General features: G+C 37.4%; 5 protein-coding genes across 6 annotated transcripts in view; 4 read left to right on the forward strand and 1 right to left on the reverse strand.

The window, feature by feature from the left end:
• The first annotated feature begins 20,824 nt into the window (after window positions 1-20,824).
• On the forward strand, window positions 20,825-40,769 carry itgb3a (integrin beta 3a). Its single transcript, XM_046866098.1, has 16 exons — window positions 20,825-20,899; window positions 21,480-21,966; window positions 22,527-22,612; window positions 26,397-26,595; window positions 27,270-27,522; window positions 27,700-27,862; window positions 28,826-28,984; window positions 29,138-29,233; window positions 29,422-29,511; window positions 29,976-30,110; window positions 30,764-31,193; window positions 36,263-36,485; window positions 36,616-36,719; window positions 37,296-37,415; window positions 37,980-38,146; window positions 40,428-40,769. Exons 2-16 carry the CDS (start codon window positions 21,900-21,902, stop codon window positions 40,491-40,493), a joined length of 2,358 nt encoding a protein of 785 aa, XP_046722054.1. The 5' UTR covers window positions 20,825-20,899; window positions 21,480-21,899; the 3' UTR covers window positions 40,494-40,769.
• Window positions 40,770-46,180: 5,411 nt separating this feature from the next.
• mettl2a (methyltransferase 2A, methylcytidine) lies at window positions 46,181-56,057 on the forward strand. Its single transcript, XM_046866891.1, has 9 exons — window positions 46,181-46,336; window positions 49,605-49,693; window positions 51,451-51,719; window positions 51,831-51,880; window positions 52,257-52,317; window positions 53,655-53,794; window positions 54,785-54,891; window positions 54,992-55,057; window positions 55,729-56,057. The coding sequence occupies exons 1-9, from the start codon at window positions 46,224-46,226 to the stop codon at window positions 55,893-55,895; spliced, it is 1,062 nt and encodes a 353-aa protein (XP_046722847.1). The 5' UTR covers window positions 46,181-46,223; the 3' UTR covers window positions 55,896-56,057.
• A 4,083-nt stretch (window positions 56,058-60,140) lies between these two features.
• On the forward strand, window positions 60,141-77,617 carry tlk2 (tousled-like kinase 2). 2 transcript variants are annotated; one of them, XM_046866312.1, is made up of 21 exons: window positions 60,141-60,977; window positions 61,936-62,018; window positions 63,428-63,499; window positions 65,008-65,074; window positions 65,322-65,365; window positions 67,239-67,337; window positions 67,591-67,695; window positions 67,821-67,913; window positions 68,266-68,376; window positions 68,464-68,600; window positions 69,499-69,651; window positions 69,787-69,853; window positions 70,000-70,097; window positions 70,524-70,605; window positions 71,185-71,276; window positions 72,319-72,408; window positions 72,532-72,701; window positions 74,275-74,410; window positions 75,126-75,237; window positions 75,651-75,758; window positions 75,880-77,617. In XM_046866312.1, exons 2-21 carry the CDS (start codon window positions 61,938-61,940, stop codon window positions 76,051-76,053), a joined length of 2,091 nt encoding a protein of 696 aa, XP_046722268.1. In that variant the 5' UTR covers window positions 60,141-60,977; window positions 61,936-61,937; the 3' UTR covers window positions 76,054-77,617. The 2 variants fall into 2 exon arrangements, with proteins under 2 accessions (XP_046722268.1, XP_046722270.1); XM_046866314.1 differs by lacking the exon at window positions 67,239-67,337.
• A 5,395-nt stretch (window positions 77,618-83,012) lies between these two features.
• On the forward strand, window positions 83,013-121,771 carry mrc2 (mannose receptor, C type 2). The gene is made up of 29 exons (XM_046866210.1): window positions 83,013-83,255; window positions 95,362-95,790; window positions 102,245-102,418; window positions 102,907-103,071; window positions 104,163-104,276; window positions 104,506-104,649; window positions 104,945-105,136; window positions 105,222-105,376; window positions 106,858-106,962; window positions 108,376-108,491; window positions 108,901-109,049; window positions 109,960-110,177; window positions 110,356-110,498; window positions 110,595-110,682; window positions 110,893-111,022; window positions 111,100-111,132; window positions 111,858-112,021; window positions 112,198-112,366; window positions 112,524-112,666; window positions 113,839-113,953; window positions 114,404-114,564; window positions 114,667-114,775; window positions 114,945-115,183; window positions 115,290-115,455; window positions 115,638-115,787; window positions 117,170-117,289; window positions 117,506-117,685; window positions 118,068-118,091; window positions 118,235-121,771. Exons 1-29 carry the CDS (start codon window positions 83,132-83,134, stop codon window positions 118,453-118,455), a joined length of 4,440 nt encoding a protein of 1,479 aa, XP_046722166.1. The 5' UTR covers window positions 83,013-83,131; the 3' UTR covers window positions 118,456-121,771.
• A 12,010-nt stretch (window positions 121,772-133,781) lies between these two features.
• Window positions 133,782-144,179, reverse strand: part of rnd2 (Rho family GTPase 2) — a 20,530-nt gene continuing 10,132 nt past the window's right edge. Inside the window, exons 3-5 of the mRNA XM_046865607.1 lie at window positions 140,374-140,483; window positions 138,137-138,271; window positions 133,782-134,292 (exon numbers count right to left, since the gene is read on the reverse strand). Coding sequence (XP_046721563.1) covers window positions 134,026-134,292; window positions 138,137-138,271; window positions 140,374-140,483 — 512 coding nt within the window. The 3' untranslated portion in view covers window positions 133,782-134,025. The remainder of the gene's footprint in view (window positions 134,293-138,136; window positions 138,272-140,373; window positions 140,484-144,179) is intronic.

Below are 144,179 nucleotides of genomic sequence, written 5' to 3' on the forward strand. Positions count from 1 at the left end.
CAGATAGTATTGGTTCACTGGGAAGGGTTCCCAGTTCAATCCTGAGCTCAGGCAACATGACAATGGATCATGGCTATTTTTAAATAAGTAAACCTTAACCAGATGCTATGCTTTACTGCTGTTTATTTGGTTTGTGCATGTTCTTGAGACATTTGGCTTTTAGTGTTGTCTTCAGCAATTGAATTGCATGCTCAATTGTATTTAGATCAGGTAAATGTCTTGGCCATTACAGAGCATTCTACTTCTTTTCCTTAAAAATCCTGGGTTGTTTTCAATGTATGTTTCAGATAATTGAGTCATTTAGTATTTGGCAAAATTTCAGCAGATAATATATATAACATACACAGTACATTTATATCCATCATCATTGTCATCATCAAACACCAGCATCCTTACATTCCTACACCAAAAGATGAAGTGGTATGCTTTGGATCATGAGAAGTTCCTTACCTCTCCATCAATTCTTTATGATTATTCTCAAATCTCAAATGAATGTTGCTACAGAACTGTAATCTGTCTTTTTGTTTTTGTGTTTTACCAATATTTTACATCTTGTAGTAAAGCTTCTGTATTTACACAGACTTCATATTGCTTAGTAAGACCCAGATGTGCCTACCTCCTGGAGAGTGTTCTTTAACTGACTAATTGTTATACATGGGTTTTTATTCACCAGGGAATTTGTTTTTAGTAGTTTTCTTGAGCTTTAGATATTTCTGAGCTCACTAGTGCATTCTTTCTTTTTTTAAAAAGAAAGAAACTTTGGTATTGCTCTGATGTGTTAAAGCAGGATCTAGTGACTGTAATGTGAGAAGCTTAATATCCTAAACCACATCAATATTCTTTGTATAGCCAAACATAATATAATGCCTAGCTAGTAAGTATTTTTTGGTTTTGTCAAAGTTTCAGCTGTCTTTTTTTACATAAAATCATCTTAGCAACTGGCACATGGAGAAAAAGAGACTCCAGAAATCTAATCACTCATATTGGAGACAATGGGTTCGATTACACATTACTTTTTAGATATGCCTCATTTTGTGTAGACATTTAAAAGACTTTCATATAACAGCTTGTGGTGCAAACTAAGTCAAACAATTTATAAATTTAATTAAGTCTTTATTACAGATTGGCTTCTGTAATCAGATATTTCCTCTATGACAACTTCCTTCTATACAGGCTGATATAGATTAAAATAGTCCAATCTACTTTCAAGCAGGATACTTTTCATGTGAATCCAGATGTTTCATCATCATTCATTATTTTTTCATCGATATATTTAAATAGCTATAATAATATTACAGAATATGCAAATCAAAAATCCAAACAGACTGTAGCCATAATTAAAATGCCCAGTTTAATGACCTGTGAGATTGCACTGTTTGGTTTGTGTCTTTTCTTTTTTCCAAGCTTCCAGTGACTGTAGTATGTAGGAATTTAAACCATATTAACTGAGTCTTGAAATGCTTCCAAAACCTACATTATGCAGTATCTACTGTAAGTTCATAAAAGGCTGCTGTAGATCTTCTTCATGAGATATACTTATTACAGATAACAAAAACACTTTCTTACTGTTCAAGTATTTTTGATCCATCTGTTTGTATGTTTGTTTGTTATTTATTATTTATTAGTTAATCAAGAAGTTAGAACAAGAAGGGTTCAAGCACTGACTCCTGGGGAACACAAAACTAATTTCTCTATGTAAATATTATGCTGACCAGAGCAAAACATTGATTCAATTATTACTTATAAAAGTAAAGTATATTTTCTTGACACTTTCACGTTATCAAACATTATGGCCTGTAGGACACCTTTCTGTTATAGCACTTGCTTCAAAGCAAGACAAAAGCACCACAGTCTTGTTCTGAGAAATTAATCTTATTTGGTGATAAATATGTTATCATTTATATAGCTTGCATGGTTACCAGATGATAGCTTTATATCAAATGGTGCAGATGAAAGTATTCTTCAAATACTTCTTCATGCTTGATTTCAACCACAATGAGATTAAAATTTCACTGTGCAGTCCAGATAGTATTGTTATTAGTATACATGCATTTCTAAATACCAGTGTTTATATAAATAAAAAAATTAGTCTGACCTATTAACCAGCAAATTTTTTCTTGCCAATCAACTTGAATGTCATGGTTACAAATTACAGCATATTAAAGTTCTACAGGTTGGGTATATTGTTAGGTCAGGTTTTTATTAAAAACAAAAAACTCTGGGACCTTTAAGTGAAGTTTTAGAAGGCGAGATGCTGAGATGTAAACATTAATCAGCAGTAGGTGGCTGACCAGTGTTTGCATCTGTATAAATAATGGGATTTAAGAATCTATTAATGATGTCATATTTATTTAATTATTTGTTTTATTCATTTTGACAAGATGTAACACAAGTACAATGTTTTCTCATACGAACAAGAATCTTTTCTCAAAATAATAAGATTCAGATAGTGATTTTCTCTTAAAAATAAAAACTTTACAATCCATGTACTTTAAGGCTCCCTACAATAATTCTAATCCCAAATCCAAAACCTAGTCTGAGTAATACTGAGCTAATGGCTTAGCTAAAGTGTGGTAAGAGTTAAACACAGCTATGTGCACTGGTTGAACACAGTGAGGTAGGCGATGTGATCGATTGCTTTACACACCATAGGTTTAAGGTAGCATCAATTCTTCTTCTTCTTTTGGCTTCTCCCATTAGGGGTCGCCACAGCGGATCATCCGTCTCCATGCCCCTCTGTCCTCTACATCTGCCTCTATTAAACCAACTACCCGCATGTCTTTCCTCACCACATCCATACACCGCCTACTTGGTCTTCCTCTTTTCCTCCTTCCTGGTGGCTCCATCCTCAGCATTCTCCTACCGATATGCCCCTCTTCTGCACATGTCCAAACCATCTCAATCTCACCTCCCTCACCTTGTCTCCAAAACATCCTACATGCGCTGTCCCTCTAATAAACTCGAAAACCTCAACATCTTCAGCTCTGCTACCTCCAGCTCCACCTCCTGTCTTTTAAGGTATCATCAAAAATGCACCCAAATAGTTTTTCCTTAGTATTTTTTTAATCTATATTTGCCATTTTCTTCCACAAGATGTAAATTAATCTATTCAGTTGAAAGGAATGCGTTAAAATACAGTATATAGCATTTCTGTTCTGGTGTTGACCATGTTATCTTGCCTTACACAAATCGCTTAATACAATAATGCTAGTTTAGAGATAATTTTCTTTTAATTTACTTTTCTGAAATGGGACACCACCATCATTCATATATTGCGTTGAATTAAGGCCTGAAAGTCCTCAACAGGTTTTAAACGTGCTTAATATTCTTCTATCTGAGCCAGCAAATCTAACAGGCTTTGGCTCACAGCTTACAGTTGGCTACAGCCTGAGCTGTATATTCCTTATATATTTATAAATCTGTCCAATTATCTAACGTTAGTCATTTTGAAACTGCTCCCACTCTTATCATTATTAAGATAGAACCACCCAGCTCTATACTGACTGCCAGGCTTGCTGAGATACAATACAATTTAATCTGATGACACACTGCTGTTCCTTTTGCCACATATTGTTGCTTATAAATACTGGAACAAAATACTAGGTAAATGTTACATGACTTTTTTTATTTACTACAATTTGACCACAAAGCAGCCATTTGAAATGCTTAATGTAAAAAAATAAAACTGTGAAAATTACTTAGATACTAATTGAGTAACAAGAAGCTCAAAGCAAATTTAAGCACAAGGAACTTCCTACTTAAAAACAAAACAATAATGCAGGTGTGGTGCTAGTCACATACCTGTGAAAACCTTTTGATAAAACTAGCTAGGTGTAGCTATCTAAAGCTAATTAGCTTTAAAGCAAGAAAGAGCAGTTAGATGGAGAAAGTTTGCTATTTGTTTAATCTGTTTATCTGTGCTCTGCTATTGAAATATCATGGAAATTCTTAATATGGAATAATTCATAATGTTGGTAATTATATTATAATAAAAAAGATATAAAAATAATAAAAATAAAAAAAATAATAATAATGAAAAGTCAAGATTTAACATTTTAAATGTATCTTATCTTTGACAGTAAAAAAAAAATATTATGTCTGTATTTATTTGAATTAAGGAACAGATTAGGACAGATACATCAAGAAAATATAAAAGTTGTATACTAAGAATTACAATATTTATTAGTATAAGTATTAGTATACAGAGAAGAAAACATGCTAACTTAATGATTGGTTTAAAGTTTTTTCTGCATGAACTATTCATCATCATTAGCTGCTTCATCCTGTTTAGGGTCACAATGAGTAAGTTCATCTACAGTGCAATCTATTGGATGTAGCATTACTATTATTATGGTCCAAATGTGTAAAGAAAAATGACAGATTTGTCACATATACATTCATACAGAGTGTGACATGTAGCGAAATGCTTTTTACCACTGTCCAAAATGTATCGTATTTTTCGGACTATAAGCCGCTTTTTCCCACGTTTTGAACTCCGCGGCTTAAACAACGAATCGGCTAATTTGTGGATTTTTCCTGGGTTTTTCCCGGTTTCACAAACTTCAAGCCAAAAAACGTAGCGACATAACATTAGACCAATGAAATTTCCGAACGGAAACGAAAAAACGCACCTCACCTGTGTTCTGAGCTGCACGGCTTCGGGAGAAAAAACTTCCACCGGTGGTGTTTTTTAAACGCTCAACAATGACTTCCTTGGTCGGCTACTGTTTAGATACAAGCCGTTGTAACACGTTGAGTCTGGGTAAAGGGAGAGCTCGCTAACTCCAGTTGCAACAGAAATCATATAAGCACAGACAGGTTTCCAAAACTCGTGCTTTTTTATTTTTCTTGGCAACAGCGTTACTGGTTAGTCAAAGAAACTTAGAAATGAGCATCCTCGGTCTTGCAAACATGCAGTAATACCGGAAAAATGCGGCGGCAGGCTATTGCCAAAATGCCGCTCTGCTCTTAAAGGAGCCACAACATATTTCACCCTTACACCGTGTAACAGACACTGTCTTTTGTTAAAGCCTGTGTAAAGTTCATTAGTTTTAGTGTAGACACTGCGGCTTATAGACAGGTGCGGCTTATTTATGTTCAAAATAAAAATCTTTGTTAAATTCAGTCGGTACGGCTTATATATGGGTGCGCTCAATAGTCCGGAAATTACGGTAAATATAAAAAATAGATAAAAAATATCTAAATAGAATATAAAAAAATCAATTAATGAAAAATATTATATGGTAAAACATTTGCACAGTGTCTTGGTGTCAAATTAAATGGTTTCAGTATTTCAGGAACTGATTTCTACACATTTTGGGAAAAGAGAGTTTCTGTCCAGTTTCTGTGAACCCTTGCCCACTTTAGCCTTAGATTCCGGTTATCTGCCAAAGAGTGTTTACTTAAGATATTGCAGCTTCCCTTTTAGCTCAAGCCAATCTGACCATCTTGACATCAACAAGGTCATTTACAATTTGCTTCTCAGTTGAGTTTTTTCTCACCATTCTGTGCAAATTCTAAAAACTGCTATACATAAAAAGTGAAAAAAAAAAAATCTGGCCATCTGGCACATACAGCCATGCTAAGATCAAATTTACCCCCATTCTCACATTTGAAGTGAAAACCTGATCTGTATCTGCATGACTTTGCATCACAGCTGCCTAATAAAGTCGATATAGAAAGAGTCGATACTGGAATTAAACCAAAATCGAAGAATCTGAATCGACTGCACTGTGTATGTTTCAACTCGACTCAGCGGCTAATTATAAGGTATTCATGTGTATTTAATCAGGTGCACTAAAGCAGCACAAAATATGTGGGTTTACACATTATAATGGTGTTAACTGTGATTCTAACTATAATTTAGCAATTTAAATAATTAAATTGTTCTTCTTGGAGACAACTTGAAAAACAATTAAGAAAAAAAACCCTGAATAAATAACTTTGTGCAAACACAACAATTCACTTATAGATGTAGTCCCATTACATTGTTATGCCTGGTATATATTTCAGACATTGCAGTATACTTATCACTTCCTACACACCAGCCCCATCAAACACACACACGCGCACATACACACACAGGCAGTAGTAAAAAAACCTTGTCATTACTGTCTGTGTATGTAAATAATTGATGCTGAAAATTCAAAAGCTCCAAACAATTGTTCATCGCGTCTACTGAGTCACAACGCTGTTCGATATTAATCCTTAATCCCTGTACAAACTGTACAAGCAGCTTTATTATGCATGCTATCTTTATTAATTATGTATGTTTATGACAAGTGGGACGCGTACATCACCATTATGTATATACCCTGTCATTTATTTTTTTAACTGAAGATAGTTAAAAGGGCTAATACGAATTAACACAGATGTAAACAGGATAAGCCCTTTATCCATTTAGAGTACTGTAAATGACCGTGGAGACTGGAGCACAAGAGGAAGCAGAGCTGAATATATCAGTTGCTTGCCTTTGATTTTTGTATCAAAACTCAAAAAAGTAGCACGATCAGATCATTGTTAGACATCTTTCATTGGCGAGACTAATGCTGACATGCACACCGTATATACATTTAGATGTCTATCCTATAAATATAGTGTACAAGATAGCCTACATATAGCCATGCAGCAACAGGCCTCCAAGTTGTTCCTTAGCAACAGGCAACCTGTTTGCATGGCGACAGATGGTTAGTTAAGTTATTTTCGTTGGAAAAATAGGAGGGAGGGGATGCGAAACGGCTGGGTAGATAGATAGAAAGAGTGATGGGGAGCGAGAGAGAGAGAGAGAGAGAGAGAGAGAGAGAGAGAGAGAGAGAGAGAGAGAGAGAAAGAGAGCAATACAGGAGAAGGATCACAGTGATCTTTCCACTTAGCTGGAGGAACTGGCAGCCTAGCAACACAATGTAAGTGAAGATGTCCCTTAGCAACCAGATGGGCATTGCCCTTACTCACACACTTTCTGTCATGAAGTTACATTTAATAATACATTCACAAACTGTAACTTTGATTAGCAGCTGCCCAAATACTTTCCACACGAGAGCTGGTTATTGCAAAAACAAGATATCGATATGAACATAGTTGTCCAAGACGCTAGGAAAAATAAAAAGACAAAATATGTTTTAATGAAGTTAGTAGTGGCTTAGAGATTTTTGTCTGAGGCCTCTTATTATCTTATATGATACCTACTTCACATCCAGCTCCACAAACCATGTCATCAAATACATGCGACTTTTATTTTTCTGTATACACTCTTTTTTGTGACACTTTCGTTCATAATTCTGAGCAATACTCTGTAGTTTATCTTGTGATAGAAGGGTTTCTGTGAGAGTGAAAGGGAAAGTTTCTAAGACTGTGGTGAGACCTGCGATGTTGTGTGGTTTAGGTACAGTGGCAATGAGTAAAAAACAGGAGGCAGAGCTGGAGGTTGCAGAGCTGAAGATGCTGACAGTTTCAATGGTAGTGACGAGGATGGACAGGTTTAGAAATGAGTTCATTAGTGGGACCATGCAGGTAGGACATTTTGGAGACAAGGTGAGGGAGAAGCCATTGAGATGGTGTGGTCATGTTATAGGAGTTAATGGTCAAAAGTTTCTTCAAGCCTCACCAGTGGGTTGTTCCATGAAAACCAAAGTTATTTATTTTGATTCATTTTAGTACTTGAAATGATGAGCCAAGCTATTTTTATTTCATATAAAAAACAAAGTTAAAGAAATGAATCAAACAATTCTAAATAGAATTTATTTTGGATGAGAAGGTTTTTTTTTAACAGTATACTTCCCACATAGTCCTTGAGCACCCTTTTAGATGTAAAACATGTTGGTTTTAATTGTACATTTGTCTGTTACTCACCTGAACTGTTCATAAAGATCCACATATGTGCCTCTAATTGACATTTACAAAAATATTAATTGTCAGTAAACCTCAACAAACTTATTTTTATTTGAGTTTCCTGTGTGTGCAGTTACGAATATTAACATTATATGTTTTTGTTTATCATTAATAGTATAATAGTTCTAGTTATTATACATTCTTATGTTACAGGTGTTATTTACAATGTTAATACTGATTCAAAATGAACTCAAAATCTTTTTCTTTTTGTAGTTAACGTGTTACCTTTACATAAACTCTCAGCAGATTTGAAGATGAATTGTGATGAAGATGAAATTCTCTGGAGAGACTTTAAAGTCCACCCAATTTATGATCAGGTCTGCCACCAAAATTAATGTTGAATGAAGCTATCAAGATGTGTCATAGAAGTATAGACTTTCCTTTAATTCAAGGCACTTAACAAAAATATTTCATTAATTTTGAAACAGAATACAATTTTTGCATAGTCTCCAGTTTTAGAGACTTAAAAGTACAAAGACAAACTTACCTAATTATAAATATAAATAATTATATGCAATGCTTGCTTGCAAATCTTTTGCAGTCTGTGACTGCATGATTTCTAAGACAGACATCACCAAATGCTGAATTTTCTGTCCTGACATTTTAAATGCTTGCCACACTAAAGGTGATAATAACTGAAGGGGCAGCACGATTAAACGCTTTTCATTTGATGCCACTGAAGGTATTTCAAAAACAACTTTACATGTTAGACGCTTATTTTTTACTGTCATTTAACTCATTGTAAGAGTTTACATTTTTAAAGAATTTTCACTGTTACAAAAAATATTGACTTTGCTGCTTATATCTCCTCTCCTCTATTTAAATCAGTTGTCAAACACTAGCAAATGCAATAAAGGTAGGATTAAGATCTTAAGAAGAATTTAAAGACATGAGCTGTCCAACATTTTCTTACAAGGATTTTGGTTATATTTTGGTTCTTTCCTAAAACAAATACTTTGGTTTGTTTCTGTGGTACAACCTTTAATTTTAAATTCAGCAACAACAACAAAAAATTACCTAGTTAAAAGAATATTTTGAAGAAATAGAGAAACAGGATGTAAGTCAATTCCACTAGACATACAATTGTTCTGAAAATGCATTTTTATTTTCACTGTCAGTGAATAAACTTGTTTTGGGCACTTGAACCAGTTCTCCTAGGGCCAAGCCAATCAATTCTAGAAAAAAAAATGTCTAAAAGCTCTACTATAAAAAGGCCATGCAGTGTTCTTGAGTGCTTCAGTAGAAGACAGTAATAAAATCATGTCTAAAAACACCAGGAAGTCAGTGGAGAGAGATAAAAGTGAAGTAATATAATATTTCTCACAATTTCTTCCCCAGTCTGCTTAGTAATAAACTGACTGGAAACTGGAATTATTAAGAGATAATAATTTAAAGTCGTGACTAGTTTTCCTTCAATTAATTTAATTTTTTCTATTTTTTTATTTCACTTCCAGATTATGGCTTTAAACTCAGCATGAAGCAGACACTGTTTGTGCACCTTTTTATGCATAATTAACATTGGGGGAAAAGTGCTATTACTTTGACTCTAATAAACTGTTTTTCTATTTATTTATTTTTTGCAAATTTCCCATTGGGATCAATTATTTTATCTTTACAAGCACGTATATATGTGCAATAGTTACATGTCTTTCTAAATCATAATATACCCTCTTTCTCTCTCTTTCTCTCTATGTATCTCTCTCTCTCCCTCATCCAATTGCGCATAGATGCAGAGTCTCTCAACGTAGCACTGTAGTGATATCACACCATGAGCTCTAGCAAAATGATTTAGCAATAAAGCCCAAGCCAAAAGAACAGAGGGAAGTCACAGTGTGATTTTGTGTGTCTGTTGTGTGTTGTTTGTGTGTCTGTGAGAATGAGTGACAGAGGATGTGACTTCAATAAGAGCTGGCACAGAGAAATGGACTTTTATTTCTGTGGGCGCCTGTAAGTAATTCTTAGAAGTCCTCTCAAAAGCGACAATAAAGTAAAACTCATGTGTGCTCTCCATCCAATTTAGGCAGCGTGGATCACCCCACTGATTGGCAGAAGGCTGGCAGAAGGTTGGCATTCAAGCAATAGCAAGAAAGAGAAGGATTATAAGGGTGAGAGAGAGTGAAAGAGTAAGCAGACACACAGCTAGACTTATGATACTTTAATTAAAACAGTCTCTCTCTCTCTCTCTCTCACTCTCATTTTTTTTCTTTCTCTATTGATGCTGAGGGATACTGAGTAGAACCTGCCGTGTGCACTCTCATTACACTTACACACAAACCATGAGCACACATACCCTTATGCATAACAATTAGCACACAGACAGATAGCACATTAGACTGTAGGTTACAGTAAGAGTCTATAGGTGAAGGTAAAGGACTTAAGTGTGTGTGTGTGTGTGTGTGTGTGTGTGTGTGTGTGTGTGTGTGTGTGTGTGTGTGTGTGTGTGCTCTTTACTTTATCCCTTTTCATTGCAGTTCCCAGAGGGCTAAGCAAACTGAAAATCTTTCTGGTCAAAGATCAGCTTCTTCCATAACCCACATTACAAATGCGCTGGAAGAGTTGATAGCTTGCTGTGACCTAAAAACCTCCTGAGACATCCCAAAGACATTCCAAAGCTCTGTGTGTGTGTGTGTGTGTGTGTGTGTGTGTGTGTGTGTGTGTGTGTGTGTGTGGTTCAGGTGTTGACATTACTGTATCTTGTAGGGACAGAATGTGTCTATTCAGAAGTTTCACCCAATGGGGACATCATTTGGCTGGTCCCATGAGGAAAAACGTTTTGTTAAATCTTTAAATACCTGGAGCTAAAAAAACACATAAACAAAAAATTACTATTGGTTGTTGGGTTTAAGGTAAGTGTTTGGGTGGAGGCATACCCAGGGTCTGAAATGACATTTTTACAAATTAACAATTTGGCTAGTAAATTCCTCACTCATACCCACATTATTATGTTTTTTACGAGTCTTCACTATTGCTTCAATGCAAAAGAACTACCACACCGGTATTTGACAGGTATGTTCAAGTAAGCCAGTTATTTTGTTTGAATGGGCACATTTCTATTGTAAAATTGAAAAGAGCTCAGTAATGCGTCTTTAGTTAATAAAAATTATGTCAGCCCTGGCAGATAACTGCTAATGCCAAGACAAGTCTAGACGTCTGTATTTATTTTGTGACTTATCCAACTAAATTAGATTAGATTTTCAACAGTATGAAAACATTACCAGTGAATATAATTTAGTTTACTTCTGTACAGTAGCTTGAATAATGAGTAAATGACTACACATACATATATTGAATATGGTTTCACTAATAATAAGGATACATTTGCATAAAGCATCCATATTTATCCCCGCCCATGTTCATTAGAGGATTAAAAACTTAAGTCTTAATGTAAGGTACATTTAGAACAGATAAAAATGTGCAATTAAGTTGCGATTTATTCAACTGCCCTCTCAATATTAGCAATTTTTCACAATATTTCAGCTTGTGTTTCTACCTCTTTAATTGTTATTTTCATTAAAAATGCAAAGAGTTAAAAACTTGCAGTTTATTGTGGAATTGCATTTGCGACATTAATTAGTTTTTTTCTGGTCTCTTGTGGCTAGCACGTAAAACTTATAGGGAATTGTTTTTATGGAGTTTTATGTTGAAATAATGAAATTTATTAATAAAAATATAATTATTAATGATAAAATTATGAAGTAAAATGTTAATACAGTACAGTACTGTATACATAAAATAGCATTTTTTGGGTGGCGTCCGTTTATCAAGGTTTTTCGTTTATTGCGGGTGGTTTTGGAACGTAACCACCATGATAATCAGGGGATTACTGTAGTACAAAAAGGTGCTAGGTAATTAAGGACATACTGCCCATAATATGATATTGCATATGATGTAAAATTGCAAATGGTATTATGGTATAATATTGCATATGGTATTATATTCATGTACATTGGATTTATTGTAAGTTTTTGATAATGCATGTAATGCCACAGTGATACTGTCAATGTTCATTGTGTCAACTCTGCTCCCTAATGAAATTGGGGGACAAGCAAACAACAGTCAAAGATTTAGTAATAAGCTGAAATAAACTATTATATACATTACATTATCTAGCTGTTGCACTATTTGTAAACTGTTTATTAATAGTAGACAATGTAGAGAATTTCCACATTTTGGGCATCTGTGGTGTAAGTCTCGACAGTAAGTTAAATTATTAAATACTGTAATTAGAGATTCTACTCATTCATATGTATTTACACACACACACACACACACACACACACACACACACACACACACACACACACACACACACAAACAAGCATGTACGCACGCACAAAGGTTTAAAGACGTGAAATGTCACACAAAGCTGTAAAGGTAATCAATACCGATAGCTGTGTGTAGAAAAGCAAGAGCACGCACACAAGCTTCAACACACTGTCATCAGTTATACACCTGTTATAGAGCTAATCTACACTTATACAACCAGTTTACTGAGAAAGAAAACATATACTGTGTACCCATAAACAGATATCAAGCTTGTGCTGCTCCAAATTTAGTCCCTGCAATTTACTAATGTTTTAAGGTAATTATAGGCACCTTTTTGGTCATTTAGCAACCTCTCAACAAAGGCCAAATGATGAAAGGTGATTCGGTCAGGTCAAATGTTCACTGTCGAGATGTGTGGTATAATAAATGGCAGCAGTAGACAGTGGTACGATGGATTCATTATGTCTGAAATAGAACACATAGATCCTTTAATGCCCCTTCACCTCACTCCCCAATATCTCCAGTATAATTCCAGCACATGCTGATGGTAGTAACTAAGCAACAGGCTACAGAATCGTGTGTGTGTGTGTGTGTGTGTGTGTGTGTGTGTGTGTGTGTGATAGAGAGAGAGAGAGAAAGAGAGAGCTGAGAGAGGAAGTAGTGATTGTCTAGTGTTTCACTTTTTTGGCAGTAACGCAATCATCTCCTCATCCCCTGTCATACAAAACCCTCCCTGCAGGCCTGTCTCACTAAGGACAAGCAATGCATCCGTTTATTATGGTATGCAGCACATTTTTTCTTTTTATTGGCCTTTTCAGTACATAACAGAATGTAAGGTTCAACATGAAAAAACATTTAGTTCATTCTACACACAGATTTGGCCTCAACAGGTCGAGCCTTATACATTTATTCATATTTCTTTTTATATCTGACAAAAGAATATCGTTGATTCATTCATTCATTCATTCATTCATTCATTCATTCATTCATTTATTCTTTCATTCTACTTTTCCTGTGTGTTAGAAGACCTCAGGGTTTCTGTCCATTTGGACATGTTATGATCGGGTGTAGGAATAGGTTGCACATTATGGATAAAGGCTAGAAGTTGTAAGACATAGTGATTAAGTATATGGTATCCTAATAGTTTCAGAAATGCAATATATATTGTGCCAGCGGTGAGTGAGTGGAGGACGGAGCCGGACGGAACAAGCGGTAAGCAACAGAGCGCACTGATTAGTTTCATCAGCTGCAGGTGTTGCTTAGCGTTTGTTCCATCTGGCTCCGCCCTCCACTCACTGACTGCTGTCATACATACATATATATATACATACATATATATATATATATATATATATATATATATATATATATATATATATATATATATATATATATATACAGTGGAACCCGGTTATGTCGATGTCCTTGGGGTCGCCAAAAGCATCGAGGTAACCGATGATCGAGATAAACGAAAACAAAATGGCGGCAGTATATTAACGTGCTTGAAATTTCTTTATGTACATGATGTGCGTTAATAAATGAGAATGTGCATGCACGTGTTTTGGAGGGTTTTACACAACAGCGTTGCGATTTGTTTGATGAAGGCATGCTATAAAAATGTACATACGTTTGTTAACAACAAAAGGCATAAGTGCACCTACTAACAGCAGAGATTTACCAGTATACAATACAAACCACCATCCATTCTCCATACAAACCTTTATTATATTCTCCAACATTATAAACACACAGATCGCTCAAAAAAAAAAAAAACAGCGGCTGCACAGTGCCGTCTCACATTTAGTCCACATGTGGAAAGAAAAAAAAGAAAAATACATAACTAAGTGTCTGAAAACTTATGACAATCAGGCTGAAGTAATCCGGACAAACACACAAAGCAAAGTGTCAGAAAAAGCCGACCGACGGCACGGCGCGAAGCCGGAAAAAACCCCGGAAGATCCAAAACCGAACCCGAAACCAAAAACGAGGGACAGAAAAGTCTCAAACGTGAACGGCCGAAGGGGCGTGGCAGGTGCTTTCGGCCGCTTTCTCTGAAGCTCCCGACTTCAACTCCTTACCGAGAGAGCCGTGCTCCTTACCCTGCTTGCGCGTGCACTCGGTAAGGAGCACGGCTCTCTCGGTAAGGAGCGACGCGCGCGCGCTCGGTAAGGAGTTGAAGCCAGGAGCGCCGCGCTCCCGTTCATCGCATAACATTTAACAAAAAAATGCATATGTGCACTTACTAACAGCAGAGATTCACCAGTATACAATACAAACACCTGTAGTATCTGTAAGGTTTGATTTTTCCGCCACTTTCGCGAGTTCTTCTGCGGCTGCACAGTGCCGATCGACATAACTGACGTTAAAATTTCAAATTTTTCCCCCCTTGTGCTCGAGATATCAGGGTTCGGCGACATAAAAAAAGTCGACATAACCGATAAAAAATGCGTAGAAAAAGCGAGAATTTGGCGGTTCCACTTCAAAAACGTCGACTTAATAGGGTTGTTGAGTTAACCGAGGGCGAGATAACCGGGTTCCACTGTATATACTTAGAAATCAGAAATCATGGAGGGGTCTGAAATTGTCATTGTCATGTCCACTGTGAGAGACATAATCTAAAAAAAAAATCCAGAAATCACAATATATGATTTTTAAACTATTTATTTGTATGATACAGCTGCAAATAAGTATTTGAACACCTGACTATCAGCTAGAATTCTGACCCTCAAAGACCTGTAAAATGTCCACCTCCACTACATTTATTATCCTAAATTAAATGCACCTGTTTGAGGTCTTTAGCTGCATAAAGACACCTGTCCACCCCATACAATCAGTAAGAATCCAACTACTAACATGGTCAAAACAAGTTTAAAAACCATATATTGTGATTTCTGGATTTTTTTTTTTAGATTATGTCTCTCACAGTGGACATGCACCTACGAGGACAATTTCAGACTCCTCCATGATTTCTAAGTGGAAGAACTTGCAAAATAGCAGGGTGTTCAAATATTTATTTTCCTCACTGTATATATACCATTGTGTATGTATATGGTATTAAACCAACATTAACAGATGACAGCACAATCACAGGGAGCACTGACATTTTCCTGTGTACTTCGAGAGCTGTGCAACTGGTGCTATTCTGACCATGTGTTACCAAATCCAGACTACTCACGAGCTCTCCTCACACGTGAGTTTCTCCCCGGAAATAACATGATCTTACTTCTGCACCCACCCTAGATTTGGCTCCTGCGGACTTAGTCTTCCAGGACATATTTCAGAAGTGGAAGAAATATATATATATATATATATATATATATATATATATATATATATATATATATATATATATATATATATATATACATAAACCTTTTTAGTTTATCTTCTCAAGAAACAATACTATAGATATGATATTTGGATATATTTTAGAGCAGTCAGTGTGCAGCTTGTATAGCAGTATAGATTTACTTTCCTCTGAAAATAACTTAACATGCAGCCATTATTGTCAATATAGCTGGCACCAAAAGTGAGTACACCCTAAGTAAACATGTCAAACTATGTTTAAAGTGTCAAAATTTTGTGTAAGCACCATTGTTATCTAGCACAGTTTTTATCCTCCTGGGTTGCCTCACCAGAGTGGCACAGGTTGTTGCTGACATCCTCTTCTGCTACTTCATTATGAGATCACAGAGATGCTGGACATAGCGCTTCTCCACCTTCTGCTTGAGGATGCCACACAGGTGCTCAATAGTATTCAGGTCTGGAGACATACTTGATCACTTTCTCACCTTCAGCAAGGCAGTTGTCATCTTTGCAGTGTGTTTGGGGTTATTATTATTATGTTGGAAAATTGCTGTTCATGCAAGTTTCTAAAGAGAGGGCATTATGTTCTGCTTCAGAATTTCACATTAAAATTCACGTTTCCCTTAATGTACTGCAGCTCCCCAGTATAAGCAGTGCTCATGCAGCCACAGACCCTCACGCTACCACCACTTACCATGGTGTTGCCAGACATGTTGGACACCATCTGAGCCAAAAATGTAACAGACTTACATATAGTTAATGAGTATATGGGCAGACGTAATGCATAATCAAGGGCTTATGATATTGTATATATATATATATATATATATATATATATATATATATATATATATATATATATATATATATATATACACAATATCATATATATATATATATGATATATATGATATCATATATATGATATCATATATATATATATATTATGAATATTGAGTCTTTTAAATGCTTGTGCATAGGTCAGTGTGGGCCACAGAACTCCTTGATTTGGCATAGTTTGTATATGTGAATAGTGAAAATAGTGGGAATAGTGGAAACAAGGTATGCAAATCCAGAGAGAAGAGAACAAGTCTAAGTTATGTATGTAACCATGGATCCCCAAGGGAATGAAGCGCTGCATCAACTTTACTATGTGAACGCTTCTGCATTGTCCCCACTCTAAATCACATGTTCAATGAAAAGCACGGCATCACAGGCAGGGTGACGTTACGACCAGGAAGCTATAAAACGTACATGGAGTGAAGCCGGCACCAGCTTCTGTTTGTTCATGATGTGCTCTGTGTGAAATTCTTGTCATTGTTTGTCAATCATTTGTCTAAGGAAATTAAGCACACTTTCCATCTGTGTGTTCCTCTCTGCCCCCACTATATCCTGGGGGGTGGGGGGGGCGGGGCGGGGTACACACAGCCATTGTGTGGCTTGCTTGGGAGCGGAGCATGCTAAGTCGGTTCTTGAGGGAGCCGACTGCGAGCACTGCACTCGTATGTCTATGCGAACAATCCGCTCCCGATAGGCACTCTTCGAAGGAGGTGCCCTCACTTTTCGCGTTTCTGGTCCCGCTCTCGCTGAGGCAAAGCGTCGCTCCAGTTCCAGGGGTTCGCAGATGGACCAAGTGTCCAGGACTTGGGCAAAGCCTTTTTTGGCTCGTTTCTTACGTTCTAATTACAGAGAACCACTTATCTAGGTGGAGTATGGGATTTGACTGCTATGCGCATGAAGCTTTCTCCTGCCCACATTGCATCCATTCTTACGGCCGTCAGGAAGGTCAAAGGGGCAATCACTTACTGTCAAGCCGTTCAAGAGACTGTTTGGGCTTGTGATTCCACTTGGCCTCCTGCACAGTGGTGGTTCAGAAACCAAGGGGCAATCCTCTCCATAATAATAAGGTCATGTGGCAATGCCTATGCTCTAGGCAATGCTCTAGGTGTCAGGGTCTGGACATTTTTGGGTTGTTTTTGTTTTGGCCACCAGATGCCGCCACTGGGCCCTTATCCCCTACACCCTTATCCCCTACTCCCTAGCCACTAACTGTTTAATGTCTCCCACCTGCTCCTTGTTAGTGTTGTGTATTTAAGTTACCCCTTTTGCCTTGGTCCTTGTTGGTTCATTATATTTTTCATTATTTTTGTTGTGGTATATTAGTCTTGGGATAGATGTCTTATATTGATTTTGGTATTTGTCTGTCTTGATATTTGTTTTTGAATCTGAATGTGTATGGGTTTGTTTGTTGTTCTGTTTGGTGAGTGCCTTCTATTTTGTTTGATTTCTCTGTTCTCCTGTCTTCCCAAGTCTCCAGGCCTCTTCTGTCTTCCCAAGTCTCCAGGCCTCTTCTGTCTTCCCAAGTCTCCAGGCCTCTTCTGTCTTCCCAAGTCTCCAGGCCTCTTCTGTCTTCCCAAGTCTCCTGGCCTCTTCTGTCTTCCCAAGTCTCCAGGCCTCTTCTGTCTTCCCAAGTCTCCAGGCCTCTTCTGTCTTCCCTAGTCTCCTGGCCTCTTCTGTCTTCCCTAGTCTCCTGGCCTCTTCTGTCTTCCCTAGTCTCCTGGCCTCTTCTGTCTTTACTAGTCTCTGGTCTTCCTGCATCACCTAGCTTCTTATGTCTTCTCTAGTCTCCTGGCTTTTCCTGTCTCCTGAGTCTTCCCAAGTCTCAGCTCATCTCAAATCTCCTGGTACCTTCTGTCTTCCTGAGTTTCTTTGTTCTTGATCAATACTTACATTTGAATTTTTTATTGATAAACCCACTTTGCCTGTGTTCTATTTTTGCTTCACTTTTTTCAAGCTTGTTTTTTGGACTTTTCATTAAAGAATCATGCCATTGCACATCTCGAGAGTGTGTCTCTGCAGTTGGGTTCCAACGTCTCCCTGTGGTAGACTGCTAGAGTGTCTGCCACGCGCTCTTACGACCTGGGTTTGAGACCCGCTCACAAACCGCACAGCATGGGTTCAAGACATGCTCTCGAACCTCACAAAGTGTCTCCTTAGAGGTGGCAAACCCTCCAAGTCTGCTACGGTACCAGGTGGAAACCGAAGAGGGCATTTGCTGGAGCTGGCCATGCCCTGAAGCACTGAAAGTGGCAGGGTTAACAAACCAGCTACCTTCCCAGCAGGGCCCACAGATGTATCAGGACTTTTCTCTTCGGCATTAATCCCTAGCAGGGGGTGTGCGAGTCACGATGCTCTGCCCTTGCACCTCACAATGCCTGGAGTTGCTGGATTGTGGACACGAGCAACATAAGAGATACTGCTGCAATGACTCTGAAAACTGCATCGCCAAATAGGCCAGTTGGCACTAGTGGGGCATTTAGGAGCACAACCCTGTCCAATTGCCCTAGCGATTCCTTTAGTTGCTCTGAGAGCTAGATGTGTCGCACAGCAGAGCTCTCAGATTGCCTGACTGCCCAACGTGTCTCCCACATCTAGCACCTATAACAGGTCAGCCTGATAGGCCTGCAGCACAGCCATAGTGTCCAGACAGCCTGTGGCTTGACCTGCTGAGGTATAAGCCTTGCCAACCAGCGTCAAGGTAGTTTAACGGACTTGGTGGGCAGCGCTGCGGGTTTTAGGGATGACGCTGCTCCCAGGGAGAGATAGCTAGCCAGCGTCTCTTCAACCCAGGACATCGCCCCATAACCATAGCCCAAGACCTGGACACCTTGGTAAATTGGGAAAAAGGTAAAAAGGGCAGACATGGAGGCAGTGACGAGGGTTGCAGAAAGCGATCGTTGAGCTTAATGGATGGGCGAGCTTTCTGCTGATTGCCTGGCCAATCTATATTAAGCTTGGCTACGGCTCAGGTCACCATCTCTAACTGCTCCTCAAAGAGGATTGGCTGAGGGGGGTATGTCTGAGGGCTTGCCGACCTTCATCCACCTCCTCCTCAGAGAAAGAGAGGCGGAGCTGTGCGCTCTCCTCGCAAAAGAAAGAAACCGCCACCGGTGACGCCGCGCTTTCCATTGGACTGATTACACATGTGATTCGAAGTGTGGAAAACATGTAAGCGTTCCCAAAAATGCGTTGATGCTGCTCGAGTTCCTGAAGGGAAACCATTTTCTTTTGGGCAAATCAGATACTGTGATAATTTCACTAAATACAATACTATATTTGTTGAAAAAATGCTGAATGTTTGGAATGATCATACTGGTAATAGGAGTAAACGTTTAGGACTAGTTTAATCTTTGTTTCTGCAGTGTCCATGTTTTGGATGAAAAGTTAAGAAAAGCAAAAGCAGAGGAACAAAGCTAGAGCAGAATATCAGGATGAATTAAAATAGATCAAAGAGATAATGAGACCCAAAGTGAAAGATCTGTACTGGGATCAGGTATCACAGCTCAACCAAGAGAGGGAGAGCGAACTAATTATAAGTTATGCTCCTAGCATATAATGGCTTAAATAAATGTATGTAAATATATATAGTGCATGCTAGAAGGAGAACCAGTAGAAAATACAATTTACTTGTCTTCCTAGGGTCACTGGAAACCAATATAAAGTTATTTTCAATGATCACCTTGTATTTTATTTTCTCCTCTGTAGGGAGTGGGGTTTTTTTTTAGGATGACAACACCCTCTTTTAAGGGCGTGAGGTGTCTCCGAAGGATTGATAAAGACGAAAATGCTGGAAATGGCACTCCCAGTCCCCAGATCATATCCTAATTGAATACCTATAGGAGGTTTTTGGAGCAATGTATCAGATGATGCTATCAATCAAAACATCAAAACTTCAGAGAGGAGTAGGGTAAAAGAAAAGTTTTAAAAAAGTGATTCATATATGATTCACTTGAAAGAGACATTGAAAATAAATCAATCTATTCACACGATGTATAATTTCCTAGGGAGTAGACTGTGCAGGTCTAATAAGATCATGTTTATGAAAATAATGCATAAGTTATGACAGTTTGATGTCAGTTTAGTGTTTTGAGCCTAAGAAAATGGTACAATCGTAAGCAGATAACTGAGGATTTTTAAGTACGTTTTGCATTTGGACAGAAATAGCACAAAGGCAAGCAAGCAAATCTAATAGTTGTCGTGCATTTAAAGGTAAACTAGACACAGGCCATCTGGACCAAATCATACCACTAGTCTAATCAAGGGTGAGTTGTGGTTGTGTTTTGGCAGCCAGATTCACATGAGTTCATTACAACAATGAAAGTAATAAATGTGAACCAGCTTCAGGCCAGTACTCAATTTCCATCTTAACAACCTCTCAGAAAACCTTATATTACAAGGTACAAAGATGTTCTGATATGATCACATGTTTCTGTCATGATGATTCATGCAGGCTTTTATTGTACTGATCTGTATTTTTTTTATGCATCTTTACTTCCTGTGTACTTTTCTGCTGCTGGTCCTGAAGTATACAGCCATGACTGGAAAATTCCCTCTGATTACAGCTTGAGTCATCACTAACATCCTCTGGTGATGCAAACAGGTAAAGTAGACTAGGCAATAAAACTAATTGAGCATGATACCAGAATAATTTTTTTGTAAAGAAAATATTCAGGAAGTGGCATAGCACTAACTAAATAGGCTGTTAAAAATAGTGTGAAAAAATGTGAATGATCAGATGATGTCAAGCTTAACATCAACTTTTTCAAGAGTGTGAGAGGAGGTTAGTGATGCATGCATGTATGCCATTCATGAATAATTTTTGACATAGAATTTTTGTTAGTGTTTATTTGTTTAGTTTAGTGTGTCTGTGTGTGTGTGTGTGTGTGTGTGTGTGTGTGTGTGTGTGTGTGTGTGTGTGTGTATATATATATATATATATATATATATATATATATATATATATATATATGTGTGTGTGTGTGTGTGTGTGTGTATATATATATATATATATATATATATATATATATATATATATATATATATATATATATATATATATATAATAAAAATGTGTGTGTCTATGAATTAGCCTGAAGATTAGCCACAAGATTAGCCTGAAAAAAAATCTGCCCCTTGTTTCTTGATTTAGATCTCTTGTTTTAATTTTTTTTTCTGTCTAGCCCCACTTCCTGCTGGAATGGAGTTGCTCAGCTTTGCTACTTATCCCTATAAGGAATCTTATGAAACATCTGCAGTTTCAACACAGGGGTGGAGAAAACGAGGAAAGGGAGGGCTTATCAGTGTTTTTATTCCATTCTTTAATTTACATAATTGCAAACTGCCCCTTTAACTACAAAAAAAGAAAGAAAAAAGAAACTTTTATGAGGTAAAGTTGGTTCTTTCAACCACCTATTCTATCTCACATGAGCTTGAGTCCTGAAGAATGAGGAACAAGTGTGCCTTCTGCTCATTACTCTACAGACAGGCGTGCACACGCGAACACACACACGCACTCAAACATACGCACTCAAACATACACACACACACACAGAAAGGAAGTGAACAAGGCAACATCGCCCTTATCTTCTCTGAACTCTCAAATGGGGAGGTTTTTGCCTCATATTTGGACAGTACTGACTGTTCTTACAGTGGTTTCTACAGTTTCAGGTGAGTTTTCTTTATTTTCTTTGCATAAATATGGTTTAAAAATTGTTGAGTGATAGTCAATAAAGTGTAAGTCAGCAAAGTTACTGTTTGTGTCATAGTGTCAGTGTCCATGTAATAGACTTTATAATTCTTTTTTTCATACATAGTCATATACTGTAGTATTTGTCATCTGTGTGTGTTAGTTGCAGATATTTTCATGTAATGTTTGTTCATCACTATAAATAAATGTATTTTACAGAGATAATGTTCTGTTCAAATTGTAGTCCCTCAATCAGCATTTGTAGACAACAAAAAGAAATACATAATGTGTTTTCCATGTAAAACACAGAGACAAAATACAAACATGCTTGCTCGCAATGATCTCAGGCCTGATGAGTGTATGTCTGTGCTTCTCTGTGGCTTCTGATGCATGACTTAACATGTAAGAGTGAAGTAATGTCATGCCCCCAAGCTTCAGAGACAAGAACAATAAATTCAAGACTAGTAGAAAACACAGAAGGAGTCAGGCAAAGACTTTTTTTTTTTACTTTTCTCTGTGTGTGTGCTTTGTATATCCCTAGGTTCAAACATATGTACCTCAAGAGGTGTCGGAACCTGCAAAGAATGTTTGACCATTCATCCGTCTTGCGCTTGGTGTTCTCAGAAAGTTAGTATAATCAAATAAAATAGCTATTTTTGTTAAATTGATTAACAAAATGATTTTCTGAGCATGGGAGTATTTTATCACTCGTGTGTGTCTTATGTTCAATATGTGTTAAAAAATATAACTATTACAGCTACACAAGTGTCTAGGGGAGCACATGTTAAATCATTGTCCAGATACATTTAAATTCTTGCTAATTTTCTGAACCACTGATTTCTAGTTAAGACTCTTCAAGGTTTAATTTTAGACATATTTGCCCTATTATTTTGCCCTGGAGTGTAGGCAATGAAGGACAATGTTTGACATGCCCAACCCCAACAATGTGTAAAGATGTTTTCTAGCCATCCATTACCTAATTTTGAAAATGCTTGCACAAAATGCTTCATGCTTCAATACTTAGTTTTTGACATGAGTGCTTATCTGTGTAACAGCTTTTTCCCCACAAGCCATCAGGCTCCTCAATACACAGAACTTAACTGGAACTCACACACACACACACAAACACACACACACACTCACACAACTGTGTGTTACCGAACTGTACAACCTGAACTTAACGCACACTCATTACTCATCTCAATCCATTTCACCACCATTTATTTAATATTTATACTTAATCATATTACACTGTTTACATGCTGTTTATTGCACCTCTTGACTGCTGCCACTGCTGTTTTTGCACTGCATTCTGTTTGTTTACATATACTCTCGGTTATAGTCTTTATAGTCCTCTTTGCACAGTACTGTATATTCAGAGTATAAAGTAGGTTTACTGGTCGGCGCTATCTTGTGTTATGTGTATTGTCCCACACTGTCTTGTTTTGCCTTACTGTTTGTCTGTACTGCACTGTAAAAAATAAAAAGTTGAGTTAACTTAAAACATTTAGTACATTTGCTGCAAAGCAATTTTGAGTTTACTCAACTTCCGTGGTTAAAGTTATGCCAAATCATAACTCACTCCGTCAGTAAACTTCAGTCATCAAAATAAAATAAATAATTAAAAATAATATATATTTGAAATAAAATAAGAGTTTCAATAAAATGCAGAGTTTTAACACATTCGTTAGAGCAATTAAGTATTAACTGTAACAAAACTTGAAAGTCATAAAACTTAAATTAAAACTCAAAACTGACTTAGGCATATGTTGTACTGTTCTACAGCTACTAAACAAACAGGAACAAATCAGTACTTGCACTTTTCATTAGCCATATGAACTGCAGCTGTACTTCAACATTACCAATTTGTTTTGAATCACTGGACTCTTGCAGAGCACTGGGGGTCAAGGCCAATAAACCCTTTTCTAAATAGTTTCAAAAGTGTATTTTAGTTCTTTAGGGTAGCTGATGATTTTGATAGCATAAATCAAGTCAAATAGGAGAGCAACAGCTGTAGGGAAGTCTTGCACATTATCCAGCACAACTTGCTCCTCTAAAACTACAGACAGGCACCTTACATTTGGGTTTGAATGGATGGTGGCAACGTCATCTTCAACGACAGTTTAGACCCCCTTCTTCATCCCTTTTGTGTGATTGTCTTCTGGGTCTGTGTCCTGCAGTAAAAATCAGCATAAACACAGAATCAAAACCCATTTTTAATTGATAGAGTTCTGCTGTACCACAAAGAGATTTTTATATTGTTTGAGATAGGTCACCCAAAATCACACATGCCACAATTTACCAATGTGTTTGCTTGGATATACACCATGTTGCCAAAAGTATTGGGACACCTCTTCTAATGAACCGGTTTGACTACTTTAATTTCCATAAGTACAAATCTTAATGTTTAAGCATATGATAAGATTCGATGGAATTGTGTGTATCTAATTTTATAGCAACAGTTTGGACAGGACTCTTTTCTTTTCTAAAATAGCAATGCCACTGTGTATGGAAAGGTTCAAAAAATAAATTACTGATTCAGTCAGTGTGGAAGAATTTGACTGGTCTGCAGAAAGCAAAAGCTTAATCCCAGATGAACATCTCTGGTGGGACTTTTAATGCAGACATTGAGCCAAAAACTAATCACCAAACACTAATGACTTCTACTTACACTATATGGACAAAAGTATTTGGACACACCCTTCTTTAGAACAGAAAAAGGCACTTCCAAAACTGTGGCATCAAAGATGTAAACATAATTCATATATTTACAAATTGTATTTCCATCTCTGTTGCAACAGTTTTGGAAGTGTATAAAATGACTACCCATATGTACAAGTCATTGGTGTTTGGTTTGAGTTTTTGGCTCAAGCTCTACATTTAAAGTGACATCAAAGGTGTTCAGATGAGATTAGGACTTGGCTTTATGCAGAGCAGTCAAGTTCTTACACACTGACTGAATCAATCATTTCCTTTTGAACCTTGCCTTATACACAGAGGCATTTTCATGTTAGAATAGAAAAGGAGGTGTCCCAATACATTTAGCAATATAGTGTAACACTTAATTTGTGCTAACTCATTACTGATAAGTATTCAACTAGGATTATTCAATAAATACATATTTGCCAACACTTTGCCTACGCCATTCTACTCTTTCCCCTGCCGTTTGGTTTACAGAACAGTTAGCAGATTAATTTCGGACACCAGACAAAACCTTTCTCTTTACAGGATATGTACTTCAGGTATAACATAATATGCCTATAACAGACTGATAGCACACTTACCAGGCAAGACTTCAGAAAGTTTCCAGACTTTTCCCCTCATAAACAAAGGTAGACTTTTGAGAGCTGTAGGTTTATTTTGAGCAACACATCAGAAGCTTGAAAGACACAGAAAAATTTAAAACCTTCAGATTTATGCTTCTGAGATATGTGGCTACTAAAAGTTGAAAGGACATTAGTTGTCAACTCACAATCTTTAAAAGGACAACCGACTGCGTCATGCCTCCTCAAAGGATTAAACCTGGGATGGCTGACAAACATCTTTAAAATCACATAACTCACATTAAAAAATTACATCTTGTCAAATGTGTTTTTAACGCACCTAAAGTTTTAAAAGTGCAGATGCAGTCAGTATACAAACGGATCGCCCTCGATAGTGCCAAAGCCTGTAGTATTTTAAGAGGACAACTCTGCTACTGTGGGCAAATCTGCATTGCAAACCTATGAAAAGAAAAACAAACACAGTTTGACATGTGCAGTAATACATTTCATCTAAATTTACATAAATTGTTTAAATCACAACGTAAATTTTACATACATACATACATGAGAATATACAATGAATCACATTCAAAGCAAAACAATAATGCCAAATTACATTGAACTAGTTAAATGCTGCTAAGAAGAGCTATGCTAAAAAAACACTAAGCTCCTGAAATACTAGACTTTTGCTGATAATTCAACATGATATATTTTCTGTATTTTAGTATACAAAATATATAAAATAGTAGTGACCATGCAGTTTAATCTTTTTTATGAGTAAACTCAACACTGTGCTCGAAAATATGTCCACCTAACTTATAATTTTTAACTGAGTTAACAATTTGCAAGTTGGATTTTTTACAGTTTGTTTGTCTGTCTGTACTGTTTGTCTGTCTGTACTGTTTTTCGTCTGCACTGTTTGCACTAGGTTGCACTCGTTGCACTTTATGTAGCTTTATGTTGTGTGTTGTAGCTCCAGGGTTCTGGAGGAACGTTGTCTCGTTTTTACTGTGTACCACTGTGTATAGTAGAAATGACAATAAAAGCCTCTTGATTTGATTTGACTTGACTTGACTTGACTTGACTCTTTATCACTTAAAAATGACTGTCTATGCATTCATGTGTGTATGTGCATGGATTTGTATCAGGACATGGGTGACGGTGGCTCCACTGCTTCCCGATGTAACCTAAAGTCCATCCTGCTCCAGTCTGGATGTAAAGCAGAGTTTATTGAGTTTCCTGTCAGTAGCAAAGTAGTGGAAGAGGACCGCCCCCTCAGTGTTCAAGGTTCGACTGGTGACATCACCCAGATTCAACCACAGCGTATCCGGCTAACCTTGCGGCCAGGTATGACTCAGTTTGCACACAGGCAATTATTTGCATATTAACAATTATATATTAAACCTCATGCTAAGTTTGTTGTGGGTTTTTTTTTGTATATCTCGGGTTTTGAATGGACTACTGAGGTGACATAGCTTGAGAGTTCAAGATTTTATTATTATTATTTTGTGATCATTTAATAATGGTAGACATTAAAATTAACTGTGTGGATTATAGTTAACATTCAGTTACTATTGTTATAAACCTATTTAACTGCTCACTGTGTGTCTTACAAGAAGATACTGTATTAATTTACAAATCTAAACCTCAGTAACTTAAGAAAATAGCATAGGTAATATCAATTTAATCTAATAATTTTTTTAACTTTTATTTTCATTAAATCAAGAACTACTATTTTTAGTACTATTATATGTTTAAAATCTTTGAAAACAATATAACATATCAAAAGTTTCTAAAAAAAATGATTTAATAGCTTCAGTAAGTACATGTAATGGTACATGTTTGCTTAATGTGTTCAGTATTTGAGCGCTGAATCATAAGGATTGTGATTAAATATTTTTACACTAAAAGGGCCTCTATCATTAAAGAATGAGAAATAAAAATCCCGTATGCAACCATTTTACTGTATATTCTCTGTCTTTCTTCCTCTCTCCTTCTCATTTTCAATCTCTTGCCATCAGATGACTCGAAGTTTTTTACGGTGACCGTTCGTCAGGTGGCTGATTATCCTGTAGACCTTTACTACCTGATGGATTTGTCCTATTCTATGAAAGACGACTTAAACAGCCTCCGCTCCCTTGGCAGTGACCTAGCTAAAGCTATGGGGAGTATGACCAGTAACCTGCGCATGGGGTTTGGGGCATTTGTCGACAAAACACTCGCCCCTTACATGTACATGTTTCCAGACGAGGCCATAAGAAACCCCTGCCTTGGGTGAGATTGTATCAGAAATGCTCATATTTACTGTGTGTAGTATATGCAAATTGATTTCCTTTAGCATAAATCAAGGAAATATTTAAAACCATAGTGGTAAGAAGCTATAGCTTCGATCAGATTGTTTTGTTTGTATCTTTTCTGTGTTTGACCCCTTTTGCATTGTGGTCGTTGCAGAATTTCCACCACCTGCTCGCCTCAATTTGGTTATAAGAACGTCCTGTCATTGACAGACCAGGTGAATCGTTTCACAGAGGAAGTGATCAAGCAGCAAGTATCACGGAATAGAGACTCACCAGAAGGAGGATTTGATGCCATACTGCAAGCTGTTGTCTGCAAGGTGACCGACACGTTCATGCTGATTATTTCTTTATAACTGCAACTCTGACAGTTGCTCTGCTGTCTGTCATTCAAATAACAGGTTCATATCAAGGCCCTTATATAAAAAAAAAGGTTGTGGGTGTTGTGCAGCAAGTCCAAGATGTTCTTGGTGTTCTCATGGTTGAGGGTACAAACTGCCTCCAGGAAGATGCTCCTCATCATTCTCGCTGTGTTGCCTTCAGACAAGGAACCATTTTCCTAAGGTTATTCGATATCTTCCTAGACTTAGTCCAGCATCATTTACTGTACATAGACTGCAGGTCAGAAATCCACTGATTTCACTGCTTGGTGCTGTTCACAAACCAGGCTGTAATCTTTTTTGCATCAGGATGTTCAATGCAATAACTTCAATGAAAACTAAAGTCTTTTTAAAGCATCTAAGGTAGGCCTCTAAGGTCTGTAAGGGTATAAGTAGCTCCTGCAATTAGCCCTTTCTTGAATCAAATTTTCTTTTAAAGAATTTATTCATGAGTCATTTAGTCAAGATATATTTTTTTTAATTAAACCTTGATTGATATTATTTTTTGGTTTAATGTGGATACCAACACAAAAAGTTTAAGACAATCAAAAGAACAAGCATTACAACAGCCCTGGTTTGGACTTTGTTATATCGGTCTCATTATCTCACATAAAAAGTCTAATGGTGTGGTTTTGTCGTGCCATTGTATCCTATTTCAAACCTTTTTTGCATTATATGTGTTATTATATATATTATATTTAAAATCCAATAGAGGTTTAAGTTTTCAAAAAGAATTATTCTGAAAAAATATTTGTAAAAATCACAGGTAAACTACAGATGTCGCAGATATTAGGTTGATAAATGCTGTAGTAGTCTTTTAAGATCTGTAGTAAGTGTGTGTGTCTCTCTCTCTCTCGCTCTGTCTTTCTCTCTCTCTTTCTCTTTCTGTCTTTCTCTCATTAGGATAAAATTGGGTGGCGGCCTGGTGCATCCCACCTGCTGGTATTTACTACAGACGCTACAAGTCACATCGCACTAGATGGCAAATTTGCTGGTCTTGTCCATCCCAATGATGGAAATTGTTACATTAATAACAACATCTATGATAAGACTTCTATACTGGTCAGTCTGACTAGCTGTGTTTTGTGTCTATTGTTATTATATTTGTTATTGTTTGATTTAAAATAAAGTGTATTGAAACCAGTTTGAAATGCAGGCCTGGATAAAACAGGCATTCTGAAAACTGTATGAGATAGATGTGTATATGTATTGTAGGACTATCCCTCTATTGGAATGCTCACTGACAAACTGAGTGAGAATAATATCAACCTCATCTTTGCAGTAACAGAGAATGTGATACCTCTGTATCTTGTGAGTACATGAAGAAAGAAACATGCCTTCACCCACACAATCACACACACACACACACACACACACACACACACACACACACACAGTCCCATGCTTGCATTAAAGCTATCATTGCTGCCTACTGTCTTGTAACATTGCACATTGTTGCACCTGTGTACCCACTCACTGAATTTTTTTCCATCTCTCAGAATTACAGTAAGCTGATTCCTGGTACCACTGTAGGGAAACTGTCTTACGACTCTAAAAATGTTATCCAGCTCATCCTGGATGCGTATGCGGTAAGCTACATGCTACACAATTTCCAAAAGGAAATCGTCACTGTTACATGACATCCTTGGCTTTGTTCCAACGGGGAGAAGTGTGAAAGTTACAATATTATAGGTATACAGTATTATAGGACTATCATCAATAGTGAGGTGGTGTGATGCTGCCCAAAGTGAATGATTGGATGGTCAAGGTGTTTTATTTGTAGTTACAGAAAGCATCATTTTATAAACTGTGTATTTTATTTTATTTTTTATTTTTAATAAAACATTGAAATCAGTTTATTATTAGCCATTAAAATAATGTGATTTGAATCATAGCTGAAATCACAATTAGTGGTGTGCTGTTCTAGAAAATTATTCTCAAATAATCAGAATTCACAACGCAATACTGTGTTTCAGTTTAAGTCTGTGTAAAAATGCTTTACAAAAATTGTTGACAAAACTAATGGTCACTGTATGCCCTTTTATCCCTGCAGAATATCAGGTCAAAGGCAGAGCTGGAGGTGTTGGGTGTTCCCAATGAGCTAAGTTTGTCGTTTAATGCCACATGTCTCAATGGAGAATTGGTACCTGGCGTTAGATCCTGCTCAGGACTTAAAATTGGTGATACGGTGAGTAAATCCAGTTGCTAATCCAGTTTTTGGTTACATCGGATTTCCATCGACATTGCACCAGGAATACAGCCACCATTATGGGCATTAACACTTCAGGTTGAGATTAAGTTAGATTTGTTCTCAAGTTTGTTTTTATTTATTTTATGTTAGTCATAGTCATGCATAGTCAGTTGAGTCTTCATAGGGTGCTTTTATACTTTGAATATTTGAGTCTCCACCCAAAACTGATTTTGTGGAAGCATTATCATTCCAGCTTTGTTTTCACATTCAGGGATTATGTAGAAACTGTGGATTAATTTTACTGTGATGTACCTTCTACCTTCATATAGTCCTTACACAATAAAATACCCCAGAGTCCAGGAGTCTGCAGGATTCTCCCATTCAAGGGCAACACCTAAATCACATTCCTTCTTAGTTGTACAATACAAGCATTTCAAATGTGGATCACAAAAGTGAGCACACCCTCATGCTTGACTCATGGTTAACTCATACAAACATGCTGATACAAGCTGAACACCTCTGTTAGGCTACTCCTTGTCTACATGTACATATGCAAAAGACAAGGTTCTTATTTCCAAATTTCTATCACCTATACCCTTTAAAATGGCAACAAAATCCTTAAAACTTGTATCTCTGTGTATCACATTTAGGTGTCCTTCAGTGTAGAAGCAAAGCTCCATAGCTGTCCTAACGTGAAGAGTCAAACCTTCATTATCAAGCCTCTGGGATTTAAAGATTCACTGCAGGTGACTGTCGATTTTGCATGCAACTGCTCCTGCCAAGACACTTCCCAGCCTGCTAGCCCTGCCTGTCATAATGGAAATGGCACACTGGAGTGTGGTGTTTGTCTGTGTGACCCAGGACGCCTGGGACCACAGTGTGAGTGCACTGAGGCTGATTATAAGCCCACTGACACGGACAGCTGTAAACCTGCCCCTGGTGCACCTATCTGCAATGGACGAGGCGATTGTTTGTGCAGCCAGTGTAGCTGTCACTCAAGAGACTTTGGGAAGGTATGGGGCAAATACTGCGAGTGTGATGACTTCAGCTGCATCCGCTCCAATGGTCAACTTTGCTCTGGTAAGAAACAAGTGCATTCATATTGACATATCAGTGCAATGATGGACAGATAAATGCAGTTACATAGCACTTCCCTAAAGAAATAGTACATCACCATACATGGTCATGATAGAAGATAATAAGTTGAGCTCTGCAGTAGGCACCACTGTACTAATATTTGGGATTTATCATAAAATCTACCTTGTCATCACTTGGCATGTTTGAGCACAGCCTCCACTGTGGGCCAGATACTGTGCAATGCTGTAAAATTCAGGGTGGATTTATTGTATTGTTGAGTCAGCAGTGTGGTTGTTTGGGCAGAGTTTAGGTTTTTATGCGTGCATCTGCCTGCGTGTGTGTTTCAGTTCATTTGTGATTATGTTTACATGCGAATGCTTTGTAGTGGATCAAGAGCTGGTCTTTGTGTCATAATCTAGACGTGTCATGTCTCACACAGTGGCCTTATTAATGGCTTTGTTGAAACACAAATATGTTTTGTGATTTATTTTTTTATTTTTTTGTGTAGGGTGTTTTTATGGTTGCATTAATTTTCAGTCAAAGGAATAAGTAATACAATCAGGCAACATTTACGTGTATAAAAAGATGACAGATTATGTGGTTGTTTGGTGTGTGTGGGTGTTGATGAGCATATTGTAAGTAATCTGGCCATTTCATTTTTTACCAATATTTTTTACTGTACGATATGTTTGGTTTTGGTTTTTTTAATAATATGGCTGTCTGCGTAATAATTGTGAAAACTACCCTAGGCTTCTGTGGTTCTTGGTTTTGTAAGAAATGTTAGAATAATGATATTTCACCATATGGGTTGTTCACACAGCAAAAAAGACTGCTAATGGTTTAACAAATTGCCTGTGACTGTACCTAGAGACATTTGATGGTCTTCCAATCACATTTAAAAGTCTCCCAGAGGAATCTGGCAGCCTCTGATGGTGATCTTCTAATGTGCAATGGTTGGATGGTGAGTCAGCAGACCTAATGAACTGCAGCAATAAAGATGGAGCAATGTATTCAGTAATAAGCAGTATACACCCTGGATTTGTAGCTTTCTCAAGAACAAGAGAAACAATTAAGCACTGGTGTGTAATGTGTTTACCAGAAAACATTTGGGGGTTTTTTTTCCCCAGGGCCTGCTTTATTGGCATTTTGGTTGGAAAACTGAACATTACAATGCATATTATGTGCTATTGAAAATCTTATTCATCTTCAGTAATCATTAGCCGAGTGAGGGTTGTGGTTGATTCTAAGCCATTGGGCATGAGGCAGAAATACGTTTACATTTACGGCATTTAGCAGACGCCCTTGTCCAGAGCGACATACAAAAGTGCTTTGAGTCTCTAGCAATGAATACATCTACACTGGTACGCAAGATTACAAACTTAATATAAATATAACTCTTGAATTCTACAAAGCAAACTTCAAAAGTGCTAATTCAAGTGTTATTAATTCACTAATATGAATTCACTAATATTAATAATAACTAATAACTAATATCTTATATATATTAATAACTAATATGAATTCACTAATAGACTCTGTAGGACACTAGTTTATTATAGGGCACCATGCACACATTGCCAGCACATTTAACATCTAGGGGCAATATAGCATAACCAATCCACCTGCATGTTTTGGGGAAATGGAAGCAAACCAAAAAAAAAACATGAAGATCGAAAAAAATTCAAACAAAGTGCATAGATAGTATCACAAGCTCAGGTTCAAACCAGAGTCTCTTTAGCTGTGCTACGATATTTGCACTATATTACTCAACTCTTATCATTGTATTTTATAAATAATACTTGTAGAGATTTGTTCATCAAAGCCATTTATTTTTCAGATAGGTGGCATACTTTTGATTAAATCACTAGGGCAGGAAGACATTTTCGAAATGTGTCTTTTACAGTATATTGTCTGTGTATCTTTATCACAATTCGGGCATTACCGCACAAATATTTCCCAAGGCCACAATATTTTTAATAAGCATAGTGATTTTACTGTACTTTGTTGAATCACTGCAATCCCGGCGGCTCAGTACGTGTAAATAGAAGTTAAAAAATAATGCACACCGTTCAATACTTTACATGAACTATTGTTATTGTGCTACAGATTATAATACACATAATGTGATCCATTTCATAATAGGTCAGACTTCTGTTAGATGCTGTTTGGGAAGGAAGTTTAAAGGAAACACCCTATAAAGGAAACACCCTAGATTTAACTAGAACAGGGCTATTACCTGGATGCAGGCTAAAAAAAAATCAGAAACGTTTATGATATGTCCTTAGGGTACAGTATTTGGCAACTTTGTGGAAATGCTGTCATTACCTATAGAGCATCCAGCCCAAACAGGATGAGACAAGCACAGATAAGGTAAAAAAAAAAAAAAAAAAAAGAAAGCAGGATGGTAAAAGGCATGCAGAGGTCTGACAAATAGTTGGTTGTAACACAGGAAAAGAGATAGAATGATTACATAAGTTTAGACTTTTACAAACACTAACATCTCAGGAAACAATCCACAGGGGATTTTAAAATGTGACTTAATTGAGAGAATGTATAATTAAGCATGTGCTCCTGAGAGTATTATTGCAGATTTACGTTGGTTGTGATTAAATGGGGTTTTTTTCACTTTGCCCTTTGCCCATTTCTGGACGAGTCATTTTTGAAATGACTAACAGCAAAAGCGCTAGTATAGGAGTGACATGTATTGTTAAAAGGGCGGTTCAGACAAAGGAAGTGGCAAAGGCGTGACTTTATAGTTTAGAGTTTGGGTTAGTCTGTTTCATAAGGTCTTAATTCAGGAGTTGTTAGTTCTATATTGCTTGAATTGGTGGGTTAAGGTAAAAAGGGGTTTGGTTTTTAGGGGTAAGCAAAGTGTGTAGAGAGGGAGAGCCAGACATGAGTGAGCAGCGGATAGTTCCGGGTTCTGTATGGCGTATATATCTGGTTTATGTTTGTCAGAACGCTACAATATATACAGTAATGTATACAGGAGTGAAAATATGCTGTAAAGTGAGAATGTAATATGAGAAATTGTGTGAAATATTTGGTGTGATGACCCTTTATCTGCAAAACAGCATCAATTCTTTTAGTCACATGTTTTGAACACAGCAGTTGTTCCATCTTGGAGAACTAACCACATCTTCTGTGGATGAAGGCTGCCTCAAAACCTTCTCTCTCTTCATGCTGAGATCTGGGCTCTATGAGGGCCAAACCATGAATTCCAGGACTCCTTGTTCTTCTCGAAGCTAAAGATAGTTCTTAATGTCACTGGTTGTATGTTTGGGGTTGTTAAATAAATGTGGGGTCAATCAGACACCTCTCTGATGGTATTGCATGATGGATTAGTATCTGCCTGTATTTCTCAGCATTGAGGACATCATTAATCCTGACCAAATCTCCAACTACATTTGCAGAAATGCAGCCCCAAATCTGTTAGGAATCTCCACCATGCTTCACTGTTGCCTGCAGACACTCATTATTTAACACCTCTCCAAGCCCAATTTGTCTTCTGCTACAGCCAAATATTTCATAATTTTGACTCATCAGTTCAGAGCACCTGCTGCCATTTTTATGAACCCCAATTCATATGTTTTTGTTCATAGTCAAGTCACTCCATGTCAAAGGTATTGCTTTTTTGGCCAAATTTCTTCTATGAAGACTATTTCTGGCCTAACTTCTCCAGACAGTACATGGGTATACCTGTGTCCAACTGGTTTCTGCCAGTTCTTTGCTGATGACACTGCTCAACATCTTTTAAAGTTGAAGGAATATAAGTGCGATGTGTGTAGGATCCTCAGCATTACCTGTTTTTTTGTGCTTCTTCAAAATTTTTGCTGTCTTGTTGTTGTGCTCAGTCTTGTCATGGTTTATGACCCGTAACGTGAAACTGTCTTTCATAAACTCACCTTAGTAGCAGAGTTTGGCTGTTCATTACCCAGTTGTATGCCTCATTCACAGCTGTTTCTGTTTTACTTAATTACATATAGAATTAATGATTATTAGCATGTGCTTGGAATAATTGGTTAATCAGACCGCTGACTTTTTTTGCAAGTGTAAGAATTGAAAGCCAAAGGGTAATCACACCAAATATTGATTTGATTTAGATTTTCTTTCTGTTTGCTTACTTTGAATTTAAAAAAAATCATTAAAATAAACAATTACAATTTATATTTACAGCATTTCTTCACACTTCCCTAAAACCTTTGCATGGTACTTTACATTGACCAGGCATAACCTTATTGCCACTTATCAGGCATAAAATTATGACCACCTGCCTAATGTTGTATTGGTCCACCTTTTGCTGCCAAAACAGTCTTGACCCGTTTAGCCTTAACAGCATTAACTTCAACAATTTGAGCTTTGCTCCCCATGTGCATCACTGAGCCTTGGCTGTCCATTACCATGTCACTGGTTCACCTCTTTTCCTTTCTTGGACCACTTTTGATAGATACTGACCACTGCAGACCGGGAACATCCCACAAGAGCTGCAGTTTTGGAGATGCTCTGACCCAGTCGTCTAGCCGTCACAATTTGGCCCTTGTCAAACTCAATCAAATCTTTACACTTGCCCATTTTTCCTGCTTCTAACACGTCAGCTTTGAGGACAAAATGTTTACTTAATGCCTAATATATCCTTCCCACTACTAGGTGCCATGATGAAGAGATAATCAGTGTTATTTACTTCACCAGTCATAATGTTATAATTATATAATTGTATTCCTGGTTGGTGTATTTCTTTTTATTTCTAGGTGATGAAAATATTCCTTTTTATTTAACATAGTAACACTTATTTCATTTTAAAAAATATTTTCAGCTTTGGTTTATTTCATTGGCCATAAACAAGCTTTGCTTTTGAAAAGAAAAGAAATGCATGCATTTCTAGCGATTTCTAGCTTAACTACAATATTACAATGTTTTTAATGACTTAAGTGATACCATGTCAAATAAAAATAAATATTTCCATCACCTAAAAAAAGAAATACACCAACCAGGCATAAAATTATGACATGACAACACGATGACGATGATGATACCACATGTCTTATGCATTGCATTGGTATGTATGAATGCAGGCCATGGGGATTGTGTATGCGGGTTCTGTCAGTGCAATCTTGGCTGGACAGGCGAGAGCTGTAACTGCTCCTCAAGGATTGACAACTGCATGGCCGGCATTGGACTGCTGTGTAGCGGTCGTGGTGAGTGTTTGTGCGGTACATGTGCATGCACTGTGCCTGGAGCCTACGGTTCCACCTGTGAGAAATGTCCCACCTGCCCTGATTCCTGCACTTTAAAAAAGTGAGTCCTCATTTGTTTTTTTGTATATAAGTGTGTGTTTGTTTGTGTGTGTGTGTGTGTGTGTTTGTTTGGTTGTGTAATAATTATTCCTGTGTGTGGTTGTGTGATATTTATTCCTATGTGTGTGAAGGGATTGTGTGGAGTGCAAGCACTATAAGAGAGGACCGCTCTTTGAGAAGAAAACGTGCAACACTGCAATGTGCAGAGAAGAAATTCAACTGGTGGATGAGCTAGGTATATACATACACATAACAAACGCATCATAATTCATTTCCTTACCATGTGTTAAGACATTGTAAGACATGTAATATTTATGATACCTACTATGGATTGCTTTAGGGAAGACACTAAAAATGATAAGCACTGTCAAGTTCATAGCCAGGAATCTAGGAGGTATTTAAGTTAGGCATCTGGGATTTATATGAATTACTATTCATAATTAATGCACAGCATAACGAATATTTTTACGGAAAGTGCAGTGAAATCAGGAAAAACTAAGTTGTGCAAGTGTTTGAATTTAGTTTCTGAGCTTTTCCATATATCTGTCCTGTTCATTGTTAATTTCTACTTTGCCAGATGTTTTTATGAAGGTCTAACATTTTACTATCATTATTACATGAGATTTTTAAGTTTAACTTAATTGAAATAAATATAGAAGTGTTACTGAAAGTATTAACCCAGGGTCATTTTCCACTTCTTGCATATTCACCACCTATAATTAAATATTTTTTTTAATTTTTTTTTAAATAGCAGCAGATTCTTTAAATACTGAGCATTGCATAATCAGCTCCTATCTTTCTCTCTCATCAGCCTTCCATGAGAAGAGCTCAGTGAACTGCAGCTACAAAGATGAGGATGATTGCATTCACCACTTCCAATACTATGAAGACATCAACGGAAAATCCATCCTCTATCTCGTTAAAGAACCCGGTGAGTCGTGCAGATACGTGCAGATACAAGCAGAGCTGGTACAAGTTGTTCTTTAAAGCAAACCTGTGGTGACTTTGGCAATAAAAAACTCACTGAGATGGCATGAGGTGGAAATCTTGAGGGGAACCAGACTCAAAAGAGACCCCATCTTCATATGGGTTCATTCATTTTATATATATATATATATATATATATATATATATATATATATATATATATATATATATATATATATATATATATATATATATATGAATAACTTACTATGGCAAACTTGCAACATAACCTCAGGCTGACAATTATTCCATTAATAGATATTGATTAAATATTCAGTCTAAAAAACTGTACAGAGACCAAGAACATAGCCAATGAAGTGAGGGCACCTATGAGAAAGGGGGTGAGGACAGTATGAGACCACACATGGCTACGTCCATGTCAACATCGAAACCAGCCGCTCAGATGTGTTCATTTGCTGGTTTTAATTTTTTCTGAACCTGACATGTAATTAATACTTTGCTATTAGCACTGCATCTCACTGTGACTCATGTGTTTTCATGTGTGTAGAGTGTCCAAAAGGTCCTGATATCCTGGTAGTGGTGGCTTCTGTTGTCGGCTCTATTTTTTTGCTGGGCTTGGCTGCTCTGCTGGTGTGGAAGCTGCTGATCACTGTTCATGACCGCCGAGAGTTTGCTAAGTTTGAGGAAGAGAGAGCCAAGGCCAAGTGGGAAGCGGTAAGATGGAATGACAAACAAACACACACATACATGCACATAAAATAATAACATAATAATAAGAGACACACCTACAAACCCACATTTTATGGCTGTCTAATGGATCTGGATAAGGGGGTAATTGGTAGTTTCTCAACAACTACCATTATATTAGTGAGTAATCGTGGCTTCGTGTCATGTCTCGTCTCCTGCTGTGAGACCTAAAGCTCCTCTCGTTGTCTCCTTTAGCACGGGGATATGACAGTGGCTATTATGTAATGTGCAGTGTAATTCATTTTGGCAGGTTATTCTGTGTCATTCCTGTACAGGGCTTCACAACAATGGTCAAAGTGATCAAAGCAATTATTTTTGGGCGAATCTCACTACTTCTGTCTGATTAGGATGAAAATTAGTTGTTCTTTGTTATTTTATAAAAGAGAACATAGCCCTTTTTTTTTAAAGTAAGCAGCTGGATCAAGAACTTAGATTTGCAAAACAAATAAAATAAATTATGGACATACACACTCACAGCACAAAGAGATAATCCGGTGGTTAACCAAAGAACTAAGCAGTGAAACCAGCAATTATATTAAACACTAAGATTTTAAGATGACATACTGGTATAACGCAACACGTTACTGACAGAGAACACTTAATCTTACAAAATAAATACACTAAACATCTTCCAGCCTGCAAATTAGCATTTTCTTCAATAAATAACAGCAAGAATACAATTTTGAATGCACCATGTGAACAAAATTATTGGAATGCCTGACTTTTCTAGCCATATGTGGTTCTTCTCTAAACTGTTTGTCTTTGTATGTTATAGCATTACATTTTCCATTCACTTGAACTAGGAGACCCAAACTTGACCCATGACAATGCGCCCTGTGCACTAGCAACCTCCATGAAGATATGGTTTGGCGTGGAAGATCATGAGATCTTTAGTGTTCTGACCTCAACCCTATTGAACACCTGTGGGTTCAACTGGACTGCTGATTGTATCCCTGCATTTTTCACTCTATCAGTACCAGACTTTACTAAAGCCCTTGAGGCTGAATGAGCACAAATCTCCAATATCTAGTGAAACATCTTCCTAGAAGAGGTGATGTTCAAAGATCAGATGTGAATCTTATGGTCAGGTGTCCACAAACGTTTGTGCATAAAGTGTATTTTCAGGCTATAGGTGACATTATAAAAGGTGCATAAAGCATAATTTTGGGATTGATCCAGGAGAATTCCAAGTAAAACTTGGATGTTTTTTACTGTAGGAACTGTTCAGTATTGAAAACTGTTATTTTTTTGCTTTGCAATTAGTATTTTTGTCGATGTGTCCTAACAACATGGCCTTTATCTACAGCCTCAGTCTCTCTCATGTCATTGTTAGTGCTTCCTGTCCATGATTCAAGACATGAGCATTAATGAAAACAATACTTAAACAGCTTACCCTTTCTAACAATATTACTATATCAGTGTATTCATTCATAATCAAACCAAGCCAGTATAGTTAAAGAACTGTGTGTGCCTTTGAATGAAGCAAGGAATAAAACTCAATAGGTGCGTTATTACGCAAACACTGTATGATCTGACCCAACAAAAAGTCCAAAGAATGCAGTTTTTCATTTTTAAATGAACAACATCATGCTTTTTAACCATTTATAATTGTGTTTAATATTGTCAGACTATTGTAAGAGAGTTCTATTATGATTTACAGGTTATGTTTATATAACATCTAAATATGTTCATATTCGCTTCTCATGTAAACCCCCCTGAAGAAAAATGGCAGCTCCCAAGGCAAAAAGATGCATTTACTTTTACAGAGTGATAACACTTGAGACTCCTTCCTCAAATAAGTGCTATATAAGCATAAACATTATAAAACATCATCATATTAATAATTATATGTATTTCAAAAATACATTCGCCATTAGGCTTAGATTACATGAAGCATCCATTATGTAAGTTCTTGTAAATGAGCTGGTACTATAGAAACATATTATTATGAGTGCATTCATATAAACTGTCTTGAAAGTGCTGTCTACTGTTTTCAGAAAATTACTCAACATTTCCTATCAGTTCTGTGGTGTGAAAATGATTCAAATCGTAAGACTTTTGCAAAGGTTAGATTTATTCCGCCATGGTTGAATACATTTGAATGGACAAACTCTGCCCTTTGCACGTATATCTAGTGACATCTCATGGACAAACAATTATTTCTGGTTACTTTTAATTTTTATGAAGCATTTTATCACCATGTATTACAAATAATTATTATTAAGAAAGTTGTCTCTTTCTCTTTTAGGCTAATAACCCATTGTATAAAGGAGCTACAACTACATTTACAAATGTGACCTACCAGGGCAACTAAAGACCTGACTTCTTCATCAACATCAGCCTCAGTGATGGTCATGTGACCTCTCAGTGAATGGCTCAGCACTTTACACCAATCAGTGATGCCCACTTCCTTGTTAGCTCTGGAATGCTGACATGTCGATCCTGATACTGTGCTGCCATCAGAGCTGTGTCCGGGATATGCTTCCTTGATATTGAGCTGAATTTTTTTCATTGACTAAAACTGAAATGATGATGATGATGATGATGATGATGATGATGATGATGATAATAATAATAATAACAATAATGAATAAATACATACAGTACAGACCAAAAGTTTGGACACACCTTCTCATTCAAAGAGTTTTCTTTATTTTCATGACTATGAAAATTGTAGAGTCACACTGAAGGCATCAAGGGCTATTTGACCAAGAAGGAGAGTGATGGGGTGCTGCGCCAGATGACCTGGCCTCCACAGTCACCGGACCTGAACCCAATCGAGATGGTTTAGGGGTGAGCTGGACCGCAGAGTGAAGGCAAAAGGGCCAACAAGTGCCAAGCATCTCTCGGGGAACTCCTTCAAGACTGTTAAAAGACCATTTCAGGTGACTACCTCTTGAAGCTCATCAAGAGAATGCCAAGAGTGTGCAAAGCAGTAATCAAAGCAAAAGGTGGCTACTTTGAAGAACCTAGAATATGACATTTTTCAGTTGTTTCACACTTTTTATGTATATAATTCCATATATAATTCCACGTGTTAATTCATAGTTTTGATGCCTTCAGTGTGAATCTACAATTTTCATAGTCATGAAAATAAAGAAAACTCTTTGAATGAGAAGGTGCGTCCAAACTTTTGGTCTGTACTGTATATAAATAAATTGTATAGTATTTCAAATGAAAACAGGGAAATTAGATTGATTAAAAAACCCAGAGAGTCCATTGTATTATTTTTTATATATAGAAAATGTAATATTTTATAATGTAAGCATTGTTCAAGCATATAATTTGGAGAACATGCATGGTCTTTTATTTATATGCAACAAATTAAGTATTTTAACGGTACGAAGATTTATTTTGACCAAACGTTTATTTTCATGAAAAATCCTCCCTTAGAATGAGTTACAGCTTTACACACTCTTGGGATCGGGAAAATTTGTTTCTTCAAACATTCAGCTTAAATACTTTTCAATGCATCATGTTATACTTGCTGAAGTTGTTTTTGCTAGTTGGATATTTCAATAGGATTTAGGTGCAGTGACTGGGCAGATCATTTCATGATAGATAACACTCCAGGTGACTGTTTGACTTTAATAAACACTTACAGAGCTTGGACATTTGCTTTTGGTCGTTGTCTTGTTGTATGGTTTTAATAAGCCTCAATGCAGATGGAATTGTGTGTAAGTAGGGAATGGTAGCTGTGTTAGTTCATTATTACACCTACATGTATATAATGAGTCAGCATTAAACTTACAAATTGATACCTGACATAGCTACAGTACATGTATTTTATTCAAATCCTACTGTTATTGCTTAAGGTGCCAGTTTGACAAAGAAAATGAATAGCGTTAACTATTGCATTTTATGCATGTTGCATAGAAACAATAGGGAACATGTATGTGTTTTTCAATAATTAATAGATAGGAGTTTCCATACTGTATGAGCATTATATATTAGCTTTTAATGGTCTTACCAAAAAAATCATTGTTCAGGGTATAAAGCAAACAGAATCCATTTGCTCATTTACTTTTGCTGTTTCGAATTGTTTTTGGGAAAAGCATCAACAATGAATGAAGCAACAGTGACTCTTCATTCTGTAAAAAACTTCTCATGAGCCTACAATAAGTTACTTTATTTATTGGTTGAATTTTTGGCTTATTTTCAGATATTTTCAGATTTTTTTTTTGTTAAGACTGAAAGCTTCATTTTTTGCCGTTTTGATTTTGGACCATTTTCCCCCCTTACAATTTATAAATCTGTAACAGAGATTATTGTAATAGAGCTATTGAAGCAGAACATCTGGAAGAGAACAGTTAATCATGGTGCAGTTTTTTGGCTGTCTGGAAGAAAATGTATTGTCGAAGGGTTTAGACATCATTAAGTGTGTCTGACTTTTTTTTCCACATAAAGCCAAATATCTTACCAGTTTGTTAAATTAAAATTAGATGGTGGAATGATTTGATTTTCGGCAAAAAAAAAAAATTTAATAAGCCTAATATGTGTGGGAAGTTTAACATCAAAATATTGCTTGAAATTTATAAGACTTTGGTCATCACCCTATGGAAAAGATAAATGATCAGTGTGGGAGAACTTCCTTTTCGAATTTCCTAACGTGGGTTGTGCTGCGCTCCTCCTCCTCTGAGCACAGATGTCTCACGACTATGTGTGCACACGTTCAGCTAGAACTTAAAGCTGCACAACACACACTAGGTAGTATAGTGTGCTTAACATGGAAAGTGAAGGTGCTATGCAAGTATGTGTGACTTGTGATTGCTCTGTAGTACGGAAGGTAAAATGAGTAAAATGCCTTAGTATTGGTTATAGTAAATTAGGACTAAATGTTGTGGGATAATGCTGACTTTGTGTGTAGTGAAGACACAAAAGAATGCTTTTATTTTCTTTGTTTTTTAAATAAAATACATAAATATAAATCAAATTAATAAATAGTGAACACAGATTAGATGCAGCTGACATTTACACAGCCTTTAGAGACAGGTTTAGGGACAGGTTGCCTTCCTGTTATAACCACAGGCCAGATCTGGTGACCCTTCAGCGCATCACTAGAGCCTCCATAAAGCACTAGGCCTCGAATTTTCATGACATTAAAGCTGTATTAAAGTTAATTAGCCTGGCTTTTAGATTTGGAAATAATGACTGCTGGGGAAAAAAAAGGTGGATGAGTTGCCACAACAACCCATTAGAACATCAAAGGGAGTTTAGAGTCTGTGATTGTGGGAGCAGGGCGTAAACCTCGGAGGACGGCGCTGGTGTGGACATGTCATCACCCACTGGAACTTCAGTTGCCATAGCTACTACATTATGTTCTAGGGTTTCAAATGCATTACTTCGGAACTTTCGTTGCCATGGAAGCAGCGGCTCGGATGCTGATGGAGTTCGAAGTTTGGCGGATTCAGTCATTCATGAAAATGTCAGGCAGAGAGCCAAATCCAATCAATTCCTCATGTTCTTTTTATTGACTTATTTTTCATGCCAGGGAAAGCAGCAAAATATCTCAGGAGGTAATAAAGCTTTTTTTTATGCCATCAGTGTCACGATTTAGTGCCATCATCATCTATATATATATATATATATATATATATATATATATATATATATATATATATATATATATATATATACATACGTTATAAGGGTATACAGAGAAGTGCTGCTTGAATGAAAAAGTAAGAAAAACCATATATACACATATTTCCACATATTTTGTCTTGTATTTAATTTAGAGTTTTCAGTCTTTATATTTTAAAAATAAAATAAAGTATTTTATACTTAGAAAAAAAATCCTTTCTGGACTGTACATAAATTGTTTTATTTTATAACAAACAATATTAATTATCATTACGAAAATATTATTTTCTATTTTCATTCTGGCCGGTAGATGGCAATGTTGTTCCTGTAAATTTACAGAAACGGGAAAAAAAACCTACATCCGGTTTGTGTAAACCTAGCATGGCGGCGCTCTGGTGTAAGCATGCGATTGCGTCGTTTTTTGTCCTACCTGCTTTACGATTAGTCCCGCCTCCTTTACTATGATTGGTTTGGTATTCACTCCCCACGGGAAAGGACACGCCCAGTCTGTTTGCCTGGATGCTGAGTTTTACATATTTTGGGGGAATAAATAGGATTTCACAGAGTATTTTATTATATGGTTCATAAATTACAGCATAAGGGTTATAAAATATATACTTTATTAAAATATAATTCTTCTTCTTCTTTTTTCGGCTTCTACCATTAGGGGTCGCCACAGGGGATCATCGGTCTCCATACCCCCCTGTCCTCTACATCTGCCTCTTTCAAACCAACTATTGTGCCTGCATGTCTTCCCTCACCACATCCATAAACCTCCTCCTTGGCCTTCCTCTTTTTCTCCTTCCTGGTGACTCCATCCTCAGCATTCTCCTACTGATATACCCCATGTCCCTCCTCTGCACATGTCCAAACCATCTCAATCTCGCCTCCTTCACCTTGTCTTCAAAACATCCTACATGCGCTGTCTCTCTAATAAACTTATTTCTAATCCTGTCCATCACTCCCAACGAAAACCTCAACATCTTCAGCTCTGCTACCTCCAGCTCCACTTCCTGTCTTTTACTCAATGCCACTGTCTCTAAACCATACAACATAGCATGTCTCACCACAGTCCTATAAACTTTCCCTTTTACTCTTGCAGACACTCTTCTATCTACAAATCACTCCTGCTATCACTCTTCTTCACCCACTCCACCCTGCACTCTTTTTTTCACTTCTCTAACACACTTTCCATTTTAAATAAATGTAAGTAAAATATAAGAATAAAGTATTTCATTGCACTGAATGCTGAATATATTCATATTATTAAAAATCTTACTTAACACTTGGATTGCTCTTTCTGTGAACTCCAGACTGAAAATCTTTATCACTTTTTTCCTATTTTCTTCTGCAGAAAGAGACTCAGAACAGATATTTTTCATAAATGTGGATATAATTCTAGGTTTTACTACTTACATTAAATAAAAACTTTCTTCTATAATATGATTTCACTATTCAATTGTAATATTAGAATATGATTAGCATGTGACTAGTTTCCATTTCATTATTAATATTTAATTAAATAAAGATGTTCAAATGTTCAAAAGTTTATCCCAATTTGTATGTACATTTATCTTAGATTTTGAAATATCACAAATTTAAAAAAGAAAAGAGAAATAGGGGCACTAAGGGTCTGTCTATTATTATTATTATTATTATTATTATTATTATTATTATTATTATTATTGTTATTATTATTATTATCATTATTATTATTATTATTATTGTCACTGTTGCTTTTTTATAAAATTATACTTTTATAAAATAATGATCAATTTCAACTACTATTATACAACTGTGTAGTAAATATTTATTAACTTTTTATTGTTCAGGTCAAAGCTATATTAAAGAGCCAAATCCATTGATTGTAAGTTAATCATTTTCTGAAATGTTTATGAGCTCTACAGAATAGAATAAATGCATGAATTGCAAATACATAAAAAATAAATTAATTGTAATATATAACTCGTGTTAAATAAAACTGTGGAAATGCTGTTTATATCATTCATCAGTCAAATAAAATGTGGTTAGTGGGCAAATGTAATTCAATAAATAGATAGAGAGAAATTCAAGATTTTAACAAGTGTGCAATACACACACACACACACACACACACACACACACACACACAGAGAGACAGACAGACAGACAGATAGATAGATAGATAGATAGATAGATAGATAGATAGATAGATAGATAGATAGATAGATGATAGATAGATAGATAGATAGATAGATAGATAGATAGATAGATAGATAGATAGATAGATAGATAGATAGATAGATAGATAGATCAATTTTTAGAAATTTCCCCACTGTGGGACGAATAAAGGTTTATCTTATCTAGATAGATGTTGACGGAGGGGGCGGGGCCACAAGGCCCCTCCCCTCAGCTCCAGTACAGGAGGTGGAGTTAGACGGAATAAGGGTGGGGAAACCGTGCCGGTGTGTTAGCAGGGAACATGACAGACTCGGCGAATGGAGCGACACCAGAGCCGGTGGACGGAATCAAGCGGCCTCAGTTCGGTACTCGGTTCCTCACAGACCCGCGGGAAGTGTTTCAGCACAACGCCTGGTATGTGAAAGCCCGTGTGGGAGCAATGTGTCTGAATAACTCTAGTGAACGCTCTTACAGCGCTATGGGTCTGTTTACTACACACGTTTCCTTATTATTAATCATTATCAATATGGCTGTTGTTGCCTGGGTGTGTGTTACACCGAACCATTTCCGACTTTGGGGATTTTAATAGCCGGGTCTTGCATCCAAAAACGCGCAGTACAGTAACAACACTGAAGTGTGAGCGAGCGAGCGAGCGAGAGAGACACACACACACACACACACACACACACACACACACACACACACACACACACACACACACACACACAGAGCCTACTGCTACACATACTGGTGTAGTACTGTAGCGACTTAAACACGTGATTGCTACGTCATCGTCTTGCTCATGGATGGATGGATTGATTTATAAATGTATAGATAAATAGATGTGTGTATATATAAATACACTATATTTTCAAAACTTTGAGGGCATAAATATAGTATTCAGCATCGCGTTTGGGTTTCCAAGTTGATGTGAACGCAAAATGTTATTATACCGCATTCAAAGACGTCCTATACAGTTGTGTGCCTCCTGCTTTTTGTAACAAATTGGAGAAGAACCATACATGTCAGGAAACATCTAATGTCCCTATTCTTTTGTCCATGTAGAGTAGATGAATGTTTCCATGGATGGATAAATGGGTTGGTTGGTTGCTTGATGGATTAATGGATTGATTGAATCCCGAAGGGAAATTGTAATGTTCCAGCAGCCGGTACACAGATATACAACACTGTACAAGCAACAAGATGAGCACACTGCTTCTCCATTCCTCAGGCATCCTCTCACCTTCTTAAATCTTGTTAAACAATCTGGGTAAAAACTCCACTGCCATCTCTCCTGAACATCTCCATGCTGGTATGTCATCTGGTCCTACTGACTTTCCACTGTTCATCCTTCTAATCGCTGCTCTCACTTCCTCCTTACTAATCCTATCCACTTCCTGCTTCACCACTGCCACATCATCCAACCTTCTCTCCCTCTCTCTCATTTTCCTCATTCCTCAGCTGCTCAAAGTATTCTGTCCATCTTCTCAACACACTCACCTCCATCTTTTATTGCTCTAACTTGCAGCACATCCTTCCCAGCTCGGTCCCTCTGCCTGGCCAATCATTACAAATCCTTTTCTCCTTCCTTAGTGTCCAACATCTCATACAGCTCCTCATATGCCTTTTCTTTGCTTTCGCCACATCCCTTTTTACCTGCTTCTTATCTTTCTGCTGATCCCAATTCTGTTTTGCCAACCTCTTTCTCCTAATGCTCTTCTGCGCCTTCCTGAATCCACCACATTGTCTCTGTCTTCCTTTCTATTTCCAGATGTCACACCAAGTACCTTTCTAGCTGTCTCCTTATCACTCCTGCAGTAGTTACCCAATCACCTCTTCACCACCACCGAGCCCCTGTCTGACCTCTTCCCTGAATCTCCCACTACAGTCTTCCTAATTCAGTTTCCACCATCTTATTCTTCAAGTCTTCACTCTCCTCCTCTTCTTCTTCACCTCCAAAACCATCCTACAGACCACCATCCGATGCTGTCTAGCTACACTGTCCCCCGCCAACACCTTACAGTCTCCAATCTTTTTCAGGTTGCATCTCCTACGTAGAATATAATCCATCTGTGTGCACCTTCCTCAACTCTTATACGTCACCCTATGATAAAATGTGTTCACCACTGCCATTTCCATCCTTTTAGCAAAATCCACCATCATCTGCCCTTCCACATTCCTCTCCTTAAAGCCATACGTACCCATCACCTCCTAGTCCCCTCTGTTCCCTTCAGCTACATGCCCATTTAAATCTGCCGCAATCACCAATCTTTCATTTCTAGGTACACCTTCTACCACTTTATCTAACTCACTCCTCCTCCATCTCACAACCCACTTGTGGAGCATAGGCACTGATGAGATTTATCATCGCCCCTTCATCACCCTGTCAGAAACTCTCTTTACCTCCACTACACTCTTACTGTACTCCCCCTTCAGAATCACCCCTACACCAATACTCTTTCCATCCACACCATAATAGAACAGTTTAAACCCTCCTCCAATGTTCCTGGCCTTATTCCCTTTCCACTTGGTCTCCTGAACACACAACATATCAAGTTTTCTCCTCTCCATCATATCAGCTATCTCTCTTCCTTTACCAGTCATAGTACCAACATTTAATTTACCAACCCGAACCTCCACTCTCCTCCACTTCTCCTTTCCCTGATGGTAAACTGGGCTTTGACCGATCCGGTATGAAATTCTGATTCTTGATCTGCATATTTGATTTGGCACATGTTTTATGCTGGATGCCCTTCCTTTATCTGGGCTTATCTCAGCACTAAGAGTGCACTGGCTTTTGCAACCCTAATTACTGGGGTCAATAAAACGAGAAAGAGAAAGAGGGTAAATGATAAATTGCATATAAAAAGCAGATTCAGGTGGGAATCTGAGAACTGCTTATTAAGGTGCATTAATGAGATATAATGTTGCCTATTAGTAATATAACATCACTGTGTGCTTGATAATTGAATATACGGGTGCGGCTATTAATTAAAAGGAAGAATAAAAGTACATGACCATATCAGTGCTATTAGGTGGACAACCGAAGTGTCTGTATATTAAGATGCATTGATGGGATTAACGTTACGGTTAATAAATGAGGAAGTGCACAGAATGTATATGTCCCTATTTACAGCATATGGATGCCAGTAAAGGATATCCCTCTCCTGACACAGAGAAGAGTTATTGTAAAGTCTGACTACAGGTTTTCTGTGAAGGAGGTGTGCGTGTGTGATATAAAATATAGCATATCTTTTATATAAAAAAAATTACATATAAATAAAATGCTGAAGTGTATAAGAAAAAATAAACACTTTGGGACATCCTGATATTGGAAATTAAACCTTGTTGTAACACAACACCCTGTTGTAGATCATTTTTGCACTATGTGGACCAACAGACCAGCAAAAAAGTGCTGTGAGTGTACTCTAAAAGCAATTTTAGGCTTGATGCACTTGTACGAGTGTTTCCCTGTGGGTTATAGGGTATGTGCACCTAGTGATCTGCTCTTATCTGGCTACTCAGTGTATATTCTATGACATTATTGTATTTCTTAAACACTTCCACCCATTATATTGAATAAATAATAATTTCTATGAATTTCTGTTCTACATTAGGCTCAATGAGTTAAAACAAGAGTTGGTTCATGAAGGTTTAGTTTTTTTCTGTGTTGTATTAATAGGGATAACGTTCAGTGGTCTGAAGAGCAGGAAAATGCTGCCCGGAGAAAAGTGCAGGAGAACAGTGAACCTCTTCCAGCAGAGAAACAAGGTGGGTACAGCATGTGCATGAGTGCAGCTTCCCTTTTAATCACTAATCACACAGACACATTACATTCTTTCTGTTGTAAACAATATGATACGTGTTAAGTAAATCTTAAGAGTATGAGTAACTATTGGATTCCTCGAAATTTTGTGTAACTCAAGAGTAAGTAGTGAACAAACCTTTGAGTTTATAAAGGAGGATTTTGCTGTGTACTCCTAATGTAATGTCACATGGCCAAGAGTACTATAGAAAATTCTAAAGGGCCCAAACTGCCTTTTAAATTTGTGCAACTGGAGAACCGATTTCCTGAGCAGTGATTAAAAAAGGGAAGTGATTTACTTCATTTTTAAATGAAGAAATCTAGATTCGATGAAGGGGGAAAAAAATGCAGCCACTATTATGTCTTTTCTTGGCTTCTTTACCAACATTATGTACAGTGGAACCTCGATACTCGCGACCTTGACACTTGCTACTTGGATAGTTTGTGACTTTCCATTTGGAACCGGACGTAGAATCCGATCATTCGCGAGTGGCTTGAAAGTTCAGAGTAACATTTTAAAACAGTTTTTACTAATAAATTACATAAAAATGTTTGAAAAAAATTTTGTTTATTGGAATATTTATTTAAAGTAGTAAATAAAACATTTGACAAGTAATTCACAATGTTTGTTGACAGTTTTCAGTACATGTACAATTCCCCTTGAAAAAGAAACCATCAAAAGAAGAGGGTCAAACCCTCACTATTTTTTTGGAACTCGCGATAGAACGTAACCCCCACGAGTATCGAGGTTACACTGTATTTTATAATGTAATATAAGAAAATCTATTTTCAAAACATATATAAAAGGGTGATATAAGTGGGGTATTCGAGTGATATTTCAAGTCAAATTCATATTTTACTTGTCACACACATACATACAGAGTACGACATGTACGACAATGCTTTATACGACTGTCTAACATTTAACACGAGAAACGAAATGGATTATAAGAATAAAAACAAAAATGAAGTAAATAAAAGTATAAAGTAGAGAAAAATATATGTATATACATCGATGCGTATCGACAGAGTACAAATTATTTAGTGTGATTGTCCTTAAAGTGTTCATGTGCAGTATAGTGTGGTGTAAAGTGATATTTGGATATTAGTCTCATGATATGAATAAACTATTAATTAACACAAATTCGAACTATTAGGTTAATTAACATACAAGTATAATTTTATAATTGTCAACATGACCTTTTTTTTAATTATAGTTATTTATTTATTTTTTCCATGTAATATTTATTTTCTGTTTTTCAAATTTGACACGTACATCATTTTGAATGAATGACATTTAACTTGAATCTATACTTCAGCTAAAACCTTTATTGGTTGACCTCTAGGAGGATAGCTTGTGATCTCACTGCCATGTACACGCTTCTGGTCAGAATCTGCTGTTTAATTTTCTTAAGTTTTATATTAATTAAATGTTCTGATACAGTATTATTACTTCAGTACCAGCTTAGATTTCACAAAGCGTACTTGATATTGTAAGGATTTTTTTTTTTTAAGGAGTCACCAATGTCTCAGTTTTCAGGATGGAGGGCCTTGTGCTTTCTCTGTAACATGATAAAGTGTTATATTTTCCTATAAGGGCCAGGTTTATTGTTTTAATATTCTAGCATAATTTCTTCCATTGTTCTTTTGAGCCTGCATAATATATTTCTACCAGTAAGTTTATTTTTCATTTTATCTCCTTTATTATTTTTTTTTACAACAGATGATTTTGAGAATAGAGCCAATGAGTACTGGAACGACTTCTACGGCATCCACGAGAACCGCTTCTTTAAAGATCGCCACTGGCTCTTCACTGAGTTCCCCGAGCTCGGCCCTCAGCGTTCCCAGAGTACAGGAGGAGAAGCGGCGTCTGATGAGGATCTCGTCCAGACCACGGTGAAGCTGGAACTGAATGGTGAAGAGACACAATCTGCTGTCAACAAAGAAGCAGCAGCGTTTCCCGGAGCTTCAGCCTCCTACCGCATTCTGGAGGTTAGTCAGCTGATATACGTGTGTTTGTGTGCAGGCACGTGCGTATATATTGGGGGTGTGCGAGGTGATCTATTAGTCTTTATATGAAAATAAACACATGTTTTGCCTTAGGTAGGCTGTGGAGTTGGCAATACAGTCTTTCCCATTCTCAAGACAAACAAGTAAGACATGAGCACTTTAACACAATACACTACTACAGGAATACCCAGGTGGTGGTAATCGATTCTTTAGCTGCCATATCTGTTTACAGGCAAAAAAAGAAGAATATCTGTTCAAGTAAAATTCACTTTTAACGCATGTCTAAGGGCAGTTGTTGGTGACAAACAATCGCCCCAGTAATTTTTCTGTTTACTGCTCAGTACAGGGAAATAAGTCCAAATGAACCCACAAGATACAGATGCTGTGGGTAAAAATTCTGTTGAAAAGTAGCAGCAGTAGTAGTATTAGTCATTTATCAGATTTTTTTTCTTTGTCCTTTATACATCTTTATATTCATAAACACCTTTAAGCATGGCATTCTTTTCTTTCGAAATTCAGTGATCCAGGTCTTTTTGTGTACTGCTGCGATTTCTCCAGCACAGCTATTGACCTCGTCAAGGTAAGAGAAAGCGTCATTAAAATCCAAAACCCTCATTAAGTACTGGAACAACTTCTACGCCATCCATAAACACCTTTTTTAAAGATCGCCACTGGTTCGTTACTGGTTTCCACCAAGTTTGTAAGAGGAACACAAGAAAAAAAAAAAGAATCATGCATTCATTTTAATGATCAGAAAGAGGAAATGGATGTATGTGTGTATGTGTGTATATATATATATTTTTTTTTAACTTCGAATGGACAAAAAAAAAGGGGGCAACAAAAGGCAAGCACATTGTTCATGTACCAATCAGCTTGAGTTTGCTTTAATGTAGCTAACAATCTAAAGTGAGGTTTCTATCTTCCAGTTAAGCATGCAATATATGAAAGCATTGTTTTTGTTTTAAATACATAATTCTTCAGACATTGACACCATATGACATCATGTTAGCTATATACTAAGGATCACTTCCTTTCTAGGCAAAATGTTTGGAATCATGCCAAATGAATGATGCATTCAGCATTGGTTTGTATGCAAAATGATTTGGTTCAAATGAAAAATTATCTGGCTTTTTTCTAATATTCTTTTGATGCAGTTCTAGAGCAAAACTAAAGACTATACAGAAACTTTAGACATGTTTCTGCTGATCAGCTACATCATAAGGGACATTTCAGTTTTTGCCACTGTTCCTTTAACTCAGGAGTCCCAATTTTCTGGTCAAATGACCCCAAATAGACATTGATATTTTTCCTTTAATTCCAGGTTTATAATTGGGCTACTTTGACATTTCAACAGTTTATTGTACAGTATATTTTGTAAATAACATAAATATGTTTACCAAAAAAAACAGTCACAGGCTCTTTCTTTCCGAGTTAGCAGTCTAGTGGGTAATGTTGTGATGTTTTAGGAAAACATTTCACACCGGGGTGTTGTGACGAGGCACGTCACTGCATAAAGAAGCCTTTCTGTTCGACAGGATGTATGATTTTGCATGCATGTGCACAAGTAGCAGCAATGCTCCTGCTTATTTTACACATCAGGAAATTTGAAAAGCAGCACCCACCGGACAGAACACCCAAAGCCAAAACATCCGTGTTCAACACTTAGCTATGAAATGTTTCTTTAATTTAATGCACGGCAAATCTTGTTCTTATGGTTGTCCTAAGCTGCATTCTAATGTAAAAACTCAAACTAGCATTCAAAAGTAATTACATGAGAGGTTTTACATTCAACTCCTAATTGCACTAGGTAACTAGCTTAGTGTTAGTGCTCAATGATGGTCCAGAATAGGGCGTAAGTTTTCCATTTGAGACACAAAGCTGTTTTTTTTTTTACAGTCTGATTAATTAACTTTGCAGTCGAACCCGGAGTACAACCCATTCCGATGTCACGCCTTTGTCCACGACCTGAGCGACGTCACAGCTGCCTATCCAGTGCCAGAGCAGAGCCTCGATGTCATTGTTCTCATATTTGTCCTCTCTGCTCTCCACCCTGAAAAGTGAGTGTGTTGATGCATAGGACAGATTTTAGTGCATGTCGCCTCGTTCTAGTCTCAGGTGTACGTCCAGATGACTCCAGAATGACTCCAGAATGACTGGCTGACCCAGACAGCTTAAGAAGATACATTATGGGGACTAAAAATGGGGATACCTGACCATAAAATAATTTTACTTTTATAACATTTAATCCCAATTAAGACCCCAAGTTCCCTGGTGGTCTAGTGGTTCGATTCCCGGTCAGGGAACCGACCCCAGCCATTAGGGTTGCACAAGCCAGTGCACTCTAAGTGCCGGTCCCAAGCCCGGATAAATGGGGTGGGTTGCGTTAGAAAGGGCATCCAGTGTAAAAACATGCCAAATCGAACATGCGGATCATGAATACGGATGATCCGTTGTGGCGACCCCTAATGGGAGAAGCCGAAAGAAAGTTTAATCCCATTTAAGACCCCATCTGCTGTTATAACAACCTACACTCTTCTGGGAAGATACTCCATTAGATTTCAGAAAGTGTGCTTGTAGAAATTAGTTCTCATTCAGCCACTAGAGTGTTAGTGAAGCCAGGTAATGCTGTAGGGCGAGGAGGCCTGGGGTGCAGTCAGCAGTCCAGTTCATACCAACGATGTTCAGTAGGTTTCAATAGACTCCATAGCAGGCCACTCAAAATCTTCCACGTCAAACCATTTAAAGCATATGTTCTTTAAAGCCAGAAGAGGTTTGGGTGAAGGGAAAATCTACTGCATGCATGTAGTTTGGGGAGGAAACGCATATAGCTGGAAAAGTCAGTTGTCCTAATAACTTTGCCCGTATAGTGTATTTCTTCGAGAAGATGTTACGTTACCAAATTTACATAACTGTTAAACTGTTATTCTTGTAGATTAGTAGATTAGAAAAAAATTCTATTTCATTGAATCATATCATTATCTTATTATTAATGCTTATTAACAATATAAAAATGTAATGCAAAAATTTTTTTCTTTTTTTTTCTGGAGGATGCAAAGCTCCATTAGTAAGCTGGCTAGTTTGCTCAAACCCGGTGGAGTTTTGTTACTGCGGGACTATGGACGCTACGACTTGGCCCAGCTTCGCTTCAAAAAGGGTTGGAACTTTAAAATGCCTCAGATGCACGTGTCATTCTGTTCTGTTCTTTTGTCAGGGTGTTGTTTGGAGATTAATTTTGTACGTTTTTCACGTTTCAGGGAGGTGTTTATCTGAAAATTTCTATGTCAGAGGAGACGGAACACGGGTCTATTTTTTCACCCAAGGTAAAGAGCACACACACACACACACACACACACACACACACACACACACACACACACACACAACATAATGTATCACCATTCAGCCATCCAGAACATTGCAGAAAGGTTTCCAGGACTATACCATGTGTGTGAATGTAGTTCTGTAGTCCAGCTTAACCCGTAAACACTAACAGGTACACAATTGAGTCCAAACGTCTGACACCATATTAAAACTAAGAAAGTAAATGTTCAATATCTTTACTATGTAGTTTTAAGATTCTGCACTATATCTAGGTTTCTCTATTTAAATGTAAACAAATGTGCGATATTGAGCATGTTTAGCCATGAGCAGAAATTGTCATGCTCCATTCAGTTTTATCCGAAATTAATAATTGGGTGTAATTGCTGTATAACCCCTCGCTTTGTGCACAACCGAAGTCTGAATATGGCTTGTACAGAAATGCAGCACTTTATTTGTCGCAGCAGGTTTATTAATAGGGTACGCGTCCAGTACAACTTTTTTCTTAAAAAAAAAAAAAAAGAATTGCTGTGGAAATTACATTACTACTACATTTCAAATGATATCTGTAAGTTGATCTTACTTGATACCAGTTTGTTGTGTTGTATTTCACTTGTTACTCATATTTTATCCCTTGCTCTGTCTGTTGTTTTCTCTGCCCTTGTTCTTACAGAAGAGCTACATGATATGTTCTGTGAAGCTGGTCTTGAGAAGGTGCAGAATTTGGTGGACAGGAGACTGCAGGTGAACCGGGGGAAACAGCTGACCATGTACAGAGTCTGGGTGCAGTGTAAATACCGCAAAAACACAAAGCCTCTGCAACCTGCACCGCGGGACTGAGACAGGAAAAGCAGGGAAATCCACAGAAAACGAATAGACACTGGGTGGAGAGATGGAGCTTTTGATTTATAAGTGATGAGAAATTTGAACATGTTGGAAATGCTTTTAAATGTTTTTAAACATTTATATTGTAAAAAATTAAAGATGACCTGTTTTAGTAAATACTAGTTTGTCTTTGAGTCTAATTTGAGAAAGTTCTGTGGAGATAAAGATAGAAATTGATTAAAACTAACTATTGCATGTTCCTGTAATGTTCATATTTAAAAGCCCAGGTACTCTGCTAGAGCATTTCTGAACCACAAGTGTTCCAACTACTCGTGTGGAGGCCTGGAGACTGCAGAAATAATGATCAGGTTTCAGTTTAAAGTCTGTTTTGACATTCACTATACACGTGCGTGACTGCATGAAATCCTTTTCTGGATTGTTATTTTGGCACTGCATAATTCCATCTTCTCATCCCTATTTCAAACTATCTTAGTACTGACAAACCTTGACAACACAGACATAACATTTACACTACAGTGGTGTGAAAACGTGTTTGATTTATTATTTTTTTTTTGTGTGTGTGTGCATGTTTTGTCACACTTTAATGTTTCAGATCACCAAACTAATTTAAATATTAGTAAAAGATTACACAACATGCAGTTTTTTAAATGAAGGTTTTTATTATTGAGGGAAAACCATATCCAAAACTAGATGGCCACACTTTTTCACACAACTGTATATTGCCAAATGTTGTGGAAACCTGGTCATAAGTATGGTATTTGCATTCGCATGAGCATCGCATTTAGTCCCAAATTGCTCTTATGATTTCCTCCATTCTTCTAAGATGTTCCTTTAGATTATGGAGGGTGCTTGTGGAGATTTGTGCTTATTCAGACACGAGGGTGTTAGTAAAGACAGGTACTGATTTAGGTGAGGCCTGGGGGAGCAGTCAATGTTCCAATTCATCCCAAACGTGTTTAGGTCAGAGCTCTATAGCAGGAGATCTTTCACTCCAACCCATATCTTCATGAAGTTTGCTTTGTGCGCAAAGGCATTGTCATGCTAGAGCAGATTTTAGTCTATTAGTTCAATTGAAGGGAAAGGTAATGCTAATTCATCCAAAGATATTCTATACATTTGTGTGCCTTCAGCATTGTGATAACAGTTTGGGAAATAACCACATATGGCTGGGAAAGCCATGTGTCCATATAGTGTATGTAGTTGTGGCAGTGTAGACCCAAAGCTTGCCAGAAGAGTGCTCCTGACATCATCGACAAAGATCTCGGTTTTTACTTTAATTTGTCCTTAATTTTTACAAGTGCAATAGGATGCTGAGATCAAAAAGCATTATTATGTCTGCCAGAAGGTGATTGAAAAATTTTATTTTTGAACAATCAGGTCACACAGGTTAAACCTCTGTACTGCCATAAAACATAGTCTTTGTGTTTTGACCTATACTAAGTTAAAATGATTACATTGGGATATACTCTACTCCGACATAACATTATATATATTATGTTCTTTATGATGTATAAGGTTTCCCTGGTGGTCTAGTGGTTAGGATGCGGTGCTCTCACCGCTGCGGCACGGGTTCGATCCCCGGTCAGGGAACCAACTCAATCCATTAGGGTTGCACAAGCCTTAGCGCCGGTCCCAAGCCCGGATAAATAAGGAGGGTTGCGTTAGGAAGGGCATCCAGCGTAAAAACGTGCCAAATCAAACATGCGGATGGTCCACTGTGGCGACCCCTAATGGGAGAAGATGAAAGAAAGAAAGAGAAATGTTTCTTATGATGTATTATACATTGTCGTTCCACCTTTTTGCTTCCGAAACAGTTCTGATCTGTCGATCATCAACAGCATTAACTCCTTCAGCAATTTGGAGCTCAAACTTACTCAAATCTTTCGCTTGCCCATTTTTCCTGCTTCTAACACATCAACTTTGAGAACAAAATGTTTACTTGCTGCCTGATATGATCCACCCACTTACAGGTGCCATGATATAGAGATAATCATTGTTATTCAATTCTTCTTTTCGTCTGCTCCCATTAGGGATCTTCACAGCAGATCATCTGTCTCCATACTACTCTGTCCTCTACATCTGCCTCTTTCAAACCAACTAGCTGCATGTCTTCCCTCACAATATCCATGAACCAATCAGTATTATTTAATTCACTGGTCATAATGTTATAACGTCATAATGTTATGCCTGTATGTTGGAATTAAAAATCCAGGGTACCTTTCTTTATGAAAATTTTAACACATCCCAATCATTTTGTCTTCTTTCATTAAAATGCATACACATTTCTAATGAAAGGTCAGATATGCTGTTTTTCTTTTTTGGTTGTTTTTTTTTTTTTATGAAAAGTTGAAAATAATAAATTAAAAGAAATGTAATAATATCCAGGTCTAAAACATTTACAGGTCATTCATTCATTCCGGTTCAGTAAATGTACACATCATGTTGTTTTTTAACAGAGAACTATGTGGTCATCTACTGTAGCCAATCCACCTGCAAGCTCAAAAAACTGTACATTCTGAAATGATTTTTCTGCTCAACTTCTTACCTGTTTCATGTTCTACCTGCAAATTGTAACTCTTTTGATTTGTTTATTTATTTATTGCAGCTGTTGTTTGTTTCACACTATTCTGTGAAAACTCTGGAGACTGTTGTGCATGAAAAAGATTCCTAGAAGATAAGAAGAAATTTCTTCAATTTCTGAAATACTCGAAAACTCATCATTGTCTCTTATTGCAGCATTATACAATCAACATTTATTGACATGGTATATAAGATGCATATGTGCACAACATCTGCAGAAATACTTAATAGAAATGTGTGCTGCATTTTATTTTATTTTTTATTTTATTAATGAGCATTTGAGCATAAACAGAACCGACACACTCCATGACTAATTGCTCTGATCAAAAGTCTGATCTGATTTTAATTTCTAGATAAAGATATAGGATCTGTTGTTTGTGTTTCTTTAAATAAAAAAAATGGAAAAGTTGGAAATGTTTTTGTTTATACATTTAACAAAATGTAAGCAACAGTTAAAACTGATGTTTGTTTCAGTAGGGTTCAAGTCAGGGCTCTGGCTGGACCACTCAAGGACATTCACAGAGTTGTGTGAATGTCCTTGAGTGGTCCACTTGAGTGGTCCACTTGGCTGTGTGTTTGGGGTATGAATGTCAACCTACAGCCCAATTTGAGGTCCTGAGTGCTGTGGAACAGGCTTTTATTGAAAATATCTCTGTACTTTGCTCCATTCAGCTTTTCTTCAACCCTGACCAGTTGCCCAGTCCCTGCTGCAGAAAACAGCCCCACAGCACGATGCTGCTACCATCACTGTAAAGATAATTTTGGACAGCTGATAAACGGGTCCTGGTTTCCTCCAGACGTACTGTTTAGAATCGAGGCCGTACACTTCAATCTTGGTTTCATCAGACCAGAAAATCTCACTAGCCACTAAATCATCTAGCCACTCTGCCTTGAAGCCCGGATCAGTGAAGTGCTGCAGAGATGATGAACTTTTTTCCATCTCCACACAGGATCTCTAAGTTCAACATCATTTTTTTTGTAGCCTTCCCAAGATCTGTGTTACATAATGTGAATCTTTACAGTATGTACCATTTCTCCGGTTTATTTGAGTAGTCTCAAATACCATCAAGATCTTTGTTAGAGTTGATAAGATCACACCTCCTTCAGCTCTTTGTGAAGTGCAGGCGAGAACCAACTTATGCTTCACAACTTTGTGCACTCTGTTGATTAGGGGTTTTCGTGAATCATGGTTTTACAGATTTTTATAGATTTTAACACATATCAACAAAAGTAAACTGAATACTTAAAGATGAATGCAGATTAAATTTCCACCTCAAGTTAAAAATTGGTGTGTGTGTGTGTGTGTGTGTGTTCAGCGTCTGTGGCGGCAATCAGGGCTTAATAACATCATGAAGTACCACTTCTAACAAAACCTGACCATGTATTCAAACCTATGAATTAATTACTAGTAACTTAATCACCAATTGTTAAACGGTAAAAAGGTGTTCTGACCATGTTGTAACGTTAATGAGACCTTTGTGTGCAAGACATTAAATGGAAAGCTGGAAAACTGATGGTTTAGAGTAGCTTTAAAGCAGCATGCTTTGGTTCTGAATGTCCTATTAAGTAGCCTCATCAAGGTATTCACATTTCCAGGTGAAAGTTTTTAATACAGAATCAATAATAATGCCAATGAAACACAAGGAAAAGTACAGTTTCTGAGAGTGTATGGTTTATTCAGGACCTTTTATTCAAATGTTGAACATTTATTAAGACGTCTTATAGAAAAAATTAATATTTTTACGAAATGTATGTAATGTAGAAACGGGGCGTGGTCGATAGCCCGAAAAAAATCTTGCCCAATCTCACGAGAAAATATGAGATTTTACCGATTATTGTTTACATTGCGAAAGATGAGGACCGAACCGAATCGCCCCGGATTTTAACTGATCATCCTGGGGAAGAGCTTCACTTCTTACTCACGTCGTGTTTGCTCTGGGGAGAGAGAGAGAGAGAGAGAGAGACGTGCACACGGGACTCGGAGTTGAGACGCAGCTGTGATTACTTGAGGCGTTGAGCCCCGGCTCGGTGCTGCTGGCCCGCAGTAGAGACATCGGCAACGGATCCATTCGAGAAGAGACTCGAGATTGAAGTCGCTCGGAGCGGTGCAGCCTTGACCGGCGCTCTTTGGAAAATCGCAGTGTAGGCAGCATGCCATCGCTTTGTACGATAATAAAAGGGGAGTATACAGCCTGATCAATTGACACAACGTCTTTAAACCCGAAACGTGAGGCGAGAAAAGGTTGACCAATTCGAGGCCTCGTGTCGGGAGATCCCGCATCCTACGCTTGCCGCTCGGAGTCGGAGCCGAAAACCACGCGCCTTGCGCCGCATCGTCGCGCTGGCGAGACTCGGGGATTCGAGGCCTTGCTCGGGAATGTCTGGCTAACCCAGGACGAGGGCTGTAGTGACAAAGAGGGGGAGAGCGGTCACAAACTAAACCCCCAAAAAGAAAATAAATATATACATCACAAGTCAAAACCGTCGACAGTTCAGGTAAAACTAGTACTCTGTTCTGTTTTATTGTTAATTATTTGCTGACTGTCAAAACTTGCGAAAAAAAAAAATAAAAAATCGAACCAGCTGCTGGGTTTAATAGCACAAGAGTGCAAACAATGTCTTGATCATGGTGCCAAACCCCATGGGTCAGACCAGGTTAGCTTCAGCTAACACCTTTTTGTTAAGTGGCTAATAAAAATGTGAAGTAGATACATAAAATGGCACTTTTTTATTTAAAGCTCCTTGTGCTTTTAAGACTATTATAGGTTACATGGAGGTTTCTCTCAAATCAGTTTGTCTGTTAGCTCTAGCTATATAGCTTGCATGGTATTTTGCTCGAGTAAAGTATTTCCTAGGTCAAAGTATTTCCTTGGTTGGCTGATTTTCCTAAATGTGAGTTTAGCTTTTACATTTTAAATAAATTGGCTAGGAATAACTTTTGTTGCATCCTTAATGATTACATATTTCGGTTCTAGCCTTATGGTTTGATTGATTAGCGTGTATATGTTAGCTAGCTCGTTGGACAGCTGGGTAGACTTTAGCTGGCATTGTATTGATTTCATGTTTATTTTTTAATTTTTTCTTCCAGCCACCTTTTCAGACTTGCTTACTGACTTATTAAGTTATTCAGGTCCAGTTCTGCCAGTCTGGCTAAGTAGAGCAGTGTTAGTCAGGGGGATATGTGATATGATGGGGTGTAATTGTTTTCAGTAGTTTGTACACCACAGATTGTGTCTTGGAGTCGTGTGATTCCTGATTTTACGATGCTGTAAGTCTCAGGCTTAGTGAAACCGCAATCCGAGGTCTTGAAAATGCATGCATCAGTGGCCCATGACTCAACATGTCACACAGACATTACTGTGGTATCAAAACCTCACAGCATCACTATGGCTACATAATGAGATGCAAACCATCCCCTCTTTCTGTCTCCCTCTCTCTCTGTCTTTTATCACAGTCATGATGGAGGAACTGCATAGCTTGGATCCTCGGAGGCAGGAGCTACTCGAGGCTCGATTCACTGGGGTCGGAGTCGCCAAGGTCCGCCATGCCGACACACTTCTCTGGTCTTTCAGAACCCCATTCATCATTATCACGTTATACGTTAATACACATTACTTCCGTCCACTACAGCGTCAAGACAATCTTGTCCTAATCTTTTCGTATGCAATCAGTTTTAATCGCCACTTCCTTGATTTGATGCCTTATACATTGCTGAAATGTAAATTTAATCACCGTTGTATTGAGGCTGGTATTGAGTTTGCCCTTGCTGGTAGTTTTAAAGACCTTCAGGTTAGTCCCATTTTCATAGAATTTATTTGGTATATATCCAGTTACAAATACTGATTATTGTGCAGCGAGTACTAAAGTGAACACATCAGTACCGGTTCTTAAACATCCTCAGGACACAAACGATCACTGAAGACATGCAGAACTGATACTGACGAAGTGTGGGATTACACTAGAAACCAACACGTGTAGAAATAAAAGGCGAGCTGCACCACAGCATGATATTTAACATAAGACACCTTTCCTGAGAATTGTCTGATGTCTATTGTTGTCAGGGTGTGTTTAGGTGAAATGTAAATGTTTTTTGTAATCTGATAGATCTTTGCACACTCTGACAGCTTGCCTTTTTAGATATGTATTGCTGGATTGTACTGCTCTAAAGCTGAACTAACAACTGCTATTTAAATTATCTTGTGTGTTCCTTAATACACATGCATGTGAATAAGGCCATATGCAGATCTCCTCCTGAATTTGGCCGGATTGCAGAGTGCGTCATGTCCAAACTTTAACTCCGGTGATTTTAAATGTATTTATTTTTTGGCAGATGACAAAGCAGTAAAGATTAGATTGCTCTCTGCTACTGCCTGAAGCACAATCGGTGTGCTTCGCATGGGGTTGCTTAATTTTGAGGTGCCAGGTGTATCGTTAACTAGGTAGTCACAGGGACGTGTATATATGTATTTTCCTAATATTTAGAATGTGGCAGAACCACATATCGCAATGATGATTAAACTGTGAAACAGTGCAGAGGCAGCGGAAACCTTTCACCAGAAACACGAGTCTCTTTCGGGATGCGCGTCAGGGCAGATTGTCCTGTCTTATTGTGATTGTGAATAATGCATGCTTTTTTTCTACTGAGGCTAAAGTGGCCTGAAAGATAGATGATTTGTTATTTAAAAAAAAAGACTTCCTCTTCACCCCACCCTATCCCGCTGTGTGCAACCTTGAAGGCTGTTGGCATTGCAGGACTGTGGCCTGATGGGATGGAAAAATGTCCGGGGGTAATGAATAGCAGCATTTGGTTGATTCAAAGGCCGTCTTGGTGTCGCAGCCGAGCCACGCACTCGTAAACAGGATGTTCATTTCATAGCAGCTCTCGTGCCTTAGAATTTGAAGTGCCGTACGCGTTCATTTATTTGCCGTTTCTTTTCTTTCCATAGGGTTCCGGGCACAACGAGTCATCCAATCATAGTCTGTGTAGCGTGGGCTCTCTGAGTGACAAAGAGCTTGAGGTTAGTTACAAACACACACACACACATAACAATCTGTGCAAGTATTCTAGCTGAACACAGCCTGATGCATCACTATCTAAGATTAGTTTTATGTAGTTTGGCCAGGATCCTGTGCATACTTTTCCTGTCAAAGTCGCTTAATATAGCTTCTCCCACAGCGCTGATTAGTCAGTAGGTGCTGATCTTTCTATAACAGCAGCTCTGACAGCAGTGGTGGTGACAAGACAAATCACAGGGATATATTAGGTTGTTCTAATTGTTCTATTGTCAAACACCTAATTCACAGGGACTCATCTGGCATAAAAGACACAGTAATCTAAGCCCAATAATGAATGATTTAAAAAATACACCGATCAGCCATAACATTTAAAACCACTTACATGAACAACCACCCATTACAGTGGTACTTTTAGATGTGAGAGATATATAAGGCCTCAAGTAAACAGTCAGTCTTTGAAGCTGATGTATTGGAAGCAAAATAAATGATCATGTGTAAGCATTTGAGCAGCATTCGATTCAAGACATGATGATCGGGTCACAGCATCTTCAAAAAAGCATATTGTTGTTAATATGCAGTGATCAGTATTTATCCAAAATGGTCCAAATCATGACATGGGAACCCAAAGCTTACCGATGCACATAGGAAACAAAGACTCGCAATCAAACATCTGTGGGATGTGCTAAACAAACAGATCTGATCCTTAGAGTCTACGTTGCTACTTAAAGGACTTAAAGGATCTGCTTCTAATGTGGTACTAGATACCAAAGCACACAATCCGAGGTGTTGCGGATTCCATGCCTTGATTGATCTGAGCTGTTTTGGTGGCATAAGGGGGACGGACCTACACGAGTGTACAATCGTCGAATACAGTGAAGCTTGCAAACATTCATATAAAATTATCCGCAGGAGTTTCCAGCGTTTTTACTTTGTTCGGTTTATGAATCGTGAATACAGAAAAGTGTTGCTCTTTATTGTGATCTGCAGAAACCTACGTCTGTTGCATTGCATTTTCACTGTAATCAGTGTGTCGGTCCGTGCCCTTGACCCCAAGTACAGTACAGTAGCAGCCTGAACGTAGTTGGGGTGTGGTTTTGGAAGAATGTCAGTTCACTGGTTTCTTCATTCCTACTTCATTGCTCCTAAAATAGTCAAGCTTTTCAGAAGTCCTTCTAGAACATGTCACAAATGCCTTTAAGGCGTAAATATTTGCAGCTCACACCAGGAATTTCTTAGACATGCTTATTTTTTCATCTATGTGAATTTTATTTATTTTATATTTTGCTGTTGGAAAGGATCTATAGCGTGTGTGTGTGTGTGTGTGTGTGTGTGTGTCTTAGTAGAACTGTACTGTCTGTTTAGTCATAAAGAGCCTGTTGCCTAGTCTGCAGGTTGTGTAAAAACACTTCTCATCATCTTCAAGGAATGTCTAGAACAAGAGGAATTGTGTAATGGAGTCATACATTTCTGTTTCATCTGCTTTTTCTCTCTGTCTTTTTCTCTCTCACAGACACCTGAAAAGAAGCCAAATGACCAGCGAACACGAAAGAGAAAAGGAGACCCATTTGACAGCCAAGGTAGTTTCTTTCTTTCTCTTCTCCCTTCCACCCCCCTCACTCCAAATTTTTGACTCTTCAATTTTTTTTTGGTGTTTGATCTTTCAAGCCTTATTGGCAGGATTTCTGTAGGTTAAAGCAGGGTATTACTTGCGTGCATTTTAAATATTGAGAAATCAGCAACAGAGATCATGTGATGGGTGTGTTGGTGATTTATAAATTCTGAAAACAAAATATAATAATGAAAAACAAAATTCTCTTTTGTCAGCCAAAGCAGGAAGTCGAGGACACAAAATCAGTGATTATTTTGAGGTGAGTTCTGTCAGTTCGGTGAGTGAGTGCGTGCGTGAGTGCGTGCGTGCGTGAGTGCGTGCGTGCGTGCGTGCGAAACACTTCAGTACCAGACATCATAATCAGCTTTCCTATTAAAAACTTAAAAGGTTTACTTTTGTTGTGAAGCATCTTTAAGTTTCTGATTAGTTGTTAGAGCAAACCTTAGTACAAGGTACAAAAATGCTTTTGGTTAATTTAATGAAATTATTTTTTTGGGGGGGTTTTTTTATACAACAAATCCTAAACAATTTCCAAATTGCAAATGTTATAATTTCATAGCGCTGCACGGAATTTTCGCATTGCTGTTAAAAGAGATTTCCGCCGGAATTATCGTTTTTGCCAAAAGAAGAAAAAATTAGGCAGAAAATCTGCCGCCTCACCTCCTGTGTTTAACGCTCAGATTATGACTCTTGCTCCGGCCGTTATCACAGGGCTACCTAGAAAAAGGGCACTCATGTCAGCAGTAGGGATGTGTTTTATAGTAGTATTTTAAAGCAGTAGTGTCACTACTACATCACAAATGTACACGTATCGTTTCATACAAAGAGCGATTTCCTGCACAGATTGCACGCAGGTATTTAACAGCCGTTGTCCTTGAATCGAAACCTGCCACTTTTATTAAAATAGAAAGAAGTCTTTAAAAACTTTATTCTCAACTTGTGGCTACATCAGTTGGTTTTAGTTTGTATTAAGGCTGTTTTGCACAATGATCTTTAAAATGTATTGCATTTAAAAGAAGTCAGTGGAGAATTACATATCCAAGTTTGTTCTAAAATATTTTGTTTAATAAAGCTTTTCAAATTTGAGGTGATACTTAAAAGAAAGATTCTACATTATTTTATTGGTTTGCAGTTTTTCAGTTTAGATTATTATAATTGCACAAAATTAAAAAGTCTTGATATATGATACAATCAATATAATCAAATCAAATGCCAAAAGTATTTTAAAATATGCCATTTTCGGTTTCTGTTTTCATTTCGGTGCATCCCTGTACTTTAACGTCCATTTTGTTGTTATTCACGTTTTATTGATGCGTGATATTCGGTTCGTAATTATGTTTACTAATAAAATGGCAGCAGAAGAGTACTCGCTGATGAGCAAACCTTTGGAACACTGAGTGCTTCGGCCTTTTTTTTTGTGCGGAAAGGTGTCTTTTATAAAAAAAAAAATAAATACATTTTTTACTACCATCCCTTAGATTTGAAAAGCTGGATTTTTATTTATTTATTTTACACAGACCAAGTAAACATAATGTCCCCGTTTTTTCTTTCAGAACTTGTTGTTAAGCTTTATTAATCAAACCTCAAAGCATATAGGACTTCATTTAGTATCGTAATAAGCAAATAGCATAGTGACGCACTGTAGTCTACTTATTATGGACCCCTGGCTGATGTTTGTGTTTTGTGTAAGAACTAGCTGGAAAAAGGTGTTCATGAACTCCTGAAATAATCGCTGTGTAGAGGAGGACCTAAACAGTTTGTTACAAATGCCCATGAGAATGCAATATGTTTGGACAGTTTGAAAAGCAAGCTAGACGCAGTGACTGTGTGCATTAGCCTGAGAACTGTTACGCAAGGTTGGAGAGTACCTCAGGATGAGACGGGTGAGGCTGCTGCAACTAGGTTGCATTTGCGAGCGATCCAGCAGTCTTGTGTTACACGAAAAGATGGCTGCCACTGAGAACAGCTTCCTGTAAACAGCAACATATGGCATTGCCCCTTAAATGAATGCAGTTTGAGTTGTTTGAATTAAACTTTGATGATATGCTCAGTTCACAATAAGATGAGGTGTTTTCTGTTTTTATACTAACCTCTCACCCTTTAAGATAACAAGTCTCTCCCTGTTTGTCTAGTTTGCGGGGGGTAGTGGTACTGGCACTAGTCCGGCTCGTGGTATTCCTCCTGTGGTTCGCTCTTCCCCGCAGCACTCTCTCTCCAACCCTCCTGCTGCAGTGAGTCTCCTGCTCTCACTCTCTCCTTCATCCATTTCTCTTTTCTTCTGCACTCCTGTTGCCAATCTGTCATTTTTCTCTACTACTCTGGCTGCATTTCCTGTCTATTCACCCAGCTGTCAGATTAAAAGTTCATTAGAATTAAGATTTTAATGGTGCAGCATGTTTATGTACTTAGAAGCGGCGTTCATAATGTTACGCAATGCAGCGAATGAATGTCTATATAGGTTTTTAAATTGTTTTCGTTTGGCAGGTGCAGCAAGGAAGCCCGTCCTCTATCAATTCCAATACAGACCACTCCCATTCATCGTGCGTCCTTAAACCAGCTTTCACACACACGCAGCACCGGGCAACACAGGTACCATAGAGTCTCTCACACACTTGTGCCTCATGACATGTTACATTATAAGTAAAGATGATAAAGTAGAATGTGTTTGGCGGCACTTTTGAAGGGTTTTTTTTGTTCGTTTGTTTCTCACACAGTCGGACATGACTCTAGACAAGCTGGCCGCATTGGAGAACAGTAAGAGTTCCGACCTTGAGAAGAAAGAGGGACGGATCGATGATTTGCTCAGGGTAAGCACTGGGGAAACCGCACACTTTAGGGTGGCAGAAGAAGCCAGTGATATCAACCGTAAAATGTTGTCCGAAAAACGGACAGAAAAACATACTGCTTTTTTGAATCATTTAAATCCAGGTAAATGCTTCCATAACAAGTGTTCATAAGGAGGAAAACATTTATTCAGAGTAAAGGACACATTCTTGTGGGCTGATATAATCTGCTTTTGCAAAAAAAAAAAAATAAAAAAAATGTACAGTTGATGTAAAATCCAGAAAATCTTGTAAATGCTGTGCAATTGTCCCATGAACTTGCCTGTCCTGACATGCATGGACCTGAGTTCACAGCATGTATATGTTTGTGTTGTAGGTGAACTGTGACCTACGCAGACAGATCGATGAGCAGCAGAGAATGTTGGAGCGCTGTAAGGAACGCCTTAACAAGTGTGTGACCATGAGCAAGAAGCTGCTCATTGAGAAGGTATGGACACCTCGCTGCTGTGTGGGGTTGGGGATGAAGGTAATATAATGTGAAGCCCGCGCTAAGTGAGCCCACGTGTGTGTTCAGTCGAAGCAGGAGAAGATGGCATGCAGGGACAAGAGCATGCAGGACCGTCTCCGGCTGGGCCATTTCACTACTGTGCGACACGGCGCGTCCTTTACAGAGCAGTGGACCGATGGATATGCATTTCAAAATTTAATCAAGTAAGACCTCGACCATTATCAATTGGTCCATATTTTCATTTCCAGTACTGATTCATGATCATAAATTTTGTGTTATTAGATTAGTATGTAGCATATCGTCTCAGATCTAAGCTGTAATGGACAACTGTAACCTCAGAATGACAAGTCATCAGTCAGCTAATAATCAAAAAATATTAATTTAGAAAATGCAAAGAAAATTGTATTCAGAAATGTTATATAAATATATGGTTAAATATAAACCAGTTTAACTGTTCGTATAATAGATTTTTCTGTTTTCCCTTTGGAATGCCTTTTTTTATTTTATTTTTTGGCTTTGTGCAGGAATTTTTTAGTAAGATGCCATTTGCAATTTGTCTTTTTCTTGAGGGACTGAAAACAAGAAATTTAAATATATGTGATATTTAAATAAATGTATTTTTGTCTTGTACCAGTAGAGCAATAGAGTACAAGCTAATGATTGCATCACCAGTGATAATGATTTTAATAAATAAATGAATTTCTTTTCTGTTGAAAAAAGCGATTTCTGTCCATAACGTGAGTGAGTGAGTGAGTGAGTGAGTGAGTGAGTGAGTGAGTGAGTGAGTGAGTGAGTGAGTGAGTGAGTGAGTGAGTGAGTGAGTGAGTGAGTGAGTGAGTGAGTGAGTGAGTGAGTGAGTGAGTGAGTGTGTGTGTGTGTGTGTGTGTGGGCATTAATTTAGTATTTTTGGATCATCAAACAGTGCATTACCAACATAATTTTGCTATGTGTAGCTAAGTAAGAAAAACACTCACTTTCTAAAAAAAAAAATCTTACCATGAGCATTAGGTCCTCTAGTCATTTTAGCATAGTTATTTTCCCCTTTTGGGGGAAAAAAATCCATCAATTGAGATTCTATTTATTTATTTATTTTTTGTTCAGGCAGCAGGAGCGGGTAAACTCTCAAAGAGAGGACATTGAGAGACAAAGGAAGCTTCTGGCTAAGAAGAAGCCACCCAGCGCAGCCCAGACTCCGCCACCCAACCTGGAACCCAATAAACGCAAGAACAAGAGCAATGGAGCAGAGAATGAAATGTGAGTTAAAAAAAAAAAAAAAAAAAAAAAAAGGTGGAAGCTCTAAATGTCGGCTGCATTATGTATTATATTCTCATTTAATTTTTATTTTTAAACTTTATTATGCCTTGTTATGTGCTATCTCTGTGTTGGCAGGTTATCACTAGCGGAATATCACGAGCAAGAAGAGATTTTCAAATTGAGACTTGGTCACTTAAAGAAGGTAAAGAGCATGGCCAAGTGAACCAGATGTCTGCTTTCTCTATTTTATCACGCTTAATCTGTTGGAACAGACACGGCATTCCGTGTTCGGAGTGTTTATTATGGCGATCTGTGTTGAGCCTAAAAAAAAAAATGTCTTCTGCGTAGGAGGAAGCAGAGATCCAAGTTGAATTGGAGAGGCTGGAACGAGTGCGGAATCTTCACATCCGAGAGCTTAAGAGAATACACAATGAAGATAACTCCCAGTAGGTCTCCTCCTCTCGCTGCTGTTTCACTTTTCAGTTGGATAATGCTCCACTGTTTACTTGAAAGCGTGCTTATAAAAGATGTCCGAGAGCTGTCATTTCCAATATGTGACAAGTTGCCATGATTTTTAAAACGACAGCAGCTACTTTTAAACAGGCTTACCAAAGTTGCTAGGTAATTTAATCAAGCTTTTATAACACCTGAACAATGACGTCATTCCAGCTTCGAGATGTTCTTTTGACTTAAGAATTCACAAAATTCTTTGGACTGCCCTAACAACAATTTGATACAAGTGTGTTTTTATGTTCCCAGTACAGTAAAAGCTAATTGCGATTACAGATGTTCTAGATGGAGTGCAGTTTTATTTATCAGGGGGATATTCTGAAACATTCCTTTAACATTGTGTTTTTATTTGCTTTTGTCAGGTTTAAAGATCACCCCACACTGAACGACCGCTACCTGCTCCTGCATTTGCTCGGCCGAGGTGGATTTAGTGAAGTCTACAAGGTAGGAGAATTACCATGTGTTACCATGTCTTTCCACATTTTAGCTTCGTCACTTAGTGTTCTGCAGCAACACTGGAGCTTTGACTTGCCTACTAGGCTACATCAATGGCTATATCCATCTTTTATTCAACACTCAAGAAAACTGTGTTTAAAAATAAATGATAATAAATAAAATATTTACAAATGCATGAAGTGCATTGCTATGTTAAAGGATCATATAATGATTGATATATAATGTATATAATCTATACAGTTACAGTTACTAGGCTTTTTCGATTCGGTTCACGTGTAGTACACTAATAATTCGATATAAATAAATAGTTTTATCAATGTAAATATGTTAATAATGATGAATCATGAAACACATGCCAATTTGTATTTCTATCCGATGCACAATATTTTTTATATCGATGCGATCATTAACTTTTATGCAAATGCACCGATCAGTGAACCTTACCAGCTCTTTTTTTATAAATAATGAAAGTGATTTTCCCCTTTAATTACAATTGGTTCATGTTCGAGTAAATAATGAAGTGTAGTTTTCCGGTCTTTAATTTCGTGCCTTTTTCCTTCTTCCCAGGCTTTTGACTTAACAGAACAGCGGTACGTTGCTGTGAAAATTCATCAACTCAATAAAAATTGGAGAGACGAGAAAAAAGAAAACTACCACAAGTAGGACTTTTATGATCATTTTATCCTCTGTAAAGCTTTTTGCTTTGTATAAATTGTATTTAAAGCCCCGTGGTCCTTAAAAAAAGTAATCATCCAAGACTAGTGTCAATTGTTTACTGTTTTGAGCAGTGTTTTAGTTTTGGACTAAATGTACCTCAGCAAACTGAATATGAAAGTAATTCAAGTTGACAGTTTGTAGCTATTAGATGTGCCTTTGTCCTACTTCTATCCATCATATCATATATAATCAATTGTGAGCACAGGCAGTATGCTATCCTTACTTGTCAGGTAAATTAGGAAGAAGATCTCGCTACTGACACTGAACATGTTTTTACTGATTGAGTTTGTGTACCGGTGAAATTATAGGTTGTCCCTCGGTTTACAATATAGATGTGTTTCGATCACCTTGTATTAACTTGACAATGTCTTAAGTTGAGACATTGCTAGTCTACCCAGATGTCTTTTAAAGAATGGTGATCAGGATGGGGTAATATACTTTCATTTAACAATTATGAAATTAGAGTACATAATTTAGAAAATTACGCCGGTGTGATGAGACTAATTCATCTTTTTGTTTTGTTTGAGTGTCCGGCGATGGCAATTTAAAAGGTTAAGACAAGCGCTAAAATTGGGCTAAGAAACAACTCTGTCGACTGCTGTAACTCTCGGCAGCATCCAAACTTCTATACTTATGTCGAGATGTCAAAAAACTTTTTTAAATTTTTATTTATATATAAATATAACTATGTATGTGTATATATGTATATGCTGTAGCAGCATATACACTGTGTGAAGCTTTAAATACAATTTTTTTTTTTTTTTTTTTTTTTTTTGTCGTATCGCAATTCGTAAGCCGATCATCGTAAATCAGAGACTACCAGTTTAGACTTTTTTTTTATCGGGTTTAAATCTATATGAGGCTAAATATCAATGTGTCTATGATGGGTTTGTCAAATCTTCAACATTTTAGGTTCATTCATAGTTGAGGGTTTTTTTAGCCCGTATGACAGAAGGTTAAATGCTTTTCTATGCTTTGTTTCAGACATGCCTGCCGAGAGTATCGCATCCATAAGGAACTGGATCATCCCAGAATAGTCAAACTCTACGACTACTTCTCTCTGGACACCGACTCGTAAGAGACACGTTATCATAGGCTATACTGATCGCTACTGCAAGAGCAGGCTGTTGAAATGTCTCAACTTTAATGTATTATATACGAGATATATATTCATGTCTTACTTGTGTGTGTGTTTAGGTTCTGCACAGTGCTTGAGTATTGTGAAGGCAATGATCTGGATTTCTACCTGAAGCAACACAAGCTAATGTCTGAGAAAGAGGGCCGGTCAATCATCATGCAGGTGGTCAACGCGCTAAAGTATCTGAACGAGATTCGCCCACCAATTATCCATTATGATCTTAAACCAGGTAAGAAAAAAAGCGACATTGCAGATATTATTAGCTTAAACTAAGTGAGAACACGGGCTCCTGCTGGTGAAGCTGTTATAATTATCAGTGAAATCAATTTCACAATGGAACAGTTACTGGTAACGTTAGAGAAAAAAAAAAAAATGCTCTGGTTCAGATGTTTTGTTTAAGCGTCTAGTTATAGGCCATCCCAGGTTGTGTTTTTTTTATTTTTTTATTTTTTTTGTAGTTCTGATGAATGCTATCTATGCACATCTGGCAGAGTGAGTGGGTGATGACAGGGTGGTGTAATGCAGTCTGACACAAAATAGAGTTCCTGTTAATGTTGTTTTTTCTATAATTGCACTTCCTGAGGCATCTTGCTTGACATATCTTTTGTCCATATTCAGATTGTCATTTTTTTGTTTGTTTATAATTACAGTTAAGTGTCATGTTAAAAAAAAAAAAAAAAAGGCAAGTTAATTTTATCTTATGATAGCTTTTTCCTATGCAAATTAAATAGAATTTCCTTAGCATTCCCTTACATGAAGCTTCACCACTTCAATATTTTAATTTTATATTATATTATATTATATATTTATACAGTGGAACCTCGGAGCTCGCGGCCTCAGCGCTCGCGACCTCGCATGCTCGCGACTTTCATTCCGACCGGCGACTCTCATTCAGATTGGCTCGTGAGCAACCGCGAGCTCCTCAAAACGCTAGTTTTAACATTCTAATCAAGGTTTATCTCATTAAAATTGTCTAAAAAATGCTTTAAAACTATTTTTATTATGTATGGAGTGAAATAGTGTTATTTACTCATTTAAATCGATTTCGTATAATGTTCTTTGGGTTTTTACTGGGTTGGAAGGGGCGTATCAAAAGGTCGCGAAAATTCGGAACTTGCGACCGGTCTTGGTCCCTAACCCTCGCAAGCTCCGAGGTTCCACTGTATTTTGGATAAGGAGGTTGACTGTAGATTTTGGTTGATGTGAATCGTTCTTCAACAACATTCCAACGCTTTTCCATGTATCCAATTTGAGGTACATTATATGGACCTGACCATTAGAGCCTTTCAAATATCCCATGTAATCCCTGTTTGCTCTAATAATAACTTCCACTCTCCTGGGAAGATGTTTCAATAGATTTTTAAGTGTGCTTGTGGAGATTTGTGCTCGTCCAAAACCCTCCTACTTTGCAGTAACAGTTTGGGGAAGAACCACATATGACTGGAAAAGTCACGTGTGTGATACTTTTTATCTACTTAGTGAATATGTGCTTGAAAGATCCTGAAAAACCAATCAAGTTTATTAACTTATTATTATAACAGAGTAAATGTATTGGTAAAATTGAACTTATAGAGCCAGGTTTGCAAAAACTGAACTACAAGATGTGGTTTTAAATCGCGTCTACTATAAGTAATGTATGTTTATTTATGAATATCACTCCTTTGACTTCTTAATGTTCTCCTACAGACCCAAAATAGAGCCCACTGTCACCATAAATAAATTTTGCTAACTTGTCAGAAATAATCACCGTGCTTTTTTTTACCTGTTGGGTGGTTTGGCTTGATTCTTGTGGTTGCATTTAGGTAACATCCTGCTGGTGAATGGCACAGCGTGTGGGGAGATAAAAATCACAGACTTTGGTTTGTCTAAGATCATGGACGACGACAACTACGGCGTGGACGGCATGGAGCTTACATCACAAGGAGCTGGGACTTACTGGTATGCCTGCTTGTTTACTCGACAAATGAAACGGTTGTTCAGGCATAATTAATTAGAATTAATGTACCGTAATTTCGGAACTATTAGCACCCAAATATAAGCCGCAACCAAACCAAAAAATTCATTGTTCACTGTCTTCCTCCTTCCTTTCACAACTATTTCTCTTGGTAGAATTTTCTTTTGGCATCGTCGTGCGTTTAAAAATCACCATCGGTGAAGCTTTTCTCCCGATGCCGTGCAGCTCAGAACACAGGTGAAGTTTTTTTTTCATGCCTGGTTGTTTTCAGCGTGACGAATGAGTCACATTTCCTGTAGACAGTCCGAGTGAGCGGCAGGTCAAACGTCAGAGGAACCTCATCCATATTTATGATGTGGTGCGGCCCGATTCAGCGGAAGCGCCTCTGATTTAATATAAAGAGTTTCATTGGGTCACCTGAACCCGTTCGGCAATTTCATTGGTCTAATGTTATGGGATCAGTTTTTTGTCTTGAAGCTTGTGAAACCGGGAAAAACCCAGAAAAAATCCATCAATTAGCCGCTTCGTTGTTTAAGCCGCGGGGTTCAAAGTGTGGGGAAAAAGTAGCGGCTTATAGTCCGGAAAATACGGTAGATCAGTATCAGTGATTTCTGGTTTTAGCACAAGCTATTCTATAGTTAGAATTTATTTATTTTTATGAAATAAAAAAAAAATCCTTTTCCTTTCTTCCTCTTGTAGGTACCTGCCCCCGGAATGCTTTGTGGTAGGGAAAGAGCCACCCAAAATCTCCAACAAAGTGGATGTGTGGTCGGTTGGAGTGATCTTCTACCAGTGCCTATATGGGAAAAAGGTAACACACATGCACATCAGTTGGGATCTTTTGACTAGATTTATTTCCTTTTTAATAAATATGCCTTTTTTTGTGTGTGTGAAGCTTTTCCCCCTATATTTTTTCCCCTAATATGTCATGTCTTTTTTTTTTTTTTAATTAAGGTTTTGCACTTGATATTTCAATAAAAACAAATTGCAGAAAAACACAAAAGCTTCACTGCATTTTACTCTTTTTGTGGTGTTTTTTTTGTTTTTTTATTTTAATTTTTTCCCCATTTCATCCCTCTGTAGTTTACATGTGGTGGTAATATGCCCATTAACATAATCCAGGTGGCACTATGATTGAATATATATTTATTTATGAAATATTAACGGTTTCAATTTGGTAACATATTTTTTTCCCCTCATTGTTTGTTCCCTTCTTTATTTTAGCCGTTTGGTCATAATCAGTCGCAGCAGGATATCCTACAGGAGAACACTATACTTAAAGCAACAGATGTGCAGTTCCCTCCCAAACCCGGAGTTTCACCTGAGGCTAAGGTACATCTCTTGTTCTCTCCTTTCCATTTTTTCCTTTAAACTCGTTGATGAATGACTTTATTTCTGAATAAAGACAGTGATGTAATAAAGCAAGTTCGTCTGTGACCGTCCACTGTTTCAGGCCTTCATTCGTCGGTGTTTGGTGTACCGCAAGGAGGACCGTATTGATGTCCATCAGCTGGCCAGTGACTCCTTCCTGCTTCCTCACATCCGCAAATCCGTGGCCACCACAGGCAACTCCGGCACGGCCGTCGCCTCCACCTCCAGCTCATCCAATAGCAGCGCCTCAAACTGAGAGCCCCGCCCATTCATACACCGTCGGATTGGAGCAGAACGAGCCGGGCTTTGTATTTGCCTTATTTGGCTCTGCAGCGCCCTAAGGTGGAAGATCTGCCTCTAAGTATACAGAGAGAGAACGAGAGAGCAGTCGGAAAGGGGAAAGAGGGACTGATGGAACGCTGGAGCAGTGTTCATCCCTCGGTTACCCCTCTTTCTCTCCCCAGCATTGCAAATCAGGTGTGGGGAGAGGAGGGGTTTTTTTATTTTATTTTTATTATTTTTTTAGAGGCATCCTTAATGTAAGAGAGAGAAATTCTCAAGGCTGTGTCATGCTGAAAATAAAAATGGACTGAGTGGGGACAGATTCACAAGTGGTTGGACAGAAAATGGACTATGTGCCCTATACCCCACATATACACAGACACACACACACACAGACATATTCATTGACAGTTATCTTCAGTTATATTTGAAGGCAAATAGCTAAAGATGTTGGAAAACGTCCTCAGTCCTACAACAGTGTCTTCTGTGTAAGATATTGCAAATGAGTTACTTCTCTTTCCCAGTGTCCACTTTCTGCTCTACACCCTCCAACGAGGGAAGTTTTGTTAGTGAGCTTACATCAATGTCAGTTGCCCCAAATTCAAAACCGCCATCGTTCAAACCACCAACGAATGCTAAGTGTCTTACAGTTTGTTTGTTTTTCCCTTCTTGGAGAGGGGAGAGAGAGAGAGAGAGAGAGAGAGAGAGAGAGAGAGAGAGAGAGAGAGAGAGAACCTTGTGTTAGTCAGTCTATTTCCACTCCTTACATTTCTGTGACCAAAGCGGAGCTCTGCCAGCAGGTGGTGCTGTTTAACTTGAGATTTCTTTTCCCTAAGTATTATTTTAAAATGGTTTTAATGCATTTTTTTTTTTTTTTTATAGAAAAAAGCTATTGTTTTAGTTTTAGCCTTACTAACTGATGGCCCCAAGTATGTTCTATTTTCTGTTACAATTGGAAAAAATTAACACTTTTTTGGTTTTTAATCTGAGATGTTTTATTTTTATTGTATTTTTTTACTTGATTATAATGCACATACATACACATGCGCATACACTCAGACCCCCACACACATGCACACACACACACACACACACACACACACACACACACACATATATTTATTTAGGTCTGTTTAAATAGCTAATTCCTTGTCCTGATTGTCTACTGTGTGGGAAAGAGGACTTTTTGGGGGGGTAATTAAAGACAGGTACAGGGCGGAAATGGCAATGATCATTAAATACTGTTGGTAAAAAAAAAACTCTGCTCTTGTGAACTTGATTTATTTTTTTGCCTTTTTATTTTTATTTTTTTATTTTTTATTTTTTTTTAAATCATACTGGAACCTTTTATTTATTCTTTTGTTTTGGAGTAGAAATCTGGAATCATCCTGCACAGAAAAAAAAGAAATGTTTAACATTGTGTGGTTGAGTAACTGCTACCATCCCCTAGATATCAGAAGATAACTTTAATGTCAAATGTAAATTAGTTCTGGTATTCATTCACTGTATATCAGTTATAAACTGTTGTTTGCTTACAAGCCAGTGCTGCTGTTTTCCCTCAACACCTAGGGACAAAATAGTGTCTTTGCCTGTCCACTAAATAGCATGCTTTTGGAAGGTGGGAGGGAACTCCTATGGACTTTGGGAGGGAAAAAAAAAAAACAGTGAACAACAGTGTTGTAGATCAGATGGGCTTGCGAATACACTTGCACTCATTTTGAGCAAAAAGCTTGTCATTGGCTAACCGAAACAAAAAGCTTAATATTAGACTTTAGATATTAGCTTTGTACACAAGTGCATTTAAAGATTAAGTTATACATACAACTTTGTAAGCATGCCTCTAACATCTCAAGGATTATGGTAATTCATGCTTGATTAATCTACTCCATGGCAAACAGAACATGTTTCATACTCTACTGCAGCATTAACCAATTGTTTTCATGACCTGTGGTTCAGGGTGGCCATGGAGCTAAAATCTATATGTATAACTTTTTTTTAAACATGAAATTGCAGTCTGCACACAGAGTACGAATGCAGGGTACAGCAATGTACCTCTGAATATTGGTACATTTTTGTATCTTGTTTGTACTTCTAAAAGAACATTTACGCACCACTAGCAATGGAAATGTACCTTTGTGTTCTGGTATGGTTTAATATTAGATACTGGTATTTTTCCATAGCATTTCACTGATGTTCTGCTGAACTGATTTGTCTTAATATTTCTAAATGAAAAAAGTACACGTGCACGGGGCAATTTTAATTGCTTCACAAGCATTAGGCTTTGTGAGCATTTTGTTTTAATGCGCAAAACAGCAGCAGTCTACGTTTCACAGTTTTTAATCATAAATGTAACATTCTAAATATACAAGTACAGAACATGCTTAACTCATATACTGGATATTCTGTACCCAACATCAACCAAATTCAATTAACATGTACAGTGTTTAAATTCTTTCTGAGCTTAGAGACAAAACTGAAAACATCAGGTTGAATATACAGTTCATCAGTTTTGTGCTCAAAACATGCAGTGCATGTTTAACAATAAAAAAAAGAAACTAAAAATAATTCTAGTAGTATAAAATACAAAACATTAGCAACTCAAGTTTAACTTGTACTGGACAAACCTGTATAAAACCTCAAAATAACATTTTCGAATTCACACATACGTGTTTCAATTTCTTCAGAGCTCAAATACAAAACTGAAGGCATCAGGCCAAATGAACTATTTATTAATTAGTTTTAAATACCAAACTCTCAAGCATTTTAACACCTCCTATCCTCTTGCTTTTGCAGACTTTTTTGTACTTTAGTCCCTCTTTAGACCTACAAATTATTTGACAGATTATTAGTGTGTGTAACAGTCTGTTCAACCAAAAATGTAAAATTGTCATCATTTCAACATCATGTTCCAAACCTGTGAGTTTTTCATCTGTTTAACACAAAAGATATTTTGAGGAACTGTTTGGTTACCAACATTCTTCAAAATGTCTTCTGTGTTCAATGAAAGAAAGAATTCATACAGGTTTGGAACAGCATTAGGTTGAGTAGATGACACTTCATTTTTTGGATGAACTATGATTTTAATGACAGAAGTAAAGTGGCAACAATTCTTTCTATCAATAATTTTACACTTAGCATTCCAGTCATCGGACCTCGCCAAAATCCTGCAAGCATCTCAATCTAACATTCAGATTATCATCAACTGTATATGTGTCAAGTGAGGTGTGGTCTAACTCATATCTAGACACTACCTACTTTTGAAAGCGATGTGTTCTCATGGGTAAACTACACTATGGCGTAGAATAAGCCACTAAGAAATCTTTCTTTATTTTACTATCATTTTAAAAAAAATTTGGCACTAAATCCACAGGGTTTCCAAAGTTTTCCAGACATAGAGCTTTCCAGGAAGCTTTTAAGAATGGTTTTGGAAAAAAAAAGAAGAATGATTCTCACAGCAAACATGACCCTCAATTCATACATGACACTTTGCAAAACTGGCAGCCAAAGTTGGAAGAGACGACTCCCTGTGTGTTTAAAATAGAATGTCCATCATGTAGGGGATGTTTGGAAATAAAATTATATATTTTTTGTACTATAAAGTGTTCATTCTTCCTGTGTGGGGACTTTCTGGAACACAGAGTAATTAATTATGACGCTTTCTCAGCATTTTTAATGATTACTTAGGAAACTACTGAGCCGAAAGCATCATATACATCATATGATTTACAACAACCAAATGACAACAGCAAGAATAAATTAGTTTAGTGGCTGTAGGATAATCAGCGATGCATAGAAGATATAGGTATATATTTGCATATGGATGGGAACATCAGTAACATCATTTAAAGTTTACTTGTGCCAAATATGTACTGCAACTGTATTACAAATAAATTAGCAATGTATTAATATTAGTATGTTTTTCCCATTCATATTGTGTGTACAGTTAGATTTGGTTCTTTCAGCAGGAAGTAAAATTCTCCTCAGGAATTATAATATTTTCTAAGTGTCTGTTTGTACATTAATTAATATAAAATCAGTTTAATGTGAGTTCAGATGGATAATGCATGCATGCATCTTTATATGTATTTTAGATAAATGTGTTAAAAAGAATAAACAGGTTAGCTTTATTAGTCTGGTTATATCCATTCATTTACCACAAGATGAGAATGTGAGTAGGCATGCTCCAGTTCTTCAGAAAATCCAAATGCTCATGCATTTTTTTTTTTTTTTTTTTGTTTAACATGTGATGGTGTGCTGATATGGATCTTTGGTATGGATTTTTTTTTTTTTTACCCCCTCAGCTCTTTGGCTCGTATATGCCCCGGCTGTGTTCACTCTGTGTTGGTGACGTGGGCAGTGTTGGCTAGAATAAAGCCTGCAGCTGCTCATGGTCTGGGAATGGAGGAGCACAACTCATAAGACTTCATCTTAAGTCAAGCATGTTCCTAGGGTTGTTTTTTTTTTTTTTTGGCTCGAGAAAATAGAGTACAATTCGTATCAGACACCGATCACTTATCAAAAAAGTTGTTGGCTGCCCCTTCGAACTTCTAGAGTCGATTCAATACAAACGAGTCGTAATGCCCATCATTATGCTGCACACGGGCGACTGTGTGGAACATCAATACAAGTCAAACCTGAACTTCGTGCCATGTTTGAGCCACCAATCAATAACACAATGAGCAGATTTGTTTCATTTCTTACTTCTTTTTTTTTTTTTTTTTTTGCAATAAAAACACCTCTAGGTTGTTGTTTTTCCCGATTTAGTGCTTCATTCGGATCGGCTGTGCTAGAGTTGCCAGGTTGATTATAATTCCTCTTTCTTGCAAATTTTACAAGTCACACAACAAATTCAATGGATACAATTTTCCTCCATTTTTAAAACCTTAAAGCAAAACTGCGTACATTAAAGCGGTAAACATGCACGATTTTTGCACACGGCACTTTCCTCATTCAATATCCCCATTAAAAATGTATTTTCTTCTTGATGATGAAAAATGTATTGGATGTGGTAACTCAGAGGGTAAGGCATTGGACTTTGAAGGTCATGAGTTCAAATCCCAGCCATGCCAAACTGCCACTGGGCCCCTGAGCAAGGACATTAACTCCATAGCTGCTCAGTTGTATGAATGAGATAAATGTAAGTCACTCTGAGAAAGAGTGTCTCCCAAATGCCATAAATGTAAATGTATGACCTTTGTTCACATGGATCCAGATGTGCATTTATTTTCCTGAAATGCATAGCGAAATGTCAAGTGTGACGATTATTTCACTCTTTTTTTTTGTACTATATTGAAATTTAATTTCACATAAAATTAAGTACTTTTCTTCTTCTTCTTTCGGCTGCTCCCATTAGGGGTCGCCACAGCGGATCATCCGTCTCCATACCCCCCTGTCCTCTACATCTGCCTCTTTCAAACCAACTACCTGCATGTCTTCCCTCACCACATCCATAAACCTACTCCTTGGTCTTCCTCTTTTCCTCCTTCCTGGTGGCTCCATCCTCAGCATTCTTCAACCGATATAACTCATGTCCTTCCTCTGCACATGTCCAAACCATCTCAATCACGCCTCCCTCACCTTGTCTCCAAAACGTCCTACATGCGCTGTCCCTCTAATAAACCCATTTCTAATCATGTCCATCCTCGTTATGTATGTTGTTGTAGGTCTTACTTGATGATGGTAATAGTGTTTTCTTAGTTTGCATGCACTTTTGTGGTCTGTGTGGGAGATTTAAAAAAATGATTGTGGTTGGAATGAATGATTATTAGCCAAGGGAAAAACAGTGACTATAACAGGGCTTGAATGGCTGAATGTCCACATCGAAACAACCATCCATTTTCTATGCTGTTTGTCCTACGAAAATATTACTGGAAGCCTTGGGCCTATACCAAGAAAGGCAGGGGACAGCCTTGACAGGATTACAGTTTAATACATTTATAATCTGTTTTCTTAAGATAGGCTCCGTTATGTGGTAAACCAACATGAAATGCTGGAAAAAAAAGACAAGCTTTTTGTTAACTTTTAGTTTCATGGTCCAGCTCTATAGTCCCAATCCTGTGCTTGGGGTACTGTCTTGTGGTGTTTTGTGAGCTCTCCATATGCTCTGGGTTCTCTGGTTTTCTCCGCTGTCCAAAAAATATGCAAGTAGTCTGATTGGCTTCTTGAGGGGTGACTGTGTGAATGCATGTGTGTCTGCCAAAAAGCAGTTACTGAAAATGATTGAACAAGTAAATGAATGAATGAATGAATGAATGAATTCATTAATGAATTAATGGTATTGCCATATATTATGACAGTGATAAGATGATACCTTGCTGTAGAGCAGAATTACCCAAACTTTTTTCTGATATACTTGTAATCACAGTAACCTCTAATGAGAGACATGAATCTGCTCCTGGGATGCATCAAATTTATTTATATTCCCTACATTTAATTTACATTTAGTTTTTTGCAAAAAAAGTTATATTTACTGTTTTTTCTTTTTCTTTCTTTTTTTCCTCTTCTCCTAGAAGTCATTGCAGGCCAAATCAAAGCTCTCCAGTTGTCAGCTTTACCCTATGACCCCTAGTTTGTCACAATAACACAAAAACACAATAATGAGCATATTATATTACTTTTCTATATACTCTATGATTTAATTATACCTTTATTTTTGTACATAAATAATGAAAATGCAACTCATCATTATACAGAATCAGTTAGGCCTTTTTTTATTGATCAATGCATAGAAACAAGTGCAGAACCTTACCCAAAACATGCGAAAGTCAATAAAATGAAAACAATAATTTAACTGTTTATTCTTTCTGCCCGGTGGTCCTGGTCCCCCTGCTGTAGAATGTGAACGGGACGCTGCCTCATTGGGGTTTGTGTCGCAATCTGGCAACCGTGATAGCGGCACAGCGGTGGAGTCTCATTCAGTCCGAGCACAAACTGCACTATAAACCCAACACACACTCACACATACACACGCACACACACACGAACACCATCTCGGATCGCTTCTCCGGCTCTAAGGAGGAAACTTTGAAGGGAGGACTTTGCCCCATTTCTCCATGATAACAGCGGGCATGCGTGACCAGGAGAAGCCGGAAAGCGCACGCAGGGACGTGCTTCATATTTGCAGATGCACTTTATATTTATTGCTTTTATGCCTGGAACCGGAGATTGCGCTCACAGGTGAGAAACTATTGTTGTCTAGGAAATCGGGGAACACGTTTTACATCCCCCCCTTGAATAACGACAGAGTGTGGCACAGATGCAATGCAAATTTGTTCATTTAAATCGCATTTTGCTTTCAAAGACAGTGGAGTTAACTTGTATCTGGCTTTACCGATGCAAAGGAATGCCACTAAAAGTCCAAAAGTTTGAGTGGAAACAGATGTGGCAGGAAGGGGGATATAGGGGGAGGGGATTTCTCTCTTTATAGGGTTCAAACTGCATCCGACACCTCATACTGAGACTCAGAATAGTGACTTGTGCCAAAATCTATGAATATAAACTATGGGGTTACTGATGGAAGTTTGGTGGGGTTCAACCCCCAGCAACCCCAAGCTGCAACTGTTGGGCCCTTGAGCAAGGCCCCTTAACCCTCTCTGCTCTGGGGGGCCCTGTGTCATCGCCGACTTTACCTTTAGACCCAAGCAAGAATTTCACCGTGCTGTACATTTACATGTGACATATAAAGGCATGTAATTTAATCTATTCAAATCGGATCAAATCTAATATGTGCAGTAGGCAGAGTTTGGTAGGACAGTAGCACAGGATTAGTTTAGGCTAGACTGACACACACACACACACACACACACACACACACACACACACAGTTCTCATTGTCAAAAAATTTTTTTTTCATCTCGCAAAACTTAAACTTCTGGTTGTCTGTGATGGTTTCCAGTCATTGAAACACAACTTGCTATTCCTAACCTTCTGGTTATAATTGCTCTTAATAACCAGCTTTAGACTGGTCTTTCTGTCCTGACTTTAGTCCTGAGTTTAGTTATCTTTGTGAGGTAGACATGGTCAAACACCAAATGCTGACAATTGGCCCCTCTATGGGAGCTTATAAAACTGTTGTGTAGAATCCTTTAAAGAAAAAAAAAGGTTTTTAAAAGAGCCAAGAAAATGTTAGCACTCTAACTCATTAAAAACCTTTAGTGAAACAATTTCTTCCATTTTCTTAAAATAACAGTTGGATAAAATGCATTAAGCATTTAGAATGAAATCTCAATTTAGAACCCTAACCGTTATCCTGTTTCATACCTCATAGAGAGTCCCTAAAGGTTCTATGGAGAACCATACAACAGAGTTGCTCCCTATACACTGCACTAAATAACCGTCTAAATTTAAGAAATAAATGCATGATTTAAGAAGATACAGACTTGTAACAAGGGGAATTATCTGTCAGTGCAGTAAGATAATTACACTTGGTAAGATTTCTTAAAATAAGAAAACATATCCAGGCTTTAGAAAAGAGCAAAATGCCTTAAAATAACATTAAAACACTCATTCCAAGCAGTCAATTTAGTCGAATTCATTTAAAATTAGCTTGTTAATTTTGTTTATTACAGTTTACTTTTCTTAATGTGTAAATCGTCTGTATTTGTTTATATAGAGCCATACAGTTTCCTTCTAAAACAAAATCTGAAAATTGTAGACCGATTAAACACATATTGTCTAAATAATGCAAAATACACAAAACCATGGTAGACTGAACTGTACGATACTTGTTGTTATTTGATTGAATGTTACAGCTTAGCTTGTTTGGTATCCACAGAAAACACAGCATGAACCACTAAAACATTACAAATCATGAACCCAGCTGCATTTTAGTGTGAGAGAAACTTTACAGCACATCACTATGCTGTTTAATATTATAGCCAGATGTTACTGTAAATAAGAATAGAAGGTAAGTAGGGGGTCGATGTATATAAATGCTTTTATTTAATTTCAGCTTCTCCCATTAGGGGTCGCCACAGCAGATAATGCGTATTCGTGAGCCGCATATTTGATTTGGCACATGTTTTTACGCAAGATGCACTTCCTAACGGGCTTGGGACCAGCACTAAGAGCGCCGAATCCTAACCACTAGACCACCAGCGACTTGGGTCTAATATTAATAGTAACGTATAATATATATTATATAGTAGCATGGTCAACTTTAGGAGGAATGGGATGACATCATCAGTTTAACACACTGCTTCCTACCAAAAATTGATTTGCAAATGACTTCAGTATAAAACAAGAAATCAGCAGAGGCGTCAGGTCTATTTTATAAGCCTTATGAGCAAGTGGAGTCTGAGGACAGCAAAGGCTGTTGTTGTATTTGTGTGTTATGAACTTTTGGTCAGTGGAAACGGTGACCTGAGGCCATGTTCTCATCCAGACGCTGCCTGCCTCAGTGCTTGCATTAGCCCTATTCACTCACACATGCATTACGGGCCGAACTGATTCCCGATCATCATTTGTTCACTGGACAAACAAACGGCAGGCGGAATTTCCTGTTTCTTTCGGTGTTTACAGAACAAAATGTCCAGCCATATAAAATCCTGACTTTGTCCCTCTACCATCTCTCCCTCACTGCTTCTACTTTTTCTTTCTTTCAGTTCCACAATTCTCAGATATTGAGCCATATAAAACCCAGACTTTTTCCTCTACCATCTCGCCCTCACTGCTTCTACTTCTTTCTTTTCTTTCTTTCAGTTCCACAACTCTCAGATCTCTTCACCCCCAACTCCACACATCTGTCATAATAAAACCTTCAGCTGGTAGGTCTGAAGCACAACATGGGAAGCCCACAATGTAATGGAAGACAGAGTTTACACTCCTACACCAAACTGCTGGTCCTCACACATATGCAACAAATGTTTGTTCGGCTTATTTTTCGAAGTGGATTTGTCTTTTATCTTATTTAGTAAAATATTCCGCTTACATGCAGGCTTTGCATCTTGGCCGTGTAAAGCCCACATTACACAGAAATTTCACAGCAATTAAAATTGACAGTCGGAAATTCGACACTTCTCAGCCTACGGTGTTTGTTTTTTAGCAGGGATATTTAGTATTGTGGTCATTTTCGAACATTTTCTGAAATATTGCTCAAGAATTGAGGTATGTTGGCAAATCTTTACATTTAGATAAAATAGATGTGTATGCATGATGATACATATGGCTTGAAGCTTTTCTCCAGCTTGGAGTGGGTTTTGCAGGTTTTTGGATTGGTACATGGATTATATGGCACTTAATTATACAGAATTATACAGCCTGTTCCTGCATGACAGTGTGCGTGCGCACAAAGCGAGCTCATAACTGACCTCAAAACCACTGAACACAGTTGGGATGAACACCAAGACCCAAGATTCCCCCACCCAACATCAATGCCTGACCTCACTAATGCTCTTGTGGCAGAATGGGCAAATCGTATATCCAACTAGTTCAAAGCCTGGCCAGAAGAGCAAAAATCTCATGTATTAAAAGTCTTCTGCATCTAATCTTTCTTGTTCGAAACCGCTTGTCTTGACAACGTAGCAGTCAGGTGAAGGCAGCGTATTGCATTACTTCTTCACAATCTTTTTCTTGTTGTTATCTGACTACAACGGAACAAAGAAACACAGTGTGCAGGCTAAAATAAATTAGTTAGGAAACGGTATGTGATTGACCACATTCTTTAGCAGTTTCTTTTGCTTCTGAAGGCAATTGTGTGTTAAGAATTCAGTTCATACACAAAGTATAAATATGTAATTGCTTCAACAATATTTTCAGCCACAGTCACCATTGTTTTATGCCTGTGAACCATGATAAAGGTTGTGTTATGTATAGAGGACAAAGCAACAACCTGCGAACAGCCTTACTGGTTGTGGTTGTTGTGCTGCCTCAACACAGATAATAACCGAAACCCCTCCTGAAGGCTAGTGTTTGCTCTCTATTCAAATTTGGCACTCTGTTTAAATGTTAGTACTTTCTGGCTGCTGTTCACAATAAAATTAGAATGAATCGACAGCGTTGCTCTTAACCAGCCCTGTAGCTTCGCCCACACATAGGCGCTACTGAAGCCAAAAGCAGCATTGTGTAACCAATCTCTCTCTGAGGACAGGCATATCGCCATCCAACCAGGCTGCACCGGGTCTTGGGTCGCAAACTTTCAGTCAGCATGCTGACCTGTGTGGGGCCTACGTGGCAGCATGAGTGTAAATCTTTTAACTGTTATAAGGAGTGTCTTTAAAATACCTTATGTAAGTCTTTAAACTAGAGAAAAGGGAAAGTTGTTTTCAATACCAATGCCAGTATTTTTGAAAACCATTATAATGAATATTAAATAGACTACAATGGACTAGACTTATTTTTCATACAATTAAAAAAAAACAATTACTTATGCATTTATAAACATTAATCATACAATTGTTAAACAAAAACTATTACCTGTCACACACACATTCAAACCGTCATATAAGGTGTCTGCATTTCTTTCTCTATTAAGGGTTTGTGTTAAGGAACAAGAGAATGTTGATGTTTTTTCCCCTTGAATTGGTTTCTTCTTTGACTGATCAACTCTACTGCGTTTGACATATTAATTGGTTTATTTTGAATAATAATTTCAAACTCACTTAAAAAAAAAAAAAATCCCAGCTTTGATTGATATTTTAATGTGAGAATCGATCCTCTTGTTACAACACTAGTAAAGAAAGAATTGACTTTTAATAAATGATTTTTTCTTTCATTTCTCTGTAGTTACTGAATTGTATGCTTTCAGTCTAATAGCTTCAATTAAAAAGTGATTGTAATTGTTCAGGGTTAAGCTGTAGTGCATTATCCTTTTTTTAATGTGTAACTGCAGGTGATTAATTGCCAAAAACCGGGCACGGCTCTTACATATAGCAGTAATGAGGTAAAAAAAGGAGTTGAGATGAATAAAAGATGGATGGAATAGTAGTTCATATCTTTTAGTACAAAGGAGTGAGTTAGCTAATAATGCTTGTGATTGTGCATTTCAAAATGTTTCTTTATTTTATTTTTAGCAATTTATATTTTTGTTAATAGGAGATGTTTGGAACAGGAAGGGTTAGTGAGTTCAAATCATGCTATTATTTGTTCCTTAAGCAAAGGTACAGCTTCCTTAACTCTCAACTGCTCAGTTGTTTAAATGAGATAAGGATGTGTGCCAAATTTCATTTATATATTTTTCACTGGCCTTTCTTTTTATAGTTAGTACGACTAAAAACATGTTAAAATGCTGAACAATGCAAACTTGTCCATCCTGAAGATTTTTCCAATGTCACAAATGTTAATGAACAGCTTAGATTTTTATTGTTTCAAAGCCCTGACATTGGAAACCATGGTCATCATGTGAACAATTTTTTTGTAAGTTTATGTGATGCAGTAATAATAATAATAATAATAATAATAATAACAGCAATTATTATTATTATTATTATAAAAAGGATTTGTTATGCGCCTCTAGCTATTGTCAGGGCTGCTGGCCAAGATTACAACACTGTTGTGGTATAATTTATCTACCATAGGATAATAATGGTTTATGCTTGTCCATGTTTTGAATGTATTTGTTACTTCACAATAATAATAATAATGATCTTAGTGCACAAGCATCTGTAAATTTTTGTGCAGTGATTTCATTCTATGACAATTTCCATTTTTCTGGAATAGCAGTTTTATCCAAACCATGTTGGAACAACCCTAATTCAGCATGAAAGAATTAGGATGTTTTAAAGCGGATCTCAACAAACGGCCTTCATCCATCTGTGTGTAATTGCAGAGTGTCTGCAATATAAGAGGGAAAAAACCCTTTGAACTTTACGAGACTGCTAAGTATCTTCAAAGCTTTTCCTTTATAAATATAAAGAATTGCATTTCGCTGAGGCACAACTGTCACGTTGGTCTTCTTTTTCATGCAACTTTAATGTCAAGTAGAAAAAAAGCAAGTTCAGTAGCACAAAAGCGAAATGAAAACACAAAAGAAAAGGGAAAATTATGTCCCAATTATGCCATCACTTCATAACAGAGTTTGGAAAAGTTCATCAGAGTTTACTTTAGTCCCTCTAACTGTAAGTTTGTACAGGAGTGCAGGATTTTCCTAAAGCTTGCTACTGCCAGCACTTTGTCCTAGTTAGACCACATTTACAGTAGCATAATGATTAAATACTGGCTTTCGCTCAAAGTCAACAACTGGAAAATGTGGAGAGCAAAAAGAGGAGGGCGCTAAATAAAACTGATTAGTATACATCTACATACAGAGACAAACAGTGTGACCCAACTTTTTGGTAAAAACACACATCAGTCATGCAGTCAGAGCAGCTGGCAGCTCACTCAGGATAACTGTGTACTATACGGTGGGCAGACCACAATGTGACTTGACAATTTATACACAGTTTGCTGAGCAAGGCTGGAGATATTAGTAGCGTGCTGTGGGTTGTTTTTTTTGCTGTCCTTGTTACTCAGCCTCTGTTTCCACTTTGTGGGTGTTTAGAGTTTACAGTTCTACAATCATCATCAGCAGCTGTGGGTGTAGCTCGTTACAGTGAAGTGACTTAAAGGTATGAGTGGGTGATGAGGTAAAAAATATCACACACACACACACGTATGTTGTTTTATATTTATATATATATATATATATATATATATATATATATATATATATATATATATATATACTAAAGAAATGAAGTTTGGATATAATTTAGAGTAGTCAATGTGCAGCTTGTATAGCAGTATAGATTTACTGTGCTCTGAAATTAACTTGGGATACAGCCATTATTGTCAAAATAGTTGCCAACAAAAGTAAGTACACCCTAACTGAACATGTCAAAACTGTGCGCAAAGTGTCAATATTTTGTGTGAGCACCGTTGCTATCTAGCACTGCCTTATTCCTCCTGGGCATGGAATTTTCCAGAGCTGCACAGACTGTTGCTGGGATCCTCTTTCTCCTTAATGACTTCACGGAGCTGCTGGATGGCAATTCTCCACCTTTCGCTTGAGGATGCCCCACCGATACCCTCAGCAAGGCAGTGTTTGAGGTTGTTGTTTATGTTGAAAAACTGGTGTTCTGCCCAGTTTCTGAAAGGAGGGCATCCTGTTTTGCCTCAGGAGGTCTTAGTACATGTTGGAATACATGTTTCCCTCAATAAACCACAGCTCTCTAGTACCAGCAGCACTCATGCAGCCCCAGACCATGATTCTACCACCACCATGCTTGACTGTAGGCAAGATACCGTTTTCTTGAAACTCTTCACCAGGTTGTCGCCACACATGTTGGACACCACAACAAGTTTATCTTAGTCTCATCAGACCAAAGGATAAGGTTACAGTAATTTCTGGTCTTGGACAGGTTGTCTTCAGCAAATTGTTTGCAGGCTTTCTTGTGACCAAGCTTTAGAACAGGCTTCCTTTTGGGATGATGTAGATGAAAACTGACTTGTTGCAGTGTGCAGCATATGGTCTGAGCACTGACAAGCGGACCTTCTGCAACATCTAAAGCAATGTGTCTGCACCTGACAGATAGCACAAGAACTCGGCTTCTTTGATCGACCCTTGCAAGGCCTGTTCCGAGTGAAACTCATCTTGGAAAACCTCTCTATGACCCTGGCCAATGATCTGTAACTCAGTTTTAGGGTTTTACCGATCTTCTTATAGCCTTGGCCATCTTAGTAGAGAGCAACAATTCTAATTCATAAATTCTCAGAGAGTTCTTTGCCATGAGATGCCATGTTGATAATCCAGTTGTCAGTATGAGAGAAATGTACCAAATTAACTGCTCTAATACAAGAGGTACAAAATGTATGGTCATGTCAAGCAGACAAAAACATTAACATGAATAGGACATATAGCCTTGTATAGTTAAGCGACGTGCAGCAGTTACCTAGTTACTTATCACTTAGGGTGCACTCACTTTTGTTGCAAGCTATTTTGACAATAATGGCTGTATGTTGAGTTATTTTCAGAGGACAGTAAATCTGTATTGCTATACAAGCACATTGACCACTCTAAAATCTTTTCAAGATACATTTCTATAGTATTGTCCCTTGAGAAGATAAAATAGATGAAGGTGAAATGTGAGTGGTGAACAATATATATATATATATATATATATATATATATATATATATATATATATATATATATATATATATATATACATACATATACATACATATACATACATATATGGAATAAAGCTCTTACATTATAGACGCTTCAAATAGTTATTCTGTTGTTCCCATGCTAACACTGGAGACTCCTTTACAAATGTTAAAAATGCTTCTCAAAGGAAAAGCACTCTATAACACCAAACATACACATTCTGCATCTCTTGACTGAAAATTTGGCCAGCTAAAATAAATAAATGCTAGAACAGTTTGGTATTAGACAACATACCAGAGCTCAGTAAATTCAATTTACCAATTTAAACAAATATCCATTAAAACAAATATGGGTCATGACCTGTTTTCACATCAGTGTACAAAGTTCTTGTATTTGGAAAACCAACCTTTTTTGCTCTTAGTTTCACTACAGTTACTGTGTTATTTGCAGAGGTGAGGTGTAACGAAGTACAAATAGTTCTTTACTGTATCAGTATCTGGTATCAGATACAACTTTATTTAACTTTTTTTTTAACTCATTACATTTTTAGACAAATATCTGTACTTTCTACTAATGACATTTTTAAAACATGCTTGTTACTTTATTTTTCATCTACTATTTTGTCAATGTCAAAAAATTATTTTTATTGCACACCGAATTCAGCTCATCAACATTTTTATGTCATTGTAAATTTTGTAAATAAAAATAGAATTAAATGATTTACAAACATCATAAAGTCATATTTTATTGACAGTGGAAAATGTAGACTATATTTTGAACATTTTAAGGAAAAATAGGGTAATTGTAAATTCGATGGCTCCAACACATCTAAAATAAAAGATGTGACAGGGCCATGTTTACCACTGTGTAGCATCACGTCTTCTGTTCATATACATATGGTATGCTTTGGGTGAGGAATGTTGTCCCATATGTGTCTGATACAGGATTCTAGCTGCTTAACAGTTCTGGTTGTCCTTTGTTGTATTCTTTGTTTCATGATGCACAAAATGTTTTAAAAGGTCTAGACTGCAGGCCAGTTTGGCACCAGGACACTTTTACTACAAAGTCATGCTGTTGTAATTGATCTAAATGTGCAAGCTGCCCATTCCACAGACACTAATGCACTCCCATACCATTAGAGATGTGGCCTTTTTAACTGAGCGCTGATAAGTAGAATAGTCCCTCTCCTCTTTAGTCCAGAGGACATGGTGTCCAAAAAGAAGTTCACATTTTGATTCATTCGTCCACACAACAGTTTTCCACTTTGCCTCAGTACATTTTTGATGAGCTATGGCTCAGAGAGGATGGTGGTATTTTTGGATCATGTTCACATTAGAGATGGTTTGGACATGTGAAGAGAAGGGACATAGGGTATATTGGTAGGAGATTTATGAGAATGGAGCCACTAGGAAGGAGAAAAAGAGTCAGGCCAAGGAGGAGGTTTATGGATGTGGTGAGGAAAGACATGCAGGTAGTTGGGTTGAAAGAGGCAGATGTAGAGGACAGGGGGGTATGGAAAAGGATGATCTGCTGTGGCGACCTCTAATGGGAGAAGCCGAAAGAAAAACTTTACGCATCCATTCTTCTTCGCATGATAAAGATTTTACCTGCATTTGTGGATGACATTTGAATATAGATTTTTACCCTTGTCCCTTGTGAGATTTCTCCAGATTTTTTAAAACCTTTGATGTTATATATTGTAAATGATGAAATATTCAACTGTTGAAGAACATTATTCTGAAATTGTTCCACAATTTGTAGGCCCAGTCTTTCAGAGATTTTGGTTAAGCCTCTAGAAGAAACTAAAACTAAACTACCGTAAAGCTTTTTTTTCTCAAACATCTTACGGAAATTGTTAATTAGCCTCATTAGTTGCAAAATGTTTCTCTAACTGTTTAAATCTTTTTAACACTTAATTTTTCCAGACTTTTGTCCAGACTTTTGTTGCCCCGTCCCAAATTTTTTGAGACGTGTTGCAGCCATCAAATAGTAAATTTCCTCAGTTTAAGCATTTGATATGTATTCTATGTTCTATTCTGAATATGACATTGGTTTATGAGATTTTCTAATTAATGCATTCGGTTTTTACGTACATTTTACAAATTTGCCCCAACTTTTTTGGAATTGGGGTTGTATTACCAAAGAACTGAGCTCTGCACATGATTAATGTTATAGTGATAGGGATAAAATGCAAGACAAAAAAAATCTTATCTTTTCATGATAAGCTTTTTTGTAGAATTCTGTCAAGTTAAACAGTCCTTCTTTCTCTGATTCCGTCTCTGTTTCTGACTTTCTCTCTATCTTATTTTCTTTAGCCTCCTTGGTCAGTAACAGAACCTTTGTTTGGTTTTGAGTCGGTGCCTTTCACTCCGTCTCCTATTTTTGTCGCTCATTCCCTTTTTTTCTCACATGGCCCCAGTTTGGAATAACAGCTGTGTTCTTGTTGCTTTTCAGACTGTCTTGCTTGTATCAGTTTTTTTGGCCTTTTTCTTTTATTCAAAACAATTTTTCTTCTTTATCCTATACCCAACACTTCTATTGCTCTGTCATTGACTTTCTTGTATTTTCTGAGTCACATTCTCAGGAGGAAATAGGAGAAGGAAAGAGTAAAAACTAAAGCGAAATATGGCTGGATGAGAAAAAAAAACTGTCTTTTGGAAAGGCTGTTGGGTTTGGCTCGCAACATTCATTTTTGTCTGTGCTCTGGATATGCAAATTTCTTCTACTACCTTGCTTCCTACTGCCTCCATCTTCCTTTGAATTTCATGTTTGCCTCTTCACAGATTTAAGCTGCTGGAGGAAAAAAAATACAGATGTGTACATTAATATGCAAACAAAATGACAGTTTCTACGCTATTTTCACCTCATTGTATTTAGAATTTTGTAGATTTACACATTTCATAAGGTTGTGTCGATACCAGTACAATGCTTATTTAGTTGTAATTGTGAAAACTGCTCTGCTACCAACATCTAATATGTAATGACACTTTTTGATGTAAACCTTGTGTACGTTATTGCACTAATAAATGGACAGCAAGAAGAAACAGCGATCTGGACATATTTCAGAAATAGCAAGGAGAAATTACAGTACCTTCCTCTCTTGAACATACAACTAAGCATGAGGAGTTAATTGCTAGCAGACTGCAACAGTACCCAACACTGCAGCGAAATCTAGCTAGATGAGGAAAGACTCAGCATGAGGAGATTCTGTAAAGTCCCTGATTGATTAATATTTATAAAATGCAGTAGGTTGCTACTTTTTTGTATTGTCAGAGAATCCTAAACAGCCTCCAAGAACTCCCAGACCACACCACGTCATATAAATATGGCAGCCATAGACTACACGTCCCAGCAACAGTCAAGATCACATTTATTTAATTAATGACAATCCACACCTGTTCACTAATCAGACACACCTGTAGCAATCATATAGTTGTACCATTCTCAGTAATGCTCGGAAGATTTACTAGTAACTTACCAATATTTTATTGATTTTTTTTTTAATTTGTTCCTCCTTTGCACCTTAACAGAACTTTGCATTTACATAGATTATGGTTTCATATTTCCGCTCGGATTTGTCCGCCTGTTTATTTTCAGTAAAATAATAATTTAATAATAATAATTTTCAGTATCTGTCTCTTTTCACCCACTGTGACAGGTATCAGTACTGGTATCAATAAGTAAAATTAAAAAACAACCTATTTCAAAGCACTTCTAAGCAAAAAAACATTAGGGCAGTCCGAGAATGTTGGTAACCAGTGACCACAAAATCTTCCATCGTGAAAGATCATACTAAAGTTTATACTAAAGTTAAAGGACATACTAAGGTTACTTTCATTAAAAAAAATAACAATCAAAAACACATAAGTTGACCATGAATGCGACATGTGAAAACACTTGTAGTGAATCACTCGGAGTAAAATGTGTTTTTAGCCAGAACTATGGGGAAAATGGGATTTAAAGGAGATAGAAATGTTCAGGTTTGGCTCTACATGCCCACTGTCTTGGCATGTGCTGAGCATAAATTTTCAAAATGAAAAAAAAAAAAGATTTCAAATCAGAATTTTCACCTTTGACTTTCGCTAGTTTTTAGTTAAAATTTTACTACGCATATTGTTTGCCCTTCTTTTTAGCATGGTTTTCTATTGATTTTCTAGTGCACTAATGAGCTCTTCCTCTTCTCATTTCTGTTCTCAGCACACGAGTCTGACTCTGACACCTTTGCCTTTTTCCATGAGGGGGTGCAAGGCTGTTTGGCCGTACGAGACCACGCACTTTACCTCACAACATCCTGCGATGCTGATGCACAGCTCTGGAAGTGGGTCACTCGCAATCGCCTCTTTAACATAGGCTCCTCCCTCTGCCTGGGGATCCGAGTGGGAAATGGGAGTGCACCGAGCGTTTTGCCTCGTCTCAGCGTATACCGATGTGACCGCGAACCTCCTCTGGTACGGTGGTCATGGAGCTGCAACAAGTTCCTGGATGATCTTAGTACCTACTTGCCAAATCCGAGCCCGCCCAGAGATGACCGTAACGTCTCAGCTGCTCGGGCCTCAGTACCAGGCGGTAGCACACGGTGGAGACTTTATGGTGATAATCAGGACCTTTGTGAGAAAACCTATCGTGGTAAGTTATGCTCGGTTCTTTCTTGTGAATCTTGAGGATATTTTGAAATATTTTTAATGGGAGCAATAAGGCTGATAAACTACAATGCCCTCCATAACCTTTGTACAACAAAGCAGATATACTGCTGGATCAGTAATCTGTAAAACTACTGTTGGCTACATTTTCTGGGATGTGTTTGCACATCTGGAATCTGATATTGTTTCCTATTCCTCTTGCCAAAATTGCTTAAGCTGTGTTATTTTTGATGGAGAATGTTGGTGAACAGCAATTTTTGCCACAGATTCTTGGCCAGATTTAGGTCTCAACATTGATTGGACAATTCTAACACATTCTGCTTTTTGGGTATAAAGCCACTTCAGGGTAGATTTGGCAGCATGCAGTAAGACAGACTGCAGACTGGAAAAGTTTTCTTCGAGGATTACTTTGCAGTTGGCTCCATCCATTTTGTCCTCCACTCTGACCAGCTTCCATGCTTCTGGTGCTGAAAAACATCCCTAAAGGCTGCCACCACCGTGCTTTACACTGCGGATGGTGTTTTAAGGGTATGGAAGTCCTGGGTTGCAGCCACATATAAAGCTTTTTGCCAAAGCTTAGTGGTGCAACAACTGCATACTTAAACCAAAAAAAGTTTTTCTCAGATTGTGTTACCATAGGTTCCTTTATGTGTAACTTAACTTGTATAACTGACACTGTATTGTCTATAGTTAACTAGATAAGTTCTATGTAATGGCCAATATACTAGCTTATCAAATTCTCTTCTTCTTCTTCTTCTTCTTCTTCTTTTTTGGGCCTTCCATTAGGGGTCGCCACAGCGGATCATCCGTCTTCACTTGGTTGACATCAAATCATAGTAATTATTCAACAGTAGACAAAATACACAATAACAATGCATAATTTCATTAATAACAGGAATTTAAAAGCAGCCCTATGTGTATCATACCAAGTACATCACTTACTGAACCAGACAATATGTTTTAACACAAATATATATTGATGTATGTGGAATAATGTAATTTGCAGTCCACTAAACAAGGACAGCATTTCTTACTCTCACTTTAGTTTTATAGTTTCCATGCAGGACCAAGAAAAACAAATATGTCCTATCTTGTTTAATCTACAAGTAAAACATGTCTTGACTTAGAAACTTTATTTGCTGTTAGTGTAAAATTGTCAGAATTTTTTTTCATTATATGATTTTGAGCTCAAGGTTATAAAATAACACAAAAAATACTTCATGAAGCAGAATGTGTTGGGATGGATGCCGTTATAGGCCAGAAGATGATTGATGTCAGAGAGAATGTGAGTGCTGTCCTGATGGAGGTCTGGAGCACATCTGGGACTCTTTAGATCAGGATCTGTTTCATGCTGGCAGATTTGTAGCCAAGGGCAAATCTGAGTGCGCACCAAAGAAGCAGCCATCTAATAAAACGCATCGTGTTTGTAAACAGTAGAACAGGCTTTGTGAGTGAGTGAGTGAGTGAGTGTGTGTGTGTGTGTGTGTGTGTGTGTGTGTGTGTGTGTGTGTGTGAGTGAGTGAGTGAGTGAGTAAGTGAGGCAGCTGGTTTGTTTCTTAAAGCTGCGATATTCAGTGTTCAGTGATTAATCAAGACTCTATAAATGTCTGGATGGATCATCTATTGAAATTGCCTGTTTTGCCTCAGGGTGAAAAGGAGCAAACTAATACTGATTTTCTGTAACAGTACTTTTTAATACAATGAAATCTGTTGTTTGTTTTTTTTAGTTACGACGTACATTTGTATTATTTTTTTCATCATTTTTACACAGTGAAAATATTTCAAAGCATTTAATCCTAGATGACAATTTAAAGGCATTATGTTCATGTTAAAATTTGCCAACTGCAATGTCTGAGCCAGTGGAGACAGGTTTCTATTGATGAGTTATTGTTTAAAATGCTTCAAGGAAAAGAATGAGATAATGATCTGCAGATTATGCAAATCAGGGCCAAATCAGGACTGTTTTCACAACAAATTGTTTGGAATGTAGTTAATATTTCTGGCAGATTTGATATCATGCACGAAAATGTCATGATGTTAACAAGTAACTAACAGTTTTTCCTAGATCATTCTGAGATTTAAATATCACAGTAATTTTTTTTTTTTTACTGTTGTTCCTAACTCGATGTCAGATACGGCCCAGATCGCAATAGAGAATATACAAAATATATAAATGCTAATTTAATAGGAAATGGAGTTATTGTTGAGGTGATTTAGTGCACCGAAGTCCTGTTAAATTAAGTGTTGACCCTTCATATATGATATTGTTTAATTGCAGCTTGACAGTAGTTTGGCTCCAAGACAAATCACGAGTGTTCATGAAGCTGATAATTTAACATTTTCGGAAGGAGTCTCCCATGTAGAAACCTGGGCAACACCCACATATAAAAGGGAAGATATATATTTTATAATTTATAAAATTAACACACACACACACACACACACACACACACACACACACACACACACACACACACACTTATTTTTATGGAATGCACTTGCTTTTAAATTAATAATAATTTCCAGGAAACCTTTTTTTTTTTTTTTTTTGAAAGTGCCATTGAAAATGTATATGTATTACTACTATAAAAAATACAGATTTTTAATAACAAAATCTTAATTTATGTCTATGTACAATTTAAAAATAAACAAATATTAAGCATTATATGTTGAGCAAGTACACGAATGAAGAACAAAGCACATTTTAAAATTCTGTTTAATACATTCTTTTCTTTTTCTCAGAAAAACTATTTAAAACAAACAACTTTTACTATTATAAGGAAAAACATTTTAATAATTTCCCTTAGGTCAAATAACTCATAATAAAGTATACAGCAAGGCATGTTGAGTAAGTGCATGAGTGAAGAACAAAGCACTGTTTTAATTTTAGCTAATACATGTTTTAAAGATCAATTGGGAAAATAGTATTTTACTATTATTAAGAAAATAACATTTCAATAACAATTTTATTTAGGCCCAAAACCAATTAAAAATAAAGAAATAAAATATGCAGCACGTGTGAAGATTAAAGAACAAAACAAATATTTTCATTGCTTTTCAACTGCCTACAGGCTTTCGTTAAACCTTCATAAAAGAAAACTTTAGTACACATCCGTCACGGAAAAAGCACATTTCCCTATATTCAGGATTTGGAATATTGCTAATAGCTTTGTCGTCTAGTTAATAAGTGGTGAGGTTCACCTTAGAAAACGTTTGATCTCTGTCATTGCCAACAAAGAATATATAACAAAGTATTGAGATGAACTTTTTACCAAGTACTTCTTTTCCACCATAATTTGCAAATATATTCTTTAAAAATCAGACAATGTGATTTTCGGGATTTTTTTTTTCTCATTGTGTATCTCATAGTTGAAGTGTACCTATGATGAAAATTACAGGCCTCTTTCATCTTTTTAAGTGGGAGAACATGCACAATTGGTGGCTGACTAAATACTTTTTTGCCCCATTGTGTGTGTGTGTGTGTGTGTGTGTGTGTGTGTGTGTGTGTGTGTGTGTGTGTGTGTGTGTGTATATATATATATATATATATATATATATATATATATATATATATATAAAAAAACGTCACTAGTATTTTATTATTTAATTAATTTTTTTTATTTATTAGTGTTATTTTTTTAACACTAATTAAATGTTAGTGAAGGGAGACACGTAATTTTTGTCAGACATGAGCCATAGGTTCCCGACCACTGATCTAGATGAACCTATATAATATGTATACATATAGCCCTTGTTATGAAATGGGTTTCTCTTATACTTAAGAAAGCAATCAGGATATAGTTCAGTGTTCCCTGTTTATTCTTTCCATTGTATACATGGGTGTGTGGAACAGCTTCAGTTATTTTAATAGATGTAGCTCTATGCTTTGAGTGCTTTTAAAATTTTATCCGGTACGATTTCATCATAGCCTGGCTATTTCAGAATTACATCTTCCACTGCAGCACTTTGGTCCAAATTACATGCTGTGTAACATATAAAATGGGGAAAAAAATAGCAGAAGTGCCTGAGAGTCTTACTGGGTTGAGAGGCTGAACTCAGGATGACAATGTGATTTAATTGCAGACGATACAAAATGTTAGGGCGGCTGCACTTCGTCGCGTCGTTCTCTCCCGGAAAGTCTCGGATTTCTGTCAATTGGCAAAAAACTCTGAATACTTTGCTCGGTTCTGTCTTGCGATTTCTTCAGTCGTCTGGTTTGTGGCGAGGCATGCGGAATGAACTGGAGTGTTTTCAATTCGATCTTATTCACTGGTTTATTTTGCAAGCATGTGTGTGCCTCTGTCTGTGTGTGAAGGCACTGTGAAATATTTAATGTCTGCCCTTGTTTTTTTAAAGGAATACTCCAACATTTTTCCAGCCTAATGTCTATTTTACACATCTGTAGTATATGTGTGATTTCCACAAACAACAATTCTGACGCTTCAGAATCAGAATTCTCGTTTTTAGCATTGTCTCTGATTTAGTTATCTGGGGAGTTTGCCTATCATCATTCGCTGCCTTTTTAATAAGTATTGTGAACTAATATATTAGGATGTTTCTGTGAACATATTTTTTTGCTTGTTAATTGATTTACCTCCATTTATCTTTTTCAAGCTAATATGGCTTGAAAACTTGGTCATGTGACAGTAATCATGTGACTACTTACCTGTCTATACTGATCATGTGATTACTTGTTAATATCTAGAAGACAAGGGCCAAAAGCATTCATTTTTTGTATTTTCTTCAACTGATATGTATAGAGCAGAGATGCCAAACGAGGGCCTGTGAGCCAAAGTTGCCCCATTGTGACCATATATATATATATATATATATATATATATATATATATATATATATATATATATATATATATATATATATATGACAATAGGAACAATAAGGAAAAAATGCCATTTGGAAGTTTAAAAAAAAATAAGGATTAGCTTCATATCTCTTATTAGAAGTCACTCATTAGTTTTACAAGTCATTAAACTTATTGTACAATGAATTGTACTAGAAGTTTTACTGAACTATATCTTTCAAAATAAATCTGCATTAGTTAAGCAAATTAGAGAGTAATCATGGTGACTTTCATGCTAATATAATGTGCGGCAACATTTATTTTTGGCCCATGGCCCTCAAGCAAGTTTGATTTGCGCTTCATAGGAAAATGTTTGGGGATATTAGGGCTTTTATAAAGGCTTTTTACATTTATTCCCTTCCTGAGTGCCTCATATTTCTTGAACAATCCTCAAGTTGGACCTGAATAGTACCAGAGGGACATTTTTTCTATTCTTGAGCAGTATTTATTGCATATTGTTCTTGGCTGAGCAATTTTTTGATTGTACTGAGGAAAAAAGTTTTTAAATCTAAATTCACCCGATAGTTGTTAAGATTTGTTAAAAAATTTGGATATATATTTCTTGTCAAATATTTAATGAATTTGTCAATTCAACCTGCTTAACTGCTTTTTTGACATGTATCTAGTCTAATTGTGTTTGTTCGGTTTTTTTTTTTTTATTATTGTTGATAAAACCACAAAAAAACCCTTTAGGGCAACATCAGAAGAATTCCTTGGTTTTATTGCAAATTTTGTTAAACCAAGAAAATGTAACATGAAATGTATCACAAATGTTATAAAACATTTGCTTACATTTTTTAGGGAGAAAAAGGTTAAAATCTTATACTAGATACCAGCAAAACCAAATGGATTCCAGTGATCTATCTGACACTGTTTCCATTTAAAGTCAAAATGGTTTTTGCAATATTTGTATTCTTTTCCAAATCCTACAGTTGTCTGGAAAATATTTCAGGAATACATAATATGAAGATGGTGATACCCCAATTAGAAAAAAATTATTTGTATTCTCAGGAAAAAGAGGCCTCTCTACTTATCTGTCAATCATGCTACAGAAATTTGTAATCTATACAATACAAGGATCATAACCAATATATATTTTTGAAGACATGGCATCAGAGGAAATCCTAAATAAAGCAGTTGGATGTATGTAAACTTTTTATTTATTTATTTTTATTTAGGAATTTAACTAGCCTGACTACACAATTAATAGTAAAATGGTACAATGTACAAATCGATTTAAAAGGATGTTTAGTGTAATCTAGTGTTGGATGAAAGTTGAGACCAACTTGGGAAATTGATGTGATACTATTTAGGACATGTGTACATGTACACAAGAGTATTTCTTAGAAAGGGCAAAAAATGCAAAACATTCCTTTGCAATATAAATACAATACATTCTCTCCAGGTGTATTCTGTAACTATTGTATACACTGGAATTGTGTAATGATTTCCAATTGCTGCTGTTGCAGCAAATGTTGTCATGTATTGAGCCAGTCCCGGATGAAACAAGAGATTACAGTCCAAATATTGAGTAAACCTGAATTTTCTTTTGTAATTATTCTTTTTTCTTTTTTCACAGAAATTTATACTATACAGGGAAACTCTCATGGACACCCATGTTATCTGCCTTTCCTATATGACGGCCAGTGGTTCCACAGTTGCACCAGCGTCGGGAGAGAGGACGGCCATCTTTGGTGTGCCACCACGCATGACTATGGCAAAGATGAACGCTGGGGATTCTGCCCTGTAAAGAGTGAGTGCTCTCTGCTTATGCTATTCATTCTGAAATAATATTACACAGCTGTTCAGAGATTTTCACTTTACTTTGACCTTACTTTGACATGCTCCAAACAAATAATCTTTATTTTTATACTGCATTAAAATCAAATGCCATTTATATGAAATGACCGACTACTGTAGAAAAGTTGTGTATTGCTCTGCAAGTATTAACTCTTCTAGTATTAACACAAGGATCTTTGTTACACACAACATTAAAACATGTACAAACATTCTGTGATTTGGCAATTGTTTTTTGTCTTTCATTTTAAGCATCCCTTCTGGTTATAAAACACCAAAAACTGAGCTAAAACAAACACAGACAAAACTGTGTATAATTCTTCCTGTTTAACACCTCGACTGTTTCCATTTGCATGGCTCAGACATACCAAATCTTACCAACTGGCATGCTAGTAGTTTTTAGCTCAGTGAGGACATACCTGCTTTGTTTCTTTTTTTCTCCAGGTGCAGACTGTGAGACATTTTGGGACACAGACTCTCTGATGGATAACTGCTACCAGTTTAATTTCCAGGCCACTCTGTCATGGGAGGAAGCTCACACCAGCTGCAAACAGCAGGGGGCAGAACTGCTGAGTATCACCAAGGTGGAGGAACAGAGCTACATCAATGGTGAGAGAGTTTGGGGGATATGATAATAATAATAATAATGAAGACATCATTTAACTTCAGAAACTCTAGGAACATTTTCATTTCTTCTGCAGAAACCAGGGCTGATTTTTGCTTCTGGTTGAGCATATTGACAAAGAAATATGTACTTTTGTGTTCCAACTATGTCTAATTAAACATATATTTGCTTCATCTGTTTCGAGTCCATTGTGCTATGCAGAATTGGTAGTGTGAACCATCACTATCAAACAAAACATAACAATGACTAGCCATACACTCAATTAATGTTCAAGTATTAAATAGTTGACATTAGGTGCGTGTGTGGACCTTTGTAAGCAAAAAACCTGAAAGAAATTGGACCTTTAGTTGAATAGCTCTCCCTTAAATGTTTACTTCCTTATTAGTCTCTGAACATTGGTGAAAATATGGCTTATTAACACTGTATATATACGAGGTGGTATCAAAAAGTTTCAAGACTATTTCTGTTTACAATAAAGTACTTTATTTATCTACATTTACACACTATCAACTTAAAAATAGTTCCTTTGCACAGCAGTACAGCTTTCCCATCGTTCCTGCCACTTCTGGAATGTGTCTAGGAAATCTTTTCTAAACTTGCCAAGCATCTTCTGCTATTCGTGCACTGGTGTCAAAACGGGACACTTTGAACTGGATGTTCATCTTCCGGAAGAGGACGAAGTTAACAGGAGCCAAATCTAGCAAGTATGGTGAATGTGGAAGTAAGATCATGTTGTTTCTGGCGAGAAACTCACATGTGAGGAGAGCTCAGTGCTAGGGTGCGCACGTGTTCAGAATAGCAGACGTGGTAACGCACCAGTTGCACAGCTTCTGATGTACACAAGACGATGTCTTTTTGGAACACTGACTTATGAAGGTTGGTGCTCCCTGTGACTGTGTGTGCAGCCTTGTGCTGCCATCTGTTGGCGGGTTACAAAATGAGTCTCGAAACTTTATGATACCGCCTAGTACTATACGTAAAAGTAGTGTGTACAAAAGCAAGCCATTTGTTTAAGAATACCTGTTTGCATTAAATATATATTGTGTTTCTGTATGTGTTTGATATATTTCTGCAGGATTCCTAACTGGTTACAGCTCCACTCTGTGGATGGGTATGAATGACTTGGACCTTAACGGAGGATGGCAGTGGTCTGATTCGGCCCCTCTTAAATACCTCAACTGGGAGACAGGTGAGCGGAATACCGCCCATTAGAACAAGCTTATACACATCTCTAGAATGGAACAATGGCACGATTCATTTACTATTTACTGGGAATTTTAAAAGCCACTGCTGACTCACTGTGATTTCAAATGATCGGTGTGAATCTCTGCCTTTTTATTTGCCGTCTGAGAGACTGCAGGTAATAGTCTGGATCTGGCAGAACTGATTTGAACAATGCGTGTGTGTTTATGTTGTAGACCAGCCAAACCACGAGAGCGATCAGAACTGCGGTGTGATCCGCACAGAGAGCTCAGGGCGCTGGCAGAACAGAGACTGCTCCATGGCGCTGCCTTATATCTGCAAGAAACGGCCCAATGCCACCCTTGACCCTTTTAGCACAGGTTTGTGTTTCTACAATTTTTTTTTCTCCCTCATTTAGCTAATGGCTGAATTTTAGAGGCTACCCTTCTCTATCACAGAACAATTAGCAACTAGCGAGAGCGAAGGCTGTCATGTGCATGCTCTGAGGCACGACTCATGCAATGTCAGGGGTGGCACACATTCAGTATGAGGAATATTTTTTCATTTTTGCATCCGTTAGTTTTAGTCATCCATGATTGGTGAGTGTGTGTGTGATTTATAAGTGTTCCTCTGCATTCATGGTGATCTCTATTTTCATTGTTTGTATGTTTTTAGACTCGTGGACAGACGACGGACGCTACCAGTGTGACGTCGGCTGGCAAAATTTCCAGGCGGGCTGCTACAGACTGAACTCGGACAAGCTGGATTGGAATCATGCTCAGAAATCCTGCCAGAAGATGGACGCTCATTTAGTCAGCATCCACACACTCCCTGAGCTGGAGTTTATTAATATGTACATGAAAAGAGGTGCGTGAACATACACACATGCTAATACAATGATTTTCAAAAGATTCAGTTGTATTTACCACTCGATTGTTCCTTGGTTTGTCAGATGTAGAAGAGCTGTGGATCGGATTGCATGATATCGCCATGCAGATGAATTTCGAGTGGTCAGACCGCACGCCCGTTATCTTTACATTCTGGCACCCGTTCGAGCCCAACAACTTTCTAAATACACAGGAGGACTGTGTCATCATGTGGGGTCCTGTAAGTGTCAGTAAGAAATGTTATTAAAATGTGTCAATAAGCACTGACAAAAAAAAACTCGTGCAAATGTGCTAAAACTGTTACATTTATAGGTCTTAGAGACAAACAGTCTTTTCATAGCTGTTCTTTAAGAGTTTCTCATTCTGACCAGCAATTACAGTCTAGCACATTATGTTGTAAAATCCTTTGAATAATTTATACCCCCATGTTTTAACAATGCTGGCTGAAAACAACCAGAAAGTTGGATTTTTCTTTTAGAAGGCTCTATCACTGAAAAAGTCTCAGATGCTTTCAACAGAAATGTGTTCAACATATTTCCTTTTTAATTATTTTAATATATCTTAACAACTCCCACATTCTAATTACGTGTCTTTTTTTCTATACATCATTTTCTAATGTATCCAATGTTTGTGTATATAGATACACATGTACAAACCTAAAATGTAATTAAGAACAGCAAACTCAGGTTGAATAGGCCCTACAATAAATACATTAACCATGGCATAGACTTCACAGGATTTTGGAAACATTTCTTTGAGATGCAGAACGCTGATCTCATTTTAATGGTTGACTTAACTTTTGGGCTGAAAGAAGTGGAAGCCAGTGTTGTCTCAATATTCGATGTATTTCACATTCTGAGATGCTTTTCTGCCCACAACAGATGTTCAGAGTGGTTATCTGAGTTTGAAACATTCCCCTTTGTCCGTTCTTATGAAAAAGACATTTCTGTACAGAAAACTGCTTACTAGAAGCTTTTTTTGTTGCTGAGTAAACTGTACAGACTCTTGTATGTGAAAATCCCAGGAGATCAGCAGTTATTGGAATACTCAAACCAGCCCATTTGGCACCAACAATCACGTTCCGATCAAGATCAGCCCCCCACCCCCCTTGCCCTATTCTGATTTGCACATTACCAGAAACTGCTGGCCGGTATATGCAGGAATGTGAATTGCATGAATGAATAAGTATAAGTGTATAAATATAAATAAGTATAATAAATAAAGTGTCTGTAGACATATACTACAAATGTTTTCGATAAAGATTATGTATTGAGGTATTCCCATTAAGGTTCTTGTTTTTTAGTCATTTGAGTGGCTCATTGCTCATCAGCGGCTCATTGAAGGCAGCTGGATGCAATACTGTGCCAGATTGCGCAGTAGATGACTCTGTTAGAGTCTTTAGTCGGTAGTTCAAAGGTCAAAGGATACTTCTGGGGTGCCAAATGTCTGTTTGGCTAAAAAACATGATGAAACATTGTATCATATAAACTGTAATAAGGGTTTTGAAGTGTAGTTCGAACTCTACAGGCGTGTTTGGTGAATCTTGGAGATGCTACGTGGCATAGAGTTGTGCACTGTAAATACTGCACAAATCTGACAATGTATAAACCATAAACAGAGGTTTAAAATTGTTACTGCCCTGTGTAACTGCTTTGTTTTGTGTGTGTGGTTGTGTGTGTGTGTGTGTGTGTGTGTGTGTAGGAAGGCCGCTGGAATGATAGCCCCTGCAATACCACTTTACCTTCCATCTGTAAAAAAGCAGCACAGAAGACAGATGGACCTATTCAAGACCATGGATGCAGACAGGTACTGCAAAATTCTTTATCTTTCATCAGTCTTTTTAATGTATCTATTTTTTTTTCTTGCTGTGGCTGTAATAGTGTAGCTTCTCTTTTTTCCTATTTCTTTTTCTTTCTCACTCACTCCCTCTTTTTGCTGAAATAAAGGATCTTTTCATAGCTTCTGCTGTGTCATACTGCTGAAACTCCAGATGTAGTCAGTCAGCACAAATGTGCCAAATACATATTGTAAATATTGTAGTCGGTCACACACACACACACACACACACACACACACACACACACACACTACATCCAGCCTCTTAACCCACAACCACATGCCTTGGTGTGGAGGTCAGACAAACCACACAAACACACACACACACACACACACACAAACACACACACACACACACACACACACACACACACACACACACACACAAGCTGGAAGTTTTTTCATACATCTGCTAAACCTATTTCTTTCTCTGACCTCATTCCTCTCTCATATTTCTCTCTCATATCCTTTTTTTCTTGTCCAGTCAACCCTCCTACTATCACCCTTCCCTTAATTCCAACTTCATTTCAATCATCATCATCTTGAAAAATATTATCTCATATTCTTATCTAATGGTTTAATGCTTTCATTTTATAAGCTAAAACATTCTCTATGTATAAGCATCTCAGTTCCCTGCTCCTGCATGGGTTTTGCTGAACTGCAATATAAATCAAAAGAGCTCCGGTCAGTAGTTCAACGGTCAGAGGCTTCTTCTAGGCTACTAGTCCAATCTTCAAACATGATGCAACGGTGTGTTATGTGTTATGACTCCGAGGCAGGGATAATACCATTTCTAAATTCAGTGCCATTTGAAATATTTAAAAAAAAGTATGTTATATGCATAAAAGAATGAAACCAATTTATGGAAATAAGTGTAAAATCAAGACTGCTCTAATTTAAATTAAACATGAATTACATGATTTACAATGCTTTTGCAACTGCACATGACATAAAATATGAAGTACTGTCGGCCAAATTCAAACGAAAAATGGCAAGACATTGCGGCATTACAAATTCAAATGCACTTCCCGCATTTTAAATGGAGCCGTTGAGTCATAATGCACAAGTCCAAGTCATGAGTGTTAAAGTCAAGAGCATTAAATGTGTAACTCGGGCTCGCCTTCTATCCAAGTCACTTGACTCAAGTTCACAATTGGTGTCAGCTGTGCGTTTACTAATTTTGTGTTTGTTTTTCTACTTATTTGATTTAGTTTTGTAATCATACTTTGTGAGATCATCTGCATTGAAAGTTATTCAGGGTTATGAATATACATCCTGTCCCTGATGTAATGTATGGCAGGCAGCTGGAGGTAATTGTCTTTGTTGAAACTCCTGTCTCTCTGTTTCCTTTCCTGCTCTATTTTTCTTTTTACTTTTCTACAGGGATGGAAATGGCACAGTCCTGCCTGTTTCTGGGTTGGAGAGGAGTCTGTAACTTTCAATAGTGCTAGAAGAGTGTGTGCTAACTACAATGCCACATTAGCCGTCATCAACAACAGGTAAAGCTAAAAGGCCACCCTATATCAGTACCTGACTTTAACACCCCTATGCTTAAATGAGCACAAAACTCCACAAGCACACTCCAAAATCAAGCAGGAACATCTTCCCTGAAGAGTGGAAGCAAATGGGGACTAAATGTGAAATGGAATGTTCAAAACAAGCACATATAAATATGAGTATAAATTATGTTCAGATGTCCACAAACTTTTGTCCATAAAGTGTATGTATGTATACACTTTCTCTCTTTCAACATTTGAAAGAATGAATAGTGAGATCCCAGTCTTTATATACACCTTTAGTAGCATACTTATGTGTATATGTTTACTTTTTTAACCCACAGTGAATTAATATTTGATGCATTTACAGTATCGAGAGGCCACTAAATAATATGTGCATGTTTGACTAAAGGTTCGAGCAAGCGTTTGTGAATAGCTTGGTCTTTGGCCGTTCAGACGATTATTTCTGGCTGGGGCTGCATAATGAGAACAGCACTGGCCCTTTCCGCTGGATCACTGGAGTACAACTGACCTACACCAACTGGAACAGAGACCAGCCAGGTATGCACACACACACACACACACACACACACACACACACACACACACACACACACCAAGAACTTACACACACTCATGGCGACAAAACCTTTCCATTTCAGCACCACTTTGCATGTCCAACAAATATTTTTGTCCAGTGAAATGAGTCATACTGACATTGTGTCACTTTTCATGCTTCAGAAAATGACAGGCAAATTTGGCCAGACTTACCAGTTATATAATATTTAGATTGGTTGGTGATGTTTATTACCCATATTTATTCATTAATTTTTATGATCACGTTCGGCGGTAAACTCCCATGTGAATTTTTGCATTTTTGACTATTTAAATTATGATCTGCGTATCAATTATATGAATTTCATTATGTTTTTCTGTACTAAGTCAGTTTAAGTGTAGTTATTAATATAACTTCCTTCAATTTAAAACTACAAGCCCTATCTTTTTTTAATAAGATGAGAATAAGATGAAATTTCTACAAAGCTGTTCATGTGTAGTTTTATCCAATTTCCAACACTGGATGAATACAGTAAAATCTTTTTTCCAGGTTATATTGAATCCAGGTAGACGCCGAAGCACTTGTTTGTTTACTAAGAAATTCTTTCTTCAGAAATGTTCCATCCCTGAAGAGAGGAATTATACAAAATGTACAAATATATCTGAATAAATAATTAGTTAATATATATTAATAAATTATGATTTCCTATAATAATGTGTCAAAAGTATTATGTGTCATGCACCCATGATGTAAGAGATTATGGTAAACTGGTGTAGTGGTGTCATCCAAGATTTTTCTCTCAGCCTGCCTATCAGGATAGATAACTAAGAGGATCCGTAATGTTTTTGTAAAATATTCTGATGACTTGTCCATCCTTCTCATAGTCCTTGTGGTATTTATTTTCCATCTTTTTAGCTCTTCTTAAAGGTGGATGCGTAGCCATGGCAACGGGCCATGCTACGGGCCTGTGGGAGGTGAATGACTGTGCAAGTGCACGCTCAAAGTACATTTGCAGGCAGGACAAGGGCTCTTCATATTCTCCAATCCCCCCTAAACCCCAGCCCACACCCCCTCTTACAGGGTCCTGCCCCCCTGAGTGGAAGAGCTCTAGCAATTTGCATCACTGCTATAAGGTGGGTTTTGGTTCGTGGATGTGCATGAGTATACACTTTCTGTCTCTTTAAATAGGAACATGCTCACAGCGATCCCATTTTTTCCATTCTTACATCTGATGTGAACATTACCTGAAGCGCCTGGCCTTGATCTGAATGATTATTTACTTGAACTTTGTATGTGTGCTGAAACACATAGGTCTTTCATGCCGGTGACCTAGAGAAGAAGCTCACCTGGATCCAGGCTCATATGTTTTGTCGGAAACATGGTGCTGAGCTGGTTAGCTTTGGCACCCCAGATGAGGAAAACTTTCTGTTTCAGGTCCTCCATGAGACCTTCGGGTGAGTATCTTCAATTCTGTGCATGTCTGGTGCTGGATGAGATACCGATCATAGAAATGCATAGCTGTGACTGTCTTGGTTTGGTTGTATGCACAGAGAGGAGGAGGATCATGAGCAACACTGGATCTGGATAGGTATATCTCGCCGAATCAGTGACAGCTGGACATGGAGTGATGGAACAGCTGTAAGTAAGACACATGCTGTATGGTTTCAGTTTCTATTTGTCATATAGAAATGTAACATTAGTAGAAAACATTATATCACCCACTATCGTCTATCATCATATAAGCATTATACAAGCATTCACACATGGAATACCCAAACAGAAAAAGCTTGTATTAGGATTTATTAAAAAAGGATCCATCTTTTTTTTTCTGTCATATGTGCTCATCAGGTTTCGTATCAGAACTTTGGTAGGGGTCCATACAGCTCAGCTCTGTGTGGAGCAGCTAATGTGGCAGACGTAAACTGGGTAAAGGCTGACTGTAATTCTGAATTAGACTGGATCTGCAAAATACCAAAAGGTACTGTTTTTATTAATCACTCTCTATCTCTCACACACCTCCCAAATGTGTCTAATAGTTTGCTTTTGTTTATACAGGGAATGTTGAGGTAGAGCCTGAGCCAACCGAAGGTCTGTATATATTTATTCTGTGTATGCTACTGAATGCTTGTGTGTATGTCTCTGGAATTGATACACAGCTTGTGATAGAATATTGAGTAAAATAGAATCGGTTCCCATGCAAATAGATTAGGTTTATGTGTAAAAGTGTTTTGGGGAGCCAAAAAGCAAGCCTTCCAGTTGGTTTACATGCCATAGCCATACATCTGGGACTAAGGTACAAAGGCCTGACAGGACTGATGGGTATAGAGGTCATGTCATCCATGCTGGGACTGACAGTGGCCACACATTTTTATAGTAGAACCAGCAGAGAACAAACTTCCTTCATTTTGACTGACAGATACAAAGGCCACAATTCTTTCACCTCCTTCCTACTTGGTATTGACATATTTAGAGACCATTATGAATGAGGACGTAGTAGTGACTCCATTTTACTGAAAACCAAGCAGTTTTATGAAAAAATATGGAAAATGGAAAAGATTATTTAAATATATACCGGGTTATTTAAAAAGAATAAACCGATTTATTACACAATATAACAACTGAACATTTCTGGAAGAACGACACAACGACATCACCCCTGTGGCAGCCATTCAAAACTTTACTCATACAAATGGTCACCAACTCATTCCATGACGATGCTTGAGACCTGAAGCAATGCGTCATGATATCGGTTAATTCTTTTTGAATAACCCTGTATTTCCTTTGTGTGTTTGTGTGTGCGTGTATGGGTTTAGACTCTGGGCTGGACTGGGTTGATTTCCAGGAAGCTCAGTACAAGCTGTTTGAGCATCGCTCCACATGGGGGCAGGCCCAGAGAATCTGTTCCTGGTTTGGTGCCTCTCTCGCCTCCATCCATTCTGCCAGTGAGAAACAGTTCCTGGCGGGCACTCTGCGCAAGGTAAACACACATTGCACATTCATGACACATGAGTCATTAGCTATACTCACATCCTATAATACACAACAAAATGAAAAGTGTGATTGAATGTAGCCAAGACTTGAGTTATAATAAAAAAAAATTTTTGTATAACTACCTGTTTGGGCATCCTTTCGCCTATCCTTATCTTCCCCCAGATGTCGAGGATTGACAGTGATTCCTGGTGGATTGGATTGCACACGTTTGAGAATGATGGACGATTCCGGTGGTCTGATCACTCTGTGCTCAACTATGTGTCCTGGGGACTTGGCCAGCCTCGCCCTCTTACAAGAGACCGCAAGTGTGTCCACATATCTGCGTCTAAAGGTTTGACAATGCACATCCCTTTTTTTTCCCTCACTCTCTCTAAAAATCTGTTTCTCATTCTGTGTGCTTACCCACATACTTTTCATGATGATTAAAGCCTATGCCTCTTTCTCTCTCGCTCTTTCATTCTTTCTCTTTTTTCTTTTGTCTCTCTCAGGGGAATGGGCAGATAAAAAGTGTCATTTAGATATGCCCTATGTGTGTAAGAGAGTAAATGTCACAGGCACACCTCCTCCTACTCCAGCTCCTCCACTCATCCCAGCAGGCTGTCCTGATGGCTGGAGTCCATTCCTGCGCAAGGTGAACCAAAATAAAAATACTATACCTCATTCCATAAGTTTTAAACAAGCATTAGTGGTACCTCTAGCATAGTTATTGGTATCTTTATTATAATATTAGTCTGGAATACCATCTCTGATATTGACTCAATAAAAATTAATGCTGATCAAATCTTGAAAAACTGATCAATACCCAGGAGGTCAGGAGAGCTCATTTGGCATTGCTGTCACTTTGTGAGGGGGTGGGGGGTTTAATTCTGTTCACCTTAGTCATTTAGGATGAGGTTAGCAATAGCATTGTTCAGCTACTCTATATTTTAGCAACAAGGTGGCAAGGTCTGTCTTGAAGGAAGCATGGTTAGTCTAAACCCTTTTATAGCTATTGTTTAGTCAGAGGAGAGAATAGGGAAAACATTGGGAATTGGCAAATTTGTGTGAAAATGGTAGATCCTGAGCTTTTTTGACAATAATGGCTGTATGTTGAGTTATTTTTAGAGGACAGAAAATATATACTGCTATTCAAGCTGCACATTGACTACTTTAAAATAGATCCAAGTTTCATTTCTATAGTATTGTCCCTTAAGAAATGGTTAAAATGGTTGCTGAAATGTAAAGGGGTGTATTTACTTTTAGGAGATACTGTATGTTTTTATTTTTATTTATATATATATATATATATATATATATATATATATATATATATATATATATATATATACTATAAGCCGCTACTTTTTTCCCACGTTTTGAACCCCGCGGCTTAAACAACGAAGCGGCTAACTTATGAATTTTTTCTGGGTTTTTCCCGGTTTCACAAACTTCAAGCCAAAAAACTGAACCCCATAACATTAGACCAATTACATTTCCAAACGGAAACGAAAAAACGATTTTTAAACGCACAACGATGCCAAAAGATAGTTGTGAAACAGAAATCATATAAGCACAGACAGGTTTCCAAAACTCGTGCTTTTTTATAGTTCTTGGCAACAGCGTTACGGGTTAGTAAAAGAAACTTAGAACTGAGCATCAGAAAATAATAAGCACATAATCCTCAATCTTACACACACGCAGAAGAATGCAGTGGCAGGCTATTCCCAAAATACCGCTATGCTCCTAAAGGAAGCGCAACATATTTCACCCGTTACACCGTGTTTAACGTGTCTTTCGTTTCTTTCTTAAACGTATCTTTATTAGTGTTATAAGGTGTTTGGGAAAGAGAACACACAGCGTGCCACATGGTCTAATGCCCAACTGATGTGCAAGACTCAAGATGCAACCCTGGCCACAGTGCCCACTGACATTGAACAAGGTATACACATATACACTCACACACATTAATACTCATGTCAAATCTATTTCAATATGAAATCACATCTGTAAAGCAAAGTAAAGTAGGATTCAGATTATTTTACAACACCATCACACCATGTTGAAGCTGTTTGTTTGTTTTGACTGTAGCATTGCTCTGCATGGAACACCTAATGTTGTCTAATATTAGAAGAGCTTTGTGCAAACTCGTTTATGTGTGAAGTGGGCAAATGTCTGGCTTTAATGCTGAAGAGAGTGTAGAGCTTACATAGATTGTTTCAAAGCTCATGCTGCCTTCTTGTTCATGTACATGGTTATAATGAAATCTAAACACTATCTTAAATACACCCTTGTGGATCCCCTGAAACTGATCTTTCTGTAACAGAGATTATTGTACTGTTAGCAAACTCTGTAATACCATCCTTATTGTTTCTGCTCCTCTGTTTTGTAGCATTTCTGGTCACTTTGCTGCCCAACTCGAGTTTTCATCTGTGGTTGGGGCTTACCTCAGATTCTCAGGGACACTTCAAGTGGGCGGAGTCTGGTTTACTTAGCTATACAAACTGGGGCCCTGGGGAGCCAGTCAACAACAGTGGACAAAACAATAATCCGGTATGAAAACCTATTATCTAAAATCTATAAACTAATTATAATACAACACTTACTAACAAATACTTTTGCTAACTCCAACTGTTTTCATGTGTGTATTGTTAGACCAATTGTGTGGTGCTACTACACACTAGCCCTCACAGAACTACGGGAATGTGGGCATCGAGGGGATGTGAATCAGAGAAACATGGCTACATCTGCATGAAATACAAAGGTAAGTCTTACACATCTAAGTGCCAAATGTATTTGTTCATATGTTTTTTGTTATTAGATGTAGCATATTAGATGTATTTGTGTTTGGTTTAATAATCATGATAAATAGGATACATATGTTGAGGCCTTCAATATGTAAAGAATCTGTGTGTTCATCTGTTTTGTGCCAGACCCTTCTTTTTCCCCTGGTGTGGACCCTCTTCCCCCTGTTGCTGAGGGGCAGCTAGAGTTTAAGGGCAAACAGTACCGTGTGTTAAAGGCACGGCTAGACTGGTTGGGAGCTCTGCATGTGTGCGAGTCTGTTAATGGTAGTCTGGCTTTGATACGAGACCCACAGCAGCAGGCGTACCTTACACTTCTACTCAATGCACTCCACAGGCCTGCCTGGATTGCACTACACAGTGATGGGGTGAGTGGGTGTGTATGTCTGTGTTTGAACGCTCTTCGGTTTGCAAATGCCATGCTACATGTTTAAATGACAAGCCAAATGTGTAAATGACACTTTGTGTCTCTAGGGCCGTGGATACAGATGGCTAGGAGAGGAGGAAGTTACTTTTAGCAACTGGCGTGATGGAGAGCCCAATCTGATGTCTGGGTGTGGTCACATGAACACTAATGGCCAATGGACTATGTCATCCTGTAATACCAAACTAGATGCAACCATCTGTGAAATGAATACAGGTGTGTGTGCATATTTTTTTTTCTTTTTTTTTTTTGGAAATGCCAATATATAATTTGATAATAGTGTAATGCTATAGTATATGACTAAACAAGAGCAGCAGCTTCCAAAGTATCATAGAGATTAGACTTCATTTAGCTAGTTTAGAAAACAAAGAACACTCAACTTGTGATCTTTCTCTCAGAGCGAGTAGTCGAACACAGGTGGATGGATCCGGGTCACTGCCTTCAGACAGTCGGAGATTGGTCCTGGGTTCCATTCAGAAACTACTGCTATGCATTTAACCTGAACCAGCTACGGCTACAGCATGAGGCCGAGCACAGCTGCAAGAAAGGTAATGCATGCAAAATCTATAAAGGTTAACGGTTTTACCTGCCAAGGACCCTCTGAGTAGCAATCCTAATTTAGACTAATTAGAGCCTTAAATACAAAGGATTGCTTATTTTGTGTAACACTTATATTATAATGCTTCTGAATTCTCAATTCTGATTGGTCAGAAGGCGTTGGTTTATTTTCTATAGCAACTATACCACCTGATGATAGTTTGGGTGCAAGAATAATAAACAGTATCATAATGCATTTGTTCTAATGCATAAATAGCTAGTGCTTGTGTGGTGGATAAGCTAGATAATGTATGTTTTAGATAATGTACTACAAACCAGGGGAAAATGGTTATTTAACAATAGAAAACATGTAAGAATTGATGTGTTTTAAAGCTTTATGTATGGAGAATTTGTTCAACATTTATAGAAGGTGTCTCTATTGTCAATACATTGTAACAGTCATGGGTAAAGCTGATTGTTCCTCATTTTCCACAAGTGAGTCTTTAGGACAGATTTCGTTGCTTATGTCTGTAATTACCTCCTTCTTAATTTCAGTGGTGGACAGTAAAACAGTAAGTGTATTTGTTACTGTATTTAAGTAGCTTTTTCTGGTATCTGTACTGTATTGAAGTATTTCCATTTGGGAAGACTTTTACTTTAACTTCACAACACTTCAAAGTCAAATATAATTTTGTATTTTCTGAACAACATTATGTAAAAAACAGTCATTTCTTTTTATTTATGTGTGGATAAAATATAACTGGTCAAGCACAAAGCAAGTCACCAATCAGGGTAGAGTTTTAATGTTTTGATCTATTCAGCACGAACGTATGTTCCGCATCTGTTCAACAGCAAGCATTATTGAGAATAATAAATGATGGAAAAAACTCCTGACTCGAACTTGCCCCAACACCCGTGGTCTTATTTACGCAAAGTTTTGGGCTCACTTTCATTTCGATAGATATCAATCTGTGCTTTACTAATTAATGTCATTCTATTAATTTTCAATTTATTAAGTGTGCTAAGAGCTACATTAGTGTCTTTTCACATAAACTTTGTTGATTATGCAGAGAGTCTTGTGAGAAAAATGATAATAGAAAAATTATAGCCATGATAAATCATAGTATTTTGGATACTTAAGTACATTTGAAGACGAATACGTTTGTACTGTTACTCAAGTGGAAGAACTTTTACTCAAACGCATAGGTTTGTGTCTGCTTAATTTACATATTCGCCAATTCTGTAGTCTATAGCACTAATACTGTATGAGCTGGAAAAGAAGTAAAGCCAAGTACAGAAAATCAGCTCATTTGCAGTGTACGTACATTGTACACATATTCATAAATGGAAAACAGCGGTGATTATTTTGCTATCATTTTTTTCTTTCTCTCAGTGGGAGCAGAGCTGCTGTCAGTACTGGATGAGAATGAGAACGGTTTTGTATGGGAGCACATTCAGAGCTATCAGGAGCAGGCTCATGGTGCCTGGCTTGGTATGACCTTCAATTCCAAAGGTAATCTCCCTCCAGCTATCAGAAGTTACATATTCCACCTGCACTTGCCTGAACCATTACATAATCCAAGAATATCGATTCAGACCTGGGTTCAGGTTTGACATTTGGATTAAATTCATACCAGTCACTGGGTGATTTTATTTTTTTATACTGTATATTGGTAACACCACCTGTCTTAATCTTTTACTTCCTTTATTCCTCTTGTTGTGTACGCAGGAGGCAGCCTGCAGTGGCCTGACAGTTCGGTGGTGGAGTACACTAACTGGGAGCAGCAGGACGGTAATCTGAGTATGCTTTCTGCTAAAAGCTGCTTCTGGTTGCAGAGTAACACAGGGCTCTGGAAACCTGGATCCTGCAAAAATCGCACACATGGAGTCATCTGTAAACGATCACGAGGTGGGATATTATCTCCTAACACACACCACACAAATTCTTGAATGATTAATATACAAATAAGAGAGGTATAAGATCTTACACACAGACAGTCTGTTGAACATATGTGTCATAGCCATCATTTAAACTGATGTAGTCAAAATTTGGAAATATAATTCCAATGATTGTGGAGAAAAACATTACAGGGTGTGCATAAAATAATCAAACAGGTGTTGATATGTTTGAAGCGTGCAGTGGCGTTATTTCTATGCACCCCAAACTTTCCTGGTGTGTTGGTCCTGTGTGTGTGCTTTATTCCACTAATATTACATCAATTTGACTATCCATTTTGTTGTATGCTTCTGTTTTTTTTTTACCATATTTATTTTTCCTTCTATTCTCATAGGACTAAAGGATTCTCTTGTAACTGGTAAATTGCTATTTTTATTCATCTACCCAATGATATGTCTTACAATCTTACTCTTATTTATAGCCTTATTCAATGCAGATATTTTAGGATCAATGTACCTCATAATTATGATAATAATTAGGTTGTGTGTGTGTTTTCTGTAGCAGATGCATATCATCTTCCTGCTCTCGTTCTTATTCTGCTGGCTTTCCTGGTCCTGATTGCCCTCACTGTGGGTGGAGTTTATCTGTATCGTAGGAGGAGCTCTGGCTCTGGCGGATCTTATGAAGGCGCCCGTTACAGTCGCACTAACCTCACCCCATCTGAAGAGGCGGAGAAAAATATCCTGGTGTCGGACATGGAGCTAAATGAGCAAGGGGAATAGTGAAGGATGAACAGTTATTAATGACTCACACACACAAGGACTAATTGAACTGACTTCGTTTTGTTTTTTGTTTTGATGGATTTTTTTTTTTTTTTGTGGTGACATTTAGAAAGCTGTGTGGAACGCAGCAGATGTCAATCGAACGCGAAGGTGGCCCTCCACCCCTATTTGGACTGTTGCGTCATTCCTGCACACCAACCAATCAGAATCCACCCGTTTAGAAAATCGTCTCAAAGTGGCTGATATGCACATTTTTACTCTTTAACGTTAACTCTTTTTGGAAATCTAGTTTATAACCCTGTTTATGTTTCAAAGTTTCCATCTGGTACTACATTTTTAGCATTGCAAAAAAAGAATACCCAAAAAAAGCACATGCCACGTACCACACACACAAAACCGCACAATCTGTACCAAAGTGTTATACCATAGCAGTATTTTTCACTGACTGTGATTTGGTTTTATTTTTACTTTGTTTTTTTTTTTACCTCCAGATAAAAGGAGAATTAATTTTTTAAATCATCTCCCTCTGATTTTCCCACCCGCTTTTCTCTCACCTCTTTGCTTTCTTTGTTTCTCTTTCTCTCTCCAGCTGAATGCTGGGTTCTGTCTGGATGTGATAATCACAGTGATTAGAGATGAAAGGAACCAATAGCACGTGGAGCGTTTGACAATGCCGAGGCACGACAGATACACAGAGAGAGCGCTGGAGGTAGAAGAGAGCGGTGTGGCTTAAAGAATGAGAGTAATTTGAAGGTCTTTTCAGCATGGCTGGTGCAAGTTAAAGCTTGAATGTGCTGCTGAGATTAGATGGTGCTCGACTCAATTTGGTACCTTTTCTTCTTCTTGTTTTTGAGTGCTTCTTAGTACATGAGCTCTTTTCAAAGTTTACAAAATCTTCTGAGGAATGTGGAACCAACTACAATAACTACAACAATCATAAAATATTGATTCAAGCAATTCTTTATCTTTTTGGCCCATTATTGTTTTCCTAACATTCTTACAGGGTTTTATATTCTGTAAGATTGCTTTTTTTCCATTATTTTTTCTCTCACTCTACTTTTGGCAAAGGCGTGGGGTTGAAAAGGTGCTGCGGCCAATTGTGGAATGTCGAGTCAGCAAGTGGATCAGGTCTGGAACTAATTTCAGCTTCTGAGGAATGAGAGAGAAAATAAGAGACAGAGATACAGTGTAGCAGAGAGAGAGAGAAAGAAAGAGAGAGAGAGAGAGCGAGAGAGAAACAGGGAGAGTGAAACAGGGAGAAAGAAAGAGGGCGTTGTCCCGAGGAGAAAGAAGGGGCAAAAGAACCATTAGGTGAACAGGATTCTGAAGATATGTGCAAGTTCAGGCTGAGAAGTCCCTGCAGTGCCTCTAATGGACAGTTTGTGTCATTACATTTAAGTGAAGTGTGTGTATGTACTGTATTTACTGTATGTTTTATGAGCATTTGATCTGCATTTTTTGTAGATGTCTTAGAGCAAAATATCTGGCCAGTAATGGGCATAAATTAAAAGAAAAGATGCAGCTCCTGCCAAGGTCTTTTGTTCACTGTTGGAGGTTGGGCTATGATGCAGTCATACTACACTTTCAGAATTCGATAAAAGGCTATTTCCTCAACAGAGCTACTGCCACGTAGGCGAGCCTCAGTGCATGCTATTTTTATTATTTTGTATGGGTTTTTTTGTTTGTTTTTTATAGCTGCCTGTTTCATAAAATGTTTTAGCATTTTTCATGAATTCTTTCAAGAACATTTGTGCATATGATTTCTCCAATTTTGACTTGAGAACTTGAGAAGCCTATATAATCAGATATGGATATAATATTTTGTTTGCAAAACTTTTTATAAACCATTCAAACCCCCCTTTTCACTGGCAACTAACCATAGAACATGTAAATTCTGAGAAGAAAATGGCAGCTGCAAGATGGCAGGATTTTTATTTTTATTTTTTTCAAACACCTCTCTAACAAAATCAGCTAGAGCATGTTTGATTTTGGGTTTTAAAAACCATAAATTATAGAACTTTTAAGCACAAACTTATTTTGATAATGTTAGCAAACAAACCCAAGGTGCCTAGAAAATTATATAAGGCTAGAACAGCTCGGAAAATGCTGGGAAATTAGGAATAGCTGGTATTTTATTTCCTTCACGGAATTCTTACATTCCAGGACATAATTCTTTACTTTTTCCATATTAGCAAAATCTGGATAGCTAACCATCAATGCTATTGTCATATAGCTAGGTTACTAGCATAAATGGGCCTGCTTATGACCAAAACATCCAAGTTGAAAAGCTAAATCTTGACAATCTTTTTTTTTTTTTTTTTTTTAATGAGATGAAGTGAGCTAAAATACTTAAAAGATGGCAGCTAGTAGACTAGCCGACATACCTACATGTATTTGCTGTAAATGAATAAAAAATGCGTTATCGATTCCATAGTAACAGCTCAGATTCTGTCTCTTGTAAAGCAGATCCTGATTATAATCTGAAGCTAATAAATAAATAGATGAATACATTTATGAAACATTTTTATTAAAGTGTCAGAGATTTTGTGACAACAAATTTGGGATAAGTCTTTAACCTACGGATGTTCAAATACAATAAATTTCGCTATTTTATAGTAATACAGGCAGGCAGAATAAAAGACATGCAGTTATAAGAAAATATTACATTTTCACATGAATCCACATCATACCAGCTCATTTTAAATAATTGTATTAACATAATATTATTCGTAGCTTTCGTTTTATTTTCTAACTCAGCCTGTGATGATGCCCCCTGCTGGCTGTGGGGCCCAAAGCAGCCACTAGTTTTGTGTAGGATTTGGCTGTCCTTGTTCTGATCCATTGGTTTAATTGGATTGACCACAATTAGTAGGTAGTATTGGAATTTAAGCATAAACTAACCATAAAGCTCATTGCAATAAGTCCATTATTGGCTGTAGAACCACACATGGCAGTGACAAAATGGCAATGTACATGACCACAGAAGAGCTGAGGTTATTACAAAGTTACTGATCCAGTCATATACATTTATGATCTTGCAGTAGACATTTAAATGGCTTGAACGTAATGTGATTCTATGTATGAACTGTTAGCTGACTACAGTGGCTCACTAGTGTTGGTTTTGAGTCGTGCAAATCAAAATTATGTATTTTGTTTTTTCTATTTTGTCAGAAGGGGTTAGATGTTTTTTTCTTGCTTCTTAGAACAGTTTTCAGATTTTCCCATTATGCACCTGTCGTCTACTCGTTTTGATTAATTTTTTTGTTTGTTTCATACAAAATGAATAAAGTATATGTTGGCTAAGCAGCAGTTTAGAGATGAATGTCCCTGTGATCAGTTTATTGGCATGTTGAAATTCGTGCTCTGTGGCATATGGCTTCTCATGCTGAGTCACAAGGTCTACTTTTAGATTGAAATTTCTTGAGCTCATAGGAGCCATCGCAGTATCCTGTCATCCTTGTGATCCTTGTCATTGCCGGTCATGTCTTAAAAACAAGAAACTCATTTTTAAAGAATGGCATTTGACCAGACTTTCACAAGCACAATGGGCATGACTCACTACTGTGACAAAAGGGTAAGTAGGTAATATATGATGGTACAGAAATGCTGGTCTGAATTACATATTGATGGACCTTTCAAACTAGTGGCCCTTTTAGTAGAAAAGAAAGCTTCAGCCCAGGTAGTTCTGCTTAGTTTTTTAGGATTATCAGCCTAAACTTTAATTCCCATCAGCCACTGCATCCTCAGTACAGTAGGGCACATAATCTGAGACTAAAATGAAATTGTGTTATTTTGTTCCATTTACGGTATACTTCCAGATTAGAAAAAAAACCTTTGAAAGGAGAAAGAACAAGGAAAAGGAAATGTATTTTTTTTAAGAATTCTGTATTCAGGATTCTGTAGGACTTCTTGGTCACGAATCCTGAAGCAAATTTGCGACATTTGTACAAATGGCCAGATATTCTTTGTGATTGATCTCCTCACTGGCAAACATGTTCAGACAACACTTCCATGGGTTTGATATAACAAGAATCATCAGGCTTCACACAAACTCATACAATCCATGCCAGCTGTAATGCAAGCTGTCATTAAAGAAAAATGGAGGCCTACATTTCTGTTCACATTTATGGCATTTGGCAGAAGCTCTTAATCAAGAGCTAATTATAAAATGATGCATGAGGTCCAAAACCACCCATCTTTGCATGCACAAGACTAATAAACATGCAAACCTGCATGCATGAGATTTAAAAACACACACTCCTGCATGCATAGGAGTATATAAAACAATCCAATCTTCCATACATTTAAATGGAAATACTGCAGACTCCCACATGCATGAAGAAAAATCTACTGTCCCTATCAATATGAGAGTAAATACCACCCAAACACACCTGCGTAAGAATAAATACCACTCAATTCATCATGCACAAGATTAAAAACACCAGCTCCTACATCGATGAGAGTAAAAACCACCCGCTCCTTTCACCTTTTTGTTGACACTGAGTTTGATGCTCAAATACCAACAAATATAGTCCCTTTCATCGATTACTCCTCAAAAGACACACACACACACACACACACACATACACACACACACAAAGCTGCCTGTGTCTGTCCAGTGCAGAAAAGAAAGCTCTCTAAACTGCTATGCTACATTATTGACAGACAAGATGAGATGTCTCCAGGTCATGTGTGTTTAAGGAGAAACTTCAAATATTGCAGGAAGTATCCCGACTTTATGTAAGATGTTTCGCCAAAGTGTACCGAAGCAAATAAACAAGGTTGCAGCATGTTAAAGGTCTGTTTTTGTATTGGAGAGCAGTAATAACCATGTGCTTTAAAAACACTTGATTTGTGTGAACATGATAAGGAAAATGAGAAATGCAACAGCAAGGCACTGACTGGCATTTACCACAAGGGGGCAGAATATACATACCAAGTTAACTGCCCTTATTCTAACTTTCACATTGTACTGTACTGGAATAGGGTTTGAAATTAAATTCCATTGCTTGACATAATGGCTGCAGCACTGTGCCAAATCAATAAAATATGTGTGTAGATAGCGAGATAGCATCCTGACCGTGCAACGATTCCTCCACGCAGTGTTACTAAAAGTGGGTGTGTGTGTTTTTATTTGTGCGTCGTGCTATTCCCTAATCTCAAAGCAAATCAAAAAGAAGTGCTTGTTTCAGCAGTGTTCTGCTGTAGCTTTCTCTCAGTTCTTTTGCCTCTGTAGCCAACCGTGCGCTTTGTGGCCTTGTTTGTTCCAAACTGCCATGTTAGGCCTTGTCTGAGTCCAGACAGAAAGAGAAATGAATCAAGACAAGTAGAGCATCTTGATCTGTGAGTGTGTAAACATTTTGATGACAGGTATTTTTGTATGGATCCCGTGAACACACAGCAGTGAGATTAGACTAGATCATGTTTGTTTTTATAGTGGCACTCAGCAGGCATGGTGTGTGTGTGTGAATATGTGTGTATGAGTGTGTGTTTTGCAGGGTTGAGTGGCTGCTGACTGTGTTCCAGGAGCTTCATTAATAGCCTAATTAAAAAGACAGACACGCACGCAGAGTAAAAGAGCGAACGGGTTTCTTAAAGGAATACTCCAGAGTTTCTTAACATGATCTTTATTCATCACATGTGGAGCATATGTGTGATTAGCATAAACATGTTTCCCAGTGATGAGAAAATAATGGAAAACCTATTAACTCAAGACTTTGTTATAATGAGAATCTAAAATCTGTTTCACATCTTTCACTATATTCTTAAGTTCATATGATTTTGATGTGTCTGTTTTAATAAAACCAATAAGCGTAGGAAACACATGAACACAGGATGGTCTGAGACCTCCTCTGTCTTTAATCGGTCCAAATACTGCGTTATTGTAATTCGTGGTTGTTACAATATAAACAGCAAACCAATGTGAAATAATTATTATATACTCCTTACTGCTTATATCTCTTTATTGACCTTTGCAAAACGAATGTTATCATTCCAAGTGTAGGCTATTTTTTTAATTAATCTGCTCCAGATTGCAAGTTCAAACCATGGCATCACCAAGATGCCACTGTTGTGTGTTTGAGACATGCTCATTTGCTTCCTTTTTTTAATTGCAAGTTGTTTTTAAAATGAACAATTGCCAAATAGTGAACTTTCTTTCAGCTTCTCCCATTAGGGGTCGCCACAGCGGATCATCCGCATGTTTGATTTGGCACGTTTTTACGCCGGATGCCCTTCCTAACGCAACCCTCCCCATTTATCCGGGCTTGGGGCCGGCACTAAGGCTTGTGCAACCCTAATGGCTGGGTTGGTTCCCTGACCGGGGATCGAACCCGTGCCGCAGTGGTGAGAGCGCCGCATCCTAACCACTAGACCACCAGGGAAACAAATGACCAGATAGAAAATTTGCTTAAAAAGTATGTAGTCATCTCATGGTTAGATCTTTGCCGAACTATACAAATTCTATGCGATGTGAGTTGAGAGCACTATCTACATAATAATGTCAGTAATTCTGATAATGTTTAGGTGGGCAGAGAAGACCTTTAAACGTCTTCCATATTTACTATATACTACACAACACATAGGTACATTGTTAGCTAAATGAAATATCCCTATTAGTTCTATCACTGAAGGGATAAATCATACTTATTTTGAGTTTGGTTGGACTGAAGATGTACATTTTAATGTAAATGTCAGTGCAAAGCATAAAAAAATTGATTTCCTGACAAAACTCAACAAATGCCCTTTAGAAGTAAATGGACTTCAGTTCCTTTTAAAGGAATTTTTGCTCGTGGCAATCATTACTTTGCAGTAGAAGCAGAAGATTTGGTTGAAAACCACTGGAGTGTTTCTTTTAAGGAAGCGTTCTTGTCTGTCTGTCACTAATCACTCTGCCTCTCATGCTGTTTATGAGAGAAGGAAGAGAGAACAGATCACAATAACCTTAGAGAGGTGGTGCGAGAATTGAACGATACTTCAGCTGTGCATAAAGCCATTTTGCTACAAGTTTGAGCTGGAATGTGATGATAGATGCTCCATTGTTGTCATAAATTGCCTTACCAGGCAGCCTCTTCTCACTAAGCATTTTACAGAGAGTAAGAAAGAAAGCAAGTGAGAGAGAGAGAGAGAGAGAGAGAGAGAGAAGACTCTGTAGGACATCATGTAAAGGGGATTATTTTGTTGTGGAAGACAGAATTAGCAGACATAACAATGCTTGCTCTATAGGAAAAAAAAAAAGAAGCTGATCAAGCTCCATGTGGCAGAGTGTCAGAGAGCATAGCAAAATTTCTAATTCCATAACATTCCATCTAAAAGGAAGCATTTTGAGAAGCTAGTCTTTTGCTAAGAAGCAAAAGTTAGTTTGAAGAAGACATTAAGGAAGACATTAATGACTTGACCTGGTGACTACTTATCCCAAAAGCCACCTGTGCTCAGGTCCTTTGACTCACCACAAAAGACTGCTCTTGGCCATTGACAAAACCATGTCAGGAAATGCACAAACATATTATTGTTTGAAAAGAAAACTAATAAAAAAGTCATGGATCTAAACCTTTGAAATGTCATTTGGCCACATAAGTGAAATCATCCTTGTTTATGTCTTATTAACTACTTAACCAGTGTCCTGCAGTAGTTAATTTAAACCATAAGCCCAAATGTGCTTTAAACGGTGCGTAAGATGTGAATATTGGTCCGTGGCTGCAAGATTTACACAAAATAAAACCAGTTTATTGCAATTTTTTTGGACACGAGCCAATTTCCCCACTCTTTCATCCAGTTGCTATTTTTGTGGTCAGAAATGAACATGTCTGCACTGAGCAGCGCAACAGGAGGTGAGATTTGAAAACCCAGTGATATTTATAAACCACATTTAATCCAATTTTTCATTTACATTATTGTCAGTCAAACCAAGAGCTCTGCAAAAAATGAATTCTTAAAAGTCCATTGTGTCTCGTTTTCTGCTGCTGTGGACAGTCCCACATAAACACTTTATACATTTCCACACAAAAAAAACAGAACTGCAGAAAGAGTACAGCACTCACACCTTCATCCTTTCAGCATACTCAGTACTGTTTCACTTTGCAGTGTGTGGGTGTGGGTATACAAATAAATGATTTATAAATTGCATACATTTGTTGTCACCCAGCAGAGGAGTCTGATATCTTCCTAATGCTGTCGCAGTGACGGTAAAATCTAAGTGTCTACAAAAACTACTCATTTTATAGGAGTTCCATGCACAACAGGCTCATAAAATTCTTAAAACCATACAGCAAGTATCATTTCTGCTGACAAAAGCACCTTAAGGATGAGAGAGTTCAGAGGAGAATAGTTAGACTGGTTTGATCCAACAGGAAGGCTACACTACCTGAAAAAGCCACTTTTTGGTACCATAGTACCATCTCAAAATGCATCACACATCTTATATGTGCATCAGAGTGTTCAGTGTTCAAACCTACTGATTGGTTCGGTGGCAAGAGGTTATATTGGCAAATGTTTTTGTTTGGTGTTAAGAATTGAAAATTCAAGGTTAGATGTTCATTAATTTTACATAGCGGGAAAATGCTTGTGCCAGAAGGGCTGTAGCAATCAACAACTGCTACACTTACACTTGTCACGTCCTGGCTATTAAACCTTCTGCTTCAAAACAACACTAGGAGCTGAATAAAATCAGAATCCAACACCACAAATCATAAACTGCTGAAGACAATGTGTGTGTTGTCAACTTTTATATTTTAACATTTCAATTATTTATTTTAATGCATCAGATAAGAAGACCATTAAAGAACATTTAAAGATATATAGCACATTATGTGCAGGTGTGTTGTGCCAAACAGCTGCTGTCCACCGATGCAATGTTGCAGTTGCGACTCTGAAATCCAGACCAGACTCATACTGTACAATAGACATTAGTGTATCTGCATCTACTCATCTCTGGGAATTTAGAGCCAACACTAGCTTCTGTGTGCATTTGTGCATGTGGCAGCATGTGTGTTTAATATGGGTGTGAATTTTGACTGATTTCCCTGGTGCTTCATTGCCTTATGAGATTGGCTGGCTGACTGGCAGCTGTGAGAAAGAGGGAAAGACAAGGAGAGAGAGTGCCTGAGATCGCCTACAATCATAACATATTTGGGGTTCTACACTGTAACTGGGTGTGTTTGTTTGTATTGCAAAGGGCAGAAAGCCATATTGTCAAGCAGCAGGTTTTTGGCTGATCTTTGACAGTGTCTGCACTCCTGCTGTGCCAATCACCAGGCACTGGACAGCCGATTGGCTAAGAGCTGTGATGGACAGGGACAAGGAGAGCGATGTGCTGCCAGACACTTGCTCACACAGCACCTGGTCTTATACGCTTATGTACAGCAGCCAAACATTTGCGTGTATGTGTGTTTTATGTGTCAGCCTTAGTAACAGATGCTACTGTGCTTCACAGTGCTGCCTCTTATCACACTGCAGACTGAAAATGAACTGATGATTGCTTTCAACACTAGCTGGAGTGTGAGTGCTACACGTGTTAACTACAGATGCTAAACACACTCTGTGTTCTGAGATGAGACTCTGAAAGGGAGAATTTTTCCCCTTGCTAAAATCACTGCACAGTTCTTATGCCTGATTGCTAGACCCTGGTCTTTTTCTACCTGTATGGCCCCTGGGGTCTACATATGTTTATTTTGAAAAAGAATTTTACTGAGAAAAGAATTGACTTTATTTTCTGTCCCACATGAATAGAGGTCTAAGGGCAGTTCTTGAATTTGGTCAGTAAACACTAGAGCAAACCACTGAGTTGTTTTTAGAATGCTCTAATATATTGTTTGGTTAAAATAAAGCTGTGAACTGTAACCTTTCAGAGATAGGAATTTGTGACTGCATTGTGGACAAAGACATTTAAACAGATGCGCCCCATATTCCTCATAATAATGCATGGAACACAAAATGTTCAGGAACGAGTAATGTGTACAGTGGCATGCAAATAATAACCAGAAATTATAGCATGAATTCACTCAGACTGAGTCTGATACACATGTGTAACACCAAGTTTATCAAGGGAGTTTGAAAATTGCATTTTCACCCATTAGTGTCTGACTCTTTTATTGCAAGAAAAAAGGAAACATGCCGAACTTGTGCCAAAATTGAAGATGTGAAATCGCACATGTGCCACAGATGATGTATTTACAATGCAGCTTGCAGAATCGCTGGAGTGGAGCTGTAAAATGTGAGTTCATTATCAAGATGTTTTTTCTTTTTTTTTTGTATTGACTTGTATCATCTTGCCATTTGCACTTGTATTTATCTTGGACATTAGTCATTGTTTTTTGGGAGAGTTTGCATGTTTTTGGTGTGTTTGTATTTTTCATCAACAAATCATTTCTTTTTTTAGAAAATGCATGATCATTAGCACTATAAACGAATAAAGCCAAGAAATTGGCCTATTTGTTCTTCCTTGAAAATTATATAGGGAGGCGTAGCTCAGTGATTAGGGCATTGGATTTTGGATCGGAAGGTTGTGAGTTCAAATCCCAGCATCACTAAGCTGCCACTGCTGGGCGTTTGAGCAGCCCTTAACTCTCACCTATTCAGTTGTAAATTGCTCTAGATAAGGGCATCTGCTAAATGCCTTAAATGTAAATATCCCTTCATTACTCTTCTTGCTTTTATTTGGATTTGACTTGGCCTTAACATTATCAGAGCTTGAGTTGATCTAAACTAGTCCTGGCCTTCTATGGTCTTGTCTTAGATTTGATAGTAGATTTGAATTTGGAGTGACTATGGCTGTATGCTGGTGTATTTCCGTATGCTTCAATTAGCACATCAGAGATAAACCACATTGTGCTGTGATGGTAATGAACTTGATAATGTATGGTAATGAATCTAGCTCCAAGAATACCAACTGAACTCCACCTCGATGAAACCTTATCTCAGAAATGGGGCAGTTGACCAAATAAAATTATATGTAAAATTATATATAAATAAAATGATCATAAAATTCATACATTTAGAATTCATATTCATAATTATTCATTATTATTAATAATTATATTTAAGAATTAAAAACATCACTTAAGAATTTTTATATTATTAAGAATTATTCATAATTCATAATTATAAAAAAAACAAAATTATATGTAAAAAAAACATTATAAATAGTTCCTTTATGTGTGTATGACTGCCACGATCGCCCCATTATGCCTAAACCATATTTATTTTTTAATAATTGTTAAACACACAAAAAAGTGTAAGTAATGTTAGTACAGTAACCAACACTGATTTTTGTTGATCGCACTCACATTTATTCACATTTAAGTATTTATGAAAATTTATGTGCATATTTCCTGCAGGGATTCGGCATATTTTAGTTGTTTATTATCTAGTTCTCTCAAATGAGCATCACTTATTACAAAGCATAACTCGTTTGGACAAAAAACAATAAAAAGTGGGAGAAAATACAGATTTCAGCCCCCTCACCCCCCAAACATCTGCTTTACTATGAAATCTTGCTGAGTATGCTGACCTCCTTGTGACCTTTTTCTTCAGGCGCTAGACAGAATTGAACATTTGGTTACTGCTGCTGTCTGAGAGAGAGAGAGAGAGAGAGAGAGAGAGAGAGAGAGAGAGAGAGAGAGATATTCAAATCTGCGTATACCCCTGTTTGTGCCTTATCTCTCGATGCGATGAGCTGGTGTGGAACATACTTTGCAGAAAAACACTTTCCCCAGTTACATATGCAATATTTCAGCTTGTCTTGATTATAGAGAAAAAGCAGCTTATATAAATAGTCTCTGGTAAGATCTTGATCAGTTTCAGCCACTCTCATTTTTCTGAACTCCATGGCTTCAGGGCACACGCACACACTCACCTACCACTTGAAAGTTTCCTTGGCAACACCAATTTCTAATTTTCCATGAACGAGAAATCCAGTGCACACACTAGAGATTTAAACTCCTAAAACACACACAATTCTTCAGTGACGTTTGTTCTAAAATCAAATGCTTTGAAAGATATATAAAGAAGCCCAAATAGTTCCTTCCGACTCTCTAATTTTGAACCCAGTTTGAAGGTCAAAATTTTTATTCGACCCAAGTGTCAGTGATGGTACCGCAGATGTGTATGCGTGTGAGTGTGTGTGCATTGCATGCAGGAAACAAAAGCACAAAACCACTGAGATTAAATAGTGGTATTTTTTTTGGTGCTAAATGAAGATCCTTATATTTGAATGGAAGTTTTAAAGGAGTGACTCTTTATGCTATTTTAATCAGTGTATGTTCTGTGATCTGTCTGCAGGTGCAAAGTGTGTGCCAAACAAGTAACACATTTATTCCAAGTTGAAGGATGGGGAAGGTTGTTTGTGTGTGAGCGGATGTTGCTTTATCAGTGTGTGGTGTACGGATTCCTTGAGTTTAACTGACAGCCTAAAAAAAGGTATAAGGTGTGTGTTCATGTGTATGCTTAGGGCACACTATGGAGACACACATACACACAAAGTAATCCTCTTACTGTGACGCTCTGTTGGTTCATGGCTGATGGTGCCAACCTCATCTACCCCCTGCCTTCACAAAACTGCATGCCACATGTGCAGTAAATTTTTTTATTTCCTAAGAGATAATGGACTGTAATATGTTTATTACAACAGAATATCTGCAACTGCTCAATCGGTCAGAATTTATTTTTGAGTGAATTCCTTTAGCTGTATGGCAAAGACACTACAGTAAGTACTATTGTGATCAAGTCAGTCATTTATCAGATTCTTTTTTTATAGGTTGGCTTTTAAAAATGTAGTATCCAAATTGTAAAATCAATAATATGTTAATTTCACTGTCTGCTCATGAGTGCTGTTTCATGTAAAAGTTTTTAGAAGCAACTTTGGAGAAGGGCATAACTCTGCCCACTCAGCACAATCAAGCCATCTCTTACATCTCTGAAAAGCTTGATTTTGTTGTTCAGAGCCCCCCAAAAAACACCTAAGTGTTATGCATTGCTAAAAATCTATGTACATTGTAAACTATTTAGAATTTTGCTATAAAGGAATTTTTCAGTTGGATTTAACATAGATCAAATTCTTTTATGAATTCTTTCTAAATGCAAGTTTTTTCTTAAGAATGACATGATGATGACAATTCCAACAAATGATTCCGTAAATGTCTTTCCCTGAACAGTGTGTTCAGAGTGAATTAAACCATTTAGATCAAACATCATCCCCATCCAAATGATACACTTCTGTATTTTTTTTATTTTTATAAAGTATGCAAATTTATACAGGTTTTAATGAGATAAAGCCAAATGCAAATTTCTAGTGGGGAAAAAAGGTACGATGATTCAAAGATGATTTTTGTAAGAATATCTAATCTCTTGCCTTAACACAGAAAATCTGAAGGTTTTAGCATTGACTACTTTTAAAATTCCAATACTCTTATAACTTCATTAAGTCTTACACTTCTTCTATTTTACCATAAGGTGGTATGTGTTTGTGTGATTTTAAGACAGGAAGACTAGCTTTATATGGACCTCACCTTCATCTAATTTTCAAACTAACCTGACTTGGGAAACGCCTTTGCAAATAAATGATCACAGATCCCCAACCACACTTCAAAAGTTTAGTCACTTTAGTGGAACATGATCTCAGAAAACATGGAGGGAACAGCAAATGGGAACTAAATGTGGAATAGGATGTTTTGAAAGCACATTCCAATCTCATGGTCAGGTGTCCACAATCTTCCACATACTGTATGACCAAACAATGTATGGTAATGACACTAATGATATGTCATACTACAATCTGGTATCTAAATCTGTATCTGTATATACTGTATAAATGTCATTAGTGGATTCACATTCAATTAATGCAATGCTTTGGTGTTATAATAACCTCCACTCTTCTGGGAAGCTGTTCCATTAGAATTTGGAGTGTGCTTGTGGTGGATGTTAGTGGGTGTTAGTAATGTCTATTATTAATGTGGGATGAGGAGGCCTGGGGTGCACTCAGCATTCCAATTCATGCCAAAGTTGTTCAATAGGGTTGAGTTCAGAGCTCTATAGCAGGCCGCTCAAGATCTTCCACGCCAATCATGCAAATTATATCTATAACCCTGTATTTAAATACATCATATACAATTGTGTCTCCAGTTTTATTGTAACAGTTTGCAGAAGAAGCACAAATGAATGGAAAATCTTGCAAAATAATACCTTTAGTGTATGTTTGACAATATTTAGAATATTTTGCCAGTCATTTTTGCAGTGTCCAAAACATTGGTTTGATCACGTGAAAACATGTATCTCTTCATTCACCATGTTTCCTGTCGATCATGTAAAGAGTGAGGACCACCCCCAATCATACAGTTATGTTCAGATTTGTACTAAAAGTAGGTGTGTTTTATGAGCTCTCGTGAGGGTAAATCTAAGTGGCCATTGACTAGCAGAAGCTATTTGGTCTTGTTGATTTTTGTGGTGATGTACTCTGCGAGAGTTTAATGTAGGGCTCAATGGGTTAAGTGCAAAATAATTGCTACGCGCTGGTAACAGTCATACGTGTGACCTGCAGTGTACCGTGAGTGCACATTACCGTATTGCTGTTCATTAGCTTAAACAAGATGTGTGGAAGAGCCGGAAACCACGGCAACAGCTGAGTTCCGCTGTGACATCACAACGCAGACGGGAGGCAGTTACCATGGAAACGGCTACCCGGTTGCTGATAACCAGCCCTTTTGTGGTTCGCGAGCATAACCGAATAACAGAATAAAACTGATTCAGTTTCTCTTGACTTTTCTTTCTCTCAATGGAGAGTTTATTGTGGACAAGAATATACAACTAGTGTGAGCTCAGACATGCTTTATGCAATGAAAAACAGGTTTAAAACAGGGTGAATAGAACATAATGGTGGCAATGTTGACTCGTAAAACTCGTGGCGTTATCTTCACCTGGCATGAATGGATTCACCTTCGTTATCCACTTTAGAGTTTCAAAAGTCGGCGAGTTAATCTTATAGCATGATTAGGCTTCAAGGGTGCTCCAGTCATCAGTAGTTCTGTGATTACACATCTATCTAAATTGGTCAACTAGTTCTCCTCGAGTTCATCATGTGGCTTCCAGTGCAGAAATAAAATGACCTTTTGGCATTCTGACCCAGTGGCGTTTTTCTGGAGTGCATAATTCCGGCGCAAGTGAAGCGCTATCTCCTGTGACAGTCAATTCCCAGTAGAGTTATTGAGGTTAAAAACAGAGTTACCAAGGACTGTAGTGAGTCAAACCTGCATGACTGAACTCTGCTGATGACATTATGACATCTGAGAGGGGGTACTACTAAAATAATAAAAATAAAATAAAAACGTGCTCTTGCACACATTTTATATATTTTTATATATATCTCTCATATAATTTCTGTATTCTTGCACTGTTTTTTCAGTGACAAAATAATAAACAACAACTTTAATAAATAGTCCTTTGTGGCATTCATTAGCACATTTGTACAAGCATATAATTGTAATTTCATAACAGGCCACAGCTGTGAGAAATTCAGTTTTAGAACGGCGATCTCAGAACACAGCTGTGTTTGTTTGTTTCTGTGTTTGTTTAATTTTTTTTCTACATGATGTTGCAGCTCTTGGCTCTGTCCTTCCTAAGTGTAGAGGAGGGTTCGATTGGTGTTGTGCGGGAGTTGATCGGCAGCAGGGGCTGATGGGAGATGCGTTTGAGGGTGCGGCGAGAGGAGCTGCGTTTGAGACCGGGGGCGGGGCGTCTGACGGAGGCAAGAGTGGTGATGTGAAAGACGTCTCGCACACTGTTTACGCACATACGTGACGAACACTCGACATACGCCACAGCACCGAGCTCCCGTGCCCGCAGACTGCCCTGAAAGAGAGAAAGAAATGTGATGGTGATTCATTTTTTCTGTCCATCTGCATCCCTTACTCTTCGATTTGGGTTTCCTGCATTGCATTTTACTCTGTGTGAAGTCTGCTTTGAATAAGCACATTTTTAATTATCAATTAAGATACACTTTGAGATAAGTACTTTGTAGTGTTTATATTTACAAAAGGCATTTAAGTCTTTACTGAACTCATAGTTACTGTTTCGAAATGTCCTGAAATTTCTTTCTTTCTTTTTTTGAACATTCTGAGTCTGAAGTTTGAAAGTCTGATGCGAAGTTGTGAAGAAACAAAGAAAAAATTAAAAACATAGCAGCAAATTCAACCTTTTTATGCAGTTAGTATTGCATGGATGGGGTTTAACCGTGCCCATGAAACATTCCCCATAATTATCCATCACAGATTAGATAATAAATAGAGTTTAGCAAATGTAGATGTTGCCATAGGAACGACTCATTTTCAAGTCCAAGGATACAAACTACTCAAAGAATCATCTCCAAGCCTTCATTTATCGTAATTACCGTAATTCTGGTGTGACCTAAACACACCGAGAGACAGGGCCAGTGTGGCAGAAAGATTCCAAATGCAAAAAAAAAGATGATTCTGCTTGTCCAAATTGGTTTTGCTACATGGCTTAATGTGTACAGTGTTATTGTGACATTGAAGAAGGAAAACTGCAAAAGAAAGTTTTTGACTTGTAGCACTAATAGATGACCAAACATTTATCTGATGAAGAATGTTATATCCTTCTCAGGATGCGTAATACAAGACAACTACAGCAACAACAACAAAAAACAACAGTTATTCAATCCTGATGTTATTCTTTTTAGTACATGTTTTTTTCCTATCTTCTCTCTGCAAACCTTTTCCCACTTTTCCCCCTTGTCCTCTCTGCTCTTCTCTCTCCATTTAGGTGGGAGCGATCTGTGAACTCACAAGCTCCACGTATTAATGACAGTTATAACAAAAATGCTGCCTAGATAAAAATAAACACTAACTACCCCCCCCCATTTCCCACCAACAACCTACTGCTGTACCTCCCTCCTTTCCTTTGTCACTCTTCTGTCCTGTAATTATGAGATTTCATCTTCCTTGGAGATGCAAAAAAAAAAAAAATTCACAGAAATTATTTTTTGATAACATGTTTAGGTACATTTCTCTATTTTGTAGATGAAATTGAATATGAGCACAAATGCAAATCTGCTGTCTTTTGTTTGTAATTGTGCAGTCTGGCTTTAGCACGGACTGTGACAACGTATGTGCTAAGTAGAGTGCATTCTGAAAGCAAATGAATTAAAATAAAATAAATATATATAATATATGAAACACTTTAGAGCACTCGGGTGTGTCCCATTTCCCTCTGGATGATCTTTAAGATGTCTCTACACTTTGTTTGGAGTTTACCTGTGGCACATTGATCATAAAAATTATTACTCTCTTGATATCACCCAAATTTGGATGGGTTCCTCTTTTGAGTCTGGTTCCTCTCAAGGTTTCTTCCTCATAACATGTAAGGGAGTTTTTTCTTGCCACAGTCGCCCAGGCTGCTCATCAGGGATAAATACACATCATTCACCTTGATTCTTAAATTCTGTAAAGCTGCTTTGAGACAATGTCCATTGTGAAATGCGCTATAGAAATAAACTTGACATTGAATTGATGAACAGGATTTTGAATGGCACACACTTGTATATATAAGGTCAGCTGGAAATTCGTATCAGAGCACAAATCAAACCATTGGGTCAAAGGAAACACTTGAAGAATTTTGGGATAGTATTGTGTCAAGGTTTAAATAAGAAAGGCTTTCAAATAGAGTTGGTTTACCCCTTTACTGTTTTGACAGCCGCTATTCCTCTAGGAAAGCTTTCTACCGGATGTTGCTTAGGGATTTGTGCTCAATCAGCCAAAAAGAGTGAGGTCAGACAAGGAAACCTTGGGGGCAGTCAATGTTCTAGTTCATTCTAAAGGTGTTCATTGGGATTAAGACCAAGGCTTTGTGCAGGCCAATTCAACTCCAACTTTGGGGGGAAAAAATATTTTCTCAGCTCACTTTGTGCACTTTTCATTGCTATGCTGGAACATGTTTTGGTCCCTTAATTTCAGTGACAGGAAATCATAATGCAATAAGAGATTTCAGACAATCGTGTGCCTCCAAATTTGTGGCGAATGTTTGGGAAGGGCCCACATATGTTTGCAATGTTCAAGCCTCTACATACTGTACTTTTGGCCATGTAGTGTACATTCACAAGACTATTAAGATACTGTGAGGTAATTCTCAGACTTGTACAGTATCTCACAAAATTGAGTACACCCATCACATTTCAGCAGCCATTTTAATACATCTTCTTAAGGGACAATACTAAAAAATGAAACTTCACAGCACATCCACATTTTGTTATGTTACAGCCTTATGCCAAAATGGATTAAATAAAATATATATGTGAGGGGTGTACTCACTTCTGTGAGATACTGTACAAAGAAAATAATGTTGATTTATTATTTGTGTGAGTCTTTTTTCTCAATGATAGTTCTAATAGTTGTTCTAGCAATAATTTATGTGATAGATTTATATTAAATGTGCATATTTCAAACCTAGTTTCTATAGTAATTGCTCATTTACAAGGGTTTGGTAGGAATGAGAAATATATGTTATGTTTCATATGTTTCATATGTTTAATACGTGTAATATATTTTCTATTAGGAGGTGTTGAGTTTCTATTTTGAGTTTCCAGTCTTTATATCATTAATCCATTTTTTTCGTCACAGGAAAGTTTGTGCTTTCAGCTTTCTGACAGGCTTTAATTCTTTCCATTACAGAGATGGGAGGGGGAGAGTGTAATAAGAGTGTTTATAGCTGCAGTAATGTAAGCTATAACAGAAATAACTTTGTAAACATTTAAAAATCATGATTCATATATTTATAAAATAAGTTGTTATAAGGTGTAATTGTTGGCAAACCGCTGTGGTATTAGAGGAAATTAAACACTTTGGGAGAATGCTGCTATAAGAAAGTAATCCAAATTCTGGCAATCCTCACACTCCACTAGCATTCTCAAATAGTGAATTCACTGTTCTGATTGGTCATAGGGTGGTGGTTAATATTCTATAACAGCAGCTCTGATAGTAGCTCCAGATGCAAGGCAAACCACAGGTTTAGATTAATGCACTAAATTTAATGTATTATTGTCCCTGCAGTAACAGATGACACTGGGACTTGTATGGCAGAGTAAATAATTGCAGATATGGTAAAGTGTTCTGTAAGGGGATTAGTTTAAATGACATTTTTGAAGGAGTCTCTATTGCAATCTCTTAATTTTATTACTGCTAGAGGCAAAACCATTGTTCCAAGAGTGCCATAGTAAACTATAGTAAATGTTTCTATGGTTATGTACAAGGTGCTGCGTGACAGAGATTTGTTGCTGGAAATACACACACACACACTTACTCGGAGACCAAAGCTTGTGATACCAGGCTAAACTTTTTCCATCAAAGTCTGCTGTTGCTTTCCCTCTTCAATTTGCTAAATCCCAAGCATTAATATTAAACAGCCTGGATAGACTCATTCAAATCGAATCTAACACTACCGTCTGTCAGCTCCTCTAAGACTGTCTCATTTATGTGCACGAGTGTGTGTGTGTGTGTGTGTGTGTGTGAGAGAGAGAGAGAAAGAGAGACAGAGATTGAGCCATCTCTCCAGTGAGACCCACTGCAGTATCTGTGTAAACAGTAATACTGAAAGCGATAGTTTTCAGTCTTCATTCTCATTGTGCAGTCTCCAAATTGCTTTCTCCTCATTTCCCCTCTTGCAAGTGCATGTGCCTTCTCACCTGCTCATGCGTGACTGGTATGAGGCGCTGTTTGGACAGTTCTCGCAAGGTGCTGACGTCTGTCCTCATGTCGAGCTTACAGCCCACTAGAACTAGCTTAGCACTGGGACAGTACTCCTGAGCTTCAGCCTGCCACTGAGAGACACAGAGGAAAAAGAACAATTATACATCTACAATCCAGTCATATCAATTTTATTACGCATAAGTAATGTCATGTACTGCAAATGCTTAATATGTAAGGTGATGCAATATGTAGAAAAGTTTATTAAATCTGTAAATGATCATGATTTAGAGTCAAATATTTGACAGAAGTTTGGAACAGCATATTTAGTAAATCCACCAGCATTTTTCCATCTTGAATCAATTTGAGAGTGTAGCAGGTCTGATTACACAGAGAACATGTGGTGCATTCTTCTGAACTGAGAATAAGTCACTTCAATTTTACTGTATTGTCTCAGTGATGGATAAAGTCCCACTTGAAAAAACAGCTTGAGTGATACTTTCTTCGATGTGTTTCTTCCTAAGACCTAAATGTTTTTTGAAATGTACAAATTTGTATCAATAATAAAGTTTTTACAGATATAAAAATAAATATAATAATATTAATAATATTACTACAAATACTACTATAATAAAATTAATCACATTTATTGTTATTACAGTTATTATGATTATTATTATTAAATAAACAAAATACAATTGTTAATAAAACTATATTACTATTACTATCAAATAGCACTTTTATTTTTATGTATTTTTACCTACACAAACTTTTGCACTCTGATATTTTGTTATATTATGGCTCAGTGAAATCCCTCCTTTATAGAAAATCTATGTATGGCATCCATTTGTCTTCTTTTTTAGTAGCTTTTCATCCATTTTGTTGTTTTGTCCAGACATCTAAACAGCGCCGCTGTCTCCAGCTCTATATCCAGCCAGCTCAGCTATGCTACTGTTCCCCTGTGGCTGAATGTGTTCAACCATCCATCACCTCATCTCAGTGATCTTTTAGCCCTCAGCACGATCACTCATGGTGCAGTCAGAATACTGCCTCCCTTCACATTCCATGCCTTTGAGCCCCGCCCATGTGGGGAGGGGTCAGAGGTGACTGGGGTTCTTGGATTGGCACCTCAAAAAAAGCCACAAGTGTGTTGAAACTCTTGGAATCTATTTTTTGATCATCGCACTACTCTGACTCTGAGACTGGAATGTTCCGTCTATGTCACATCCCTGATGCAAACACATGAAGTCTGAGGCACAATACAGGGTGAAGCTCTACTTAGATTGCACAATAGAAACGGCCTTAAGTGCCAGGCATGCCAAAACAATTATTAGGCTGACAAAGCGTGGGAATGTTTCTTACACGACTGCTTTTAAAACACAAATACAGGAGACCACACGGCTTAAACACCTCCCAAAATTAAAGCCTGTAGGGCAATTCTCACACCCTGTGCACACCACATAATTGTTGACCTTTTGAAAAGAAAATAACAATTTCAGTTAATCTTCTATACAAACAGAGAATTGCACACAAACTGAAAACTTTTTTTATGTTTCTGGCAGGAAATGATTAAGTGCTGGAATGTGTGAAATATATTTGATCTGGAAATATTGTCTGAGAAGAACATCTGTCTACTCAGGCCGAGGTCATTTTATTAACCTCTTTGAACTTCGTCATCTTCAACACAGATCATTCTTAACTCCTATTTATTCAAATGTGTAATTAGTAGACTATAGTCAATACCAATATGACCTTGTAGGCAGAATATAGAGTAATAGACACACACTAATATTGAAATTAGTATGAATATAATAATAAAATAATGGTACGCCTTAAAGTAAAGCATGTTACAGTAAAGTACGCTTTACATTATATAAACTTCCGCAACTGCTGTCCACAAGAGACAATGACCAATAAACAAGTTTTCCAAAAGTGCTTTTGGCTAAAATAATCATTAAAAAACTGAGGCTGAAGCACTTGCCAATATTTACACATGGAAACCAGTTGTGCTGTAATTTCATTTGTGCTTATTGATGTAAAATTATTTTATTTCTTATTCAGAGCTGGTGTCTGTGGCTAACATTTTATCAGTTGCTCTTCATGTGTTAACTTTTACTTTGTTACTTTATAAAATGATAAACACTTTGACTGCACCTGTATTAGCATTATGTTTAAGAAAAGGACACCAAAATGAGAGGGGAACGAGAGAAAGAGAAAGCTTAAAGGAATTTCAGACCTTCTTTGGTACACTGTCCAGAGTCTCAGGCCTGCTGATGTCGAAACAGATGAGAACCGCATCGGAGTCTGGGTACGCCAGGGGCCGCACGTTATCATAGTATGAAGAGCCTGTAAACACACAAAAAGCTAAGTATTCATAAAATTCACTAGTAATACACTAAAGTGAAACCTCAGAAGGTTATACAGGTTTAATGATTCTGTTTCTCAATTCTGAGATGCGGATTATTACAAGAGAAAGGTTTTGCATAAAGCTGCCAGAAACGGCACTCCAGTAAAGTAGAAAGTGTTAAAACTTTTTACATTTTCACTGCAATAAAGTACACACTTCACTTCTATGAATAAGAATAAACAAAGAGATGCTTCAACGGGTCCTTTTCTATAGGGTCAAAGTAACAAGCTGCAAACAGATGGGGTGTGCAACAAAGCAAGAAAAATGTTTTACACTATTTGTTCCTTTTTGTTTTTTACCATTTGTTTACCAGAATGTGATAAAATACTCCGAAATGTCAACTAATGTTTTTAAAATGTAAATATAACCTGCACAATTCAAGAAGAACGTAAGGAAAAATCAACAATGAAAAAAATGGATGAAATGAAACAGATGGATAATACAACAGAATCTTCCCCATGGCATTACTAATCTCATTTACACACGCAAGCAAAAAACAAGGGCACAAGCTATATCTTACCCAAGATACTGATAAAAACACTAACACCCACCAGGGGCTTATAATGTCACAATAATAATAAAAGTAGGAAGGCTAAAAGTTGCTGCATGTACCGTTATAATATATAATGCATGTTTTGTACTTGAACTTCATCCATATTTATAGGTGAACTCACCAGCTGTGGAGGCCATTTCAATAACAGCATAAAATATCACTAGTTTCTCACAACACTTTGAAGTGAAAGTTTGACAGTTTTTGTAAAACACTGCAACTGGCTGCTGAAAATATATATATTTTTAAATTATTCTGAACAGTAAGATTAAAGCGTAGTGATAAGATAAAACCTTTACAAGTGTAATTGAAATATTTACAGTGTGGCTATGGTTTCACTGAGTTTCATTACCCCATTATAGTTCACCACATCTGATCCAAACTGAAGTTTTAGAGTCCTGGCCAAGATCCTGGCCAGTCTAATCTGAGATCAGAAAGAGGGTGTGTTGGGGGAACACAAGACAAGACCAGCAGACCATTTAAACAAGTGTCTGATGTTTCCCAGTAGTTTGAGAGACAAATGATCATGCAATGAGATGTAGGAGATACTATTTCAAAACAGACAAAAAAAAATTCAAAAGCAACAACAACAACAACAACAACAACCACCACCATTAAAACCAAGAGTTAAGCTAAGCATGTAAGCAGCTAAGTTTGTAAGCATTTCAAGTGTAGCATTTACATCATTTGGCAAATGCCTTTATCTGGAGCGAGTGGGTTTAGAGCCTCACTCAACAGCCTAACCAAGGTAGCTTGGTGGGTCAGGGATTTTACCTCTGACTATTGAACTTCAAATTCAGTTGGAAATAACTCCTTTTCCTTTTTTTTGTAAGAAAGCTAGCAAGTGATATGTCATTAGGGATGTGTATTTGCCTCCTCAAATCTGTACAGTCTGTGTACAAGAGCAATTAGCAATTAGCATGCTAATATGTTTGTTCATTGATTGACCTTAAGATAATATTTGTATACACAGCAGCTGTTATACTATTCCCTTTCTACAGATGCTTTGATCTTGTACATTTGACGTCATGTAGTTAGCTGAACTTGAGCTCAAGGAGACTCCCAAATATACAAGTTACGAGTTTTGGTTAAAAGTGCAGCATAAAATCTGCGGGCAATTTGGTCACATTACGTCTGAAATTAGCAGCCAAATAGTTACCAGTTTCTTTCAAACACTAATTCATTGCTGTAGTGCAAATATAGCCTTTGGTATGCTAACAATATTTTTAATAAAACACCTTCTGACATGTTGTTATTGAAAAATAATGAACACTGAGGTAGTATAATGTGCTTCCACACCCTAGCTTAGGTGTGTGATGCATTACTATGTGTCAGCTAGGGTGAAATCCCACTTCACGCCCAGTGTTCTTGGGATAGGTTCTGGACCTGAATAAAGTGGTTACTGGAAATGCACAATGATCTGAATTCCACCTGACATTTTTATCAAAACTTCTTCTACAGAAGATTATTCTGTGGTATGAAGTTGAATATTAATTTTTATATCTTATTACGGTCTCAGGTCATATGAATAGCTTGTTTTGGGCAGATGGCAGATCACTGGTTCCTGATTCCAGATCAACAATTAGCTATGTGTTGATGCCAGATCAGATCTAATGTCAGTGTTCTAAACCCAGACCAAAATTAGCACCAAGATCTAGTGGGAAGTTCTATAAGACTGTAATAGTGTAAAAATCAAAGCACATAGGGAAGATGGTCCAAATTTTTAAAAAAAAGTCAGTCTGGAGAATAAGAGGCGAAACAGGTGCTGCAACACCAGTGCCCGCTGCGTGCAAACAGACACCACCTGCTGTTAACACGTGTCTCTGTGCTGAACACGAGAACAAGGTTCAGATTCACAAACATGTACAAAGATATATACATGTAAAAAGCCATTATGTATGTGAATGTGTGTGTGTGTGTGTGTGTGTGTGTTTGTGTATACGTGTGTTAGTTCCTGTGTGTGTAGCGCAGCTGCTATAGCAAGACGAATGAAATAAAGGACGGTGGCTCTGCAGTAAATGCCCTGAGTGAGGGGTCATTTTAATTCCACCTTGGGACAGATGGATGAAGATGGATTGAGCGAGGGATAAAGTAAAGGAGAGAAGGTGGCAATGGTGATTAGCACTGCAGCAGCAGCACAAGAGGTGGGAAGAAAGAGGTAAGGAGACAATGAAATGTATACACATTTTTGCCTTTCTTTTCCCCTCCAAAACACTTCCTGTTTTTTCCACAATCTACAGAAAGAGAAGTATGCAAATACACAATATGCAGATAACCTACATGAGCACATCTGTTATTATCTTTTATTCAAGCACAATTAATAATATAGCACATGCACACACACAAAGCCCATCGATGTCATTGAGAAGACATCAGTGAATCTTGACCTCCTCTCAGTTCTGTCTCGCCTACACCAATGTGTTACATGAAGCTGTAATTAGATTTATCACGTGGCTGTAATGACACTCACATTCTCATGATTCAAAATGTATTAAATTTTTTTTTTTTCCAGAGCATATCTTTTAACATCATTACCTACAGCACCATACCTAATGATAAATGTCCCAGTGACCCAAATCTTCATAATACATTCACCAGCCACAAAATGCATAAAATCCAGTTAATATTCATGGATTCAACTTAGTGTGGGGAACAGACACACTGAAACTGGACAAAAGATCATTAAAGGAAAACATTGTCTCTTTTTCCATTCTTCAGCTTCCCAGTTTTGGTGAGCATGTGTAGGTTCCTGTTTTTAGCAGACAGGATTAGGACAGTTACAGACGCCCTTTTCCAGAGCAACTTACAAATGAGCAGTTTAAGAGGGTTAAGGGCCCTGCTCAAGGTTATACTTCATAAAATCATGATCGCTAACGTTAGCTGTCTAGCATGTTAATAAAGGCACACTTTCACGTAGATGTCCATGTATTATCCATGTTTTAGCTCAGCAATCTAATTTATTACAGGAGTTCAGGCTTTCCAATTCTGAGATCAAATGCACATTTGCTGCAGCTCAAACAGAGCTGGTTAGCCCTACCTACTCTGCTTAAAAGGCTCATATGTGTATATGTGGTTTCATCTAAAG

This window comes from Silurus meridionalis, chromosome 14, assembly GCF_014805685.1.
Source record: "Silurus meridionalis isolate SWU-2019-XX chromosome 14, ASM1480568v1, whole genome shotgun sequence".
Lineage (NCBI taxonomy): Eukaryota > Metazoa > Chordata > Actinopteri > Siluriformes > Siluridae > Silurus > Silurus meridionalis.

What these genes read in the sequence shown, in the direction of transcription:
- itgb3a (XM_046866098.1), top strand. Translation starts at nt 21,900, where the DNA reads ATGGGGAGGTTTTTGCCTCATATTTGGACAGTACTGACTGTTCTTACA. An exon ending in ATGATAAGACTTCTATACTG is followed by an intron (nt 28,985 to 29,137) that starts GTCAGTCTGACT and finishes TATGTATTGTAG; the next exon opens with GACTATCCCTCTATTGGAAT. An exon ending in TCAACTGGTGGATGAGCTAG is followed by an intron (nt 36,720 to 37,295) that starts GTATATACATAC and finishes CTCTCTCATCAG; the next exon opens with CCTTCCATGAGAAGAGCTCA.
- mettl2a (XM_046866891.1), top strand. Translation starts at nt 46,224, where the DNA reads ATGACAGACTCGGCGAATGGAGCGACACCAGAGCCGGTGGACGGAATC. An exon ending in CCTCCTACCGCATTCTGGAG is followed by an intron (nt 51,720 to 51,830) that starts GTTAGTCAGCTG and finishes GTTTTGCCTTAG; the next exon opens with GTAGGCTGTGGAGTTGGCAA. An exon ending in TCTGCTCTCCACCCTGAAAA is followed by an intron (nt 53,795 to 54,784) that starts GTGAGTGTGTTG and finishes TTTTTTCTGGAG; the next exon opens with GATGCAAAGCTCCATTAGTA.
- tlk2 (XM_046866312.1), top strand. Translation starts at nt 61,938, where the DNA reads ATGATGGAGGAACTGCATAGCTTGGATCCTCGGAGGCAGGAGCTACTC. An exon ending in TGAGTGACAAAGAGCTTGAG is followed by an intron (nt 63,500 to 65,007) that starts GTTAGTTACAAA and finishes TCTCTCTCACAG; the next exon opens with ACACCTGAAAAGAAGCCAAA. An exon ending in TTCTCTCTGGACACCGACTC is followed by an intron (nt 72,409 to 72,531) that starts GTAAGAGACACG and finishes GTGTGTGTTTAG; the next exon opens with GTTCTGCACAGTGCTTGAGT.
- mrc2 (XM_046866210.1), top strand. Translation starts at nt 83,132, where the DNA reads ATGATAACAGCGGGCATGCGTGACCAGGAGAAGCCGGAAAGCGCACGC. An exon ending in GGGATTCTGCCCTGTAAAGA is followed by an intron (nt 102,419 to 102,906) that starts GTGAGTGCTCTC and finishes TTTTTTCTCCAG; the next exon opens with GTGCAGACTGTGAGACATTT. An exon ending in ATACCTCAACTGGGAGACAG is followed by an intron (nt 104,277 to 104,505) that starts GTGAGCGGAATA and finishes TTTATGTTGTAG; the next exon opens with ACCAGCCAAACCACGAGAGC.